General features: G+C 41.1%; 2 protein-coding genes across 4 annotated transcripts; both read left to right on the top strand.

The window, feature by feature from the left end:
- The first annotated feature begins 11,946 nt into the window (after nucleotides 1-11,946).
- LOC139655584 (tyrosine-protein phosphatase non-receptor type 4-like) lies at nucleotides 11,947-44,934 on the top strand. 3 transcript variants are annotated; one of them, XM_071533024.1, is made up of 19 exons: nucleotides 11,947-12,020; nucleotides 12,815-12,903; nucleotides 15,626-15,689; nucleotides 16,604-16,776; nucleotides 19,296-19,364; nucleotides 19,477-19,614; nucleotides 19,846-20,007; nucleotides 25,579-25,738; nucleotides 26,693-26,776; nucleotides 27,108-27,164; nucleotides 27,822-27,978; nucleotides 28,775-28,941; nucleotides 30,659-30,749; nucleotides 31,037-31,098; nucleotides 31,862-31,993; nucleotides 33,052-33,180; nucleotides 36,218-36,366; nucleotides 39,263-39,398; nucleotides 39,528-44,934. In XM_071533024.1, exons 2-19 carry the CDS (start codon nucleotides 12,848-12,850, stop codon nucleotides 39,909-39,911), a joined length of 2,370 nt encoding a protein of 789 aa, XP_071389125.1. In that variant the 5' UTR covers nucleotides 11,947-12,020; nucleotides 12,815-12,847; the 3' UTR covers nucleotides 39,912-44,934. The 3 variants fall into 3 exon arrangements, with proteins under 3 accessions (XP_071389125.1, XP_071389124.1, XP_071389123.1); XM_071533023.1 differs by having other exon boundaries at nucleotides 19,480-19,614; nucleotides 31,862-32,008; nucleotides 39,528-44,933; XM_071533022.1 differs by having other exon boundaries at nucleotides 31,862-32,008; nucleotides 39,528-44,933.
- Nucleotides 44,935-47,362: 2,428 nt separating this feature from the next.
- Nucleotides 47,363-91,869, top strand: epb41l5 (erythrocyte membrane protein band 4.1 like 5). Its single transcript, XM_071533026.1, has 26 exons — nucleotides 47,363-47,512; nucleotides 49,802-50,026; nucleotides 59,119-59,223; nucleotides 60,666-60,708; nucleotides 61,126-61,204; nucleotides 61,661-61,705; nucleotides 63,453-63,505; nucleotides 65,656-65,776; nucleotides 67,052-67,139; nucleotides 67,354-67,442; nucleotides 67,787-67,856; nucleotides 70,430-70,599; nucleotides 71,954-72,060; nucleotides 72,496-72,514; nucleotides 73,896-73,953; nucleotides 74,500-74,618; nucleotides 82,520-82,671; nucleotides 83,471-83,568; nucleotides 83,850-83,984; nucleotides 85,111-85,178; nucleotides 86,699-86,821; nucleotides 88,357-88,438; nucleotides 89,081-89,161; nucleotides 90,252-90,314; nucleotides 90,659-90,798; nucleotides 91,762-91,869. Exons 2-26 carry the CDS (start codon nucleotides 49,847-49,849, stop codon nucleotides 91,829-91,831), a joined length of 2,358 nt encoding a protein of 785 aa, XP_071389127.1. The 5' UTR covers nucleotides 47,363-47,512; nucleotides 49,802-49,846; the 3' UTR covers nucleotides 91,832-91,869.
- The last annotated feature ends 37,443 nt before the right edge of the window (nucleotides 91,870-129,312 follow it).

The following is a 129,312-nucleotide window of genomic DNA, read 5'->3' as shown; positions in this document are numbered from 1 at the left end:
CACACATATGCACATGCACACACACACATGCACTCACACAGTGGCGACGAGTTTCCTGGGAGCACAGTATAAAAACGCCACAGAGGGCTCCCACATCCAGCCTGAAAAGCCACTTCATACAAAGGGGATTCTGTAGACACACACACACACACACACACACACACACAACACACACACACACAGAGTCTCAGACATATCTATGAATAGATATGAGGAAACATCAGATTAGAGCCTTGCATGTTTCTTCACTTCCTCATTTGTCTGTGTGACCCCGGCCAGTCAGCAAATTGGTCAGGCAGTGAGATAGTCAGTCAGCTAGTTGGTTACTTTGTCAGTAAGGCCATCAGTCAGTTTGTTTGAAATCTTGTCATTTTGTCAATCAGTCAGCCACTCATATTCCGTCAGTCAGTCAGTCTGGCTGTAAATTAATAAGTCAGCTATCAAATATGTAATCAGTCAGTAAGCTAGCAGGCTTCTGAGACTTTCTGCAAGCCGGAGAGTCTGTCACTCATTTTCAGTAGTCCTCCACCACACCCACCCTCACAAACACACCTTAAAGTTAGTGCTAGATTTTATACTGACACTCACAGGCTTAAAATATTCTCTCATTCATGCAAACACTTTGAGCGTGGGTTACAGGGAAGTGAGCAAGGAAGGAAGTAGGGAAGGAAGGAGCACAGAGGGTATCAGAGTTTACTCACATTTAACTAGGCTCTGACAGCAGCAGATAGCTAACCCACACACACACACACACACAGCTGAGAGACTGACTGTGATCCCACAGGGCTGCCATGTCAACGTGTCGTCAACTGTCAACTACCATTCCGTTTGTATCCCCCCCCCCCCCCCCCCCCCCAACACACACACACACACACACACACACACACACACACACACACACACACACTCTAACATGCTGTGCTGTAAAGTGTGTCACCAGGGGAGAGGGGAGAGAGATGGAAGAGAGAAGCAGGTGGGAGAGTGAGTGTGTGTGTGTGTGTGTGTGTGTGTGTGTATCTAGCTGTTCTCCCATGGGATCTCTGGTGGAGTTACACACTCACACACCCTTTCTCCCTCCCCCTCGCTCTCTCTCTCTCTCTCTCCCTCTCTCAAAGTAGCAGCATGATCAGGTGTGAATTTGCGCTCCACTTGTGGCTCCACAGTTTATTCTCTCTCCTTCCCTTCCCTGTTTCCAAGTACGATCATCACATGATGCGATTTTACAGTAATGACTCACACATAAATAATTCCTTGCTCTTTCCCTCCCTCATCCGTCTATCCCTTCCACCCGCCATCCTTCCCTCTGTCTTTCTCTTTCTGTGATCTGTGTATCTAAGTATTTATGTATGTTAAAGCTCATGGTCGTTCTTTGTTCCTTCTGCTTGATAACAGCAGTGTTTATTTCTATATAAGCAGACATCTTATTGTCAGACAACAGCCAAGTGGATAGCATGTAACACACAGCAGTTATCACAACAGCACTGAACTTGTCCAGAACCAATGCACCTTGTCTCATAGCCAATAGACTGGTCAAAGTGGACATTGAAGATGTCTAATTACTTATCCATGTTAAAGCACATGGTCATTGATTTAGCTGAATTAAATCACTTTTTCTGCGTTCTCAGTCTCTCTCTCCTAATGGCCCTGTCTCCACAGACAGATGTGGTTTTAATGTTGAATATTATCACTTCTTCTTTCTTTCTTCTTTTACCATGGCGCCATGATTTTCAAGAGCCAAGTGGTCAAGTGGCCAAGAGTCTACAGTAGATATGTGGACGCTATCAAACTTCATCACAGTTTTACAGCAAATAAATGTCTACAAATCATGGCTGTTCTTTTCCGAGCAGGATCTAATTAATGAAAAGGAAGTAAAAGTTGTTTTCCTGTTAAAATTAAACTTTAATAATGAATCTTCACACCGCAGCTGCGATTTTTCACACAGCTCCCATGATCCTCTTCTCGTATGCAAATGAATTTAGGTGATTTCACAGGATGGGAGAACGTACATCTGGTCCTTCATCTGTTAGTTTTGCATGTACTGCTGTGATACAGTGATGTATGGTGATTACATATAGGTAAACACAATATGGCGTTTTGTAATAAAGCAAGTTGTTGTTGTTGTTGTTGTAGTGTATCAACAATGCTTCAATATATGTATGGAGCATGTAATAAGCTATGTTTGTTGGATAAGCAGTGATTTTATGAATGAATATAATACGGTACTAGCCATGTTTAGCTGCTAACTTTACCCAGCAAACCAAGTAGCCTAATGTTATTGTATTCTCCATAGAAGTGATTAAGGCAGCTGATCAATTAGGGAACCAGAGAGATTATCAAATAAACTGATAATTAATTAGCTCTATATATATATAGACACAAAGCCGCAGCGGATTGTACACAATCTGTACTTTTTTTTTCTCTCTCTCTGTCTCCATCCTAGTGTTCCTCCCTCTCTCACCCTGCAGAAAGCCAAACATGGTTAGGAGTTGGTGCTGTGCTTCCAGATCTTTCTTTTTCTCTTCCTCCCTTACATTGTCTGTACCTCACTTTTAACCTCCAAACTTCCATCCATCTATCCTCCACTCTCTCCCTCTTACCCTCCCTCTACCCCTCCACGTGTCTGTCATTCCCTCCCTTCTGCCCTTTCACCCTTTCCCAGATATGGTCGTGTTGTTTTTATGTAGTTATCCTGAAATTAACCAATAAAATCTAACAAAAATGTCTGACTTTTCCTTTCTTCCCTTTCCCTTCTCTCCCTCCCTGTAGAAGTCGGACCACGGCCAGGTATTGCTGGATGCTGTCTTTAAGCACCTGGAGCTGACTGAGAGAGACTACTTTGGCCTACACCTGGCTGACGACTCCTCAGACACACCGGTCAGTATGCTGCTGTGGGTCTGTCCAAGTGTGTGGATGTGGATGTGTGTTCAAGTGTGTGAGTGTGACAGTTTGTGGGAGATTTTTCTATTGAAGTGTGTCAGCCAAATTGTTAAAATTCCAGCCATATCAACAATGTGTATGGGCCAAAAGTAGGTGTAGGCTACTTTGTGTGTGTGTGCGTGTGTGTGTGTGTGTGCGCGCATGCATGTGGGTTATGTGGTCACCATAGGACTGAGTTTAGAACACTCTCAGAGATAAATCACTACTGCGTGTAAATATTAAACTCTCTAGAGTGTGCATTTATGTCTGTGTGTATACTCTGGTGCGTGCATGCATCTGTGTATATAGTGTTTGAGTATGTCTGACAGGTGTGCGTGTGTGTGTGTGTAGCAGGCTGAGCCAGTGGTGAATTATTGAGGTTGCGTAGTAGTGCTTTGGAAGTGTTATGGTGTCTCTAAGTCTCTCTTCATCTATATTTTACAGCGCTGGCTCGATCCCAACAAGCCCATCAGGAAACAGTTAAAAAGTAGGTGAAATCTAGCACATACCACCTTAAGCAACAGTTCACAGTCCATCTTCAGCAATGATTTGAAAGACCACTACCTGAGCCACTTCAAGCAAGACTCCTCAGTCAACCTTAAATTGCTAATTTCAAAATCTACAAGCCAGTTGAAGCAGTAGTCCGCAGTCCACCTTTACTGATGGTTTAAAATACACACTCCACCTCAAGCAAAAGTCTCCAGTCCACTTTGAGCATGATTTAAAATTCACAATCTGCCTCAAGTAATGATTAAACTTCATTTCAACTCTGCTCTTATTTTTGATAATGACTAATAGAATGTATAACACATAGAACAATTACAAAGTAGCCTTAGTGAGATCAGCAATCCTCCCCGAGCAATGATTGAACTGTATTTCAACTCTGCGTTTTTATGCTGAGTGATTGACTAAATAAGTAATAACTATAGTCTTTTATGTTTTTCATACTATACGGATAGCTTCTGATGTGTTTTTATCAGGCCTACATGTTTTAAGCCTGGAGTTATTTATGACACCATGTTATATATAACAGTGGTATAAAAATAAGTGTTGAAGCTGCCACATAATGTCAGTGTCCAGCCGGAATATTGTATCTCTGATTTTGCTTTTTCTTTGAGTATTAACTACTGACATTGTCCAACATGTGTAGAAAATGTCTCTTGGTAACTGAGAAATACAAAAAACACATGACCATCAATGGAAAATGTATTTCCTATGCCAAAAAAGATATATTGTATTCTCAGATAATCGTTTATACTCATCTAACATGCAACACTAATTGCAACAGCTGTGCATGTTTTCTATGCAATTTTTTCTACACAGTCAAACATTTGACTGTCAGACAAAAGCTCCTCTGTGTTTTTTTTCCTCTAACTGTCCTCCATTATTTTCACAGGAGGGTCTCCCCACAACTTGAGCTTCAGAGTCAAGTTCTTTGTGACAGACCCTGGTAAACTTCAGGAAGAGTACACACGGTAAGAGGCACTGGTCCTATATATAGATACATGGAAATTACTTGAGACACATGATAACATACAGAGAAAGACTGTTTTGTATCATACAATAAGACCTTCTGTAGACCATGGCCTGGGTAAATGCTCAATATTAATTGACTGGAGGATATTTGTTATTTTACATTAACAAGATATAGAAAGCCAACACCATTCAGTAAGACACTATGAACAGCACAGATCATTTAAATACTTTTTGATAAATAAACACACAATAAAATGATAAAAAATGGAACAAGTGAACAGCAAACTCTTCTTCAAGTATTGTTTTTTGTAGTGGATGGTGAGGAGATGTAGGAAATGGCAGAGAGGTATGTGACACAACATTCCTGTTCCTTGTAGATTTTTCATTAGGCTGGCACACTTAACGTGACGGCTACAAAACTTTTCATAGTGGAAGTAAGCATTAGTGTAGGGCTCAACTCCCAGAAAACCGATGGATTAACAAGGGAAGTCATTATATAAGTGAGCTTTACAACCTTTTGAGTTTCATCCACTGTCCGCACAGGAAGCAGTGCTCATTTTCTGGCTGCGGTATTAATGCATTAGAAGTGCTTAACGCGGTGTATCGTTTCTGATACTAATTGATACTCTATTGTGCAAGACAGTCTAGATCTCAGATTTACTGTTTCAAAGCTACTGACTGTCGAGCCTACAGTGTTTAATCCAGTCGACCAGGGGCAGCACTGTGGTGTAGTGAGTAGGGAGGTCGTTCAACCAGAGCGTCCTGCTGGCAAGCCCGCCGTAAACACACCGTGTTTGCCCTGCTGAAGTGTCCATGAGCAAGAAACTGAATCCCTACCAGCTCCACTCTGACTCCCCTGTGGAGGGGAACAAGTGAAAAGAGAATTTCTCCACAGAGATCAGTAAAATATCATATTATTATTATTATTATAACACTGTAGGAACTTTGAAAGTCTGGCCAACTTGTTATAGCCAGTTCCTCTGGACACCAGTTCCACCAGACCTATTTTAATCCTCCCACGACCCAACTTTGGCCTCGACCCAGGCTTTGTGAAACACTGCTTTAGATGAGTGAGCCACCAGCCCAGCCCCTGGTGGATTTACAAAGCTTGCAACCCGTTAAGTCTGTATGTAGGATCAACATACTAGAGCAGATTTAACATCATTGTCCAAATTGAACTGTTGGCTACCTGCCACGGAAGGAAACAGTTGGTAAGATTACAGAGTACAGAACAATACCAGTTGTTGAGTTGAATTGGAATCTATGATATTCATTGAGATGATTGAGATTAATTTCAGTGTAGCTGTTCCAGAGAGCCATAACATGGGATGCTGGACACTTTTTAGCACCAGGACCTGGCCTGGTGCTCTGCTGCTTTGTCCATTCTAGGCACGACTAAACTCCTGATAACCTTGTTGGAAATTAACTGTGTATGTGACACTGATGGTGTATCACACAACAACACTTTGTACAACAATATTTATGCTGATACCAAGAGCATAGGATGAGGAATGACTTCCCACTGTGTTCCTAGAGATAGCGAGTTTTCATTCTCTCTTAAAGCTACAATAAAACTATGCTCCTGTCTTGCTTCATAAAGAGATTTTTAGTAACTATCATTATAGTGTCTGTCAGTTTGAGCAACCAGTCTGATCACTCAATAGCTCGATGGGCTTATTGTACTACTAATTATACTAAAGGCTTAGTGGATACTCGGTTCTGATTGGCTGAAGGGTGTTCATTAATTTCACTTAACAGACACCTCCGGCAGAACTGTCACCATAACCCTGCTGCTAGGCATCTGGTGGCTCTTCATTTTTACATGATGTATTCAAATTAAACAGACTTTCCTTTTCGAGGAATACAGTTCACTTGTATCTTATCCTAATGTAATGTCCTTTTCTCCCTTCAGGTACCAGTATTTTCTCCAGATCAAGCAGGATATATTAACTGGAAGGTGAGCATGTTGTCCTTATTCTAGATATTGCTATATAGACAGGGTAGACAGGGCAAATCTACTGCCAATTGTTAGCATTGCATTAGCATTGGTTTCAGTGCAGAGCTTTAGTGCTACATGGGCTAAATGCTGCCAAGAAATATATATACAGTAAATTCTGGTGTATGTATCCGTACACACAAGTTCATTGGGCGGGCTCTAAACATGTAGATTTTACCAAGGCTAATGGTTTTGTTTTTCAGTGAAAAAACATTTTGCCTTTTTCATTCTCAATCCTTGACATAGAAAGCTTAATCCATGTCCATGTTATTCTGAATCCTATATCACTGTTATTATTAAACATCAGTAACCTCTGGTGTTTGAATCAGTGTTTGAAAAGGCCTATTACAGCTTCTGATCCAAAAGCTGAATCATCTGTGTTTGTGTTTGTGTGTACGTTTGTATGTGTGTGTATGTGTGTACATGCGTGTGTGCTTGTGGTTTCCAGATTGCCCTGTCCACACAACACAGCCGCGCTCCTGGCATCGTATGCAGTTCAGTGTAAGTACTTCTCCCTGGATACACACACACTCTAGATAACGATGGAAAGGCAATTCATTAGGTCTCTCTTTAGCTACACACACGCAAACTGTTTAATGTAATGACTGTGGTTGTTCCAGTGCATTTGTAGTTGGCGCCCTGAACCCATTAGAGTTCCATTAGGCTCTTTGGTGATACTTAATATTATCAGCAGCGGTAGAAACGTTCTATGTGATCGCGGCTAGTGTTTTTCAGTGTGGGCTAGTCCAAAATCAGCCACACTGGCCAAAAGTTGTACAGAGGCAAATGAAGATAGTGGGAAGGTGCTAGAGAGATGACCACTGGGTGTTTAAAGTACCAGGTTCAGTTTACATGCATTGTCCTTTCTTTCTGCTCTTTTTCATTGTTGATTTAAGTACAAAGATTTCTGAAAATGAATTGTGGTGTCTAGGGATGCACCGATATATCGACAGACCATCAGCATCAGATGGTATCAGCTTTAAAAACTAATATTGGTATGGCGGTATTAGTTTTGCTGCTAATATTTGATCAGTTGTGGAATTGATCAAATATTGTGTGACCTTTTTTTTCTAGGAGTGTGTCACTTAATACAACCGTTAGCAACAGAAACAAACTAACACAAAAACACTTAATAATATTAAAATAGGCCTGTCTGAATAGCTTAACCTGTTTTACACTTGCATTTGCACTAGTGTTGCATCAGTGTTGATACTGGCCTCAAAAAAACATCAGTGCATCCCAAGTGGTGTCCCCAGTGCTGATATGACAAATTAATGAATTTCCACAACGTAATGACCTAGTGAATGAACCAGTTCTAGATTTACTGGCTGTAAACTTGGCGATCTCAACAGCTCTTTTATCGGAACCCACATTTTACCATGACCACACAGTTCCAATGAATATATTAGAAACCACTTATTTCCCCATTTAAGTTGTTCCGTTCTCATGGCCCTGTCACAACACCTCACGGTTTACATTTGTTCCCAACCCACCAGTTGAGAAACATTGCTGTAGACCTATAGCCCAGCCTTCGTCAGTGCTGTAGTGTAGTAATAGCATTCAGCCTTAACTCTAATCTGATCTAGTGTGGTGATTTAGCATTTAGCCCGGGGTTTGCTGACTTTGCCCTCTGTCATCGTATTGAGCTGAAAATGACTCCTGACACACTGGCCTGTCTGTCTGCCTGTCTCACTCCGTCTCTCTCTCTTTCTGCTGCTGCTGTCTCTTTCTGTGCTGCTTATTTTGCGCTTTCTCTCTTTTTCTGTTTCTGTTTCTCTCATTTCTCTTTTTTCTCTCTCACACTGTCTCTCTTTGCTTATCCCTTTTTTACTCTTCTCTCTTTTCTCACTCTCCTCCCTCTTCATCTTTCTCTCTCTCCATCTCCTCTCTCTCTCTCTCTCTCTCTCCTCTGTCCCCCACCTCTCTGGAGCATTTCATGGGGAATTTCACTGCTATATAGGTCAGAGAAGAGATTTGAAGTGGACTACCAACATCATGACAGACACTACTGCATTCACACACACACACACACACGCACGCACACACACAAACACACAAACACACAAACACACACTCTGTAGCTGGGTCCATGTCTGCGTTGTCACTTAGCTCAGTGCCAGCCCAGATTATGAAGATAAATGTTTGCTTTGGGAAAACGGCTTGAAGCAGCTGCTATGCTGCTAATTCAGTTAGCTCGGCCCAAGTGCCAGGACTGATCAAATTAAATCCCACACTAAGCTTGCATTCAAAACACTACAAATCCATTCCAGTAAATTTGAATTCTTGTTTGAAATTTACCAAAAACTGTCCGATAAACACAGCAATCCTCTTCCTCAGAACTGGTGCCATTTTGTAAGCCAGTGTCATGTAACAGCTAGGTAACCCACTCATAATAAATCCGCAATGCTCTTTACATCAGTTTTTAAGGAATTGATTTTAAAGGGTAGTAATTTTTTTCAAACAGTAGATTCACACAACTGTTCATATTTACAAAAATGTTGCATCACCAAATGCTCTGGCTCTTTTACACAGCCGTTCATTGAGTTGCACAGTGTTGCATTCGGTAATTTATTCAAATTGACAGCAGGGCATGCTGGGGGAGTAAACTGCTGTATTCCTTCATCAGGTTTTCCCTCAAGTCTAACGTTAACAATGGGCTAATTTGCACTAACAAGGGGTACGCCGTTCCCCCCAAGTAACCCCCGCCCCTCCCTGCCCGCCCTCCAATTGCATTGTATCATCTACATGCATGTAAATCCATAGATCCACAAGCGAGAGTTGAACATCTTGTTTGAGCTTTGCGGTTCAGTCAATAACATAATTATTGGGAACCTAAGCTCAAGCTAGTCTTTTCTACTGTTGGCCAATCTACAGTTCAGTATGGATTTCACCATTTAAGATAAATATGAGAGGAGAGATCCGGCCGTCAGCTATTCTTTGAGCTTCATTCCATGTTGGACCAGGTTAAAACAATGACACCAGCATAAAACGAGACCAACTTTACTGCACCGTTCCATCACTATGTGCTGTAATGTAATGTAATACTGCCGCAGTAGCTATCGACTGTACATATATTTGTCCCTGGAGCTGTAAGTACAATCAATAGGAGGGTTAGTTAGAATTGATTCTTTGGTCAATATGCTTAGGCTACAGGGAAGTGGTTAGTCCAGGGAGTATTGTGTGAATTTTAGGCCGTTTTTGCGTTCAACCACTAGCTAGTGACCTAATGGCTTTGGGGATTCACTTTAAGCTCCGTCTCTCTGAGGCCTCCGAAAGCTGCCAGAGACTTTCAAATCATTTCGCTCTTTTTGTTTCTGCCTTTATCTGTCATCACTCTGTTCTTTCCCTTTGATTGATAAAGACAGTGGTGTTGTTGATGTTATGTTTTTTGCTATTTTTAGCCATGTTTAGATGCCTTCTGGCCATCTGCTATATGAAATACACTGTTCATAGGATAAGGGTCAGAACGTATTTGTTTATTCCCAATAGATTGTTTTTGCAATTTATTTTTGGATCAGTCACCTGTTCTTAGGCTATTTGGGACACACACACACACACACACACACACACACACACACACACACACACACACACACACACACACACATACATCCCAATGGTTTTGGGCCTTGGCTAACGGTTATTGGAGCAGGCAGGGATATGACTCACTTTATGTTCAGACTCAGTCATCGAGGGATTTCTTAAAGTATGGTTCCTTCTATTTTTAGCTCTATTGATAAGCTGCAAGACTATCTCTTAGCACATACAGACACATACTCGCATGCATACACATCAGCTCACACACACACACACACACACACACATAGATAGTAATGTGGAGGCATTATTACACTGTATGATTAACACTGTGCTTTCAATCTTCTGATGTTGGCAGCATATTTTTTTAGACAAATCCTAACAAGTGTAGTCTCATGGTGTACTTGCAGCGATAATAACATATGCTTCTTTCTGAATAGCAGAAGGATGTAAAAGGTTGTGTGAAAATTTGCAGCTAAGGTGTGAATATTCATTAGTTTAGATTATTTTAATGATAGAACTTTTGCTTCCTTTTATCTAGTAGATACTGCTCAATAAACAGACATGACATGATTTGCAGAAAATCATTTTCACAAGGTATAGAGGAGTGAAATATCTCCCCTCTGACTGACACAAATTTAAAAAAAAAATGCACTACAACAATATACATTGTCATACAAAATTCCCAATCCTATATAATCCAATATTCCATTGATTTTCTAAAGGGAATTATTATAATGCAATGTGCTGATCTCTATGCCTGTAGACAAGGAGTGTAGTGTTTTTGTCTCTATCTCTTGCTTCCTAACTATCATGCAGTATTAGCAACTTATCAAATTTGATACACTGACATTATCTCTCTCTTTTTCTCTCTCTCTCCCTCTATCCCTTCATCCCTTTAGCTGAGTTAGGTGACTACAGTGAAACAGAGCATGCTGCAGGCTATCTGTCTGACTACTGCTTCATCCCCAGCCCTCCACAAGACTTCCACAAAGAGGTCACCAAACATCACCAGCAGCACAGGTACAACATACACACACACACACACACACATACACACTTGCAGCTGTGGGTGCAGTAGGTGAACAGAGAATGAATAGACACACACACTTATTCAAGCATGTAAGTGGCAGGAACTCCACACACTAACAAACAAATGACAAAGAAAAGTATAAAGTATAAGTTTGGGACTTGCTCAAAAACTATGCAAAATTATGGAAAAATGCTGTTTTTAAGTCCAGACACACATTTGACTAGCTGTAGATCCACTGTCATTTCACATATTATTATATTTACATGTCATTTGTTGGAGTAAAAAATAATTTAGTCTGCCAGTATGTATATATCATATTGAACACCCACCCAAAATCTTCAAATCCACTCCAATCCATGAAATTTAAGTCTGGAAAAAGTGTGGAGTTTTAAAATGCAAAACATGTAGGGACCTTGTACTCAGTACATAAGCAAACACACACACATGCTCAGATGTGCGCTTATATACACACAGATACACACATTCATGCAGGTGCAAGCACATCCGTGGGTTGCCATATGTGTGTACACATGAATGAATGCATGCATACACCAATACAGCTGACTGATGTAGGTTTTCAGTAAATGGCTCGTATGCTAAATCTGACCTTTTCCCTCCCATTGCCTCTCTCTTATCTCTCATCCACCTGTCTCTTTCTTTTTTCCTCACTTTCCACTCTCTCTCTCTCCATCTCCATATGTCTCTGGCTCTCTTGCTTTTCTTTCTCTCTTCCACTCTCTCTCTCCCTGCCCTCTTCATCGCTCTCTCTGCCCCACCACTACCCTCCATCCCTGTCTCTCTCCTCCCACCCTCCTTCTTTATTCTCTGTCTCTATCTCTCTTTCCTTTCCCCTTTTTCCCATCTACCTTCCCCCATTCCCTCTCTCTCTCTCTCTCTCTCTCTCTCTCTCTCTCTCTCTCTCTCTCTCTCTCTCTCTCTCTCTCTCTCTCTCTCTCTCTCTCTCTCTCTCTCAGTGGTCTATCTCCTGCCCAGTCAGAGTTTAATTATCTGAACACAGCACGCACGCTGGAGCTCTACGGGGTAGAGCTGCACTATGCAAGGGTAAGGCTGTGTTTGCATCTATGTTTGTCTGTTTGTGTGTATATGTGCTGTATGTGTGTGTGAGACTGTATATATGTATATGGTTCTGTCTGACTCTGTAAGTCTCTTTCGTGCATGCATAGTGTGTGTGTTGTATCCATGTTGCGTGTGTCTCCCTGTCTCTGTATCTCTGTCAGTTTGAATATGTGAGTGCTGGGATACTCGTGGTTTTCCACAGCTGAAGCCATGTGCCGTGTTAGACGTGTCGGTGTGTCTGTGACCTCAATCCTGTCTTCTCCCCTCTCTCCCTCCCCTCCCTTTCCCCACAGAAACTCTTTTTTTTCACAGAGCAGTCCAAGATAATTTAGCTCACGTTCACCTTCATCCCATGTAAACAGCAATTGCTGTCTTAACTTGGCTTCTTATACACAATCTTGTATCAGTTCTCAAACTTAAGGGTCAGGACCTCCCAACGGGTCATTAAGTAATTTTGGAGTTTGTGGGGGAAAAAAAGGAATAATCTTAAGACATTAAGACACAGAAGTATAAAAGCCACTCCTAAAATGGGGTCACTAGGCAAAAACCATAGAGAGCCACAATCTAAGAACTGTATTTGTCAAGCTCATGGGCAGTTAACAGTCTCTAGGGTCATTATCCAGTATAGGCTACACTCTGCTATTGGTTTGAAGGCAGGCAGACCCAGAAGGCGGCACTGGTTTCGCTTGCAGGTCTGTTTTCTGCAACCTCCTGTTGTTTTGTAGCAGTGACCTGGCCTGGAGAAAAAAACACACTCTGTTTCCTTCTGTCTCTATCAGGACCAGAGCAACACAGAGATTCTGATTGGGGTGATGTCAGCCGGTATTGTGGTTTACAAGAACAGGGTACGGATCAGCTACTTCCCATGGTGAGTGACACATACACACGCACACAATTGCAAGGGGTCACAGCAAGTGTCCAAAGGAAGGAGTGGGATGGCGGAAGCCTAGAATTTAGAGAAGCAGATTTGGGACCGGAAGGTCGGCAGTTCAAATCCCAGGACCAGCTGGGAAATGTGGGTGAGGAAAGTGAATGAGTAACGCTATCTACTCCTTCAACAGCCTGTGATCAAGGCTCTTGACCACCAGCTGCTCCAGTGAAGCTGCTCAGTGGCCAACAGTAGAAGACTGTGGTTTTACTGGGCAGCTCCCAGGTGTGAATGTGTGGAACTGTATGTGAAACAGGCCGTTGCTAGAAAAGAGCAAGTGTGCTCTGACAACTTTCTCTGGAAAAATGAAAATGAAATAAACATAAAAATGAAATAAAAAAAAAAGTGGTTGTCACTTTGTTATGAGATATTGCAGCATCTTGTAGACTTATTTGTCTGTGTTCCATCAGGCAATTTGGGAAAATTAGACACTAATACACATTCAGACCTGGGAGCTTCATTTCCCCACCCAGACTGTCCCTGATCTGGGGATGAGTCTGGGGATTCAAACTGGCAACCCTCTGGTCACAAACCCACCTCTATAACCATTAGTCTGCCGCCAACCTCACTTGACACGCTTCCAGGAACCCTTTTGCAGAGAAATGCGCAGTGTAATCTCTTGGTAACCTCTCACATAGAGATTATTGACATGTCATATTAATGTGTAAGCCACAGTTGATCTTTTCCAGAATTATTGTGGCGATTCCATGAGATTTTTCCAGTGGAGGGCTTCTGGTGTTAAACTGGGCTTCTTGGAAATATCATAGGCCTTGCTTTTCTCTCCCTCCCTCTCTATCTCTCTTTCTCTCTGCCCTCCTTTCTCTACATGTCTCTCTCTCTCTCTCTCTTCTCTCCTTCTCTCTTATTCTCTCTCCTAAGCATTGATTCTTAGAATTCTCCTTTACTCTGCTTCGGTGTGGGAGGCTAAATGTTAATGGGTGCCGGGGGTGGGATCGTAACTACTCAAATCCCTATAACTCTTGAAGATAATCCACTCATGTGTAGGCTCAACACACACACACACACACACACACACACAGTGTCTTCATTCTCTCTTGGCTACACTGCCTAAGTGTATTAATACTATACATGCATTGCATAGACACACACAAGGCCACAAACTTCTTACTGTCCATAGACACACACACGCACATACATACACTCACACACACCAGCTGCTATGCGCATTTGGTTCAGTTTTTTTGTGTTTAGTGTGTGTGTGTGTGCGTGTGTCTGTGTCTGTGTGTGTGTGTGTGTGTTTGTGTGTGTGCGCGCCTGTCCAGTCAGGCTAAATTTGGAGCCCAACAGTGGTGTCCCTAACAGCTGTCCACTATCGTCATGAGAGAGAGAGAGAAAGAGAGAAGAGAGAGAGAGGTCAGGGATCTCTCTCTCTCTCTTTTCTCTCTTCTCTTTCATGAAAGCTCTCTATTCTCATATTTCCACCTCTTCTCATTGTTTCACTCCTTTCTTCTAGTCCTCTTTTTGTCTTTCTTGTGTAGTCTACTGATATGTATGGAGAGAGAGAGAGAGAGAGAATATGGAAGAGAAAGACTCAGTGAAACGAGAGAGAGCAATGTAGATTTTTGCCTCGTTCCTATTTATGTTCACAGCAGCCTGACAAATGAGCCACACTTAGATGGAGCATGACTCACACTCTGCCTCAGCGTGTGTGTGTGTGTGTGTGTGTGTGTGTTTGTGTGTGTGTTTGTGTGTGTGTTTGTCCATCCAAGTGTGTGTGTGTGTGAGTAAGTATGTAAAATATATTTAGCAGGGAGCGATGAGTCAGAGCAGCAACAGAGCTGTAGGAAGGGATTATGTTACTTGCCTGCTCATCAGCAGACCTCTTATTGTGTGTGTGTGTGTGTGTGTACGTGTGTGTGTGTTCTTTTACTTCTGTTTTTAAGATTACTTTTTATGCCATTTCTGCTTTATTAGATGCATGATTAGATTTCACATAGACTTACGGGCAAAGAGGGGAGAAGTAGAATTTGAAACCACGTCTCTGAACCACTGGGAGACGCTAGCGCTTTTGTACTTCTATACTTGTGAGGTCCATCCCATGTCTTCCAACTGTAAAAAACAGTGAGGGATTAGAGTTTAAAAGAATATATTTTGGGAGATTTACCCATTGGTCAACTTAAGTGATGACAGCTTTGCTCCATTGCGCCATGCTAACACTTACACAAATGAAACATGAACACAAATGAAATATCATTATCTCAATACCGCTGATGTAGCCAGGTTTATTTTTGGAACCGTTTCAGGTGAGCAGCCACATATTTATTGCTGCGTACAGTGATTTTTTTTTTAGCAGTACAGTCTTCCATCGTCCCCATGTTCACTTCCTATGGAAATAGGGAAAGCGAAATGACAATGAAAGTCCATGGAATATCTTCATTAGTGTAGTAATATAAATATATGTGCAGCCTCCTGCATTAGTTTCAAATGTGTGTGTGTGTGTGTGTGTGTAGAGTTTGTATGTGTGACAGAGAACATCATGGACACAGTTTGGTTTAAACAACTTCTTCACAACTATTACCACTTCCCACACACGCACGCACACACAACCATGAATTCTTTGCACATTTTAAGCTACTGCTTTTTCACTGCCTATCTCTGACTGCAGTGACACTAACCTTCCCTTTTGCATTTTTGTCCTTAGGTTGAAAATAGTGAAAATCTCCTTCAAGTGCAAACAGTTCTTCATCCAGCTGAGAAGAGAGGCGGTAGGTGGATACACACACATACACATACACACACACACACACACACACACACACACACACACACACACACACACACACACACACACACACACCTCTCAGCTCCACCCCCACCACCTCAAGTCTTTAGTGAGCAATGGGATGAAGAAGCAGTTTATCCTGTGTGTGTGTCTTTGTGTAGGTGTATTTCTGTATTTTATATGTGTATGTAGGTGTTAGCTGTTTGTGTGTGTGTGTGTGTGTGTGTGTGTCAGATTAACCCCCTGCTGTACGTGTCCTGATTGACCCTGGCCCAGGCTCTGTTTTAATCCTTCTGTGTGTCCTAGACCCCCTCTCTGGCACATGGCACTGTTTCTATCTCCAGTTACACAAAACAGTGAGAAAGACAGCCAACTACTCTATCAGCCAGTCAGCCAGTCTGTCAGCCAGTATATTTTCCTATTTCCTTGACAATTATTCAAATAGTCATTCAAATAGTTATTCTGCCTATCAGTCAGTCTGTTTAATAGTTTACATAGATATACGACAGCATGCAGCTCTCAGAACTGAAGCCACAAATAAAAACGCCATTAGGTTTTCCTCCTCCCTCGCTTCCTTCCCTCCTCCTTCCTCTAGAATGAGACCGCAGAGACATTACTGAGATTTAACATTTTCAAAGTTTAATGACATGGTGCTTTTTTATTTTTATTTTTATTTTTCTCTCTCCCCCTTTCGCCTTCCCCCTTGCCTCTTTCCTGAATGCATCTAGAGAGCTGTGCTGGGCTTGAACATGGCAGAAGTTCAGCGAATTGATAATGAATAGATTGTATAGAATTATGTATTTAATGGTGTGATTTTCATTCCTCTCTTTGGGGGCCAATCTCCCCCAAAACTCTGCGTATTCTTTTAACCGTTGTCGTTCTGTCCCCGCCGTTCAGAATGAGTCCCGGGAGACGCTGCTGGGTTTCAACATGGTGAACTACCGGGCCTGTAAGAACCTGTGGAAGGCGTGTGTGGAGCACCACACCTTCTTCAGGCTGGACCGGCCCGTCCCGCCACAGAAGAACTTCTTCGCACACTACTTCACCCTCGGCTCCAAGTTCAGATACTGGTAAGACCGAGAGGAGATGAGACACACACACACAGTGTCAGATCCGATGACACACATGCAAACACACACACACATATACATGCACACACTACTCCACACTAGGATCCAAGTTCCTATGTCAGTAAGGAGACAAATACACTCAGTTGCAGGCAAACACTTCCTCACCCAGGGATTGAAGGGCAGACACTTATGATCACATACACGGATGCTTTAACACACACACACACACACACATACACACACACACACACACACACAGTAATACACTCACACAGTAATACACATAGGTTTTGCCCCCATGCACTGAAGGACAAATGCATACTCAGTCACACGCGCGCGCACACACACACACACACACACACACACACACACACACACACATACACACACACACACACACACACACATACATACATACTCTCTCTCTCTGTCACACAAACCCCCATCAGTGAAATGTCAGCAGGAGTAAATGTTTGCTGGGTCATGAGAATTCTGAGGAATTGTTTCGCTCTGGTTTGGGAAGCAGAAGGACTGGAGGCTACTGGGTGCCTCTCGTGCTTCCATCCCCGAGAAAACCACAACTCAATTATTCATGGTTTCCCTTAAAAAAAATAAAAAATAAATAAAAAACGAACTTGTTTGTGTCAAGCCTCGCAACCGTTCTTTTGGTTTCGCAAGGATCGTTAGTGTGTTTGTGTGTGTGCGTGCATGTGTGTATGGCAGGGGGGTTGACCGGAGGTTTTCAATTATTCAGTGGGAGTCACTTCACAGACACACACCGCTGCTGCCACTCTGAGATCTGTTCTCCCAAAACAAAACACTTCTTTTTTTATTGTTGATATACACTCACCGACCACTTTATTAGGAACACCATACTAATACTGGGTAGGTATCAGCTCAGAGCTAGTATTCAGCTCAGTGTCAACCGGCTACCAAAGTGCCATCCACATCCAGGTTCAACATGTTGCATTCTGAGATGCTTTTCTGCTCATTACAGTTGTAAAGAGGTTATCTGAGTTACTGAAGCCTTTCTGTCAGCTCCAACCAGTCTGGTCGTTCTCCTCTGACCTCTCTCATCAACAAGGCGTTTCCGTCCGCAGAGCTGCCGCTCACTGGATGTTTCTTGTTTTTCGCACCGTTCTTGTAAACTCTAGAGACTGTTGTGTGTTAAAATCCCAGGAGATCAGCAGTTTCAGAAATACTCAAACCAGCCCGTCTGGCACCAACAACCGTGCCACGGTCAAAGTCACTGAGATCACATGTTTTCCCCGTTCTGATGTTTGATGTGAACATAAACTGAAGCTGCTGACCTGTATCTGCAAGATCTTAAGCATTGCACTGCTGCCACATGATTGGCTGAATGGATAATTGCATGAATAAGCAGGTGGACAGGTGTTCCTAATAAAGTGCTCGGTGAGTGTATACTTCCCTACTTTTTAGATGAGGGAGGAGGGGGTCGAGGATTTGAGCTGAGAGCTGAGAAGGCAAAATAAAAGAACTTCTACAAAGGTTTTACTCCTTACGGTATCGTGACATTGCCTTGTGACAACTTAGTTTCACTTCACAGGGAGCGTTTTTTTCTTTTATTTCCTTTTTCTATGAAATGTGAGTGAGAGATGAAATGGGAGTTAGGAGGTCTTGTGATGCATTATTGAGCAGCAATGAAGCGATGCGAGCGAGCCTCGCGGAGCCTCAGACAATGGGCTGCTCTGATGTTTGTCTTGACAGTGCGTGCGCCGTTGCCCTTGAGATGTTGACTGACGTTACGCTTAGGATACGCTCTGAATTGTGTATCTGTGTTTTTAAAATTAAGAGATTATGTACGGCCTCTTGTATGGCTTGTGTTATCTTTCAAAAGCTTGTGAGATATTGAGCGGTGCCAACTAAAATATTCTCAACATTGTGTAATTTAAATGTGCGTTGCTCTGAAATGTCTCAAAGTGTTTTTTTTTTTGTTTTTTGTTTTTTTATAAGTCCCCTGAATGTATCGTTCTTGTTGTTGCTGTTTTTTAAAGTTTGGAGAGATATGATTATTACTGACACCACAAAAATGTTGTTAATATAGCATATAATAAATTATCCGTGTTGAATGTGTTGTGTTGTGCTGAAAAGTTTACTGGTGTTCTTTGCTTGTTGCTCACTCAAAGACGTCCCCTGACAGAACAGTGCTTGATGTTGGTGCTGTTTTTTTTTTTTGTTTGTTTTTTAAGGTTGTGTTTTTGGAAGATTTGAGGAACTGATGCCATTAAATAGTTCTCTTAACATTGCAGAATATCATAGAAGGTTACTGCTGTCAGGTGAAAACCTTGTATCTCCAAAAACGCTTGCTTGATCACCATGCATTGTTGAAATCATACTATATGGGGTTCATAAGCCCAAGAGTCAAAAACGTTTTCCAGCTCAAGTCATCCATCAGTTCAATTAGAAACATTACAATCGTGAAAATTGGATGTTGAAATGTTTCTGTTGATGTTTCCGAGACAGTCCACTGATTGTTGTTTTCTGTTGTTTGTCTCTAGCGGGCGGACAGAGGTGCAATCGGTGCAGTATGGAAAGGAGAAAGGCATCAAGGACAGAGTGTTTGCCAGGTAATGGTAATGTGTTTGAATTTGATCAATAACAAGCCTCTGGAGGTCGACATACACTATAAGAACTGACCTGATTTAGCCCTGATTTCGTCTTATAATTTCCTGGTCCAAGCAGGTCTCCCAGCAAGCCATTGGCCAGGAAGTTGGTGGGCGGGACTGACTGGGAGGCGGTCAGCAGGAACAGCCTATCAGATGAGAGACTGGAGACCCAGAGCCTGCCCACTCGCTCCCCGCCCGGGACGCCCAACCAGTGAGTCCAATCTCCATCGTACTAACTGGAGCGCATAACAGGGCTAGTTTCAGTTCACTTTCAATTCAAAACCATTATAAAATATGATAATCTCCGCTTTGCGTTGTTAGGAAAGCTGTTCTGAAATTACTGTAAAGTGCAATTTGCAGTGTACATGCATTCATTTTTATTCATTTATTCTTAAGCCATATATAATGCTGTTGTGTGTGTGTGTGTGTGTGTGCCTGGCAGGAATTCGCTGTTTGTGCAGGAGGGCACACGTCTGCGCCCGTCGTCCGTCGGCCACCTGGTCGATCATGTGATCCACGCTTCACCCAGTCTGCCCGTCTTCTCCTCCAATCACAAGTCGGCGTCGTCCACACAGGCCAATAGCATCAGCTTGGACTCCACCCCGTAAGTCTGACCCCCACTGGACGTTCACACACACACTGCAGATTGACTGAGGAAGGGGTTTAGTTTAGATTATTAGTTTAGTTTAGCACAGTAATAAAATATAGAAGTGAAGTGAGCAAAAAGCATTGAGTATGATGATAAAAAACACAGAAAAAAGAGATGCAGTTAGTAATTCTTGCAGATGAGATTAAAAGGCTAATGGGCTTATCTGAACAGCTCCCTTCATAAACAAACAAAAGAACAACAACCAAAAAAGCAGCAACAACAGTAAGATAAGCAAACACACATCTAGTTTGGATAACAGAAACTACATGGTGCAAAATGGTAAAACAACCATAAGAATGACAATAAAAGGGAATAAAAATGTAAGTAAAACAGAAATAGCCCAAATGCAGAAAATAAATAAAGTCATAGTAGAAGGTTTGTAGATTTACATTCAGACATTGCCACATGATATAATGTATATACAGAAATGTTACAAATCTTATAGTATAGTGTGAATGAAAAGGTGGGAAATGTTGCAAAATTCCTTAAAACTACAGAAAATAATACTAAGCATAATGTAAGACGGTGTAGGATTTGCATTTACTAGAAGCACTATTTGATTGTACAGATAACAGACTGGAAACCAAAGTCTTGTCTTTTGAGATTGAGTAACACAGGTTGCAGAGTCCTCAGACTGTCTCCATGGTTTCAGCAGAAAGATGCCAGGAATGTTTGTGTGAAGGTCAAACTGATCAGAGTGTGCAAACACAAACTGTCTCTATTGAACTACAACAAGGGAGCGAGATAGAGCAGGGCTTCTTAAACATTTACACCTTGTGACCTAAATTGAGTAAATGTAGTTTCTGAGACCCAGGCTCACTGAAACATTTTGCTACTATTGACATGCCAGGACCCAACAGAAATAGGCCCGTGACCCATTTTGGGTCCCTACCTGTAGTTTAAGAAACATTGCAACAGAGCGGAACCATATTGCTGATTACTTATACTGATGCCTCCAAATGAAGAGAGAGTTGTATTTGGTAAATTAGGTGGCTCTGAGAAGCCAAAAGGCTAAAAACTGTTTCTCCATTCATGACCAGTCATTGCTTAGTCAAACCTGTGTTTACAAAGGTGGCGAGAGGTCACAGCAATTACACTGTCTGACACTCGTGGCCTCAGATGAACCACAAGGTTGGAAGGTTTGAAAGTTTCAGAACGTTTTAATGTTTGCACTCCAGGCTCTGAGTGGGCAGCGTTCACAAACTGGCCTTTCCTTGTGGATATAGCACATTTTTTAATAAGAACATTCCTGAGTAGGCTGTGTTTATCTTATTTTTTTTTTTATTTCTATTTTTATTACAATTTTGTAACTGAAATGGGCTTGAAATAAGTCAGTATCCATTGCCAAAACAAATAGTTACAAGTGACACCAGTATTGACAATAAAAGCACTGGCCCATAGAGAATACCAGCTATGAGAGACTGTACTCTTTAATAGATTTTAACTGTTTTAACTTTGACTAATGCCTGCCAAATGTCTTTTTAAACACAATTTGCTGTATATCAAAGGCCATGTGCTCTAACAAAATATCCATGAGCAAGAGCGAAGCCCTACCTGCTTAATGGTAAGTCTCTCTGGATAAAACTGCTAGCTAAATGTGCCTAAGATATAAAAATTTAAATATCTAGAGGGACGGATAAAAAGACATATTTTACTAAGTGGTTTGGCTAGTCCAGCTGTTATCTGTGTGTGTGTGTGTGTGTGTGTGTGTGTGTGCGTGCGTGCGTGTACTCCCATATGTGACAAACAAAGTTGATAAACAGATCTTAAGGAAGTTTTCTCACAGTAGTAACGACTCTCCCTCTCTCCCGCCCTCCATCACTCTCTTTCTTATCCCTCCATGCTTTCCTCTCATCCTCTGTCCTCTCCTAACTTTATAACTGTTTCTCTTTGGAAAAAAAAAAAAAAAAACAGAAAAAAAAAACTTTGACTTAGTGGCAGAGCAATAGATTCCACTGTAAAAAAAAAAAAAAACCTATCTCATAAATAACACACCCTCCAACAAAAAAGCCGCCTTTTAATTTTTAGTTTTAATTTAACTCGTCAGTGCTAGTGCCACTCTGTCTGGCTGTAGTGCTGAGACGGCTGGATTTAAACCGTCTGCCTGTGTGTCTGTGGCTTCCACCGACAGTTCACACCCTCTCCCAGTGTCACTTAACAGGCCTAAATGGAAAGATGAACCCTTTGAAAAACAGGCCGTAAAATGTGTTTATGGCGGGTAGCAGGGGCCGAGAGGTTGTACAGCAGGGCTGAACCAGGCATCAGTCTGTGTGTGTGTGTGTGTGTGTGTGTGTGTGTGTGTTTGTGTGTATGTGTGCGTCGCTTGCACACTATAAAATATCTAGTAAATTCCTGAAACTAATTTAGCTCAAAGTTGCTGTTTCAGTCAAACCTAGAAATCCTCTGTGTGAAATTATGGCGTGAGATTTCCCAGCTTTTTTCATACACTTTTGGCTTTGTGTGTGTGTGTGTGTGTGTGTGTGTGTGTGTGTGTGTGTGTGTGTGAGAGATGACTTGATCACTTTGGCGACCCTTTAAGTCCCTTAGTGGTACTTTTCCTCCTGTCTGCAGACAAACGTATCCGGAAGAGCTGACATGAAATTGTCATAATGTAATAAACTTGTGTAAGGAGGCAAGTTATTTTTCCCACAGCATGTGTTCATCAAGAGCTGAACTCAGGTCAGCCAGTCAAACGGTTAGTCAAATGGCACTCCCTCACCTCATATTGAGTGATGCTCGCTCGCCCAGTATTAGGCCTAGATACAGCTTTGCAACTGTGGTGGCTAATCTACTGTATATGTGACAAAATATATTTTTGCTGGCAAATATACAACTAGATTGAGCTAGCAAACCATTTTTTTTGTGCATACCAACTTACACAGAACATAGAATAATGACATAGAATAAACACATAGAAAGCAACACATGGAATAAACCAATTTTCACCACCATTGTCTAGTTTTCCACAGCCATAATACTATGCTATCAATGATATAACAACATGCTAACAATGATATATTAAGCTAAATAGTATATACATAGGGGCTTAAAAGATGGCTGGGAGATTAACGGGTGCTTTGGTAACTTTGGTGCGCTCATGAGAAATTGGGATTTAGAATTTTTCTTAAGGAAAGCTATTGCCATTATTTAAGGAATAGACTGTAAATAGTGGCATCAATTAGCAACTGTGATACATGGGGACATTTTGAGGCCATGTAGATGAACCATTTTGCCAACACTGACTATGACCAACAATACTTATTTTTCACATACCATATCCAAATTAATGCTGCAAATTTACATTTACATTGGCTCAAATGTTGTATCATAGCCTGTAGGATTTAGAAGTCTATTCTTCACAAAGCTGATGTATTGTAAGGTATAAATACTTAGCAAATCCTCCCCATGGTCTGCTGTGTTCTCTGTGATTTGAAAGAGTCTCAAGATGCACTGCAGATATGACATATATTCTCTTTTCTCATAGTGGGAGAGTGTGTGTGTGAGAGAGAAAGAGAGAGAGAGAGAGAAAGAAAGAGAGAGAGAGATAGAACACTTCTCAGTTGGAAATCAGGCTGGTTAAGTAACATTACAGTGGTAGTTCCGCTACCTACAAAGCTTCTCTGTAGACGCATTCACACACACTCACACACACACACACACACACACACACACACACACACACACACACACACACACACACACACACACACACACACACACACACTCAGACACAAACACACACGCTGTGCCAAGTTGTTGGCTCATCTCTTTGCCACAGAGCCAAAAGATGACATAATCACCTGCTCTCTCTTCCTCAGACAGCACACACAGTATCCAGTGAAGCACACACACACACACACACACACACACACACACACACACACACACACACACACACACACACACACACACACAAATACACATGCTATCCCCTTTCAGAAATGAAGACAAGCTATTGGACTTTTATGTGTATTATAGATGTAGGCATACTTTTTCTTTTATGTGCACATTTTGAGTCATGAGTCATTTTGATGTTGAAATTGCATCCGGATACAATCTGCATATAAGTTGCATGAACTGTCAAGTGTAAATGGGGTCATACTTACTTATAGCTGCCTGTTGTGGGCTTGGCTTCCTCCTCACTAACTCTCCCCACCCCACGCCCTTGGCTATGTTGTGATGTGGTATGAAATGGTAATGCAGTATGATTTTTAAATATCACTGAAATATCCATTTCGCCCGTCTGTGCTGTGTTGTGGGTAAGCGAATGTAATATGATGTGCAGTCTGATCAAGACAGAGCAGCTCAGACCCGCTGTGCTCTGCCCTCCTTCTGAAAGCCTGACCTCATTCTGACCCATAATAAATGGTAGTGTGCGTGTGTGTGTTTAAGACACAAAGTGGCACCAGCAGTAACAGCCAAAACAAAGGCAATGCACTTTGACTAGTGCTCGCTCCCCTAAGGAGTGCCTTTAAAACACACTCGCGTGCACACACACACACACACACACACACACACACACACACACACACACAGATACACACACTGACATGCACACAGAGAGTGCAATGACTGGTTCTGCCCCCCTGAGGGTGAGCCATGCTGCTGCTGAAAGCCCTACCTGACTGACCATGTTGTATCACCATACACACTCACACACACACTGCCTTTTTATTGTCTGAATTATGTGAAAAAACGTTTGCTTCCTCTTGCAACCTTTTATTGAGGTTAATGCATTGTAAGTAACACAATGCTATTATGTTTCTGTCTCTTACACTCTCGTTCTCTCTTGCCATCCATTATTTTTCTCTCTTCTCTTCTGTCTTTCTCTCCGTGTCTGTTTCTCTCTCTCTCTCCAACCGCACCTCTTTAACAGTCAAACAGGAAGACCTTCAGCTAGGACATTAACTAAATCTGTCTCTCTACCTGTATGTTTGTGTGTGTGTGTGTATCTATCTATCTAGTATCTATGAACGGACTGCCTTCACTCTACTTCCATCATTAACCATGAATGCTAAATAGCAACAATACTGTTAAGGGGTTTTAAAAATTTCTAAATAAATGACTCACACCTTAATGACTTTGGGCTTGATTTTATAATTATTTAGAATTGCAATTATACGTAACACACTACAGTAATGTCTACAATACACAATAGGTACAAGGCGCATGTGCACTGACTGAAACGTTTTCTACAAAGTAATGTACATATAATACATTCAAATAAAAAAACAGCAGAAAACTAGAAAGATCATTAACTATCTCCCTGGTTACCACAAGTTTTGGTGTAGCAGCGAGCAAAGCGCAGATTTATGGGAATTATCAGCACGGCTGGAACATGTGTTTGCCCAATCAGATTGCTTGGATGAAGCTACTCATTGCATCAAACACTAAACAGTCATTAAATCTTCCAAACTGAACATATGTAATTATGCAAAACAATTCTCAGTCCCCTGTCTCTCTCTCTCTCTGTCTCTCTCTCTCTCTCTCTCTCTCGCTCTCTTTCTTTCTCCCCCCCTCCTCCAGGTCTCCAGAGGGGGTGGACGGCCAGCCCCCAGCTCTGCCCCCCAAGCAGCTGAGCAGGAAGACCCTGAGCCAGATCATCCAGGCTCACTCCCAGCAGAGCCTCCTGGACAACCACCTCAACGAGATGTACGACGTCCCCGTCAACACTGACAAGACCACGGTCAGTATGGGAAAACGATACTGTAACACTCATTATGTTGTATTTCAAAACAAGATAGTTGTGTTCCTCAATTCTGACTGGCTGAGTCACTTTCGAAGCCATGGGAAAATACCCAATAAACCTGTGGCCGCATAACAATATTTAAGTATTAATTCAGTAACTGAGAATCACCACTCTTACCGCTGCTTATGTGTTAAACATTTGCATTCTTTTCATTTTAATACAATGGTGTGTTATCGCTTTGCATTGCATAACAACGCCTCTTAGCTGTTCTAAAATCATTATAAAGCACGGCCTCTTGTGGCTTCATTTTACATTTTAGACATTTAGATGACTGACATTATGACAGTCAGAGCCACAGTTATCTGGCTGTAGATGTAACAAATATTCCTGTCCCTGTATGGTAGAAGAGAAGATAGATGTGGGAGAGCGGGATGTGATACTTCGAAGAAAAAAAAAAAAAGATAAATAAAATGTATCTTGTATTATAGCTCACTGGGGCTTCAATAACCCTTTCTACACCACAGTTAAATATATTGTATCAAGTGGGGGACCCCCACCATTAAGACCCTCCTTTAGTACTGCAGCAATTTCCAAACAACTGCTGGAATATGAGAATGAAATAGCTACAACAGCCGTTGCGTTACTATTGCAAGATAGATGGAGGATGTTTGCGTAATGGGGGGCTTTTACAATGACTACTGTTGCAGGTACATAGTATTTTTTGACCAATTAGTCTAGAATAATTCAGTATGTAACATGGCATATTCCATTTGGTGGATCCTGACATCTAATGCACCTTATAGTACCATGAGTTTATGTATTTTTAGCATGAAACCCGTAATAATCCTGGCAGTGTTAGTGTCATACTCTACCCATTCAGCTGTACAGAAGCACCATGTAACCTACAGTATCCATATTAACATGCATGTATCTGTGTCTGTCTCCCTCCAGCTAAATGGAGTCGTTCCTCATGATAATCTGGTCCTGATCAAGATGAGACCTGACGAACACGGACGCTTCGGCTTCAACGTCAAGGTGAGAGCGCTACTAGTCGGATGCAATAAAAATCTGCTGACTACCATTTTTTTTCTTCTTTTCTTTCTTTTTTTCTGTCAAGTATACAAAACCTTCGTGCCTTGGCACAAATTATCATCTGTGTGTGTCCTTGAGCAACTGCAACCTGCCAAAATGTTAACTTTATTCTGGAAATTAAAGGAATTGTTGCATTTTGTCCATCATGCATTTTTTTTTTGCTTGGAAAACTCCTCAGGAAAAAAAGTAGTCTGATGTCTACATTTTCCCCACTCACATGAGTTGCGTGGTGTTAATTGATCTTACCTCAATGTGTGTGTGTGTGTGCCTCCAGGGTGGAGCTGACCAGAAGATGCCCATCATCGTGTCTCGAGTGGCTCCGGGAACATCGGTGAGTAGTACTGTATTAAGTAGAAACGAGTACCAATCCAAGTACTACTCAATTTACAGTTGCTCATGCCGAGTAATAGTAATATAAAACAATCACAGGAGCAAATGCATGCATTGTTTATTTATTAATTTGATCAAATTATGCGCTGACCATTGTATAACAATCCTCAGTCAAATTGATAATAATGATAAATGATATTAATAAAATAGAAAGGTGGCTAGAGAATATAGCTTCTGTTTTTGTTTTTTGTGCAGGTTTTTTTTTGTAAAGCAGGTTATTGATGGTTTGTTTAAAACAGCTTACTCAGAAAAGATCAACAGATGAACAGAATGGCATTTTGCCTGCATAGACAAGGTTCCTCTGCTAAACAATAGATGCTGTGCCCGTTTGCTTCACAAATAGACATATTTTGTCAGCAGATATTTTTATTAAACGTTTTATTACACCAGAGCACATGTTATTAAAGTATTTATATCAGGACAACGGGACAGCTTTATTTGCTGATCCGGGAAAGAGTACTTTGGTGCACCAATATCAATATGCTGCTGCAACACACACACACACACACCCATATACACACATGTTCATCTCACCCCCCTCCCTGTTTCTCCCTCTCTCTCCCTCTCTCCCTCCCTCTCTCTCTCTCTCACCCTGCAGGCTGACCTGTGTGTGCCCCGCCTTAACGAGGGGGACCAGGTGGTCTTAATTAATGGGCGGGACATCTCTGACCACACCCATGACCAGGTGGTCATGTTCATCAAGGCCAGCTGTGAGAGCCACTCCGGGGAGCTCATACTATTGGTCAGACCCAACGGTGAGTTGTTCCTATTGGTCAGACTCACTCTGAGAGACTGTTGACAAATAGAGTTCAGCTTTGAAAAGAGGGTGAGGACACGTCACTCCCATCACACCATCAACTGAATGGGGAATTGCAGAATAAAGCATATATTATTAGTGAATATACAGTGAATATGTATCTCATAATGTATGCTATATTAGAACGTTAATCACTATATATTGAGTCACAAGCTTTGAGTCTTTCTCTGATCTCTTCTGCTTTGCTCAGTCTGTCCATTGTAATTGCAAAGGAGACCCATGCAGTTGCTCATCCTGTTTTCTGTACATCTTCAGATCAACACAGCTATTGGTTCATCACCATGTACAAAAGGGAGAGGCAAAGCATTTCCTGTAATCAGGATCAGGGACGGGGGGGGGGGGGGGTGATGAAAGATGATGAAACATTGAAATTCTTGGTATTTTAAATGGGTCAAAAAGGGATTTATGTATTCTATCCCGTCTTACATCACAGCACATATATGATTGCATCAATAATATGTTGAATGCCTGTGAATCCACGTTATTTGAATTTGCTGTATATTTGTTATTTTTAGCATTCTTACAGGCATATACTGCATCTATATATTGATTAACTAAATATTCCTATGGTCCTGTGCAGCACTTATGCAAGACTTTTAGCACCGCTTTACTTAGAAAGTATCATTACCTGTGTTTTCCATTATATATATATATATGAAGTCCCCAGATGATTCAACCTATATAAACTGTAATGTGTGTGAGTTGTGTGACATCTCCTTCTCTGTCCCGTCCAGCCATCTATGATGTGGTGGAGGAGAAGGCGGACTCGGAGCCAGACTTTCAGTACATCCCAGAGAAGTCCCCTCAGGACCCCGCCCAGCTAGACCAGCATGCTTGGAGGGACTCCATGGTCGCACTGAAGGAAGGCCTAGCCAGCGGAGCTATACTAGCACAGTTTGATGTGAGGAGAACACACACACACACACACACACACACACAGGAAGATGGACGATTGAGAAGTGATTGATTTATTGGTTTAATTTGTTTGAGAAATTAAAATGCATAATTATATGCAAACAGCATACAGAGGCCTGATGGAAACTCATTATCCATTCTTGCTCTCTCTTCAGCTTCTTCTAATGGAGAGAGAGAGAGAGAGAGAGAATTGATTGAATTGATAATTGGTTTTGTCTTATTTAGTAATGTATTCACTAGTTACTCTGTTAGATGAATTGTATCTCTTTTAGTTAATTGTTCTCAGACGCTTTGGCAATATTGTTCTTATGACATTTATGCCAATAAAGCATGTTGAATTAAATTGAATTGAGAGGGACAAAAAGAGGTAGAGAGAATGAAAGGTAGAAAGTGTCACATATTATTTCCTCCTCCACATTCCTACAACTTCCTGTCTTTTATCAACAACACTTAACTGCTTCCTGTTTGAGTGTCCTGCTGTGTTATTAGTGAAGAGGAATGTTAAACACACACACACACTAATGACTGCAAACACACATACGCAACTGCAGATATTGTACACAACACATGCCAACAGCTGCACGCACACACACACACACACACACATTAATGATCACAAGCTCATAACCGTACATGCACACACACACAAACTGGAATGTGCATGCACTCACACACACAGGGAGAGAGAGGTAGAGAGAGTGAGAGAGAGAGGGAGAGAAAGAGTGTGAGAGAGAGAGTGTAGTGTTGTTTTATTGTATTACCTGAATCCCATGTGGTGTGGTGCTTTACATGTAATGAGCTGTTGCGTTTTAAAGCTACTTAAATTGGTCATTGTATCGACTCAGCTTGCAGTCTTAAATATTAGTCTAGCTCTTATGAATGCCCTGGAGGAGTGTGTAATACATGAGTGAGAGTGAACAATGAACAATGAACAAGTGTGTGTGTGTTTGTGTGTGTAGGTGTTTGTGTGTTTATATGTAGGTGTTTGTGTACGTAGGTGTTTGTGTGTGTGTAGTTATAAGTGTGTTTGTACACACATGAAAGTGAAGTGCCGTGTGTGTGTGTGCGTGTGCGTGTGTGTGTGTGTGTGTGTGTGTGTGTGTGTGTGTGTGTGTGTGTGTGTGTAGGTAAAAGCAGTTTACAAAAGACGCCGGCCTTGTCAGACATAGCAGGCATTCTCAGACATGCTGCATTCCTTTCACTATGTTCATGTAAACAGTACAGCTTAATACACACACACACACTTACACTGTACTTTTCTGTATGTACACACATACAATACACACACACACATGCATGCCTATTACATAGACTTACATATATTACACATGCATATACCAACACACATAAACACACATGCAAGCATGTGTGTATTTACATACATACATAGAAATATATGTAGAAATGTGTTGGTGTTTAGATAATATGATAACTCTCTTATATTGCCTAAACATTCCACAATGGGTTGGGATATTAATTGACCTACAGTGTTGATTTCAGAAGCCTGAATTGATCCTAACAGCTCATAGATTCAGTTTTTGAAAATCCATCAAAAAGTACAAAAGTGAGACCTAATCATGTAGTATGTACTTTGAATCCACCAGACAGAACAATTTAGAACAAATTCTCATTTACAATGAAAACTAACCATGCGCTATTTACACTATTAATTCTGTTTTTTATCTGTGCTCCTTTCCTTACAGCAACTGTACAGGAAGAGGCCGGGGATGACCATGCTGTGTGCCAAATTACCTCAGAACGTTTCCAAAAACCGCTACAGAGACATCTCTCCTTGTACGTAGCCACTGTGCTGTACAGGCTAAAAAAAAATAATACAGCTGTCTTTTTCTGTTGGCTTATGTGTTCGGATATGTTCCAATATTAACCTGTTTTTCCTCATATCGCTCTCTCTCTCTCTCTCTCCTTCACTCATCTGCCTCTTGATCCCTCCCTCTCTTCCTTTATCCATCATGGTCTTTCTCTCTGTTCACACTCTCTCTTTCTCTGTCTCTATCTCTTCCTTTCTGTATCTGTATTTATGCCCCTTCTCTTTTCTCTCCCTCTCTTCTCTCTGTTTCTAGATGATGCCACGCGGGTCATTCTGAAAAGCACAGATGACTACATCAATGCAAATTACATCAACGTGAGTCTCTCCCTCCTCTTGCTTCCCTTTCATCTTTCTACCTCTCTCTGTTTTGCTTTGCCACGTACACTCTTACAAAATGTAAAATCAATAGTGGTGTCAGTATGTACGCATTCAACAATTCATAATAAAAATCAATGAATAAACTCAAAACACAGAACAAAAGTGATGTGAATTGTGAACGCATTTTGGAGATGCTAACCTTGTTTGAAGCATGGTGGGTGTTGTTCTGTTTTGCTAACCGCCAAATCACTTGTAAAAACACTAAGGTGACAGAATTTGTTGCTTTTGTTGTTTTGATCATACTGGTGAATTAATCAACCAGATTGTCTTTACAAGTGAGTCACTTGAGTTGTTAACGTTTTACAAAGTGATGCTCGCACTTTTTGTAACATGGAGATAAAGTAACGGCCTGTGCCAGCCAGGCATTTCTTGTTTTTGTTTTAGCTAACAACTATTTTTAGTTAACAACTTTTTGAAGTTGAAGTGTTTTTACCTTTTTAGTAAAACCTGACAAAATTCAGCTCTTCACCTGCACTACTGGGAACATGCAAAGCACATCTTTTCAATTGTAAACCATAAGAAAAGAAGCTGTAAAGAGAGTTTCTCAGTGGACACAAAGACTAATACCTCTTTCTCTCTTTTTCTTTCTTCATCTCCTTCAATTTCTCCACCTCCACTCCTCTCTCTGTCTCTCTCTCCATCTCTATCACTCGCTGTTCATTCTCTCTTTCTCTCTCTCTCTCTCTCTCTCTCTCTATAGATGGAGATCCCAGCGTCCAGTCTGATAAACCGCTACATAGCGTGTCAGGGCCCTCTGCCCAACACCTGCCCTGACTTCTGGCAGATGACCTGGGAGCAGGGCTCGTCTATGGTGGTCATGCTCACTACACAGGTGGAGAGGGGGCGGGTACGTACAAACTGTTTTCAATGCTTCCCAGTGCTCTGCAAAGGCTGGATTGGAAACCAGAAGTTGACTGCAACAAGTTGATCAATTCTGGTCTTTTTAGAGGCAGATGCAGGTCAGTCAGTCACTCCATTCCTCTGTGGATGGGCGCTATCAAAGTATGTCATGGTTTACAGCACTTGAAAATCTAGAAAATCATTTTCTGCAAATCATTTCTGCTCATTATTTGAGCAGAATCTAATAAATTAAAGCAAGTAAAGTAAGTAAAAGTTGTATTATTGTGAATATTTAACTGTACATTTAACTGTATGTCATTTCTATGAATGTGCCATGGGACTGTACAGAATCTATAGCTTTGCAACATATGGTGAGCTCAATAAAATAGTGTAGGCTCAAAGGTTTGTAGGGTAAAACTTACTTACTTATTACATAACATGGTAGCCTGCAGAATCAATTCTGGGTCACAACAGGAAATATATTTACATTTTGGTTCACTGACAGGAAGTTTGAGAACCATCGACCTATACTACTGGATGTCCCTAAACTGTAAGTCATGACACTAAATGGACTGCAAGCTGACTTCTGCGCAGCCTCCAGATATAGAGACAAGTTGCATAAGTCTAGGCTGCACAACATTGTTGGCTATATACTAACTGCTATATATCCTGTATAAGCTTGGAGGAAGATGGTGGTCATGCCAACTTCACCAGTTTTTAAGGAGTTTATAGGTATGAAATACATTGTATTCTCTATCCTATAACAGTGGTTCTTTACATCTTTAATGCAGAGGCACTCTGCATTGAATTAGCAAAATAACAAAATTGTAAGGCACACTAACTGAATGGTGGCTTGCTGAAGTGTCCTTGAGCAAGACACTGCATCCCTTCCAGATCCAGGGTGCTTTTCTGTAGCTGGCCCTGACCTTTGACCTCTCTGTCAGAGGGAGGCGAGCATGATCGCAGTTAGAGTGGGTAGCAAATACCTTAAGCTGAGAATAACAAGTGAACTTACTGAAGGAAACTGATTACTTTTGTCTGTGTTTGTAGGTGAAGTGTCACCAGTACTGGCCTAACCCAGACAGCAGCGCCACCTACGGAGAGTTCACAGTAACGTGTCACACAGAGGACGGCAACGCTGCCTTCCTGGTCCGGGAAATGACCCTCGTGCACACACAGGTGGCCTAGCTTTAACACTTGTATCACACACACACACACACACACACACACACACACAGGTATACATGGGTACACACACACAGACACCCACAAGCACATTACGTCACAAGAGAAAGAGGGACAGAGACAGAGAGAAAGAGGTAAGGAGAGTCAGGAAGACAAGAGAGAGACAAACAGATCAAGAGAGTGATGGGGAAAGAGAGAAGAAGAGAGGGAGAGGAAGAGAGCGAGAGTGTGTTGAGATTGCCAGAAGAAGAAGAAGCGAGAGAGAGAGAGAGCGCCATAGAGAAAGACATCGGGCAGAAGCAAAGAGAGGAAGCAGTGTCTAAGGAAGGATGAGCCGCTGCAGCCCCGAGGAGGTGTGTTGCCATAGTGACCGGTGTGGGCTGTTCTTTTTCTGGCTCCCGCTGCTGCATGCGGGCCACGTATTGGGATCTGGTTACCATGACAACCCAACCACCCCAGTCAGTCACACTGCTGAAACGGAGAGCAAGAGAGAGAGAGAGAGACACACACAGAGACAAAACAGAGGCAGAGAAGAAGAGAGAGAGAACAGATGATGACAGACAGACAGTTGGACAAGCAGAAATGGAGAGAACAAATGAAAAGAGAGAGAGAGAGAGGAAGAGCCTTCCATCTGAAGGAATTGTGTTTGATGTGACAGCCCCCTTTGATGGCCATTTTGCATCCCTCCAACTTTCCGCTTTAATTTGATTCGGGATGCCAAATGGTGCAGGTTAAACCGCTCCATGCTTCTCCCTGACAGGATACTAAATACACTTCCAAGCAGCAAGTTTTTGCTATGACATTGTTCAGTGGAAATTTATTTCTGGGACATAACATCTGAATCAGTGGGAAGTAACATCTGACTCATAGAAAGTTTCAGCCTCCCCTCGATGTTGCAACTATGCAGTTCAATATAATCATGATGCCATTAGTTTGAGACCAGCTCTCAACTTATGTCAGATGTCGCCCCCCCCCCCCCCCTGTCTCTTAGGCCATTTTTGTCGCTCTCCGCTCCTTAAAACTGATGGTCCTTAAAACATGGGCAACATTCTGCGACAGTGCAGACTGGTAATTTTGGCTTCAGCAGGGATAGAAAGTTAGTGTGTACACAATCAGTGTAGATGATATAGTTGGCTGTAAAGAACAAAAATATATGATGAAAAATCTGAGCTGTTCATATTTTTTGGTAAAACTGACCATCTGCAATGCCAGTCCCAATGACAATATGACAATATTAGTAGTGATCTTTACGTTTTTTTCAACATTTCCCATTCATTTCTGCCAGTTTTCTTGCTCTCTGTGTTGTCCTGATCGCACCCCCGAATGTTGTCCGTGTATCATGACCTTTAAAATATACGGCTCTAGGAGGAGGCAATTAGCATTCTCCTCTGCCTGTGATGGTTGCTATGGAGATAGATGTGTTACCATGGCGATGCAGAGAGGGAATGTTAAAGAGGAACGCATGGGCTCTGAGTCACACATGAAGTGGTGGTCAGTAATGTGTGTTGTCAGCGAGGTTCTGTGTTAAGTGGGCTTTCGTGTGTGTGTAACCGGTGAAATTCTGCGTTGTGTGGAAGGTGAAGGAAGGACCCAAAACCAGGATGTCTTTGGACCTGACGTCCGTTTATTCTGACCTGACATGAAATAAAACAAAACAAATCCTCCAAGTGAATTTGTCACTCCAGCTCCTCTCCCATAGGGGAACACAGCAAAAGGGGCGCTAACGTCACCACAGCATTGTGGCTTAAACTACAGTATGACGCTACTTAAACATACAGCAGTACTGCAAAACTTAATAATATTTATATATAAAATAAAACACAGTAAACATACCTGACATGAAATAAAACAAAACAAATCCTCTAAGTGAATATGTCACTCCAGCTCCTACACAAATTAAATTAATGAAGAAAAAAAGGGGGAATGTTTGCTTAACTCATACAGTTTTTAGCTAGCAGATTTCGTTGTTAAATATAACTTTATATAAGGGCCAATAAATGACAATCTATAAACTAACAGGTGCATCCAGACTTTATGACAGTAGGGATAACAAAAATATATGAATGATAAGAAACTATAAGATGGATTGTGATAATACAGGAGGAAAAATTACACCCACCTCTCCCATAGGGGAATACAGCAAAAGGGGAGAGGAGAGGTGAAGGGGGGACAGGAAGTTTATGGGGGCTAGGAGAAGGAGGGGTGCAGGAGGCGGGGCTCTTACTGTACATACTGTAGCCTATATGACAGCAGAAGTGGACGTAGAAGAAAACCGTCAGGTATACAAATTAAAATAACAGGTTTAGTGTAATTATACATGTAATAACAACTCTGTTACGTGTGTGTGTATGTGAATCCTCACCATCCTGTCTCTGTATGCCCTTCAAAGCTTGCTGACTCTGTTGTCTTAATATTGAATGTGTGATATTCCCTTAGTACAGCTGCCTATTTGTCTATTTCTTCTTTCCCTTTTTCACTGTTTCTCTTTTGATAACTACTAAGAAAATGTGAATTATCTTAACTTATAGTTTGATCTTAGTGTCTTAAAGGCAGAATATTGAGGCACAAGTGATGGAAAAACCTGAAAAAATACTGTTGGTAGTTATTGTTGAAGTACAAATCCACATTGTCTTATGATGTTCCCTGTTATTCTGTTGACAACCACAGGGAGAGTTAGTCAAATTTCCACAGTACTGACAGTTATAATAATTTGGGTAACTTTACGTTAACAGGTCCTTTGTTAAATTATACCATGAAATTGACAAGTGCAATTCTCATTGCACCCGACCTTTAAGCTACTGGTTAAACTCAGAACCCAAAATGGGTTGTGGGTGTGTTTCATGTGGGTGACCCACTAACATGTTTCAGTGAGCCTGGGTCTCAGGGTGAGAATAAATATCCTCCGTTTATTTCCCAGGCTAAAAATACTGAAGGAGCCTTGCTGTAAAAGATGGGTCATTTGTAAGGCAACAGATTAAAATGAATTACACAGTCATTCATTTTCTGCTTGTCTGTGTGTGTGTGTGTTCAGAGCGAGCAGCAGAGAGAGCTGACCCAGATCCAGTACCTAGCTTGGCCAGACCACGGCGTTCCTGACGACTCCACTGATTTCCTGGACTTTGTGGCTCTGGTACGGAGCAAACGGGCTGGACGGGATCAGCCCATGGTGGTACACTGCAGGTACGGGGTCAGGGGCTTACACACACATTTTTTGTGGCGCTGCAGCTCTCTCTCTGTCTCTCTCTCTCTCTCTCTCTCTCTCTCTCTCTCTCTCTCTCTCTCTCTCTCTCTCTCTCTCTCTCTCTCTCTCTCTCTCTCTCTCTCTCTCTCTCTCTGTGTCTGTCTGTCTGCAGTATCCCATGTAGTACTCTCCACTGTAAATCCCCAGCGTATTTAGGCAAGGGCCTCTTGTACAGAGTAGTCCATACAGGCTTCACCTCCAACCCCACCCCCAGGCTAACCCTCCCAACAGCAGCCTCGGAAACAGTCCCCCAGTCCCCGCATCCCCTCTGTCCCCCTCCTGCAGCAGCTTCCAGTCCTCTGTAGTCAAGGCACTCCTGTATCGTCCAAGCATCTGACCGGCCACTCGCGTAGATCTCATGCCCAGCCGCTCAGCCAACTCCCCGGCCTCCTGAAGGTTGTTCCCTGCCAGCCCGACCAGGTGCCCTAGGGTAACAACCTTAGCTGATTTTAATGTCTCTGATAGTCCAGGACTGTAGTAATGTCCAGCCGTGCCCCATACACCAGTGGCTCCTCCAGAAGCCACTTCACAGAACTGGGTGGCACCGCTCTCAGCACATTCATCTGCCCCCATACTCTTAGCAGACCTCTGTAAAATGGTGGAACATCATTGAGTGACAGTGTTTTAGGATTAACAAAACAAAAGGAGAAACCTAGACCCAGTCCTCCCACCTGTTTTAAGAGTGCTTCAGCCACCTGCCTCCATACAGCCCTACCTTGTGCATACAGTAGTTTCTGGATCCACTGAAGTCCAAAAACTGCTGTCCCACTGGCCAAATGTACCAACCCTTGGCCACCCTCCTCCCTTGGTAAGAACAAAACACTCTCCCCAGAAAAAATCAACCAGGATAGCCTGGATCTTAGCTAACAGGCCAGCAGGTGGCTCTAAAACTGTTAGTTTGTGCCACAGTCCTGAGGCCACCAGGTTGTTCACAGTGAGGGCCCGCCCTCTATACGAGAGGCGCGGCAGTAGCCACTTCCACCTCTGTAAGCGACCCCGGATGACCTCAAGAACACCCTCCCAGTTCACCCTTGCTGAAGAAATTACCTCAAAAAGCCTTACAATATGACTCAGTGTTTCCACATCCCTCTGACTGTCTACCATGAGAAGCACGTCGTCTGCATGAGCTGAAAGACAGACCCTATCTAGCCATAAGTACCAGCAGCCTAGTCCTTATTTGACACAAGAAAGGCTCTATAGCAAAACAGTACAGCATCCCAGAGAGAGAGAGCAGCCCCCATCAATGCCCCCATACAGCGCCTTGATCATGGCCACATAACCAGGGCTGACACCAAATGTCTCCATTGTCTGCCACAGGTATCGGTGTTCGACCCGGTCAAAAGCCTTCTCCTGAGATATAAATCCAGTATTTATGCCCAATAACCTTGAGACATCCATAATGTGGGCAGTGGCTGCCCTTTCTGTGGTGTGAGAGAAACAATATTTCACTGCTTCAGAGACTGTGACAGGCTCAGACCTTTGTTCAATGTGCTTAGCTCTTTGGTCAATGCACTTGGGGCAGTTTTTACAATTTTATGGCTTTATTTTTGGTTTTCAGTGCAGTAAGAGTAAACAAAGGATGGGGTGTATCATTAATTTATTGCTGGGGCAGGCAAAAATGGCTGTGTACATTAGTAGGAAGAGGAAGGTAGATGCTGGGGTAACATCAGAAGTTTTAGACTTGTACAAGGCTTTAGTTGGGGCAAGAGTATCAATAGATTATGAATACTACCAAAGAATGCAAGATTTAGGAGTGTTTCATAGTAAGTGGTGTCTGGAGGAAGCTGTGTGCAGTCTGGAGGGAGGAGAGTTAGTTTTTACCAGGGAGTTGAGATGAGGAGCGGATAACATTGTGTCTGTGTTTTTCGTTTGTGAATGTCTTGTTTGCTTTGTTTTGTTTTTGCTGACTGAGGGGTTGGATGTTTGTACATTGTCTAATAAAGGTCTTGTTAAAACTCAAACTCTCTGTCTCTGTCTCTCTCTCTCTCTCTCTCTCTCTCTCTCTCTCTCTCTCTCTCTCTCTCTCACTCTCACTCTCTCACTTACTCACTCCCTCACTAGTGTGAATACTTTTTTCAGGATTTCAGGTGGAGAGAATGCAGTCGATGGCATTTCCATTGTTAGCTGAAATTATTGATTGCATCACCCTATTTACCTTTAGATGTTAGGAAGAGGTTGAATTGTCATCACCTCTGTTTGTATATCTGTTATGCCTGTAGGTGTTGTGGGATTTTGCAACAAGCATAATTACCTTATAATTATAATTAAGCCTGAAATAATTAATTAAACCTGAAAATGAAGAAATTCTAGATGTTTTGGATGACTTTGTCCATCTAAACTTGGATAATAGCTCTCGCAGAAACCGAGAATTTCTCTTTATCCTTTTTAAAGTTATTTTATTGTCATTCTGTAAGTTATTTGATAGTGGTGGTGATAGTGGTAACACTGTAACTGAGCTCTTTGAAAAGCCACACTCCCATTCTTGTGAGTCAGGTTGTATTGTTTTGAGCGCATCAGCTAATTGCCTTAAATGTTTATGGAATTGCAGTATTGCTATTTTGTGTTGTGTGCGCCGTCTGTGCTGTTTATGCTAGTGACTTACCTCCCATAGTCAAGATTATGCCTAGTCACTGTTGTCTCACCCTGTTTACTCTCTCTCTCTCTCTCTCTTTCTCTTTCTCTCTCTCTCTCTCTCTCTCTCTCTGTCTCTCTCTCTCTCTCTCCCTGTCTCTCTCTCTCTCTCTCTCTCTCCCTTTCTAAGTCAATGTTTGGTAGTTGCACACAGCCTATAACTAAATATCAATTTCTGTCCCCCTCCCCCCTACTTTCTCTCAGTGCGGGGATTGGTCGGACGGGGGTGCTCATCACCATGGAGACAGCGTTGTGTCTGATGGAGTGCGGTCAGCCTGTTTATCCTCTAGATATCGTCAGGACCATGAGAGACCAGAGGGCCATGATGATACAGACACCCGTATGTAGACTTATCCATTTGTCTCCTCTTTGTTTTCTCCTGCCCACTTTCAACCATCAGCTTAACTCCGCTGTTGTGTCTTTTCCCTCTCTCTCTTTCTCGCTCTCTTCCTTTCTCTCTCTCTCTCAGAGCCAGTACCGCTTTGTGTGCGAAGCCATCCTGAAAGTCTACGAGGAGGGCCTGGTCAAACCGCTCAAGACCGCCCTCTACCAGCAGAGAGAGAGGGACGAGGAGAGGGACGAGAAGAAAGAGCAGCAGAAAGCCGGAGAAGGAGAGGAGGTGGCGGCGATGGAGGAAGAGGAGGCGGCGGGGGCGGAGTTGCTGGAAGGAGGTCTGGACGAAGAGGACGACGATGACGACGATGAAGAGGTGGAGGTGCTGGACGTGGGAGAGGTGGTGGAAGAGGGGGAGGAGGACGAAGAGGAGGAGGTGGAGGAGCCGAGCGTTGCTAGCACCACCAGCGTGACCAGCGAGACCAGCTTGAACCCTGAGCCCGACCCTGCTAACCCTTGACCCGCTGACCTTTGGGGTCATCGGGGTTACCAGGAAGTGGCCAGGTGGCCGGAGGAGGAGAGAACAAAAAGCACTGTTGCACTTTACGCTGACAAAAATGAAAAAAACAAAAACAAAAAGACAAATAAACGTGAAAATCATGGACAAATAATAAAGAAAAAAAAGAAATCCAGCTGTGTTGAATAGGTACCATTAGGGGACATTGTGTGTTCAGGGTAAACTAAAAAAAAAAAGTGCAGAGACAAAGAACGAAAAGATAAAAGTACGAGAGAATAAAACGTTGTGGATGTGGAATTGCTGTAGTGCCATAAGTACGAAGGGGAAGGGCTGCCAACACGGATGGATAGAGATTTTTTTTTTTTTCAACGGTCGCCCTCTCCCCTTCCGAGTGAGTCTGCCAGACGGACATGCCTTTTTTTAACTTAATGTCCTTTTAGCTGATAAAGAGATATACCTTATCTTTTTTTTCCTCAAAAAGAGTATTTATTGTGTTTTAGTTGTGTCAAACCCTGTCCACTGAACAAAAAAAGTTATATGTTTGTTCGTACAAGTCTAGCTTCATGCTTCCCTGATTAAATCTTAGGTAGTAAAGTAGTGTGATTCCTCCTCTTCTACTACTTCTTTATTTCTTTTACTTTTAGTGGAAACAAGTGATTTAATTTATTGTACTTGATTTTATCTTACTCAGTTTTCTTGTCTAAGTTTCTGACAGTGCAGACAGATAGATGGACAGTTGAAAGCACTTTGTGTCTCACCCTGTTCAATGCTGTGGCAAGTTTGTTGTTTTATCCTGCTTTGTGCTTTTGAGCTCGCAGACACACGTCGTAAAGTGGCCGTCGATTGGCGTGGCGAAGAACACAACTGGTTTACAATCCCTAGGGCCTGTGTCTACAGAGCGCCTCTCGTTCACATAGCAGCACCCAGAAACCTACAGACCCCCTGTCGAAAAACAGATACAAAGTTTTAAACTTCCAGCATCCGGTGCATTGATTTTCAAAAACAGATTTAGCTCTCGGCGCTGTGGGTAGCACTCAGCAGCACGCTCATTCAACACAAGAAAAAGAAGCCGGTGCTGTAAAGAGAGGCCCCCAGTGGACACACAGCCTCACTGACTCGCAATCTAAGCTATTTCATAGCCGTCACAGCTGATGAAGCTAAGAAACAAGGCTGGGGTCAGTTCAGTTCAGTTCAGGTCTCTCAGAATTCACTTTCAGTCACCTCGATGTGTAAATGCAACCTGCAATTCACTTGCAAATGACAAAGTGGGAATCAAGGTGGCATAGTGAGTAGAGGTGCCACCTCAACCAGAGGACCTGGGATCAAGCCCCCAGGTCACTAAGCATCCACCCTGCTGAAGTGTCCTTCAGCAAGACACTGACGGTGAAGCCCCACTGTTCTTGGCATCTTGAGTCAATCAACTTTGTCCAACCCAAATATTTTGATATTCAATTTTTGCTTCGTAGACATAATTATACTCCTTTTTTTTATTAGAACCTTACCAAAAAAATAATTGATAGATAAGATAGGGAGAGAGAACTCATACAATTGTGAAATCCTGACACTGCTATAGTTAATTTGATCTTAAAAGACATGCTTGGACAGCGAACGTTTTTTCCTGGTAATGAGAAAGTGGGTGAAAGCTGCTAGAAGAATTGCTCAATCAGTGTCCTCATCTTTGGCCGTAGGGATTGGTTTTCACATGACAAACACCACATGCATTTGCATAAAGTTATCTGGTTTCAACTTTTGTTCCACCACTTTCCCCACGTCACATGCTTGGTTCTCACCACAAGCTATCCCAGCATGCACTGCGCAGCCAAATTGCTCACTTGAAAAGAGAGAATCTCCCTACAGGGATCAACAAAGTCTCACCTTATGAGAACATTAATTTTGGGGAAAAAGAAAAAAATCAGAGAAAATTTCCTTCCTGAACTGACAGTGAACTGATCTCAACCTTGGTACAAATGGAGAGAACTGAACTTTAACGCTCCCCTCCACTGACCTCCCCAGCAGCTTCTGCTTCAGACATCTGTTACAGTGAGACTAACAAACGATTCATATAAACACGAACCTCACAATTCATATAAACTGAAGCGATCCATCTCTCCTCCCCCAAAAGTCCCTGTTTACACATTTGGGATTGAGACTAGTCGAGATTATCATGGTTTATTATATGACCCAGCATTGAACTCAAAGAAAAAACTAGCTATCAGCTTTCCTAGGAAATGTCTTCTTAGAAAAGTTGTTTCTTTTTTTTTTTTTTTTTTAAGTGTTAGTGGGTGAAGAGATCACTGGAGCGGGGCTTTAAAACAAACTCTTAAGCTGTTTCATTATTCTCCAGTCTCTGCCAGAGAACAGTAGAGACTTCAAACCAGCAGCACAAACCGAATATTCAACCAGTAATCATGTCCTTTTGATTAATCTCTTCCAATGGTACTTCATCATTTTAAGACACATGCTGTTTTTAAACCGAGATGATAATCTGTACTGGGTGATTGGTGACTGACTGATGATGATTTTTGATGATGAATTTTATTTTCAATTCACAGAATCCAGCGTCAAATTGCTTGTTGAGTGTTTGTCGTCTTAAGTACGGGCTAAGCTGTCATTGTACTTTTCATAGCAGTATGAAATGGAGTGTAGCCTCTTCATAGTTTCAGGTATTTTTCTCATAGGCTGCTTCAGTACCTGCTGTCATTGGCTCCTTCAATGCATCCTACAGGACAAACCTACTGCCGAGTGTGTGTGTGTGTGTGTGTGCTCTGTTTTCTGTCTTTACCTCTCTCTCTCTCTCTTTCTTGTTCCCCCCTCTCTCTCTCTCTCTCTCTCTCTCTCTCTCTCTCTCTCTCTCTCTCTCTCTCTCTCTCTCTCTCTCTCTCTCTCTCTCTCTCTCTCTCTCTCTCTCTCTCTCTGTCTCTCTCCCTCCCTCTTTCTCACTCATTTCCAGCATGCAGTTTGTTAGCTGTCTGGTCTAAGCCTGCTTGTCCGTTAACTGGAATATGAAAGGTTGTGACTTGTGCCATGAAGCCACACACCTGCCCTGACGTGATCTGAAGTTTCGTCTGAAGAGACGCAGACGTACAGCCTCATTTCTGAGAGTAAAATATTTTAGTCTGTTTTAGGAACCAGGCTTAATCCTCATCTGTGAAAGAACAATTCAAACCGTGCTTATACCTCCCTTTCAAACAGCTGAATCGTGCATTTGGCGCATGGAGAGGTGGGATCAAGAAGAGCCCAGAGACTCTTTCCCTCTTATTCCCTCCATATTTCGGTATTCTTTCAAATCTCCCTAACTCCTTCTCTCAGGCTACATCAGTCATTTCAGCAGAGCCCACGCAAACATTCTCAGTCCATTCTTTTCATTGTTCTTCCCTGATTGCCTTTCTTTTGGATCATTATACATGGATCCCACTCTCAGTTTCAGCATGGCCTCAAGGCAAATGACACATCTGAGCAGAATACCGTGGATACAGTAACGCTGTATCAAACAACAGCTCGGGTTTCCACAGACGGGCCAACTGAGGCTAACCAGTGATTGATTAACTGACTGACTGATTGATTCAATCTTTTGATTGACAATTAAAAACGCATGGTCTCTAGCTGGAGACCCTAGCTGTATGAAGTAATTGTGTGTTCATGTGCTGGTGGGAAGGTCCGACATCCGGGACTTCCAAGTCGGCTGCTAAACAGCGTTGCATTCATGTGCTATTTTGTCAGAAAATCAAACTTGATAGACAATAAACAGACTTGGACCTCCTGCAGTTTAACAAGCTAATATGACAAACTTCCTTCAAACAAATATGAGGTTAATCAAAAAATAGATTAACAACAAGGTGCATGTGTTTGTGTTTTCTTACTGTTAACTGACACAACCTTGTTGAGAAGGTTATTGTGTCATAACTCAGAAACTCGGGTAGCAAAAGTTTCTCAGGGTTTCTGATTTAATCATCCAAGTTTGGAGGTTGTTCATGTGAAATTTCCAAGGAGGAAAGTCATTTTTCCGATATATATCCAGTAGCACACGAATGCACAATAATCATCAGAAGAATTATACACAATCAAACTCAGAGGCTTCTTTCCATCATGATCCTTTTTTTTTTTTTTTTCTTTTTTTTTAGTATTATGCATCAGGGCCAACCGAACATGGCTTTACCACCAAATCAAACTTAATCAACACTGATGGCTTATGAGACCTCCATCCAGCATATCTCTCGAGGCATCATTAAGTTCAAGATAATCACAAAGCGTTTTTTTAATTTTTTGATTTTTTAAAATGGAATGACATCAGTAACAAGTTTGAAAAAAGCTTGAAAATGTAAAAGAAAGGAACGGAAATTTGGCCCTGTAGTGAAAACTAAGTTAATAACAATTCCAGAAAGCAGGGCTGTCAAGAGTTTCCATCTCCACAAATGTCCAGCATTGAGCTCTCTATGTTCAAAGTGTTGTGTTGTTGACACATAATGGGTACTGTCTGTGTGTTTAGGGTACTGATCAAAGGTAGTTTGGAGGGGACCGGACACGGGAGGGCTAGGGTTAGTCGAGTTGTATTTTTGTAAAGATGAAACAGTTCTAGCTGGGTAGGGAAAGGACAGCACTTTGTAGAAGGCTGGGTGGCAGGTAGTGCTACTGAAAAAAGTCGGAGACATAAAGTGGTGTTAAAATAAGTTGTTCTTTTTTTTTTTATTTATCATTTTTATTTTGTTTTAAAAAGACACCTGTAGGGAACAAGAAAAAGAAAAGAGAACTCCTAACTACACAGTGCCACTTGTTAATTTTGTGTAAATAATACTAGACCATGTAAATACAATGTTGTATATGAAAAAAATCTTTAAAATAAAAGGGAAAATCATTTGTGAGTTGAAACATTTTGTTTTTAATTTTGTTTTGATTTTTCTTTTCTTCTTTTTCTTTTTTTGGCTGATGATTCTAATGTGACACAAATGGTGTGTATTTAAAAAATGCTATTTCAAAAGTTTGCTTTATTTGAAGCTTAATCTATAACAGCGAGTGTATATATAATGAAACACAAAATAATGACAAATGTTTTACCGTATATACCCTTGGTTAACTCCTCTACCTGTGTCATAAAAACCTTTGTCCTCAGTTGCTTGTTTTTTCTGGTATCATGGATTTACGGTGCTTTGGACATGTCTATAAGCTTGATTGTGAACAATTAAAGCTTGTCTGTCAAAGCATGAAGAAGTGGCTTCAGATCACCTTGCTTTTCCACACTGTAAAAGTGAGGTCGGGCAATGTAATGATGAGCAGTGAAGAGATGAGAGATAAACCTGGTTAGAAGTTATGTCACTACTCTGGAGGACAGCGCTCACTCTCAGATTAAAATGCGCCCCCCCCCCCAAAAAAAAAAAAAAAAAAAAGAGAAACTGGTGGCTTCATCAGCTGCAGGTTTTAGGGTTTTTTTGACTTGTCAGATTTAATTTTGTAGAATGAAGCCACTGGTCATGTTAGGTTGCCAAAGTCCTAAATCTGTCTTAAATTGTTTGGCTCAAAACAACTAAAGTGTCTGTGCTATTATGTTGGCAGACCAAAAACAAGGTGAAGTTTTCTTTATTACTTATCCTATGTTCTGCAAAATCAGTTTTGGGTTGTGAGGAAAATAGTGTTCCTAGGGGAAAAAACAGGCACTGCTGGGTAAAACAGTAAAGCATATTTTGAATATTTTATTGCTAGAATAGAAATTATTTTTTTCTTCACGTACATTATTTCCCCTTTTTTATTCCCACTGTTTTACACCAAACCCAACTTTTAAAATGTATGATGGTGTAAGATGATATGATAATATAAGGTGCTTTGGATCTGCCCATTCGTATTTATTATTGTTATCAAGCCAGAGGCCACAATAGGAGCTATTACACATTTTCACCTTGCATTAAAGTCCTAATGCAGATAAAGGATACATCTACTTTCTGTCTAGATAAGGTCCCAAGACACATTTTAACACAGGTTTAAATACAGCACATACAAAGACTGAAATCTTATTTTTCAAATGTATCTGGAGGCATGCTAGCAAAAAAACAATCTCTATATTTTCTAAATGTATTTCTAAATGAAACTTAGGCCTACAGTATCTCAGGGAGTCCTACCATTCCACACAAGAAAAATAGTTTATCAAGGTTATATCAATGAGTGCAGATATCAAGTAAAGTTTGGATATAGCAATAAAGACCTACTGCAGTGGGCTGATACAGTCGATATTACCAGGTTGTGTGGTAGAGCATAGGCATCTTTTTGAGGTAATGTAACCAGATATTTTGGAGGGAATAAAAGGCTAAACAGATCCGCTACTACGTTATCCACATAACTTTTTGTGCCCCTTGTTATCCCGTTCTTCTCAATCTACATTGTCTAAAATGTTGCCAGTTTATAGAGATAACCCTAATGAATCAGATTACTTTAATATACTGTATTGTTATTCACAGTGGCTTTCAACGCGTACGTCAGGGAACACTGATGAGTTTCGAAGTGAGCGCTGTCTTGAGAGTTTGCTCAAATATTACAAAAATCAACAGCAAACAAAAATGGCATTAACTTTAAAGCACTTATAATCGCTTTCTTCTTCCAAGTTAATAATGTAATAATTGTACTTTATTGATCCCCATAAGGAAATTCCCTTTGTGTTTGCCCCTGTCCACGGGGGGCCAGAGGTCAGAGGTCAGCTACAGTGCAGCAGGTAGGGATTCAGTGTCTTGCTCAAGGACACTTCAGCAATGCCAACACTTGCAGACAAGGGGGCTTGAACCCCGCTCTTCTGTCTGAAAGACGGCCTCTATACTCACTACTCTACCCTGCTGCCCCAAATGAATCCCACAAATCCCACATGAACCTTGTCCAACACGTCTTTGTCTGTGTTTTCCCACTTTTATGATCAAATTAGGCTTTTTGTGTGGTATTTCTAGACAATCATTTGATGTGCCTTGTGATTTTGACTTGGCTAAGTCTGAGTGAGTCAATGCAATACCTCCCAAAAATCCCCACACTTCCAAACTAACCATAGGGTGGCGCCGCTGTAAACTGAAGATGAAAGATTAATGTTTAAATTCAGAAACTGAGTGAAAAGAAGAAGGCCCATCTTCTAACATTGGAGGTTTTTAATTGACAGCAAAAATAGTTAAGAACTGCATGTTTATATCTAAATTTGCTATAATTTTGGTACATTTACACCAGTAATATCAGTCTATTCTCTTCTGCCCCTAAATGGATAAACAAGACATGATATAACCGAAAATACTGAATATCAACAGCCTAGTGTAATTGCGTGCATCTGAAGTTGGAAAAAACCCTGCTATTTATACAAAAGCTAATTTATACCTACATCAACTCGAAACGGACAGTTTGTCCCTTTAAAAATGCTAATTAAGTTTTGTTAGGGATTTATCCTGACGTCATATCCTGAGGGGAGTCTTGCCTCCCACTTTTTGTTGGGACTTGGGAGAGAAAATCATCCCGCAGAGGTATCGAGGTGGAAAAAAAAACAACCTCACAGCAAGTTCACAAACCATGGGAATATACGAGGCTGCTTTTTAGCAGTGTACAATGCAAGCGGACGTACTTTCACTGTGAAATTCCTGCGAGTGGTTTTTGTAAGTATCGCTTTAGGACTTCTTTTTGGATCTACAAGTGGCTGTTGCGGAGCAAGTGTAACGTCGGATCCTTTTCATCAGCAGCATCACAAGGGGCTGTTAGCTTTGCGGGCTAAGGGAGCGTGTTTTGTTGCACGGAACAGGCGTCTATGAACGGAGTGTATGTTTTCAGTCGTGTATGCTTATTCTGTACGTTCGTACTAACGGCTGGCCCGTGCAGAAAAACATACGCACTCTCAAGTTAACGCAACCTGTTGCTCTTGCTTGCACCAGGTAATGCAGGCCCCATCCTGGAGACAGTGGGTACAGTTGCGCCACAGCTATAGGGGTTGAAATTGACTTTCTCACGATAGCAGACATCCTTCCAATTTATCTGGTGTACGTTTTATGTTTGAGTCTTTATTTGAGGGATTTTGGCAGCTCTATATATCTGGCAAGCACAGGGAATCTCAGTGGTGGCTTTTCTGGCTGACTTTAAGCCAGAAATAGTATCGTTAGACATCCCTCCAAGTCGACTAATCGTATTTTCATTTACTACAGACTCCTCCGTGAATCTATTCTTGTAGTTTTTCTTTGTTTCTTTGTATTAGTCAAAAACGCTGCAGCATGTTCCCCAGTTACGGTTTTATTTTGAAAAATTGACAGGAAGTCTTATTTTTTATTCTGGCTGGCTTGACTTTGTCGCTTGCTGAGCCACTGAAAATGTCCCGTAGATTTTACTCTTTGTAGGCAACGAAAGAGGATACCCACTGGGCTACTTTTGATGTTAACAGGAAATATTTGATGTCGTTATTAATTCAGTCCCTAACGTTACCTAAATCAAAGTGATATTTATTCATATTGATAAAAAAAAATGTTAGTCTTGTTAGCCAACGCTAACAGTCCTGGTTAGCAAACGTCCCAGTTACCTCTCTTTGTCGGTGAATAACCATATGGTAACGTTGGTCGACGCCGATAGTTAACGTTACCAACTGGTAATGCCAGAAAATGTTACGTTAGCGTACTTGGGTCATCAATACACCTTGATTGGGCTCAGTTGCCTGTAATAATGTCTAATTTAATGATAGTTAATGTTAGTGACTTGCATGGTAACGTTAACAAAAATGGTGCACCTGCCAGTCTGTATTTGCCTACACAACGAGAGCATTTTCTCAATACGTTAGAAAATCATGGTTGAAACCTGTCGGTTTGTTGTTGTTAGTTAACGTTAGCTATCTCACATTATGATGGCCAACAACCACCAATTACCTTGACCCTGGTTTCATAACAGTGGTTCTAGAAACACTGTTTTGGTCCCAGCTGAAAAAGTTAGAAGAACCTCTGGCCTAAGAAGAAGAGCCTTTCACTAACTACACTTAAGTTATAACAAAAGATTAGGAGGGAATGATGTAGGGGTAAGGTAGATGTATACAGTTAATACCCAGCATATTGACCTCCTCCCACACTCACTCCTTTAGACCTGTACATCTTTCTTTTAACAGTTGTAGTCCTGATATTTCATTCTTCTCTCGTTTTGTCTAAAACACTTACAGGCACACACAGACACACACACACACACACACACACACACACACATGAACACACATTACAGGTATACTAATGTTCTTGCTTGTCCTTAGCTTTCATTGGTGCGTCCCACCTCCCAGTGTGACTTTGATTCCTTATTTTTGTACCTTAATTTACTATCGTTGTATTCTTACATAGAGGTACAGTAGGGCTGGGCGATAATTCAATATTATCGTTTATCGTCTTTCAGTGGAATCATATCGTGATGATATGAAGATATTTTGATATCGTGACACACATTTCTGCTGTCTAAATTGATGATGACAAGCAAATTTTACTTAAAAACTCTGATAAAATGAGGTATGGTAGGAATATTATTTGAATATTTCTGTTTTGTTTGACTTCACACCTAACATCACCATTCGGTTCAATGAGATGAACATTAATTTGATTATTTACCATGATTTTGCATACATTAACCATATCGTGATATATATTGATATCGAGAAAAATCCTTATGATTATCATGATATTGATTTCAACCATATCGCCCAGCCCTAAGGTACAGTGTTCCTCCCAATCCATAACCCTCCACAACTTACCTCGCTTGTATTCGCTATACACAGATAGCCTACTGTATTATCCCACCTATTTCCATGAAATCTCCCCCCATATTTTAAAAATACATTTCATATACAAGCATTCCTACAATTACTGAAGGTCTACACAGTTTGTGAATACACATTTAAACCACTCATACCTTTATCCCTCTTTCCCCTACAGGTATGGTAGTGTAACCCCCCCTTTCCCTCTTCCTCATCCCCCATCATGCTGAGTTTCCTGCGCAGGACGCTGGGGCGACGCTCCATCCGGAAACATGCCGAGAAGACCCGATTGCGGGAGGCCCAACGTGCCACCACGCATATCCCTGCTGCTGGGGATGCCAAGTCCGTCATCACCTGCCGCGTATCCCTACTGGACGGGACGGACGTCAGCGTCGACCTGCCGGTAAGGAGGGTTGATCTTGTAGGAGTTCAGATTCAGTGTTTTTTTTAATACAGCTCAGTGGGGAAAATCGAGGCCGCTGGTGAATTTGGGATGTACCCTGATGTCCAGCACTGTCAGCATGTGTACCCAAAGTTCAGTCAGTCGGTTTGAAAGTTTGAAGCCACTGGGATCGCTCATACAAAGTTTTGAGTTCCCTTGCAAACTGCAGACTGGGTTAGAACGTTTTCTGTATTTTGTTTATTGTTGCTGTAAAAGGAGAATGGGTAGGCTAGTCCAGTATTTTATTATTCTTTATATAGATGGTGGGAAAGTAGTGAGGGAAAGTTCGGGCAGGATTCGATCCTTGGCCAGTGGAGCCATACAAGTGGTTTCAGAGGAGGGGGACTTCATGACTCAATAGGGCTGGGCAATATATCGATATTATATCGATATCGTGATATGAGACTAGATATCGTCTTAGATTTTGGATATTGTAATATCGTGATATGGCATAAGTGTTGTCTTTTCCTGGTTTTAAAGGCTGCATTACAGTAAAGTGATGTAATTTTCTGAACTTACCGGACTGTTCTAGCTGTTCTATTATTTGCCTTTACCCACTTAGTCATTATATCCACATTACTGATGATTATTTATCAAAAATGTCATTGTGTAAATATTTTGTGAAAGCACCAATAGTCATCCCTACAATATTGTCGCAATATTGATATCGAGGTATTTGGTCAAAAATATTGTGATATTTGATTTTGTCCATATCACCCAGCCCGACTTACAACTGAACATTTAGCCCACTTCGTAGAAAATACCGAGATATATATTGTATATCGCCATTCAGCCTAAAAATACCGAGATATGATTTTTGGTCCATATCACCCAGCCCTATGACTCAACTATCTCTGAGTTGGAACTTCTTACTCTGCTTTTTACTGTTTATGCTGCTTTGGCACTGTAGCAGTATGCAGTAGATGGCAAGCTGGATGATCATTGTTTTCAGTAGGAGAGCAACAGTAAACTCTGCCAACGCTGGTGGAAAGTGCCGCCTACGTGCCTGCCAGAACTTTGCAACAAAAGTTTTCCCAACTTTTGCTTTCAGTGGCGGCAGTGAAGACAACCCGGATGTTGCAATGTCTAGCAAAATGGATGTAGCTGCATACTGTACAGTTGTGCACCTGCTCTTGTGTCTTTCAGACTTGCAAATACGCTGGAGCTTCCTTTATCTGAATTTCTTTTTTTGGAGTCTGGGAAAACGTTTCCATAGGAAAATGTATACTGCCATATTTATGCAGAATATATAACCTGTTAGACATATTGAAATGAAACATTGAAATTGCATCAGTGCACATCGAATGGTCGAACCTTTTTGTTTATCAAAATCACCATAGCAACGAGAAGGAAATACGCCATTGCGGTTGGCTGACATCCCATGATGCCAACCGTTACAGCTTTTTTTTTTTCAGCCCACAATGTGAATTTAGAGTTACTGTTAGGTTTACATTAATATACAGTTGTACTGTGTGTTTCTCCTGACCATCAGATGTGTATTTGGCTTAAGTTCGCTTCAGAGTTGCCTACGCGTCGGAGTGTGTAAGCTGCAAGCCTGTTTGTGTGAGTTTATGGGAGAGAGAGCGAGCAAGAGCTGTGGTGAGCGTTGCATGCCTGTGTCAGTCTTTTTAAGCTTAGATGTGTATGTAGTGTGTGTGTGTGTGTGTGTGTGTGTGTGTGTGTGTGTGGTAGTGTTGCTGATCACCTGTAATTCCATGATCCTCTCTGGGAATACACTGGGTCACATGACTGTCACATGACATGTTAGGCCCATGGCCAAGTCAACAGAGAGCAGTGTCTCTCTCTCTCTCTCTCTCTCTCTCTCTCTCTCTCTCTCTCTCTTCCTCTCTTCTCCCTCTTTTTCTCACACACTTTCTCTACCTTTTTCTTCTTCCTCCCTCTGTCCACCTTTCTCTTATAGTTTGTTTCTCTCTCTCACACACACACACATTGAGCCACTGCTAGGAAAAAAAGTACTGTAGCCTCATTGTGTAACATTTAAATAACTGTAATTGTACTGTATAAGTGAATGCATGGGTATCTGGATCTTCTGTTTTTTGTCCTTCTGTAGAATATTGCTGGTTTGGAATTCCACTGTCATTCCATTTGTTCCTATTACATTATCTAGATATATATAGATCTTTCATCTGTATCTGACCAATTACCACAGGAGTATACTGATCAATAGGTGAATTTGTCATTGTTTTAGATTCAACTCTGGTTAAATGTTATACTTTACTGTAATTGACAGGTGACGTTATCCCTAACTCATAGATTGTTTCATCACCTTGAGACCAAGCCAAACCATTGAAAGAAAATGCATTGTAAAAAGTCAAGGAAAAATCAACCAGTATTTATAACTTGTTACTTTGCAAGGTTTATGCAGATTACCGAAGCAATTTTTCATAAAACTTGAGGAGCATTTTATTCAGCAAGTCTGACAAGTGATGTCTCAAATTTTGGAGCCTGTTCAAGAGTAAGACAAACTAAATCAATTGTATCTAATCTATTTTATCAGCTCAGTGGTGAGTGGAGTTGGTTCTCGGCTTGGAAGTTCAGACGGATTCAGGTTCTTATTCAGTCTTTCTTTGAATGAATGTTATCAGCTCTGACTGCTCTCTCTCTCTCTCTCTCTCTCTCTCTCTCTCCCCCTCTCTCTCTCCTGCTTTCCTCTCCTCTCCTAAAAGAGCCTTTGTCTTTGGCTCCAGCCATCAGACATGTTTGGGGTTGGTTTATAGTAGGGTCGGAATTATCACTGGAATTTACAGGCTTGCTTTCACCAGCGTTTAGTTGTTAGCTGTGAATTTGCTATGCCCTATTTTATTATGGAGCTAATTGATGTTGTGTAGCCTCGTTTACTTCCCTGCCTTTTTAAACTCTGAAGCAGCTCACCTACACACCTAAAGGAAGTTTCCTAATTGAATAGGATTTCTGAATGCATTCCAGCAGAGTCTTGTCCTTCCTTGCATTAGGTTTCAAAATTATGTTTTCTGTTGCTAGCTACTGCAAACTCATTCCTTTGTGATCCTAATATCTATTGTGTTTTATCACCCAACTATCTCTAAACGACAGAAGAAATAAAAACACGGTTTGGAACATTGCTCTGTTTGAATGCTCTGCTTCGTAGATGTGTTTTCCAGTTAGCTTGCGATTATATGACGGCCTACATCACCAACTGATGTATTATAATATACAGCCGAATTAGAGAGAAGAATTAGAGTAGAGATGGCATCACACTTGTTACCATGAAACATGTAAATTCCATGCAGAGGAAAGATTTTAGTAAACGGACAGACAACAAAGATGCAGTCTACCTCGTTAAATTTGAACCCTCTGAGCACAGCCTAAGTTCTGGGCCACATTCCTCTCTTTGTGTTGCTTGCGTACAGCGTTCTCTTATTCTAAATGATTAAAAATAGTTGGTTAGTCAACTTTTGACTATTTTATTTCTGTTTGAAACCAATTTCCCCTTCAATGCTAGCAAAAAAGGTAGAATCCACTGGTCTGGGTCTTGCCCTTCATTTAAGCTACAGCATACCTATTTTGACAGATGTTGCCTAATGAAAACAGAGACACTACTTTGTTACAGCAGCACGGTTGAACCACCATTAAAAAGTTATAATGCTCAATGTTTTGGCTTCCCTGAGGTTGTAGGGGAGGGTCTACCAGGTTTACTAGAGGCAGCACAGAAGAAAGAAAACAAAACATAGAAAACTAATGGCTAAGATATGGCCCGAAGAGGCAAGTTTTAAAAATTAAAGGCTGGATGTTTTGTCATCAAGGCCTTTGTGTTTGTAGTTTGTTTTTGTGTGTGTGCCTGTGTTTGACTAGGAGTCATCTTCAGCATGGAAAAACACTACAAAACTTTTAAGATTTAGCCCCAATTAAGCCATCCAACTCTAACTTAGTGGATCAAGGTTAAAATCCCAGATACATTTTTATTTAAATATTTTTTCCTCCTTGCCATAGAACCCAATCTGAGAACCATTGGCTCGAGTGGCAACTTTGTGCCTAATTAGATGAAAGAATTGGTTCAAGAAAACTCGTAGTGTTTATCCACCCTTGGGGAACTTGATGGTTTGTGAGTGGTTCTTGTCTGCCTTTGTTCAGCTATTCTGTCTGATTCATGCCTAAACGCTCTGTTGGCTGGCTGACATAGGGAACTAAACCACACTAAATTATATTAGAACAGCGTGAACAGAGAGCAGACAAACTCTCTGGTTCATGAAAAGAGAAGCTGAGAAGGTGTTCGAGGAAACAATGCAGGGCTTTGCCTTCAGCCTCCCACTATCAGTCACTATCAGTTTCAGTCAAACATATCATTTAGATAAACAGTCTCTGGGAGGAAGTTAAACTTAGAACAGCACTGTCTTTCGCGGCTGTCTGTTTCTTTTGCTTTAAACTGTGGCATGTAGGGGTCCAGACTCATCAAGGATCTTAGAGTAGGAGCGTTGAAATTTCTGAAAGAGTTACACCCAGACACTTGTAAACATATTTGGGTACAAAAGCTTCATTGGTTGTCAATGCAAAGGACTAACCCGATATGCTCCCTTGTTGTAGTTGGAATACATATGGTATTATTCTGCCAAAAACAATAACATCGTTAGCAGCAGCAGATTTTGTAGCTTGTACTTTGGGTTAACAAGGCCTAATATTACACAGTTTAGCAGTTGGCTTCATGGTGCAGTCTGTTTTAAAAGATGGTCAAGTGGTTGTAAATATATAAACAGAGGCTAAAACTGAATAGGGCCCCTTGACATGTTTTACTAGCCTCCCAGCTGTGTGTGTATGTGTGTGTGTGTGTGTGTGTGTGTGTGTGTGGCATGTATGGCCACCCAATGCTGTTTCCTAGGGATACCTCTGTGAGGCAGTAGCCATGTCCATACATACTTCCATACAGCCCCTCATGATTCACCTCCAGTCCCTCCATCCATCTCTCTTTATTTATCTTCTTTTCCTCTCTCTTTGTGTCTCCCCCTCTCTTTCTCTCCCTCCCCACCACTTTCACCACCCCCACTGTCTTGCCTCCCCTCATCCTCCTTTTCTTAATTGACTAAAGAAGACTTGAGCCTGATGTTTAAGACTTGTGGTCAGTGAGCAAGGATACAAGGCAAACTCTGGATTTGTTGAATTACTGGGATGTGTGGTCACCGTGTGCCTTGTATTGGATGAGTGCATAGTAATTGTTAATTTGCTGACTCACACCAGGTATTTTACTGGGCATGTGGATTGACACTGTGTCATTAGGGACAGAGGAAGGGTGCTTTATTTGATTCCTTGCGTCTCAGTTGGTAAAGCATGACCCTAAAATGCCAGGGTAAGGAGTTTGATTGGGGCCACCCATGCTATAAATGTATGTATTCTGGGTATAGTAATGTGGATAAAAGCATCCACCAATCAACATCACCTTTTACCTATCCTAGACACTGTTCTTGCCCCTTCAACTGGATACATTACTAGACTGCTTGGTTTAATGGACTTGTAAATTGCTGTAGATGAGAACATCAGCTAAATGACTAAAATGTAGCCTAAACACGCGGACAGAAAGACTGATAAAGCTGGTTGCCTTGCAGGCAGGCAGGCAGAAAGACTGCAAACCTCTGGTGAACAATACCACAGGCACTATAACAAGGCCTTGGGTGCAGCATAACATGCACACACATACACACACACACTCACACACACACACACACAATGAGCCCTTTGTACTCTCTCTCCCAGGCTACTGTAGGGGTGCGGTATGCTTTGTCAGCTATGCCAACTAGCATGGGGCCTGCCCCCCTGAGCTGCCCAGGAGCTCTCTCTCAGTGTGCACATGTGTGTGTGTGTGTGCATGCATGACAGACACAGGGAAGCCTGTACAGCACCCTCAGCTCCTCTCCTCCACTCATCCATCAGAGTTCTGCCGCACTCTGCTTTTTCACCCCCAAGATTTGTCCTTGGTCTCTGTAGAGGCGTAGTCGGTAAAATTGTCAGCAGGGTGAGTTGTGTGACAGCAGCAGGGGGTTGACTCTAAAATCACAACAAAACTTTGAGAAGTAAATGTGGAGCAGTTGGAGCTAGAGGTGCAAACATAAAGCCGCTCTGAAGCCCTAGTGTAAAGAAAGGCACTGTTAAAACTCAGTAAAAATGAGTTGCTCAAGGTGGTCAGGTGGTCATGAAAAACATTTGGGTGGGCCACCTTAGAGCTTCACAGGAAGGGTTGGTGTTTTCAGCCCTGATGAAAAGTGTGTGGGTGTGAAGTTGGGGGTGAGGTGGGGCTACAAGCCTACAATGTCCCCTTTGCACTGTTGGAAATATTACTTTGTGTGTATGTGAGGCTTTCAGCTATAACCTTGGCGGCAGGGTGGTGCAGTCGTTAGTGCAAACGAAGAGAGAAATTTTCTTACTGGGACCTGTTAACTCCTATTATTTCTCTTGAGGATTCCTGTTTCTTGCCTTTCTCCCCATGTGCCCTGCTTTTTAATGTTGTTTTGATCACACCCCAATATTTTGCAAGGGTTAGTTTTCTGAGTGGGCCACTAGCAGTCCAGTCACAGTCTCTGTTAGCTTTGACTAGTCAATCTGTCTCCTATGTCCAATATAAAAATACAGCCAGCCTGCTGCTACAGCTACTGTCGTGAGGCAGTGGCCCGCTGGTCCACCACAGGGTTTTCCCCCATCCATTAATATCTAGGCAGCCCACATAAAGAAAATGAGAAATATCCTAACCTTACAGTGTTTCCCACAGGTTGAAAGTTAACTTTGGAGGCAGCGGGAGGGTCGTTATTCACAGCTTGTTATTGACATTTCATTCAGCAAGCCCAGTAACTCATATTTTTTCAGGAACAGAAGTCTCTCAGTCTAGTATTAACTGATGGCATTGTAACATTAGCTAACTGTTATACTTCCATCTGATTATTGAGGCTATGTTTCAAATTGTCTCTCCATTCAGTTTGTTTTGGCACAAACTAGACTTGAAGGATCACAGATCCACTGCATCTTAGATGCAGTGAATTATGGTCATTGTTTGGCATTGCTTGGCAACATAAAATTTTTTTTTTTCGAAAACTACATCAGTGAGAACTCCTAGCTTCATGCGTAATGGGCCCCAAAATGAATCCAAAACAAAAATCTACTTGGCGGGCTGTTGATTTACCTGGGCGGGCCACCCAAATAGTAACATGGAAAATATGTGGTGTAAAACATTCTTTTCAGGGATGAGACTAGTCAGGAATACATAAAGCACAAAAACATCAGATTGTGATATTGTCCTGTTAGAAATTAATGGGAGTTGTATTGGACAAAAATCCTAAAATTAACAGAAGAAACTGAAAAATCACATCTGCGTTTTCTGTACAAAATATAATATCTCTCCGTTGCATTGTGATAGGAAAGATGGAGACATGCGAGAGGCAAGGGGAACAAAAAGTTGAAGCTCACATTTCACACGCCACTGCAGTCTGTAGTGAGAGAGAATGACTTCTAAAATGCTGTTGTGTGAGCCGTTTTTGTTTTGTCAATTTTGACTGTGAGAGGAAAGATGGAAAAGAGTAAAGGGACAGCAAAAGAGAATGAATCTTGGTGAAAACTCATTTTAATGTGAGACCAAAGATGGAAAAGAAATGGGAACGATAGAGAGCAGAGAGGAAAGACAGAAGAGAAAATGAAGATGGAGAGGAGAGAGAAAAGGCAGCTGGAGATTGGATCTTGGTTGACATCTTGTCCCACCGCAGTGAGAGGCCCACTGAGCCAGATGATCACATGACGTACCCAGCCACCCCACTCCACTTCACTCAGCTGCCAGGCGTCTGGGGCACTTCAACCCCGTTACCACGGCAACCCTGTCGCCGTGCCTCTTGCCGGGGTTTGAAAGTCGGATGCCTGCGTGCGTGCGTGTGTGTGTGTGTGTGTGTGTGAGAGAGAGAGAGAGATCTCCCAGTCCCAAGCGGAGCACAGGCAGAGACTGGTACGGTGTTGTCAGACAGCAGTAACGCCCGGTCAAATTACTTCATATTTTCTCCTCAGGTCACTCCTTCTATTCCACTCCATGAAATATAAATCAGAGCAAGGTGGATGCATACTTCAAAAATGTTTAAGTCATGAACTTCTCCAGGAGTGCTTCATTTAACTACTCAATCATGCTCTTGAACAGCTTCAAAAAGTGCAAATGTCACCTGTAAATTTTTAGATAAGCCTAGCTTAGCCCTAATAAATTGAACCAGTAGTTGCGATAATGATGATGAAGTTCCCAATAGCCTCTTATGCACCCTGGTTTTTAGGGTACAAAACTGCTAGTCTTAGTATGTTTTTAGAGAGGTAGAGTCTTGGAAGACTTTGGCAGCATAACAGCCAGTAGCAATGAAACCAAGGCACTTCAAAGTCAGTTAAATTTCTTCTATTGCGTGTGTGTTTTTTTTTCTTGAATCCCTTCTTTTGTTAGAGCACCCAAGATTACGTACATGAGAAACAAACAAAGCAATATCCCAGCCTCCTCTACTGTAATGTAACCTTAGGTTTTGGGCACCAGTTTCTCCAGGACTCACTTTTGAGGTCCATTTTAATCTTTCTGAGACTTGCCTGACACAGTATTTGAACAATGCTGACAATGCGCCACCATTTACCATGAGTACAACCATAATCTCACTGTGAAGTTTCTTAAAAACCTTATCAAACAGTGTGACTACTTTTTATTGTGTTGCTTTCATCACGGCGCTGTAGTTATCAAGGTCAAATTCAGGGCAGTCAGTCAGATACTTCAGTTCTCTATACCTTTCCATCTACAGCACAGGTTTGAGAAAATAATTTCACAAATCACATATTTTATATTTTGAGCAGCATCTAATTGATATAAGGAAGTCAAACTTGTATTATTTTGAACATGTTTATACTTTGACTCTCCATGTCTCAGCAGGTTAAGGTTGCATCACTTCCAGTCTAGCACGCAAATTTTCTCACACTCTCCCCTCTTTAAAACCTGTCTATCTCTTCTCAAATTAAGCAAAAAGGGCAATAAAAATGACCTAAGTTAATAATAAACTCTTTCTGTTTGTTTGTGTGTGTCCCCTGATCAGAAAAAAGCCAAAGGTGAGGAGCTGTTTGACCAGATCATGTACCATCTGGACATCGTTGAGAAAGACTACTTCGGACTGCGCTTCATGGACTCGGCACAAGTGCCGGTAAGAAGGGAGATCTCACATACACAATAGTCTCTTATCATCATAAACACTTTCTTCTTTTCTGTTTTGCCTTCATGCTGTACTGTTTGTGTATAATCTATAACTGTGTATAATCATATGTCGTGATTTTTAGTTTCGGCAGTTATAATCAAAAAAAGAATATTAGCTGGAATATCAACAATATTGAAACATTCCGTCAGCTTTATTTAGAATGTCATATAGTTAAAAATATTCAGCATGTTGATATAAGGGCCCAAACGTACAGGAAAATCAACAAAATTGTGATTAATCACAATATCTAGTGAAATAATCTGAATTTTAGGCATAATCGTGCAGCACTAGTATTTTGTTTAAATTTCACCAAGAGTCACAGACATTCTGTTCTCAGTGGCTTTGCTCACAACCAGACTTTTAGACTATATTTAAGTCCTGACCACTATTCAGCTGTTTGACAGAAGACTTCAGGCAGAGACTTTCCCTTCTTAGTGAATGGGCTAAAGGGATTGGTTATGGGACTGTTGTCGGCTGTGGGAGTCAGGCTCTGCTCTGAGACAAACCCTTTTAAGTTGCTGGTCAGCCAGCGTCCCTGCTCGATCACACTGATACTCTGTGAAGGCCATGGAAGGAGAGAGCAATGGGGAGGGAGAGCTGGAGAAAAGAGAGAGGCAGCAGAAGGGAGGGAAAGAGCGGAGTGGACGGAGAGAGGAGAGAGCAAAAAGGGTGGACAAGAGGGAACGGTAATTGGGAGAGGGAGGGAGAGAGAGAGAGGGAGAGAGAGAGGGAGAGAGGGAGAGAGAGAGGGAGAGGGAGAAAGCAAGGCAGCGAGAAAGAGGGAGCAAGGTGGAGAGATAGGGAGTGAGAAAGGGGGAGGGAGGGCTGGAGTAAGGAATGCGGGGGAGAGGAGAGTCAGAATGCTGTGACAGAGCCCTTCCGTTCACTCACTCACTCACACACTCAGTCACACACACACACACACACACACACACCCCTCCTTGACATTGTTCATGCCTCATAGAGCCTGAACTTTCAGTTGCAAGAGTTGCAACGCAGAAAAGAACTTTCCAGAGCCACACTAACCATGGTGTGTGTGTGTGTTTACAGAAGGTAGCAGCTTAATGTGTCAAGTAGACTTTGACTTTGGCCAACTATGTGTGGCTGTTAGCTCTAAACAGCTTCCTGTGATTACATTTATCATAAAATCATAAAACCACATCCTTGAAGTTTTTGTTCGTTCATTCATTTGCACACATAAATATTTGATCATAGTAAAAGAATAATCAGGTACAACAGATCATGGAAAAAGGAGAGTACCTGTCAGATCAAATGTGCATGAAAGATAAGAGAAAAATCCCTGTTGAGTTTGATTTCTTACTGAACTTTTAACGTTTGTTGGTTCTTGCTGTTTTTAAAAATTCATTGTTATCTCTCTCATGTTATTTCAGCATTGGCTTGACGTTACAAAAAGCATCAAAAAACAAGTCAAAAGTAAGTATATGGATCCTCTGCCCCTTCCCATATCCACTCCACACACACACACACACATTGCAACATCCTAAGAAAACTACTTGTCTCACTGTACGCTTTTCTATTATGTCACAAAGCACAGTGTTTTCCCTGTTATTTGTTCTTTTGTGTGTGTGTGTGTGTGTGTGTGCATGCTGTATTTGTGTGTTTGGTCTTTAGCACAAGTTAGGACCACTTTACACTTTGGTACTTTGGTCGATACGCAGTATATCATTGTTAAGCTTAACAACCTTAACCTTCACATTACTCTATCTCTCGAATATTGATCTGTACATTAGTTGGCCGTCATCCTGCCTTCACATGAGATCTCTCACTCAACACTTGGCTCTTTGCTGCCATAACATTTATTTCTCCCTCTGGTTTTCTTCTGTCCATCAGTTGGCCCGCCATACTGCCTTCACATGAGAGTCAAGTTCTACTCCTCAGAGCCCAACAACCTCCATGAGGAGCTCACCAGGTGGGTTGACACACACACACACACACCTCAAAACCCCAGTGCAGTGGGGGTTTTGAGGTGGTTTATTCTGTAAATCTGTTAATCTCATAAACCTTGAAGAAAGTTAGTGTTTTTTAATACTAGGTTGTGGGTTTTTTTTGTGTGAGAGAGCTCAAAAAAGTAAAATGAAGTGAGACTCTGCTCTCTGCTTAGCTCTTTATATTGAGGACAATGGTGCATTGGTCAGAAAATATTCAATGAAAGACTGATTGAGTAGTGAGTTCAGTCTTTATATGTGTGTGTTCACCTTATTGATGATTCAGCTGCTACTTTAAGGAATACACCAGGTTTTTGGGAGATTGTTCCGTTGGTCAACTTACCTGCTAAGTGATGGGAACATAAAAAAAATCATCCATGCACCCCCGGTATTTCATAATCTTTGTGTAATGTTTGTCTTTTGTTGGTTTGTCTTTTCAGATACCTATTTGTATTACAGTTAAAGCAGGACATCCTCAGTGGCAAGTAAGTAATTGTATTGTCAATTTAAATCATCTTTACTGCCATCCACCTTATAAAAGTACACATAAAACTCTTTGTTATTGTTACGGCACTTACTGAGTAAAAAATGCAACATTACAAATGAAACGGATCACTTAATAAAATAATATAAAACCAAAGAAATTAATGTAAACGTATTACTTTTACGACACACTCAACATTACATATTACTTTCTTTACAATCACAGGCCTCCCCCTTTCATTTCAATGGTACGATTTTTTTCCAGGTGCTTGGTCAGGCCAGTAGGTCAAAGTTCTTCTTGCTCTTATATATATATATATATATATATATATTTTAACTGGCACAGCAGGCAAAAATGAAAATAAAGATTTTTTCATACATTTAAATAATGTATTACTATATAATGGTCAGAATATGCAGCAGGAAAATGACAGAAAAATAAATAACAAAAAAGTAAATTATTGATCGATTGAATAAAACAAGGCTATGAGCATTTCTGTAAATGTAATTGGCAGTAACAAAACAAAACCAGAGGGGAAATTCATGAAGTCTGTAAGTCTCCATTCATCCATCTTGCCATAACATTAATGGGACCTAATGAGGGCTTGTCGGCTACCTGCTTTGCCAACATGCAGGCTAGGTGCTGCCAGCGGTTGTTGTGGGTACTGAGTGTGTGTTTGCAGCCTTTTTAAAATGATCCACCTTACTGGGAAAGCACTTACAAACGGTGTAAAGCATAGTGGGATTGATTTATCATTTGCAACCCAAGGAAACTGTTGCTTCCACAATGAAAGAAACAGCCTTTAATTTTTCACTTTGTAGTTCGAAGTACCTGCTGCCAGGCCCACTTCACACAACTATGTGACTAATTCTGAGCTGGCAGCTAATCTCATTGGTCAGAAAAAGCACAACAAAGGATGGAGTGGGCCAGTGGCAGAGCAGAGAGGAGAAGGTAATAGGCTTATGAATGATGGTGAGAAATACTAAGATCGCAAACTTTCTTCGGGCACTGGGCCACTGCTGGCCCAAGTCAACGTCTCACTGGCCCCTGGATAGTGTCAGTCAAGTCAAGTTTATTTATATAGCCCTTTATCACAAGCATGTCTCAGAAGACTTTACAGAGAATGTGTCTAGCTAGATCTAACTAAACACAATCAATGGTGAACAAAATTGTGTAGGACAAGCATAGCGAAAAACGCAAGGTAGGCAAGAGCCGATTTAGCAATAGTGGGCATTCCTTATTGGCGAATCCTGCATTTGCTATATTAAATTAGCCTGCTGTCTTATTAGTCAAACCCTTTATTTCACACATGAGTAATATAAAAAGCAGTCAACACAGTATAAAACCCAAGACAATATGCTGCCTTTATTCACTACTTGTTATCCCTATAGAGATATTTGTGTATTAAGCAAACCCATCGTTTCATACATGAATCCATCTGTTGCGTCGGTAGACAGGGCCATGCTGCAGTAAGAGGCTTACAGGATTACATGTTTATGAACGGAATAGAATTATTAACAGTAGTCAGTAAGTGGATTGGGAATATTAGTATCAGTTTTCACTACAGCGGGGATTAACGTTTTTGTTGTATGTTTTTTTTTTTCGGGCAGACTAATAATGGAGTAAGAGGGAGAGAGACAGACCAGTCGGCCTTATTGGGGGGCATAGTGGGAATTTGCTGACTTGTGTTCGTATTTTAGCATCATTACGTTCGGTGTGACTGACTATTGCTGTGTCTGTATTTTCAGGCTAGAATGTCCATTCGAGACAGTGGTGGAGCTGGCTGCCTTCTCACTACAGGGTAAGCATTATCCAAACTATCCAGGTGCTCAGGAACACCTCTACAAGAGCCTGGCTTTGTGTGTGATAATGTTATATATTATAATACTTTTTGCAGTGGGTACTGCTTAGGGGAATTATGGTATGCACTGATTAGGCCACACAGAGCACCAAGAGCCTTGCATAATGGAAATACAGAGTGCGCTCGTACACCAGGCAGTACGGTAGAAGTCAAACGAGCATCAACCAACTCGAGGCTGCTCCGCTGTCCGCTGTCTGAACTCTAGTGGCTAAGTCAACGCATGAATTAAATATTTTCTTCAGACTGTGACCACAGCACTTTGGTGTTAACAGGTGGAGTTTTTAAAGTCAATGTAGTTTCACTCACTCCAGCCACCCCCCACCCCTCCACAAGAGCACCTATAAAGTGCGAGTGCACTTGTTAAAGCCATGGGTCAAGACACAAAATGGGTCACATTTTTTTTTCATGGTGGATCCCCATGATATAAGGGCCAATATATTTTAATGATCCTGGATCCGAAGGCGAGACCAAAATTCTTCATCTTGCCTCATGTGCCTCAAAAAGTGAAAAACTCTTGGTAGGACATTTAATTTCTTTCACGGTATTTCCGCTGCTATCTTTAGCCTCCAGTAGCTCACTGGTCCCCTCCCTAAATAATTTTCTCACTAAGCAGTATTAGCCAAACATCTGCTTAATGGCTGGAATTGTAGCTGTTCCCTGACAATATTTGCTTATTGAGAATTCAGTCAGGAAGCTTAGGAAATGTAATGGGACTTTCGTGGCTTCGGCGGCACAACTGTGTCTGGATAGATGGGCTTGGATGGGGTAAGACCCTGTGACAGACTGGTGTCCAGTTCAGGGCGATTTCTGCTGTTCCCATAGCAACATTTAGGAATGTACTAGTGGAGTGGAAATGACTTGGGCTTTTTCTTCCACCAAATTTACACACGTAACAACATAATAAAGAACCAGTATCTTTTACACTAAACATATTTACTGGTGGCAGTAAACACAGCATTCATCTGCATGAGCAATGGAATATGAAGAATGCTGTTTCAAGGGAACAGGGTTACAGTCAGCACAGGCCTCTATGGAATGGGACTGCGCACTCACAGACACACACACACACACACACACACACACACACACACACACACACACACACACACACAGAGTCTCTGTGGGGTAAATGCCAGCTCATTAGTGCTCTGTCCTCTCTGAAGGCCCCCTAATCCACCCCCTCTTCTCTCTTTCTCTCTTTCCCTCTGTTCTGCTTCCTCCCTTCATTCTCTTTCTCAGTATCTTGTCACTGGTTCACTGGTATTTACTTGGGATAGAATAAAATTAATTACAGTTGCTCGTATCATAACGTGGTCAGACCCTTTTTTTTTTATCTCTTCTCTGCTCCCTTTCCTGATGCTTTGCTTGCAGCTGGACTAGCTATCCTATGATGAACTCTTAATCACAGCAAGTCTGAGCTCCCCCTATCTACCAAAACACTGCAGAATGTAATGGGAACCAAAGCTTATCTCTCTCTGTCCTATATCCCCACACCACAGCTCCAGAGATGAGATGTTTCTGTTTTATTTTCAGTTTCTCCTGTTTTGAACATACTATTCCAATTAATTTCTAAAGATTGTTTTTCTGCTTTGGCTTCCATTATTTTCTGTTTTGTTTTTTTTGTTTTTTTTTATTGTCCTGATAATATCTGTCAGCTCTAGTCCAGACAGAATTACACTGAAACACAAGCCCATTAGTCCTGGTTCGGGTTGTATTTATGTAGTGGTGCAGCTACAAAGTTTTGAACTAGCTAGAAAGCGGCAATTAGATAGCATTAATTGAAAATAAAATTCAATAAGATTGCTTCAAAGCTTACTATCGATGGATGTAGCCATTATCCAAGCATTGTTTTTAAGACATTTATCCCTGTAATCTTTCAAATAAATTGTAGAGAAGTGAGAAGCTTTGAAAGTTGATTGACTGTTGACGGCCTGTTATCCCAAAAAGTTCGGCCGTGGCCAGTTTCCGCGAGTTTCCCTGGTTGCTCAGCTCTGTAGGAAATGAATTAACTTCTGGTGACTTGTTGATTGTGTTGTTCACAGTGTGAACGCGGCATAAATGTATGTGTATGTGTCTGTGTGTGTTTTCAGCTGAGCTGGGTGACTGTGACCCAGCAGAGCACGGTCTGGACCTGGTGTCAGAGTTTCGCTTCATCCCCAACCAGACAGAGGACTTGGAGCTGGCTATATACAACACATGGAAGGAATGCAGGTAAGCGAGTGAATATAGGCTATACTAGGGATGGGCAATCATGTGCCATGGTGGGCCAAAAGTATGAAGGTTTTCATTCCAAACAAACACTACATAAAGTGATTTCACTGATTAGTTCCTCCTCTCTGGTTGAAGGCTGTGTTAATCAGTGAAATGACCTGGTGTAGTCCTTGGTTGGAATGAAAAACTTGATACTCCCAGCCCTCATTGGCACGTTATTGTCCATCCCTGGGCTAAACTATACAGCCTATATGCTGTGAAACATGGAGCTTTGGCTGAGTGCAACCCATGGAAGGAATGGTGGTAAAATAATTTGCTGTCACAAACACCATTTGTTGGCCTCGGATCAATTGAACTAAATATTTATGAGGAGGGATGCAGAAGTATGTCTCTCTAAAATGGCCACAGATCGGAGCTATGACATTAAGTGAAAAATGGATCTGATGCATCCTGTAGTCTGTAGACAGTATGGACCTATCATATCTTTGTGTTATTATCTGTGGTAATAAAGACATGGAGCTCTATTTATTAGTCTGCTGTATAGTGTGTGTTTCTGTATTTTTGTCACTCACATGGAGCTTTGTCAGACTCCAGACAGACCTGGTCATCAAACATCAGGTAAAAGGTGTTGGCTGCTCCGGCCCTAATCTGGCCTACTGAACTTGACCTCTTGGCTTGATCCACCTGGACTGTAGTGCCTGATAAATCAAGCCTGAGTCTGTCTGTAAAGCCAAAGCACGTGTAACTCATTGGCTATAGACTGGCCTCCAAAAAGCTTCTCATGATGGAACCACTGATCTAGGATCATTGGTCATCTCACATGACCATAAAAACTTCACGTTGATTTAGGAGGCAGGAGACTGGTCTCAGATCAGCACTCCTACTCCAAGTTAAATTAATTAATATACTACCCTTCTCTCTTACATATATTTGTCATTTCTTCATCTAGAGCTTTCTTGTTAAGTTTGTGAACCTGCTCTTTAATTTTCATTGTTTTATTACGGTTGACATTTTAATGCAAATATCAGGCGATGTTTAATCCTTAAATGGGTGAAGCTTTCCGGGGAAGAGTGGAAAGCCTGGGTCTTGTACTGCTCTAAACTAAACAAACTTATATTGCTTACTGCCCAGATGGAAACTGTCTTGTCTTGTTCAGTGGATATATGATAACCCAAGAGGTTGATTTGGGTGATAAATCTGCCAGTAGGTAACCTAGTAACCTTTTTTTCTCCCCTCTCTTGCTGTTTGTCCCCCTCCTTCCCTCCCTTCCTCCAGAGGTCAGATGCCGGCCCAGGCTGAGATTAACTACCTGAACAAGGCCAAGTGGCTGGAGATGTACGGGGTGGACATGCACATGGTCAAGGTAACACACACACACACACACACATACAGACACACACACACTCTATGCAGACATACAAATACACAGATACACAGACAGTGGATAAGCACATGATCAAAGCAAGAATACACACACACACCTGGATTTACTGAAAAATATAAATATGTGACAGGATCACAATGCTGTCTCTCTCTTTTTTCTTCTCTTTCTCTCTCTCCCCCTCTCCCCCCTCCAGGCCAGAGATGGTAATGAGTACAGTCTGGGTCTGACCCCCACTGGAGTTCTGGTGTTTGAAGGAGAAACCAAGATAGGACTCTTCTTCTGGTATGTTTGGTTATGTCTTCATTAATTGCAAGATAGAGTCCGTACACTAGAGATTGCTCCAAAGGTGTTTAATTACCACCCCATGTAACGTTTCGAGTGTAAGATCTTCTTCAGACTTCTTCATGTCTGAAGCAATCTCTGGTGTCTATCTTGCAATAATTGACTGTCCTTCTGTCCAGCATCTAGGTTTAGTTTGGCTGTGCGTGATTCCTTGCATCTTATGTCTTCATTAAACCATTTTTGTAAGGCAGCTCCTTTGAACTCTTATCCTGCATTCCTGTGTGTGTTTTGGATGTACTGTATGTGTATGTTTTTTTAATTTGCATCCCCCATTTCTATTCCAGGCCCAAGATCACACGTCTGGACTTCAAAAAGAGCAAGCTGACTCTTGTGGTAGTGGAGGATGACGATCAGGTAAACACACACGCACACATGCAGTGTTTTGTAAAGGCAGCACATGGATGAAATCTCATGCTTGATTATAGTCTAATCATGACCTAATCTCCATAATCTCTACATTCCTAATAATTATAATACATGCACTCACCATGCTTTATTCCTGTTTCAAACCCTATCACCAAATCTAAGTGTATTACTCTGTTACTGCAATTAATTATGGTTTGTGATATAACCACTGGGATGATTTTTACGCAAGTTTAGGTAGGTGGATAAATCTAAAAGAGCTGTTTGGACTCTTTCAGAACGTATTCACTATGCTAGGGAAAAAAATACAAGGCATATTGTATGTTTTACATAACGGTTATGTAAATAGTAGAACCATACCATAATCTATCTCTGTCGGACTAGTGAGAGGTTAATCTTAAGGTGAATTCATGTGGGTAGAACGTAACATTTTTGTGCACATGTAGTGGAGAAATATCCTCAATACCGCTGTTGACAGCAGATTTCCAGGACAGCTAATGTTGAGGTGGAGGTGGAATGCTTCTGAACTTTTATTGGAGTTGTGCATGCTAAAAAGTGAAAATGTTCTACTGCAGTGAAAAATCACATGCAGTGTTATCCCTGACTTCTCGACTGCCATCTATGAGCTAAGGGATTTATATCTTTGCAAGTGATGATAGAAGTGTTAGGAAATGAATACTCTGCCTGTTCTGGCGCAGATCAGTCATGAAGTTTAGATCATGTTCAGGTCCTGTTAGTTCTTTGGTCTTAGATCTTTTTTGTTAAAGTACAGCGTTGTATATAATGATGTGCTGTTTGTGTCTCTGTGGTGTCACCAAATACCATCAGGTGTCACCAAATACCATCATTACAATCTCTCTGTCTATGGTGAATGTTGTCGTTAGGAGTTATCTTAAAAGTACGAAACGATGCAAAATAATACATGGTTTGTTTCTAGTTTGTTTTTGTCATAGCACAGATGAATTGGCATCAGTTCTGTGGCTGTTTCTCCCTGCATACTTTCATAGTTTAGTAAGGCCCTAGTCCTAAGAAAAGGGCTTTGTTTCCAAATGAAACAAGACTGGTAACAGTATTGCACCCAAAGGCTAGAGTGTGTGTGTGTGTCTGTGTGTGTGTGGGTGTGTGTGTGTGTGTGTGTGTGTGTCGAAGTGTATGTGTCTCATCCTTTGTGCTTGTATGTTTGTACGTCATGCAAATGTATGTCTTTGTGTGTCCCAGGTATGTTGTTTTTCAATATTTTTCATTGTTTTTTAATACTCTGTACACTGTTCACCCAGTCATTTATTATATTGCTTAATGTTGCTCTGCTTTTCTGTGTTGCGATCACATCTCTGGTGTATTTGTGTGTGTGTATGGCTGTGTGGCTGTTTGTGTCCATCCCGGAGGTCTGTGTGTGAGGTTAAGGCTGAGTTAATAAAGTAGCCAGCTCCCTCTGGCATTTCTGGTATGCACAGCTCTCCTACACGCACATGCGAACACACACACACACACACAGCTCTCGCCTCCCACCTCTGACATGAACCGGAATATTTGCTACTCTCCTCCACACGGACCACAGGAATCCACTGTACATGTCTGGATTCTGACGCTCCGTTTACAACACACACACACACACACACACACACACACACACACATACACACACACAAGGACCTCAGAGATGGAGAGATCAAAAGAGTGAGATTTGGCAGCGAGGCTTGTCACTGGTTCCTTCCATTCATAATTGTTGCATGTATGTAGGAGAGCTGTACAAAATCCTGTTTGTCTGTCTATAGGGTGCTTTATTATGCCTACAACATAACAACTTATGTTGTGTGTCCAAGCAACGAGTCTGTCTCAGTTCCTCACTTTCTTACTTTACTACAGAGAGAGTGATACCATTGTCAAGTTCAGTTTTTTAAAACCCCATTCAAGAAGCAACGGACTGCTGCTCACTTGCGGTGACAGGTGACCACTTGGAATGTCAGCTATCCAGCAATGCACAACGTGTGTGTTCAAGTCTGTGTCGGTGTTTTGGTAGAGCATGTGTGTGTCTCTGTACATGTGTGGAAAAAGGGAAGAAAAACAAATGAAAAGAAAGAGGGGAAAAAAAGCAAAGAACCGTGGAAAGAGTGAGACTGCGCCGTTGGAGCGGCTCCAGTCAGCCAGTAGTGTTGTAACTGATTGGGACACTTGGCAGGCTTTCATCCAGACCCGCCATGGGAATCCAGATTAATGAGCCTGCACCTGCACACTCACATATCCCTCCACCTCCACGCTTAGGAGCTAGAATATGAGCTTTGGTTTGCTGAAAAGACGTTGACTAGGTCTTAACTAGTTTCAGACGCCTCTAAGGTTGTGTTGAATTTGGTCATGTGTAGCTCAATGGGCTGAGCGTGGCACTAACACCAGTGACAGGGTTAGGCGTTCCATTCCCACTGTTAAAAGTACTTGCACTCATGGTGGTAACATACACCAAATGGCATGTTATACTGAACATTCTCCACTGAGACCATATTGTCATAACTCTCTGCCTCCCTCTCCACCGCACCTCCCAAATCCCGTCCCACCCCAACCTTTCACAGGGCAAAGAGCAGGAGCATACCTTTGTCTTCAGGATGGACCACCCCAAGGCCTGTAAGCACCTCTGGAAGTGTGCTGTTGAACACCATGCTTTCTTTAGGCTGAGAGGGCCGGTGCAGAAGAACTCAACTCGCTCCAGCTTCATACGTATGGGATCACGCTTCAGATACAGGTAACAGACGGATTTGTGTGGAAAGCCGAAGGGTTACTTTTGCCAAACACGCAAGTTACAGTGTATGTACACAACTAGTCTGACTTAGACATATAATTTTCTGTACATAGAGAAACACATGTGTGCGTACACACAAATGCATGCAAACGTACACACAGTAAACTTGTTCTGTAATACACACAAACTAAAATCAAGCTCAGACGCTACACTGGACAGGCACATGTTAAACATACTGCAGCAGCCAGCTCGTTCCCTTCTGTGTATGTTTAAACATTACCCAGTTGGATAAGCACTGGCAGCCTCTCTCTCCCTCTGTAATGTTGGTTTAACACTGGGGTTGCAGGGTTTGTTGTTAATAAGAGGTTATCGCTTGGATGGACACAGAGTTCAACAGGGGTCGTTCCTGTGCCTGTTGATCTCGTCTTAGCTAGACATATACAGGCCTGAACATATAGAATAATATTAAAGGATCGAATGGAATTTTCTGGATTGTTGTCAGTGAGCATTGTTGTCATTTTTTTCAGCACATAGAATAAAAGTAGGGATGCTCTGGGCAGGTTTTTTAGGACTGATTCTGATTATCGATTCTGTAACTGATCCGCCGATCACTGATCCAATCGATGATTGAAATTATGTATTATACCCTTTCTACTAACAACGGCCCTTCATCAAGTAATCATAACATTTGAATATAGAACTGTGTTCAACAGTTTTTATGGCTGCATGAAATTGCCGGCCTAACCATGTCTAAGTAAATAATATTGTGTATCCAAACATAGTTATTACATGTTGGTGTGTGCTTGATGACTTGGGTGCTTACTCATCTTTTGCCACCAGTAGCGTATGAAAAAAGAGTTTTAATTGGTGCAGAATAGGCTCTGCATTCTGTTGAATACATTAAACTGCTTGTAATCATTATGAAAGTCAAAACACATCAGAAATGAATATACAGTATGTAAGCTGTCAAGCTGTTTATTAGCAGTTGAAAATAGCACATGAATACAGTTATCAAAAACTGTCAAAGTGCTGTTCAAGTCTCTCTCTGCGCTGTGCTCCCAGCAATTCTGAAATTAAAATCAGCAAGGCCACTTAAAGAATAGATGGGCCTGTTCTCTGTTAAAATAAATAAAAAACCTGTATTCAGTTACTGTCAAGTGACACAGTCAGGCAGTTGAAACGGTGATCGGCTGGTCACTGATTACCTATTAATGAAAGGTCTGTTTTATACTTTTTGGTTAGGCAAGTATTGGTGAGGATTATCATTAAGGCTATGAATGAAAGACCACATAATGTCCTTGCAAGTGTAACACAAGTGTGTGTGTGTGTGTGTGTGTGTGTGTGTGTGTGTGACCAGTGGGAAGACAGAGTATCAGACGACCAAGGCTAATAAAGCGCGGCGGTCAGCTTCCTTCGAGAGGAGGCCCAGTCGACGTTACTCCAGAAGAACCATGCAGGGCAGAGGTGAGAGCAGCACGCCTACACAAACACACACACACACACACACAGACATGCACAGTACACAGCAATACACAGTGCATACGCAATAAACAGTAACACTTCACACACACACCTCTACACAGGCACAAACACACATTCAGACACAGGCACACGCAGTAAATGGTGATACTTTGTGCATACACACAAAGACACATTACCTTTGCATGCAGAGATACAAATGTCTTACACATTACAAACATATGCTCATGATATGTATGCTCAGAAATGCTCATACACATCTATGCCTTTTTTGAAACACATGCACATACATGTATGCAGGCTCAGAAACACACACATACACAGAAATGTCAGATCTTTTCATGTTTATACTTAGTATAGTGTTTTAGTACTCATCTGGACATGATGCTCACTGTCTGTTCTCTTTTTGTGTTTTTACAGGACCATTCAAACCCCAGGAGTAAGTACACTGATATCTGAACACAATGTGATTGTGTCAGTGACTGATTTAATGACATTATCTATACTTTCTGCAGTGTGAGATTGTAGTGAAGCTCCTTAAAGGGGATATCACTCATTTTCATTTCAATTCAAGGTGCTTTATCGGCATGAAATACAAAAGTACTTATTGCCAAAGCAAAGTCAACAAACAAAATCAACAAATTAAAATGTAAATGACAGTAATCAGTCACTAATCATTTTCTCTGTTTACCAATTTGCATATGTTAGTAGGCTGTCATCAGAGAACAATGTCATTGTCATGGTAAGAGAGGGATAGGAGTTGGTCACTTTACTTGGCCTTTACATAGTTGTACATAAAGTGTGTTGTGACTCACACACAGTCTCTTAACACTCATTCAGTTTCACCGTAAGGCTCGACTATAATCTTGTTACTGAGGCAGCCTTTTGTTACCGGGGTTATGTGTGGGCTAAAGACGGTGATGTCAGTCGTAGCTTTAAGCTTTCATGGGACCAGTTGAGTCAAAGCATTCAGAAGATAAATGGGATCATTCCCATGATTTTTCATCAAATCTGATTGGGCAGACTTACACCATGACAACGCAGGGGGCCTTCGATCCCTTAAGGCCATGAAACGTTGGCAGTGTTTTGAAGCAGTGGAGAATGTAGCGATGTTGCCTTAAAGAAGGATGGGGATTTGCAAATTGGAATAAACATGGATAACCTGTTCTAGTTTTTAAAATTGTATTACTTTGTGTATTTTTTCACTGTTGAGTGTGGTATTTGTGATATTGCCTTGCTTGTCTGTTTTTAATGAGTGGCACTGCACCAAATTCCAATCAGCTCTTGGTGAAATTGCAATAAAGTATTGAATCTTGACCTTGAAGAACAAGAGCATAATGGGAAAAGTATAGTCATAAATGCAGGCACAACGCATGCCGCAATTCATGCTGTCTACATTGTCTCAAAATGTTGCTCATGTATCACGGCTTTAAGGATAGATGCACTATAAGATTCCATGGCATAATTGAGCAGCCAAGTTTCCAGCCCAGCCAAATTTGAAAGATCGGTGTGCTCTGAGAGAGGCTTTTTGGAGACTATGACAAGAGTCTTCACCCAGATCTTCAAAATGTTTCCTACAGCCTGATAGAAATCTAGGCAATCTAGGCAAATATGGAGTGTGCATCTGCCTTTTGATTTTAGTTTCTTTTTCATTCTTTTCAATCCATTATTTGTTACCTAATTGTGATTAGCATTTTGCATGGCACTGTGAAAGCCTATCAACTGTTTACAGAAAAACATTGTAGACGTTATTGAGAATTATTTTCACTGTTTCCCTGTTTGTCAATTTAATAAAAAACGTAATTTCTCTCCCTGCTCAGGGTTCTTTCCTCAGGCAGTTCACAAAACAACGGAGTCAGCTCTAGCAAAGACACCAAGGTGAGGAGCAAACGTCCTGCTCAGAGGCTAGATTTTTCTAATCCCTCTTTCATTATACAGGGAAACAGAATAGATGAGTTTAACGGGCCAAGGCAGGGTTTGAACCCATAACTGATACCAAGCATTAAGTAAGGAGCAGCCTACAGGCTAGATTATGAGTAAATGGATGTTTTGGCATAGAAATCCTCAAAATTTCCCACACGTTGAGTTGGTAAAAGACTGGGGAAACATTTGAGTAATGCATACTAAACAGGTGAGGACATCACACCACTTTCACACCACTGTCATGCATTGATACTAAACTGTAATGATATAAGCTTTTTAATTTGGTTTTATTTATTTATTTTTATTTTATTTTATTTTTATATTTTTTTATTTATATTTTTTATATATATTTTTTTTATATTATTTTTTGTTTCTTTCATCCCTCCATCTTCTCAATTTACCCTCTCTCCATCTCCCCATCTCTCTCCCCCCACCATCTCTACTCTCTAACTTGTTGGCTCTATTTCTTTCTCTTACTTCCCTCTATCTCTCCGCCTTCAGATCCCTTTCAGTAGAGGCGCCTGGTCAGGCCTGCCTGTGGTCAGCCAGGTCCCTGTCGCTGCTTGTGGACCAATGGAAATTGAGGCTCTGCCCAGGAGTCCAGGAGCAGAAAAGAGGAGGTGGGTGGCTGGGTGATTTTAGTTTTCAGCCTGGTTCTATGTCAGTTCCATTGACCCTATACAGATTTGTGTTTTTTGAGTTGTTTTGTTTTTTTTAGCTCAATTTTGATTGATGTTTTAATGTCACATTTTCTCTGCCAGTGGCAGCTTATCACTGCTCAGTGTTTATGAGGGAAACACCACCAGGTTAACAAACATTGGAGCTGGGCAGCTGATCCCTGTGCAGTCCTGAAGGAAGTGGCTGGATAGATAGATGTGTTTTTCATGGTCTAATGCCGTAAGAGTGGCTTAACATGGCTTATCCACTGACCCGCCTTGCTGTTACTAGGGGAGGAAGGAGGGAGGGAAGGAGAGAGTGTATGTTTCTGTGTTTGTGTGTCTGTGTGTGATTGCGTATTGCACTTGTTGGCTTGTATGCTTGGCTTTTGTATGTGTGTGTTTATATATTCCTGCTGTGTGTGTGTGTGTGTGTGTGTGTGTGTGTGTTATAAATACTTGCATGTATACCTGGAGAACCAGGAGAATGTTCTTGGCAACATGATGGCCTGGTGGTGGAAAGTGTGTGTTAATAACGTGCAGTGTGTACCAGAGGACTGTCTTATGCAGCTGGCATTTTCCCATGATGCGATAACATGTCTGACAAACAGATAAGTATAAACAGACAGACAGGTAGTAGATTGATAGATGAGAGATGGACAGACTGGCAGACAGATGCACTACAGATAGACAGATAGCAGATGGACACACAGGCGAGCAGATAGACAGATAATAGACGGACAACAGAGAGATGGGAAGCAGACAGTGAATTACTGAACACACACACTGCTGTACAGAATTCTCCTGCTATTGGGTTGATACAAAAACAATCTTAGTAGTCAGCTCACTTCTCTTCAGTACCACCTACTTTACCTTTTTATTGTTTCTGTTCCGTTTCTCTCTCAGAGTTCATCTCTTCCTCCTCTCCTCCCCTCTTCTCTCCTCTCTCAATCCCTCATGGATTACAAGGCAGTGGAGGGGGGGTCTCTCTTCAACTTCCTCAGATATTAAAAAGAAAACTTTGCTGCCTCCGAGCAAGTTGTGTAATCGTGTGTGTGAGCAAGTTTATGAAAGTGTGTGGTTTCATATGTTTTTGTGTTTCCATACCTGCTTGTGCAGAGGGGATTTGAACTGTGTTTATGTCCTGGTCCTTCATCCTACGCTTGAAATCTGTGTCCTCTAATATTATAATGGGTTCTTCCCAAACCAGTTGTGTGGCTTTATATACCTATGTGTGTATTTTCATGTGTAGTTACATGCCTGTGTGTGAGTTAATGAGTGAATGTGTATGCACCTTCCTTTATTATAAACCTGTTATGTGTCCTGTGTGTTCCAGTATTGTGATGTACTGAGGAAAACAGGCCTTGTCTGGAGGCAGGCCAGGTACGTACGATCACCCAATCAGCCTTGCCGTAGCTCTCGCTTTAACCAATCAACTCCTGCACAGTGGGCGGGCTTTATGATCGTGGTCGTCTCTTGCGGTGGAATTGTGATTCGCTGTCTGTCTGCTTACTGATCAGCATGTGGTGCCAACCTAATCAGCGCAGGAAATGACGTCATGATTTCGTAGGTCTTGTTGGGATCTTGGAATTGATGTCATGAATCTGGAAATGACCTGATGATCAAAGTGTGTTGCAGCTTTGGATCTGTTCTCTGGTGTGACTTTGGTGTATTTTGGTGTTTGGGTTTATTCATGCCTCGCCTACCGTGAACCACTTACACTTCTTTGAATCAAACTCTTACCTAACCACACCCCCTTCTCTCTCTCTCTCTCTCTCTCTCTCTCTCTCTCTCTCTCTCTCTCTTCTCTCTCTCTCTCTCTCTCTCTCTCTCTCTCTCTCTCTCTCTCTCTCTCTCTCTCTCTCTCTCTCTCTCTCTCTCTCTCTCTCTCTCTCTCTCTCTCTGTCCAGCATAAAGTAGCTATTCTTGTTTCCAGTCCAGACTTCTTGGGCTTCTGGGAAAAAGCTGGTTTAGATTTACAGTTTACAGGCTGAATCTGTGTACAGGAAAGCCCATTGATGGTCAGTTGTAATAAGAGGATTGCCCGTCAGTGCTGTGGAGCAGGGGCTTTTAAACTTTTTTGCTCATTACCCCTAAAAACAGGATGGTGACGCATGGCCACTAATGCATAGAGTGATGACCTGTGACCCAAATAATTCTCTGTATCCTCCCTTTCAGACTCTCTCACTTGATTAATTATAGGGAAAATCCTAGAGGCTGCAAATACTTATTTAATAAGTAAAAAAAATATATGTATCTTAAAGGCTATATAGCACAAATATATTTTACCAACATTGATAAGATGCTCTGAGTTCCTATGTGTTTTATCAGCACAAGCTGATTGTTTACAGTTAGAATACCTCTGAGTTCTTGTGTATGCTATCAAGCCATGGCAACAGTTTACGATCGGCGTAATTCAGAGGAAGTGAGGAGTGTGCTTTGGAGGAGACATTGCTGAATAATTGGTTTTCAGTCACAAGTTATGTTTTTTTTTTTTGCCACAGTATATGTATATAAGACAGGTGTATAGATTTGGATTAAAATAATGCAGCTGGTTTCTGAAAACGTTGACTCGTAAATCATTAACAATGGTAGACCAGTTAGTAGACCAGTGTTAAAGTTGGGATGAACAGGGCTATAGGTAATGCTCCCCCTTTCCTCCTCCCACTTCTCTCTCCCTTCCTGTCTTCCAACCCCTTGATTTTGCATGTGTGAGTGCCTCAACCTTCCTCTGTCCTGATAATGTGATCAATGTCTTTTCTATCTCCCTCTCTCTCCATATCTCTCATTTTTTCTTTCTCTACTAACCAAGAAACAGAACAGTACTAAACACATATCCCACAGGCTATTGCACACACACATATAAATGTAATGTGACGTAATGATGCATTCATGCTAACAATTATGATCCAAAGTGTATAGAAAATACTTTGACTCCAAACTATTCACCAAAACAATTCAAATCGGTGTAGAAATCCACCCTAAACCGAATGTTAACAAATACTGATTGAACTAACATCATAGGAATAATACAAGAATTCTGAAATGTCTTAAAACACCATGTTTATTATTATAGCCATGTACTGTTTTTTCTGGTTTTCTTCTTTATTGATGCTAATCTGGCTTCATGCTGTCCTCTGGCTACAGCACATCTTATCTCTGTCCCTGTTTCAGCTGTCATCTAGTACTGTATCTGTGTCTGTTGCCCTCTCTCTGACCCCTGCCTCTCTTTCGCTTCTGTGAGCTACTCTACAAATCATACATTATCATAACTGAGAGTACATACCATGAATGCCATGGGGGACGATCCTTTTTTATTTATTTTGTTAAGAAGATATTAACTTCAACACCACTGTTGGCTATAGGGTAAACATCTAAGAGATAAAGGCCATTTATCTACTGATCATCCACCTAGTAAAAGTTGATCAAGATGTTTGCTGTTTTAGCAATGGCACTGGGGAAAATGTATGCTCCCTAGCCACCTCCTCTCCTTTCCACACACAGCTAGTAAAGCTGTCAACATGAGTAAAACCTTCCGGCTCAAGTATTTAAACAATTTGACATGAGCCATAAGACATCAGTCTATAGGGGTGCAAAGGCAGGTCACAGATGCTCCGGGGAGATCCTGTTCCACTTCGCTTAAGTCAAGTGTTCATGTCACAACACTTGTCACAGCACACTTAAGTGCGTGTGTGTGTACAGTGTAGCAGGCAGCGTACTGTAGGCTACATGGCTTATTCAGTAGCCTGCTTGCCTCTGCAGGGCCGAACACAGCTACCCAGGGCTTATTTATTTATTCATGTCACTTCATGTCCACTAAAATAATTTTTTTGTGATTGTCTTTGGCATGATTTTTCTTGCCAGGCTGTAGTTTCAAATAAATGGATAGTGCTCTTAATCCTCTGTAATTACAAAGTAAAATGGAGTTGGCCTTCGCCCGACAAGACTGTAGAAAAGCCCAATACAGCTGAGAGCTGTTTTTTGCACTCGGTACATGGGGTGATGAGACTTAAAAACATTTCAACTGTAGCAAACATGTTGCACTTCCAACAGATTTTCAGGAGTTTTCATTCAGTAGACTCGCAGCAGTTGGAGCCACAGGTAGCTCTTGGGGGGGGGGCAGACGCGATAAATCACACTTATAAGATTTAAGCTCTTCTTCTCTTTCACCATCATGTTATTAGCTCTCTGCCACCTCAAACTCTCCTCTGTCGCCGCCTCTTCCTCCTTCACTGCCCTATATTCCTCCATTCCCATGTTAAACAAGTAATTTCTCTTCCTCAGTTTCTCCTCCCTCCTCTGATCCCACTCATTCACATTCAATCTCCCTCTGCTCACGGCTCTTTTCATTCATTGCTTCCCTTCCTCCTCCTCTCCCCCCTCTTTGTTTACCTCCACTGTCTCTCATCCCCCGTCTCTCAACGTTCCTCTCCTCTTCATCACTTCTCACTTGTCCTCCTCATCCTTGTCAGGTCTCCTCTCCTCTCCTGCTCCCCCCCCTGCTCACGTCTCGTCAAAGCTCCCCATTAGGAGTCGGACACCCCGCAGGAGCTCACAGCTGTCTCACCTGTCGGACTCACTTGCATCGGACAGAACACCAATAAACTGGAATCTGGCTCAGCAGTGACTCAGTAGCTAGAGCAAAAAAAAGTTCTGGGACTTGTGGCAGTGACTGTACCACATGGATGGACACACACTTGCACCGAATGCAGACACCTTGCCTGAAGCAGCCCTCCATGCAATCCGCTCCACATATATTCACTCACAGACTGACACTGCACCAAGCCTGTCATCACGCTCTCTGTAAGTGATACTGCGCTTTTCCTCTCAGCCTTTTCTCAGTCCAGCTCTGCATCTCCTGCCTCTTTCCCTCCACCTTTCCTTCAGTGTGTCCGAATCTCAGTTGCTTTCTCACTCTCTTCCCTTCTCTCTCCTCTCCTCCCCTCCCTCCGTCTCCCTCTCTCAGTGAAACTACCCCCCCCCCCCCCTCCCCCCTTCCCTCTGCCCTGCCAGCCTGCTTCTCTGTCTGTTTCTCTCCCTTCCTTCCCTCCTCCCCTCACATGGTGAAACTGACTGTATGACTGGAGTGAGATGGTATCAACGTGAGGCTTAGGAATTCACCTCGACTCTGCGAAGAAACAATAGGTCACATATTTTCCAGGAGGATTTGGCTAAGCCCACTTCTGCCCCCTACTTTTATTCTCTTATACAAAAAGTTTTATCATCTGTTTTCAAACTATTGTTGTATTCATTTAGTTTGAATGAATTCCACCCAATGATTTTGTATCAGAAAATTATATGATTATCTGTTTTGCTACATTTCATGGATCTGTTGCACTGTTAAAAATGTTCTAAGCTAAATCTGGAATGAATGGAAAAATAATGAAAGTTCAATGATCTAAATGTATTCCCTTAATTTATCTTTATCTATTTTCTAGTACACTGCATCTGTTTCTTTTTTTGACACAGCTGCAGTGGTTTAGAGACAGTTGAGGGCGTTGGTATGCTATGATCCAACCATCCAATGCAAAATAAGTTTTGGCTTACTTTGCATTTGGCTGATAGGTGTGTAGAGAAAGAAGTGGGTGTACACTGTATGCCTGCTTATACCCTCAGCTACATCACTGCACAACTGCTACTTGCACAGCTCAACCAATGAAGATGATTTTATATTATTATTATTGTTGTTAATTAGTTAAATGTTTACAACATAACTGTGACCAAAGGATGTATATCTATCCAAACTGCATATGTGTTTAAATCTTTGAGGAGAATAAAGACAGGCTTACGCCCAGCACAAAGAGCCTCCAGTCTTATACAGCTTTCTTTGTGTGTGTTAGACCCCCGTGCAACTTTATCACACTGTATACACACTGTTACTGAAGTAATACTATCAGCAATGTAACATGAGGGTTTTGAGCTCTAGTTCAGGGGGTTTACTGCCATTTTGTATCCTTTCCATTTGCTCTCATTCAAATTTAGCTACGAAAGATATTCCCAGACTGAGAAATGTTAGCCACAAGCTACTGGGTTTCTCCACTGTGCATGGTCTGTTGTTTTTTTGTATTGCTTTGTAAATATGCTACAGTCCTAGATCTAAAAAAAACATTGGAGATATCCAATGTAAAACAGAACAACTACATACTGTATTTTCTTTTCTTGTTTTGATTTTATGTAGGTTTTTTTTGTTTGTCTTGTTAAGGAAAACATTTGTCCGAGTATTTCTTTGCTGGCTTCTTCTGTCACACTTTGGCCCTTTCAGCACTAGTTAGTCAAGTGAGCCCAGGGCACGAGGGATAGAAACTGAAACCAGCTGTATCGAAACATCTTACAGAGGTGTGTGCGTACATAACTACGCTGTAATCTCACTACTGTCACATGACTTATGTCTGGTTCCAGACACACAGAAACCCCCTTTTCCTTTTGCTCTCTTTTTTTGGCTTGCTCCTTCCTTTGTGTGTGTGTGTTTGTGTGTCTAAGGGAGTATTTAGTGTTTGGGGGGGCAAGTGACATAACACTGGTATGCGTGTTTGATTTTTTTCTTCCCATGAGAGTTGAATTTCTCCTCACCGTCCATCCATTGTTCTCTGTTAACTTATTGGCTTAAGATAGGAACCAGACTTTTCATGGGTTGCTTTACATGCGTGTGCGTTTATATGTTTTTGATCCGAGTCCTCAGGCAAAGCTCTGTATTTCCTTTCCACACTCATGTCTGTGTGTGTATACACCTCTGCTTGTGTGTGTGTGTGTGTGTGTGTGTGTGTGTGTGTGTGTGCTGTGCTCTCCAGGCAGTATGTAGTAATATACGTCTCATCTTCCACCGTGTCTTCAGGCTACAGAGGTATGAGTGCCTCACAAGGTTGATAGAAGAGCTTCTTTCAAAACCCATGTATCAAATGTTTTGCTTCGGGTTGCTTTTATTACTGAGAATATGACAAAGTATCTTTCACACACAACTTATTGCTCCCTCTGAAGACTTATATCCACGGGCTGAAACATGCCTCTACCTCTGGGAAGATCTTTGATATTCGAGACTGTGATTTTTTTTTTTCTTTTTTTTTTTTTTTCAGGATTTAATTTTTTTGGACATGCAATTCCCATTCATTCCCAATGGAAGATAACTGATTCCATTGTTTTTGTATTCTTGATAACAACCCTCCATATTTTTAATACACTTTCATGGCTACATCGCTATACTTGGCAAAACATTGCACTCGAGCACCTTGATATACGTTAGAACTGGCTGACGTTAGCGATGGTGGTGATCATTGGAATTTGCTTTCTTTTCAGACTTTTGACAGCGGCTACCTTCCTGCCAACTTTTTGAATTTATTAATTCAGATATAGGTTATTCTTACTTGTCAGATACCACAAACAGATCTTTCCTTTAGAAATGGATTTATCCAAATATAAATTCAAATCTATTGGCCTAAACATGTTTTGTTTCGTTTTAATTTTCGTTTGTTTGTTGATAGGAAATTGATAATAAGATATTTTGTGTTATTGCCTAATAACAGCCAGATGTTATGTAGTGGTATCTTGATATTGTGGATTGGTATAATATTCTAAAATGGCATTCCCAGCTGCTAAAGGTAGGGCGCTATCATATGATCATGGGCCAGTTTGGCCAACTGTACAGAGTCCACTCACATCCTATGGAGGCCAGAGGTGAGTTGTATAGCTGAATAATTGTGAATCACTCTGGTGCACAAATCCTTGAAGTACATTATCTGTCTCTTTCCTTTCTATCTATTTGTATTTAAATGTAACCTTTCTCTCACCCCACCTTCTTTCATACCTTCTTTCCCCCTTCCTTCTCTCCTTCCTGCCCTCATCTCCTCCTCCTCTCTTTCTCTTATCTCTAGTATGCCCATGGTAGCTGACCTACTGGAGACCTGCATCGATGATGTCATCAGGACTCCTGTCGTTCCCATGGTGACAGCGACAGAGGAGGCGGGGCCAAGCGGCGCCCACTCCACCTCCAGCATCTCCGGGGAAGACGGGCTCTCTCTCTCTGGTGAGGCTCCAGAGAACCTTGCAAACACACCACACACACACACACACACAGTGTCTCTATGTGAGTAGGGGGTGGAGCATGGTGTGGAAATGAAAAAAATATATAGGACATTTTGGATGTTGCAGGACTCTAAACAAGCTAGCAGAAATGACTAGAAATCTACTTTTAGAAACTATTTTTAAAAAATCACTAATCCTAATAATCTCCCCAACAATATGGCATCAATCCATGAGACTGAGACTTTCCTTGCTCAACTTGGTTGATTATATCCTGCAAACCTATTTCCTCAAAAGAGTGGGATGTTCTCCCAGCCACCACTCACACTCACTCATGGCTCATTAACTTCTTACACGTTTACACAGCCTCTGCACACATTTTGCAATTATTTTCAACGGCCGTCCTACTTAATGAGAAGAAAAAGCATACATTAAGTCACGTAGTTAATAAGCCCCCAAGCTGATTACATGGTTCATGTTGTTAATGGTTGAGTTATAGACGAGAGAGAGAGAGAGAGAGAGAGAGAAGAAAGGAGGTGAAATACTTCTTAACCTAATCATATCACTTAGAATTTCCTTTTAGTAATAATATTAATTATGTATATTTTGTGTATGTGTGCACACTTCACCTCAATAATCCATCATGGCATTAACATATGATTAGATCCAATTATCCAGAATGATGACCACTCTGAATAAATGAATGAATACAACAGGTTTTGTGTGTGTGTTAATGTGTCTATTTGTGTTCATCTGTGTGCGTGCGTGTGTGTGTGTGTGTGTGTGTGTGTGTGTCTCCTCAGAAGTGGCAGCTCGTCTGAAGCAGCTGGAGTTGGAGAGCAATCCTCTCCCTATTCCTCCGAGAAACAACATCAATGTGAACATGGCCATGAACAATCAGGTAGATGGCCGTTTGTTTGTACATTATTTCTGCTTTATTTGATAAAACATGCATCAATCTTACCCCAGGACTTAAGTGAGACTGGCACTCAAACTAATGAAAACCTACTGTTGCCCTCTAGATTTAGGCATTTTGACTCACCCAGCTCACTGAGAGGCACCCATGACTTTGTTTTTAGCCACGATTAGGTAGAGGCAGATTGATTTCTTTAGCTCGGTTTGACTAAAACTGAGAGAAAACTGAGATTTTGTGTCTGTGTGTGTCCTGTCCCGCCCCTTCAGGAGGATGTGGTGAAGCTGACAGAGAAGTGTGGCCTCAGCAGTGTGGGCAGCAGTCCAGTTATCACTCCACTGCGCCCCCCGGAGGATCTGAAGAGTAACATCCTCAAAGCACAGGCCGAGGCTGCTGCCCTCAAGGTGAGCAACAGACTCCACAAACCTGCAAAAATAATAGCTATGAAGCGGAGAGAAGCAAGATGATACACATGATATAATATTGTCATGATACATAAGAGTTAATACGATAGTGCTGCATTGTATTGCTCTTCAGTATTTATCCTTTCATTTGACTGGTGAAAAGGGCTAAGATAATATCCCTGAGGGCAATGTAAAGTCAAAAGTAAATAGTGAATGCCACTATTGCCATATTGTGGTTTGGAAGCCCCTCATAAAACTGGTGCCACAAAAATGTCTGGAACTGCTTTAAGGCTCCAGTGAACCAGGTTTTATTTTCTTCAAATCTCGTTCTCAAGCAAACTATCACAGAGCATTAGGGAACTAATTGCAGCCTTGTTGATTTCAATGGTATTACTGTTTCCAGATAGTTTGTGTGCTAATGTTGTGAGTGAATGGATTTTGAATGCTGGGGACACCAAATGGAGTAAACTGATCTATGGATTTCTTGTATGCTGCATCTGCTCTTCATTGATCATATGTGTATTCTTCTGCTGTATTGATGTAAAAATGTGCTGCTTGTGATGCGAGGCAATTATGAGAATGAGTGCTTGTCTCATTCTTTTTAGTGTCTTGTCCACTTTTGTGGGTCAAGTCCAGTAAAGTTTGTCATACACATACAAAAGTGCAATAAGTATGATATTTCCAGTCACAAAATGACCATAATATATCTGCAGGGGTTTGATGGGGTTGTTGATTAATACCAATGACTCAACAATTACTTGGCCAGGTGCTGAGATTTATGGCCTTTAAAACTCACTATTCACTCTTTTGGATTTAAAAAAAAACTCCCCACCCCTTTAATATGACTTACCCTATAATTCTGGGCTTCCATGTGTGAGCTTCAGCACCATTTACTTCTCAAATGCTAGTTGCTAAATCTGGTTTTATAGCTATTTCAGGAATGTGTAATTAGTGTCGTGGTTATGAGGTTTTATCAAGTGGAACAGAGATGCAAATCTGTATCGATCTCTTTCTTTCATTTGATCATTCCCTCTTCATATTTCTCTTTCACCAGCGCTCTCTGTCTCTCCATGTGTTGTTTTCACCCTTTCAATTGCTCTGTCTCTCTCTCTGTCTTTCTGTGTAGGGGTCTTTGGAGGAACAAGGTGTCATGGCGGGAGATAAAAACTGTAACCTGCAGGAGGCTGCTGCCAGGTTTGACCACACACACACACACACACACACAAAGTAATTAGTCATTCTTCAATATCTGTTATAATTTCACAACTGTAATTACGGAAAAATTTGTTGTTACTTCAACTTTACCCCAAAATTTTACCACTTGCTGAATCAACAGTTGTTCATGGAAAAGAAAAGAGTTCCACATTAAATTAAAAAATAAAAATAAAAAATAGATGTTGAAAATGTCACTTCTAAGGCTTCCATGATTTATTCAACTATGCTCAGTATCTATAGGTGCATTACTAGCACCATGCTGCATTTAAACAATATAAATTCTCTTTGAAATTAAACGATGAAAGCTCCTTTTGGGGAAAAAAACCCCAAAACAAGACAGTAGAAAGCACATGTGCACACACTAATGTTGGACCCATGGAGAAAAGCCCTTCCTCTTCCACGCTTCACTGTCTTGATATGTGACTGGGCCTCTTCCCTCCTCCTTCTTCCTGAGTCACCCCAACTGTCAACACGCTGCCTCAGCCAATCACAGCTCACTCTGCTGCTAGAGCTGATTATCTACTTGAATAGTCATGAGGATTATTAGCATAACTCAAAACATGACATCACCCGCCGCTCATTTCTATAGGCAAGGCTCCACAGTTTGATTGACAGGCGTGGACATTGCTGAGTTTTTTCTTCTGCATGACAAGCAGCCTTTTTGAGGCAAAGTAAATGGGTATTCTTGCTTTCAGCAGGTTTGACATTTGGAGAATGAGCCACACTAAATGTGTTGAGCAGAGTGGGCTATAAGGATCATAGTCCCAAAATGCTATCGGTCATAATCTTTGACAAAATTACTCTTTTAAAAATGAAGGTATTGATAATAAAGCCTTGATGAAAATACATTCTAGTTATAGAATAGTTAAGAGTTTAGACAATTTCTCCCTTTTCTTTATTTTAATTTTTCTCCCCTGTCCTTTACATCCCCTTCAAATTCTGATTTAGTCTAATAAGTCAATGGTAGACTTGAACTGTAGTGTAATACAATAGAATTGATCCTGTCCTGTGAGTCATGGCTTTTCTATGCAAATCAGACTATATTGTTGCTCCAGGGATACACATTACATAGGCACAAACAAAATTGCAGATTTTTTTTCCCCCCATAGCTACTTACCTACTATCTCTTATTGCTGAAAATTGGCAGAAAATCTTTCTTACACACACAATACTAAATGTAGCACATTTCATGTAGCTTTCATTTACACACAACAGATTTTCAGAAAAAAGGACACAGACAATGAAAAGAAAATTATGCACTTCTGTTTTTGGCCCACACATGACTCATCAGAGAGTTATTGTTTCAGTCCAGTGTATAATCCAACTACTGCTTCAACACTGCAGTGAGGCAACAAATAAATGAACTCAATGTACCGAAGCATTTTCTTTTGTAATTTAACATATAGCATTTGTGTGTCTATGGGTGCATTGGTGCTTTTGTCCATATGTACCCTTACATGATTTTATATGTATGTGTTTGTGCGTATGTCTGTTTCCAGGCTGAAGGTGCGTACTGGGCGTATGGGCAGTAACTCGTCTCTGTCTGTTAGCGGTCGTCCCGACAGACAAGACTCCTGGGATCTGCTCAAGCCAACCACACTGGTCTCATCAGCAGGGGCCAGGTCAGTGTGTGTGTGTGTGTGTGTGTGTGTTTTGAGTGTATGCATGTAGAAGGTACTTCTTCTGTGTATAATTTGTACTGTGATTGTGCTTGTTTTCGTTTAAATTATATGGTATATAGTGTATGTGCCGTATTATACTCTCTGTATGTGCTTATTGGGAACGTAAGAGAGAGAGAGAAGGAAGAGAGAGAACAGATTAGCGGAGGAGGGGATCTGTGACGGTGCCTGCAGGTTCCTAATCCTCCTGGGAGGACTGGGACACACACACACACACACACACACCCACAGACACACATACATATATCTCAATTTTCCAATAGAGCCTCCTCTCCACTCCTTGTCTCTTTTACCTAACAATAAGTCCAAATTCACGATGAATTCAGTGAATATGGTCATTACCATTTTAACTAAATAACGGTGTTCATCTCTGTTAAATTCTTCAAATATAATTTCAGTCATACAGGAGTTCTGTCTTGGATTAATTATGACTGCCATCATCATTTCCAAGTCAGGATGAATCAAATTAATATGGTTCATCCTCTCTGTTGCAATTGCAAATCAGTAGACCCACATTTTGTGTTACTTTCAGTGGTGTTAGTGTTTGAACACACATTACATAATGACCAGATTCATCTAACCTACTTCAACTGTTACAGCACTGAGAGTAGGAAGAAAGAGAATTGTTTTGACCATTGAGATGTGAGGGAGGAAGAAATGAAGGATGATAGGAAAAAGAAGTAATGATGTGAGTAGGTTTAGAGGGAAAGAAAGGGGGGGTGTTGCAGAAACTGGGGCACGCCTAGATTAGAGGACCCACCTGTTTTTTTTTCTTTAGTTGCCTATGAGCACCAACATCACTGACACAAGGCCTGTGTTACAGAACTGTATAATTACCATACAGATAACTTCATGAGCCTGCATTCGCCCAAACCGGCCATAAAATATAGATGCGATACAGCCCACTATCATCCATTGGAGACAAAGGTGGCTCTTGCTCTTTATCATAGCTCTTTGCTGACATCTGTTGGTGTGTTTGAGTAATGCATGTGTGTGTCAGTGTTGAGTCACATGACTGCAGTTCTGCCTGGATACTGCTGGGGCCCCTGCTCAATAATTGTATACAGTAAAATGATACACAAATACATAGAAGCTTGACTTGGCAATTCACAAGGGCCGTATGGCCCCAGGCTCATGGATGTGGCAAATGCTCATATTATTTAGGATGTTTTTCTCCTACATGGAGACTGGAGACTCGTGATTAAAATGGTAGCAGAACTAAAATTGCCCTAGGAATTGGTTTATTGAGGATTCTCTTGAATTATTTGTACAACACTGTCAATTAGCAAATACATGAGGAACATGCCAAGTAAAATGTTTTCTCAGATCTACTCTATCAAAGGGAAATTATTTTCGTAATAACAGTGTCAGGAATTTGTAACGTATTCCTATTAATATTTCTGAAGTTTTTACCAAGTGGAACAGAAATCTGGAGTTCTCTCTCCTCCACTAATTTTCTCCCTTGTTCCTCTCATCAGTGTTGAGATGCTTGCTGAAGATCTGGTCCCCTCTGCTCCCATGATGCTCTCTGAGTCTGCCAGCGAAGGCATGGCACCAAAGGTAATGCAAAGTAGAGATTAACTATTGTTGACTATTAACCATTGTACTGCTGTTACATTAGTGACAGTGGGGGAGTTATATTTGTTTCCATGGGAGTCTGTACTACAAAGTGTTTACCATGAGTAGATTTCAATGCTGCTGTTGTGTCACTCAGATCTCACTAGCTACATTTGTTACATTTCTGCCATCACATCAGTAAGTTATGGCACATGTATTACACATTATAAGGGTACAGGTACATGTGCACATACAGTATCTTGACTATTATGCCCAACCGATCCGCCTCACACAATAGGTATTCCCTAGTAATAAAGATGGGCTTGACTTGTGAAGGGTGACTGTACCAAAAGCAGCAGCAATGAATAAAATGGATCTACTTCTGGATGCAGAAATTCCAGCTGTCGTTTGTGTGACTGATCATATGCATTACAGAACGTACTGATATGAATGAAAGAAGCTTAAACACTATGCTGGGCCTCCGCTGTCCTAGTGTGACAGGCTGTTTGTCTTTCATTCACATGTCATCCTGAACCAAGTGTGGATAGCTGATTTTTCTACATTAGTTGTCTATAACTAGATGTAGATGTGTTTCTTTGTTGTTCATATGTTGTTGTGGTAAAGATTGGATGTGTCACTCTGCAGGTTAAAGCAGAAGAGGTGGACCTGCAGACTGCTGCCCCACTGTCTGACAACCTGATTGACTTCACTGACCCGACTCCTGTGGCAAGTCTAAATATTATTCACTCCCCAGTTGCAAGTCTATATATCAGTCGTGTATTCCCCTGTATTTTAAGCCTGTTGTGACCACTCCTGTGTCTCTTTGTAATGTAATTAGGAATTTGTTTCTTTGCGTAACTCCTGAGAAACATGTATGTCACCTATAGACTTTATATTGATAGAAAGGTAATTCCCATTCAAATCTACACTCCTGAATGGTCATTTGGCTGGTACACTTACAATGGCTGCCATAGAATGCTTGATAATGTTGTCATGGAAATCAGTGTTGATTTGGTGCATGAGACTCAGAAAGCTGATGTGTTGCCATGGCAGCGGCATCATTTAGATGAACATTCCAGTGGCAGTTGTGATGAACATTCTAACTCTCTGAGTCTCATGTTCTGTCCACACATGAAACGAAGTTCATTTATATGGCAACAAAATTATATGGAAGCCATGTTAGGTGTACCAAAAGAAATTACCATGATACACTAGGAAGTGTCCTTTCTATCCGTTCAAGTTATGTGATGTCACTAGAGGGGTCAGAGTTCAGGGTCAGCCATTTTGCAGTGCCCCTGCAGCTGGTTTCAAGTTTCAAGTTTATTTCTACAGCCCTTTATCACAGCCTGTCTCAAAGGACTTTACAGAGAATGAGCCTAACTAGATCTAACTGATCAACAATCAACCATAGAGCAGAATGATATAGGACAAACATCAGGAAGAGCAAGACACACAAAAACAGATTTTAGCAAGACATAACAGCCTACCTATTCTACATAGCCTAATCTACCCAGCATCACCAGCCTTAGACCCTCAATGCATACAATGCATGGTATGGGTTCAGCGCATTGCTCAGGGGCACTGGGGAGGATTAAACCCTTAGGATTTAACCTGTGCAAGCCTGTAACCATTCAAGAAATGGTCTCATTCTCACTCATTCTCCCATTGTAGGTCTATATATAATCATGTGGTATTAGCACAAGAGCAGGTCCCACAATCTAAAAACCTCATGCTTCATTAACCTGGTTCCCTTTAAGGCTTGTCTTAGTCTTAATGGGTGATGGAGCGTAACAGTTGTTTTCTGGTTGTGTTCCAGCTACCGCCAGTGCAGCAGCCCAAACCTGTCATCACCCCTCGCTGGATCATTCCTACTACTGCTGTGAGTAACCAATATCTGTCTGTCTGTCTTTTTAGCTGTCTGCCTCTTCTTTTGCTCAGCTTGTCTACCGGTCTGTCTGGCTGTTCCTCTGTGTCTGCTTGTCTGCCTGCCTCTTTCTCCACAAACTCTCGGTGGAAATTTCTGAGGAGATTTTGATGTGCAGTTAAATATTTTCATTTGTATCCTCCTGTCCTGAAAATTGAGTCAATGGCGATGCAAGGCTTTTTTTTCCTCAAAGGCACTTCCAGATGAGGATGCTTACATAGCTGCTGTACACCTTGGCTGATGTAGAGGCTATGTAGCGACTGACCTCCTTCCTTGTCCCCCGTCCCGTTCTAATGCAGCCTCCTGGTGTCTTTACTAACGGCCTGCTCGACCTCGACCCCCCTGCTAAGGTCACCCCTCTTCTCCCTGCAGATGGGGGTGCAGCTCTCACCCCAGCCCTCCCCCACCTCGCTCACACCCATAACATCATCGCCACCAGGTAAAATCCTTTGTAAATATACCTTTGCTGGGATGGATTTGAACGCATGCAGTCGAAGCATATTTTTCCAAGTAAGCTTTTTAGTGCGCTGAGCCCTGCTGGTTGAATGGGGAAATGCACAAATAAAAATGCAAGAATATCTGCTCAGGTTATGTTGTTAGAAATCGTCTATCCTCTCTATCTTCAACACTGAAATGTGACTATTCTAATGTTGCTGTTTCACCTATAAGAGGAAAAAGCAGAGCTGGCATACATGTCTAGATCTGTTTTTGTGGGATCAAGATTTTTTTATTGCTTTTCAAAAAAGGACAGATTACAAACACTTATCACCAGTGACAGTATGGGGATAAAAGAAAGAAACTCTTGCTTAGATCGTTTACTTTGATTTGAAACTTTGATAAATAGTGCTGTAGTTTCTCAACCATGTTTATACTAAAAGGGCAGAGTTTATACTGCCCCACCAGTGACCTCACCACCCCATTGAAATTTCTAATCTTCTCTGAAAACCATCTCAAAATGTGGTGTATGATTACCTGCACCAGTCACAATCCCACTGCAAAAGAGCTTCATACTCAACCAGTATTTTGCTTGGGATGCTAAATTGGGATGTAAATATCCTTTATCTGCAGTTTGGGGTTTTTTTCTTACTAAAATAGCGCTCCCCTATGTTAAGAAATTGTTTCATGATTCTGAAACTAGACCAACTTACTGACAGTATATTTTTAAAATGCTAACAATGCATGAGCATCAGAGGGGGAAAACCAACCAGTGGAATTCAGCTCTCAGATTTTTTCAAGCTGTTATGATTGTTTTTTCAGGACACTAACAATATGCTCATTACTTTCTAATCAGTATGGAAGTGTATCTTTAATGCTTTCACCAGCAAGGTGGATGGTACAAATCTCTATCTATGAGGCACTTTTAATTTCTTTGTTGTACATGTTTCCCTCCTGTGTCCCATAGCATTGTGGGTCAGCAGCCAGCCTCGGACGATGGAGCCAAACCCAGAGGTCTCCTGACCACTGAGCTCTGAGGAGGGATGAGGAGCAGCCATCACAACACCCTTCTCCCTTACAGCTTCCCCACCTCATCCTGTCACCCACCTATCCTCTCCACCCCTACACAAGCAAACTGGGCCAGGTTGAGCTGAACACTGAGCGCTAAGGGGAATGTGGAACCAGGGAAGAGGCACTCCCAACCACAAATATAATTTCGCCAACACTGACTACACTTGTAATTCCATCACATGGATCCCCAGATGTTTCTTAAAAGTCCCTAAAAAAACCCAACTCAGCTAGTTGTTATTCCTATGATCTTGAATTGTTCAGTGCAGATTTGTATAAATGAACAAAGCTCTCAAAGATTTAAAAAAAGATTAAGTGAGGCTAATCTGTAGTATCAAGTGGCACTTTTCTGGAGTTGCAATATTGACAGTAAATAGAAGACTGACTTTGAGCAAATTGCAAATATGCAGGGTGTCACTAGGGGTACAATTTCTCTTTCAGAGCTGTTAACCATAGCATGATAAAAAGCAAAATTTTTATGACATGGTTCAAACAAACCCCAAATCTCCAAATCAACCCATCATTCACTGTTAATGTGTCAGCTCCAGTATATGCCATTCGACATCATATCAAAGTCACAAATCTTGATTCTCTTTATTGCAGCTTTGAGAGTGATGTTCGTGAACTGATTGAACTCTCCTACATCTTAAAAATAACACCTAACTTGTTTCTTAGTGTAGATTTTCCCCTTTGATCACTATTTCCCCTTTGGTCACTATTACCAGCGCCATCACCTTGTAGCTGACTACTGTGCTGCTAGCACAAGAACAGTCTCAATACCCCCAGCTTTTTGCTACACAGTTGCAAAATGCATGCTGTCATGGTACTGTAAGGCACTTTGGATAAAAGCATCCATCAGTTCTTCAAGTGGCTTATGGATGGGTAGCCTCTTCCAGTACTGCATTCCACTCTGGATATAAAATTCCCTTTTGTCCTCTTTGTTGCGTCAGTGAAGAATCTGCACCAGCACCAGAGAAAATGTCTTTGTTTTGTTTCATTTGGGTTGTTTATCACTGATAATGTGTACCACTGGATCTCTGCTACTCTGAGCTTTTTCTGCACAATCACAGATCACACTGCATGTAGAGCTGTTGAATAGTTGCCGAATAACACTGGATGAAAGACTGAAAAGAAAAGGCTGTAAAATGAAAGAAAGTGACTATATGAGTCAGTTCTGAGAGATGGCCACATGATATAGACTCTTGAGATAATGAAACTTCTGTGGATATGATATTGTACATTTCTTGTAGTTCACTACAAACCTTTTTTATACACAGTTAACACACACTCATGCATACATGAGTCCCTCTTAAACTAGGCCTGATAGCAGCCACTGGATATGAACATTTTTATTTTTTTGCATTTGTCTGAAGAATCACTGGATTAACATCGCCACACTGGACCTTGAAATGGACACTTTCAATAGGATGATGATAGAGACGACTACTTCAGTTTCTACTGACAAATGACAAATATGTTCTTACTTTTTTGTCTTTTTTGGATGTTTTTATTTGCCCAACACTTTTTGAGTTCATACATTTCGGTACCGGCATCATGAAGGATTTAACACCAGCATTGAAAGTTACTTTTGTGTTTGTTTGTCTTTGGACTGTCTGTGTTTGACTGTTCCATAAACTCTTATCATGGCTTGGAGTCAAGGCTGGCTGCACAATAACATGAGTTTTTAGCCACGGGAGCCAACCAGTCATATTGTATCTAAAATGTGATCCTATCCTTTGCTCTCACTTGAAGCCACTGCTTCCATTTGTGTCAGTTTTGCATATCCACCCTAATTTAAATTAAACTGGGAATGTAAAATGCTGCAAGTGAAAGCAACCTGTTATCAGACCGAGGTCAGTTGCTATTGAAATCCCTTTCAGTTTACTTTGAATATTTGCTAGAGTCTGCCTGGAGTAAAAAGTGGACAATTTTTGCAGTTTTGGGGTAATCTGATTGGTTTCAGTTAGTAATTTGACCCTGGTATAAAAATGGCTCCTGGTGTAAACATGTTGTAGTTGCTACCCTGCCTTATTGAGATGAATGTATTCAAATTGTCTCATCTGAGAATGCTGGAGATGCTGTAAGGTAATATCACTATGAATTTTAAGTCTAGTGTTCGTGTTATATCAACTATGAATGATATGATTTATAACTGGAGGAAAACACATTTAAAATATCTTAAGAGTTGGTTTTGCGGACATGAATTAGGACTTTTCTGATTATAATGCACATAGATTCCTAAAGGGTAGAACTTATAGAAAGTAATCTCTTGCATCTTTCAACCATCCCATCATAACTCAATCTCATTTAAAACACCAAGTCTGGACCCGCAATCAAGTTACCTATGTGTGTGAGAACTGTTAAGTTTTCCCCTTGTGATGTTGCTGGCATTATCCGTTGTGAATAAGGGAAACTGACACTTTTACAATGTCGTTTTAACAGTGTCAATTTCACCTGTCGTAATTTATACTACTAAGTGTAATGGTTACTATATGAAGTGTTTAGGTAACAGTTATAATGTATTCTCAGTATAATGGCATCAGCCGGCTGTAGATATGAAGTAGATTTATATATATTTTTGAAAATGAAGACGGCAGTATTGTTACCCCACGCTGAGGAGAATTTCAGCGCTGAGGTGTTTTATAATTACAACAGAGCAGCAGAAAACAAATTGCTGATCAAACCGGCTGCCTCAACTGGCTGGAAAGACTTTGAGAAGAACAGAACATCTGTTTTTGTGATGTCTTGAATGCAATTTTATATAATCTTCTTTTTTTTTCTGGAATACTTAACCACCATTCAGTAAAGCTTTGTTAGTAAGCAATTCTGTATTTTTTTTTTTTTTTTTTTTGTATTCACTATATGGCTAATGTCAAACTGATTTGCCTGGAAAGAACATTATCTGTGATTTCAGCTGGATTTACAGAAGACCAGAGAATCTGTTTTCCAACTCAATGTGAACCAGATGTGATTTTTTTTTTTTTTTTGCCACGTTAAACCAGCCATGAAAAGATTAGATCTGGATCACTTGAAGGGAAATAATCAGATTTTCTATTCTTGTGTAAATCCAAACTGTCTATGATAAGAAGCGAAGTATACCTGTTGTATCCGCATCAGAAATGTAGCGATAGCGGCTGACTCAGCTGAGAGGTCTGTTTATTCAAAATATTTTTTAAACCGCTATATCTGAGTTGATTTTACTAGTGTAACCATAACTCGTTTAAGGAAGTACTTAAGTAACAAAGTAAGTGCAATTTTTTTGCCGTAGCTCTCAGAAGGTATTTTAATTTATTTTTGTTTTTTTGTAAGAGCACCCTTTTATCCACCTTAAGTATAAAGGAAAAACTCGCCCTACAACAGAATTCACACATTAATTCCTAGATCCCGTTAGTTAAGATAGTTTAAATTGAGATCATCAACGTCGGAAGTTTATCCCAGTTTGCTGAACTTGCTTGTTAATGGTTCAACTCCACAAAGCATCTTTCCTAGTTCCTTTGACTTGTTCATAACTATTAGACTGTCCGAGATCATAGTAATAAAGTGTGAATTGTTCTGGGGTGGATTTTCCCGGTGTACTGTAGAGCGTACGACAACATTAGCTACCATCACAACACAGACTTGTCTTATATACTGTATGTACATTTACTTTCCAGCAATGTGTAGAATGTATTCCAGGTAGAAATTTTGTACAATGTAGTAAGTTCTATAAGTAAAAGTCTTGGGGAAATGACAAATGCATGTTTGTATGTTGTTTTCAATTAACCATTTCACTTCTATCACACTACACAGAGGTGCAAAGAAAGAATATAGAGGGGTTGCCTCTGATGAATTTCTGTGAAAAGAGACTGAGGCAGAGCAAACTGCATAAAAAATATATATAGGCTACACTCACTTAGGTGAGGTGACTTTTAAATGGCAACACACATTTGACCTAGTCTTAAGGTAATGTTTCACAGTAAATTAACACAGCTGAATAACAAGGAAAACCCTATAATTGGAGAAGAAGGTTGAGAGAGTCTAGATGAGTTTGCTCCTCAGGTCTTGTTCAGAGACTAGGAGAATAGGACTTAGTGTAGCTGAAGCTTGTAAATACACACACTTGACAGTTATACATGTGAACTGTGCACAGATTCATTCAGTTATGCCCGTTTTTATGTATGCACAATATGAAAAAGGATCTCAAGATCAAGTTAAAGTACGTTTTACGTTTTTTAAATGAAAGCCTTGGAATAAGTCCAGTCTACAGAAAGACAGAAGTGTGAATGGCAGTGAGGTGCACAGAATGAGAAATTGCCCTTTTCAAAAGGGATGACATGTTTCTTAAATGAAAAGTCATTAATCTGATGGATGCATAGAGGCTTGAATTTTTGCCTGATGTTTGTTGAGAAGTACTTTAAAGGGACAATTTCACCCTTTACAGGGGACGGATGAATTCGGCCTGCTGGTGTGCGACAGCATCATTTTGTTGAACAGTAATCAACAGTAATGTAGCTCTGCAGAACAGAGATACTGCAGAGAGCTATGCTGACCTGGTCTCTGAAAGACAAATTCAGAAATGTAGTAAATTCAAGTCACACAGTAAGCTCTGTGTGGTCTTCAATGTGCATTAGTCAATTCACCACAGGATGGCAGCAGAGCACCATTTTTCTTCTCTGGTAGACTTCGACAGGCAGACGAGAGGCTATTTTTCTAGCAGCATTCACACTCCAACTTAGATCTCAGCCCCTTTATGGCTGTTATAAATGGCAATATACAGTATGTGCTTCATGCAACACTGCTTATATCAAAGATGTAAGGCATGAAAAAAGTTTTCCCTTTATTAGATTAGACTTATCCTGGGCTGAATTTGATCATGCTAATCTTGTCTTGTTTCAAATGCTACTCTATGATTAGTGCTTTGATAGAATGACGGGTCAAGCCATTGCTTTTTGCCCTGCCTTTAAAGAAAGCATTATTGAGCGCATATCATGTCTTCAATAGATGTAGTCAAAGTGCAAGATATTAGACAGAATTTAATTAAACTAAAAGACATTTCCAAACAGTGTGACCCAACAACTTGTGATTTGTAAACAGACCCCACCTTGCAAACTCCATACACAAACTATGACTCCCAAAAAGGTTTGTTTTGATGTGACTGTTTGGATGTGTGTATGACATGCCTGCTCACTTATGTACACAGGGTTCCCACACTCCTGGAAAACCTGGAAAGGTCATGGGATTTTAAAATTGTATTTTCCAGGCCTGGAGAAGTTATGAAAAATTATAAAAGGGAGACAAGTTTTGGGAAAATACATGAAATTTTATTTGTTACAAAATGTAGCAAAAACAGGTGCAAAACTATGATTCTGTCTTTGATGGGGATGTGTTCTCCCCCTATGTTTCTTTAGTGTGTGACATAGCCTTCCCCTTTGATACTGCCTGGTCTGTTGGCCTGTTTTGTACTTGTTTGTATATCAGAAAGTTCAATAAAGATATTGACCAAAAAGAAAAAAAAAAAAGCTGTAACAGTCTAGACCTCCCTGTTGGAGAAAAATATTCTTGGTTGCTTACTGTTTTTTGTTGACAGAGTTAAATAATATAATCCTTAATCTTAAAGTGAAAAACAAACTAATGCTTGAAGTTAGTGTAGTTGACAAAGAGTACAAAATGGTGCCTACTAGCTCTGACCTTATTGAATTATTGAAAAAACAGGAGTTTAAACAACCTAAAGTTGATCTCATGGTATGACCCATAACATACAAACTGCATTCTACTAGTCTTAACCTCTAGGGTGTAGTCTTGCTCCAGTGTGAGTAAACCGGCTTGGTGGAATTGGATCTCTTCATCAACACATGGAATTATCATTTTCTTATCTGATGCATTATTAATAACCTGCACAGATTAAACCCGGTTAAACCTAGTCACAAAGTTAAACAGGAATTTAGTGGATATTTCCCCCTGGATTTATTTTGCTATGTCTGTGGATTACAGTGATAACAATAATATATTCAGGTTCAAGATTAAGAGGTCTCATTTACTTAGAAAAAGGTCTCATAATCAAGTTTAGTATTAGAAATGTGTGTGTAAGGCATGGGCATAGGCAGTATTTATTTGTGACAGGGGATTGGGTGCGGATTCAAGGGAGTGAACCTTCACCGGTTACAGGTTGGACCAACAGCCGACATTCACTTCCAGTTCAGCATTAAGACCTTGCCTACTGTTACACCCTGCTGTGGTACCAGCTATTTCGCATAACATATTGCATTTATCTGTTGGATATTATTAGCTGACGCTCTGAGACGTAATGCAACATGGTTCTCTGGCTCAGTTGTTTAGGCTATAAACTCACTAAGTTTGTTGGCCCAGTCTTTCAAACTAACCATCCTGGGCTTCCCCCTCCTTCCCCCTTCAGTCACTTCATCAACAAGAACAAACCACCTTATCTACTTTTAAGCCAATTCAAATAAAATTCAACAACAAACAGGTGGTTCTCGCCCCTAACCGCCTTTAAAAAAAAATCCTGGTTCCACCATCAGGAAGTGGATTGCCATTAAAAGCTTTTCATATCCAATCACTAAAGAAATGAGAACAGAGGCTTTACCATTATTAGGGGAATTGCGGTATTGATTTAAATTTGGAATGGAGTGATTTGAAAGCGATTGACTCCAACTGGTCCCTGCAACAAAGCAATGCATAGTTGGACCATTATTAACCAGCAGAATGTCCTACAGCGCCATAACTCAGCCAGGACTGCTCCCCTCAGCAGATGGGCTGACTTTCCCCCACCTTCCAAATGAATAATTGATTACGTACACGGACCTTATGCCAGGTCATGATTGCTTAAGCATGCTCAAAGCTCTGGGTGGATTCATGGATCTTTGGCATGAGGCCTGTGCCCTGATGTCACCAGATCAAATCCCACTAAAAGCAAATGTTGAATGTGCTCTCTTTTACATTTTAAATATTGCATGCATTATAAGTTGCATATGGTGGACTTGTATGTACGTATATTCTGTCTATAAATCAATACAGTGGTGGTTAATAAGTTAGTTACGATAGGGTGAGAAATGTGCAAATCTCTTCCAATAATCAATATGTGTGTCTCCAGATTTAGTAGGTTGGTTTGAAGCGGTTTGCGCTCACTAGACAACTGATGTTGGCTGCCAAATATGCACAGTGTGGCAAATGGAGTTGCAGAGCAGCACATACAGACAAGGCCTCTGGCTAAAACAATGTCTGTAGGCTATGGTGCTTGCCTTACAGTTTCAAGTGCTCATAATTAGTATTCTGAACAGTGACTGAGAAAATAGTGCTTTGGAGGAGGCTAGCTGGGTTTATGTAGGAAAAGAAAATCTGATATTAATCTATCTATAGCTTCTTAAACCAGCAGTTAAAACTTGATATTTGCATCTGGCAGCACAGGGGTAAAAATTGCATTATCTGTGTGATCCTGGCTTTAGTTCTGCTATAGGTTAGGAGTTGACAGACAACAATTCTCACATTCTTTTTTTTTTTTAAAGATTTATTTTTGGCATTTTATGCTTTATTTGAGAGAGAGACAGGAAGGTATGGCAGAGAGAGCAAGGGGAGGACATGCAGCAAAGGACCACGGGCTGGATTTGAACCCGGGTCGGTGCAGGAAGGACTGAGCCTTATGGTACGCGCCCTACTCGGTGAGCCATTAAATCTGCAAGGACAGTCCTATGATGAAAAGTCTGGATGAAACTAAAAAAACAAACAAAGTGGATGCTTTTCCCCCTTTTAAGCCTATAATGAGAAAATATCAAATCTGGATCACATAGGGTTTCATGTTCCTGTATAGCCCTATATACCTTAATTAAAACAGATTTTCACTTCCTGAGTAAAATCCAGATGCTGATGAAACGTACACTACTCCTGCCCTCACAACATCTGTCTCCATTCCTTTCTCTGCTCTGACAGTGTGTATCGAATCCTGATGAAGTTCCCTGTTTTTACTGAATAAACTGACTTTGATGAAAAGTTTCATCCAGCTAAAGATGAACAAATGGTGGAGCATCTGGAGTGAAAGAGAGAGAAAGAGAGAGAGAGAGAGGTTGAGACGGGGGAGGTAGGACATCGCTCTGTGTGTGTGTGTGTGTGTATGTGTGTGTATGTGTGTGTATGCGCACGTTTGATCGTTCCTCAAGAGAACTGGTCTGAGGTGCAGCCAGAGGTCCTGAAAATTCAACAGGTAAACAAAAGAAGCAGCTGAGTGTGTGTGTATGTGTGTGTATGGGAAACAGACAGTCTCACATACACACATACATACACACATACACACACACACACACACACACACCGAGATGGGATTCTCTCTGTCAATCATTACAATAAAGGCCATTGTGTTGTTTGGCTAGCTGTTGCAGGAGATAGCATTCTATGGCAGGGCATTCTGAAAAGAAGCTTATACATCTCAACTATCAAAATGAGCTTAGCCCTGGTGTGTGTGTGTGTGTGTGTGTGTGTGTGTGTGTGTGTGTGTGTGTGTGTGTGTGTCTGTCTAGATTGGGGAGGTATTCATAGTCAAAGCATTTAGATGATAAAGACGTGAGTGAGCGGTAATTGATCCCTAAAGGGCTGTATTGTGCCAATGTGTGTATGTGTGTGTGTGTGTGTGTGTGTGTGTGTTTGCGCCAGGTGAGGCATTTATGTGCCAGATTCAGTAAAAAGCCTCATTATTCATAGGAGAATTGACACACACACACACACACAGTGCTCTTTCTCTCTCTCTCTCTCACTCTCCCATTCTCCACCATCCCTCCCATTCTGTCTTTCTCTCTCTCTGTCTCTGTTTCACACACACAAATACACACACACACACACACACACACACACACACACACACACACACACACACACACACACACACACACACACAGAGCACAGTGGTTAATTTTCATGTCTGCAGTGTGTCTATGTGTCTCTATGGATAGCCTATTATTTATCTATCTCTGTATTACGGACCAGTGGGCTGAACGCCTGGACTGAAGCAACCACACACACCCACCCACAGATGTGCAAATGTTTGTATGCACACTCACACACACACATACACACACACACACACACACACACGCATGCACACACACACAGAAACGCATGCAGAAAACTGTTGCAAAGAGTGACCATCAGTTTTTAGGTTTCAACCTCTGTTTTGAAGCAGGTTTGTGTGTTGAACCCACCCTCTTCTGTTTTACTCTTGACATACATACATTGGCCTGATGTGGCTGGTATAATTAAAGATTTTTCCTAATATATAATCTTTTTTAATCACAAATGCAAGTTATAATACATATTTAACCAAGTTTAATTGATGCTTCAAACTTGGCCTCTGCAGGACTGCATCTGTGATGACACCAGCTGTTTATGATGTCATGTGTTGGAATGGTACCTGGCACATAGCATCTCTGCTGTTTTCCAGCTTGACCAGCCAACAGAGTAGAAGGGGAGCAAACTACAGGTAAGTGAGAAAGCAGTTAAGTGTCTTATTGAGGCTGAATGGAGTCATTGTGGATTTACAGCATTGAGACATGAACTATGAGACATCCGTGATGATATGAATGAGAATCTTTCTCTTTCATGTCAAACTTTATCTCAAAAGGCAATCTAAATGTAATGTATTCTCAATGCAAAACATCTGGTCTAAATGTAATCTACTAGTAATGTAATTGCTTCTGCTGCTACTTGTAATGTTATTACTATAACTACAGGTGCGGTGGCTCCCACTACTTCTACTGCTACTGCTATAACTAGTGCTTTTTCAGTAGTAGAGGTAATAGTAGTAGAGGCAATAGTAATAGTAGTAGTAGTAGTAACTGTGGTAGCAGTAGTAGTCGTTGGCGTCGTTGGCGTAGTCATAGTAGTTGTTGTGGCCTGCTGAGGGCGCTATAAATTAAGGTCAAAATTTTAAACTTTGAAAGGCTTTAAAGCCTTCATCTTAAAGTCGAGATGAAATGAAAAATGCATTTTTAACCCTTTTAGATCACATCCCCGGTCATATTGTGCACCTATTTAACAATATATGCCAAAAAAAATACAAATCCATTTCCAATCCATTTCTTTGTATTCTTATATCAAAATCCAATCATGTTTTCTTCCTGTAAAACAAAATATGCTGTGTGCTTACGTAAGCATGAACCAACCAATTTCAACCAATAATATCATGACATCCACCCATCAATCATTCTTCAACCTCTAGCTATCCACACCGGTCATATAAAACCGCACTTCACCGTTTCTGGGTCGTAGCTGACAGAACAATATGGAGAGAGATAGGAAGAGATCTGTGTTTGGATATCAGTGGGCAAAAACTTTGTTTTCATTTCCAAAACAATTTCGCTGAGGTCTGATTCATTCATCTCTCCCTTGTCCTCCTCCTGATCTAACAACAGGTGAGGGAGGTGTGTGTGGAGCCAACAGTCCTCTGTAGCTCTGTTTCTCTCTGTAGCTCTGTATCGCGCTAAACTCTAAGCCCCGCCCACTGTTTAGCGGTCCAATCAAATGCGAAGGATTTTATTTAAATCCCTCTTGTAACTGTACACCGCTCAAATATTTCGTTTCACTGGGAAATACGTCACAGTACAGAAGCTAAAGACGCTCTAACTTCCGTTTCAGTGGGACTTTAAGTCAGATTGGCACAAAACAGTGATTCAGTCAAGTTTAGCCAGTTGAGTTGATGCTTCAAACCTTGTTTAATATTGAAGTACAGTATCAGTATCAGTACAAAATAAATGTGTACAATTTTTGTAAGAGAAAAATACCCACATCATATCAAGGAATATATACAGTAAGTAAAGAGGGAATGGAAATAAAGACCAACAAGAACTAAAAGGCCTATATATACATACACACACACACACACACACACACACACATGCACACACACACGTACACGCACAGACAGACAGACACACAGGCACACGCACACACACACAGACAGACAGACAGACCAACCCATTCTCATTCCCAACTTGTCTATGTCGTCTATGTTGACTCTTTGTCAAAATCCCTTGGCGTTGCTATAACGACGCTGAAGGTACCCTTCTGCGTCTGTATAGGACGTACCGGGTGTTCCATAGACTCCATGGTAAAGCCTCTTGCGGCAGTATTGGATGCCTGCAACTTTCTCTCCTGGACCACGGAACACACAGTCTGGCGTGCATTTTCTGCCCAAATAAGGCATTCTGCTTTGATGCATTTCTTTGCTTGAGCTCTTTGGTGATAATATTAATTAAAAAAAAAAGGGTAAGTATGGTTATAGATCAATTTCGAGGCCAAATGAAAAAAAGAATTGCTTGCATTTACCATTTGATGTCACCTGCTAGATAAATAAATACATTTGGTTCATAACCTATATAGTAAGTAAGATTTTATTTATACAGCACCTTTTTAAAACAAAGTTACGAAGTGCTTCACAGGACACAGAAATACAAAAATACAATACAGAAAAATAAGCAACATACATATACAGCAATATACAAAAAGATAAATTACAGCCCCTACAGGGAAGGCAAGTCGGTAATAAAATATAAGAAGTTATGTCAGTGGCATCTCAATAAACTCCATAAAATATAGCACTTTATAACGACTGTATTGTTACATCTACTTTACAATAAGCACAATTTAAATAGAAGAATGCAGTTGGGAGTTAACGTTTCTAAACGTTGCATAATCCGTTTCGTCATTGAACATACCTCTTTCTGCCCATGAGCTGATGAAATCGTGGCAAAATAGCACCAACAAAAGCATATTTTAGTTTTTTTTTTTATTATATCCTCTTATAACATCAACCTGTTGGTTCAGACTGTATTGCATCTTTCTAATATTGAGCAGTTTGCCTTTTCACAACCGCAACCTTCCACCCGGAAAAACTACAGCTTGCACTGTTCAGCACTTCCTATGAGCACTTCACAATAAAAGCCCTGCTCCGTGGGTTTTGTTGTTTTGTTGTTGTTTCTCCCATAGTTGACGTTGTAAACATGGAATTGACATTATTATTGGCGTATTTGAGGGTGGAAAAGAACAAATCTTTTGTCAGATTTCAGCCATCTTAATGGGAAGCAGGAGAATTTCAGAAAATATTGCATTTCAACCCAACTCAGTGCCGCCTGCCATCAGTAACCCCACTCCCATGAAAGTACAGCTCCATAGCTTTCTAGAGCAGTTGACCCCATGTCTCTAGCCCCTTGTGTTGCTGCATAATAAGCCTTCAAAAGTAGCCTGGGGTCCGAGTTCAAAGGGCAATATTGCAGTACAGGAACCACCCATGTTCTTCATATTGACATATGTTACTCTCCAGGTCAAGACCTTTCCAAAATGTCTTTAATGTTGTCCTATGACAAAGTTAAATTTTCACCTCTGTCCAGCTGCAGCCTCTTTCAGGCATAGTTTCTGAGACCCTTTGAGACTCCAGCCGCAAGAGGCTTTACCATGGAGTCTATGGAACACCCGGTGCGTCCTATACAGACACAGAAGGGTACCTTTAGTGTTGTTATAGCGACGCTAAAGCGACACACACACACATGCACGCACGCACACACACACACACACGCACACACACGGAAACGCATGCAGAAAACTATTGCAAATAGTGACCATCAGTTGTTAGGTTTCAGCTTCTGTTTTGAAGCAGGTTTGTGTGTTGAACCCACCCTCTTCTGTTTTACTCTTGACATACATACATTGGCCTGATGTGGCTGGTATAATTAAAGATTTTTCCTAATATATAATCTTTTTTTTTTTTATCACAAATGCAAGTTATAATACATATTTAACCAAGTTTAATTGATGCTTCAAACTTGGCCTCTGCAGGACTGCATCTGTGATGACACCAGCTGTTTATGATGTCATGTGTTGGAATGGTACCTGGCACATAGCATCTCTGCTGTTTTCCAGCTTGACCAGCCAACAGAGTAGAAGGGGAGCAAACTACAGGTAAGTGAGAAAGCAGTTAAGTGTCTTATTTAGGCTGGATGGAGTTATTGTAGATTTACAGCTTTGAGACATGAACTATAAGACTGTTGAGATGAGGGGAAACTGAAACTAAAACTCACCTTCATAATCGAATAGGGAACTTTCTCTAGTTTAGATCCAGGAGTCAATAAAAAATAGTCTTTGTACTTCACCAATGTTAATGTTGTGCAGGTTGTGGAGTGATTTAGTGAAGGCCAGAGCTGGCAACAGGAAGTTGTAATGCACCTGTTTCTCAATTCGAAAGCTGTTACCATGATGATGTGAAAAGGGCCTATACCCTAGTGATATCTAGTGATAATTTTGAAAAATGCATGTTTTTGAGAGTGAATCCTGCTTTTTCTATGGATGAACACATGGACCTATTCCTGCGGTAAAATTCTGCGATCACGGAATCACAGAATCCTGGAGGGTCTACAACTACAGGTAAGTGGGAAAGCAGGTAAGTGCATTATTAGTGCTGAATTGAGTAATAAGACTACAATTAGTAGTAGCAGCAGTTGTGTGTACTAGGGGGAAAAGCTCTCCAAAATGGCCCCAGTGTTGTTTTCCAGATTGAGCGGTCAACAGCTGAGAAGGGGAGCAAACTAAAGGTAAGTGAGAGGGCAGGTAAGTGCATCATTCTCACCATAGTCGTACTTGTCATTTCAGTAGTAGTAATCGTGCCGTCATTGTAAAACTCGTCATCGCTGCTGTTAGAGCCATTTCTAGCAAGCTCTTATAATTTCCTATTGTTTTCAATTATTTCAATGTAAATAGTTTGGCAGCACCTGACCTCACATCTCAGGAGCCCCTTAATTAAGGCAGGTGTGCTTTAATTGGTGGACTGTGGAAGATGCCATGGAGATAAAGTCTTCAACCGCCGCGTGTTTTTGGTTATTTTGTTTGGTTTGATCTTAGTTTGTTTGGTGAATTTGTTTATTCCCCACTGGTTTTGATTTATTTAAAAAAAAGCCTGTTTATTTTGGGGAATGTTTGTTTGGAGTTTTGGTTTCGTTTATGACATGACAGTCAGCCAAAGCAGTTCATAGCCTAACCCAACAATTCTCAGTACCTATTCAAACCCCTGGACCACCCGAACCATCGTGGATCATCAAACTGTGAGTAATTAACTAACAATTAACCAAAATACAGCGCATTGATCATGTCATGGCGTCTGTGGGTGGCTGAACATGTTCCCATCTAGCATAGAAGCCGCAATAGTTGCCTTAGTTTGAGTAGCAATTTGCGTCATTTCAACAATTTCCGTTGTTGCGTTAGTTTTATTGCGCAGAATCATACTTTTTGTGGTACACCGTCGTCCTGTAGTTTTAGTGCGCGGAATCTTACTTTTTGTGGTACGCCGTCGACATGTAATGTTATTGTGGGGAATTTTTGTAGTATGCCGTCATAATTTTCGTTATTTTCACTGTGGTCATATGTGACCTGCTCTATCATTTCCAGTCACATTGACCCCTCAAAGCATTTTGAGTTTAATACACTGTTGGAAAGAGGAGAATTTAAGCTTTCTGGTGATATCAAAATTATCTTTGTACTCCAAAGATTGAGTGAGATGCACCTCTTGATGTCTTGACTGTTTCCAAACTATGTTTTTGAGAAAAAGGGCCTCAAAGTTTAAAGTCAATTAAGTGTTAAAAAGTAGTCTGATATTATATCAGTCCATTGCCCGATATTTAATAATATCAATTAAATTCAATCTCTCTCGCTCTCTCTCTCTCTCTCTCTCTCTCTCTCTCTCTCTCTCTCACACACACACACACACACACACACACACACACACACCTTGGTAAGGGGAGAGAGGGACGGGGAGAAGTGTTGCCAGGTTCGTAGCGACAAAACCCTCCCAGTGTCAATTAAACCCAACCCATAAACAGTCAAATGATCAATGAAACTTGTCCAAAATAACAAACCAATAACAAAACTCCAAAATACAACCCTGGCAAACTTTATAAATAGCGTTTTAAGTCCTACAGCATTTAGAACATTTCCAAGTACATTGAAAACCGCAAACCTAGCAACATGAGGAATGCGAGCTTTGTTGACAAACTAGCGTTAAGCTAATAGTTCTGCTTGTCACCCTACCTTTACGAGCTTCAAAACTATATTTACCGGTTGAATTTCACAATAATTTTTACACAGAAAGAAAGCCAAGGCTTTATTTTATTAAAATCTGTTGAAACCCCAAAACAGCCAAAAATCGTTCTTTTCTCATAAAATCACGTTTATCCACAAATGCACCGTTGCGACTTCCGACTGAAAACGATAGAACGCGTCACATATAGGTCATTTCAGCAACTTCCGTCATTGCCTCATTTCAGCAATTTTCATCGTCGTGTTATTTCAGCAATTTTGCGTCATTTGCGTCATTTCAGCAATTTCCATCGTTACATCATTTAAAATATTTCCGTCATTTAATGTTATTGCGCGGAATCATACTTTTTGTGGTACGCCGTCGTCATAATTTTCAGTATTATTTTCACCGTGGTCGTATAGGTCATTTTGGCAATTTCCGTCAACGCCTCATTACCGTTGTTGCGTCATTTCAGCAACTTCCATCATCTCGTCATTTCATCAATTTCCATCGTCGCATCATTTCAGCAATTTCCATCGTTGCGTCATTTCATCAATTTCCATCGTTGCATCATTTCAGCAATTTCCATCGTTACGTCATTTTAAATATTTCCATCATTTAATGTTATTGCGCGGAATTGTACTTTTTGTGGTATGCTATCGTCATATAGTTTTAATGCGCGGAATTGTACTTTTTGTAGTATGCCGTCGTCATAATTTTTGGTATTATTTTCACCATGGTCGTATAGGTAATTTCAGCAATTTCCATCGTTGCATCATTTCAGCAATTTCCATCGTTACGTCATTTCAAATATTTCCGTCATTTAATGATATTGCGCGGAATCGTACTTTTTGTGGTACGCCGTCGTCATAATTTTCGGTATTATTTTCACCATGGTCGTATAGGTCATTTCAGCAATTTCCATCGTTGCATCATTTCAGCAATTTCCATCGTTAAGTCATTTCAAATATTTCCGTCATGTAAAGTTATTGCGTGGATTCGTACTTTTTGTGGTACGCCGTCGTCATATAGTTTTAATGCACGGAATCGTACTTTTTGTAGTACGCCACCGTCATAATTTTCGGTATTATTTTCACTGTGGTCGTATAGGTCATTTCGGTAATTCCATCAACGCCTCATTATCATCGTTGCGTCATTTCAGCAACTTCCATCTCGTCATTTCAGTAATTTCCATTGTTGCATCATTTCAGCAATTTCCATCGTCACATCATTTCAGTAATTTCCATCGTTACGTCATTTCAGCAATTTCCATCGTTACGTCATTTCAAATATTTCCATCATTTAATGTTATTGCGCGGAATTGTACTTTTTGTAGTACGCCGTCGTCATAATTTTTGGTATTATTTTCACCATGGTCGTATAGGTCATTTCAGCAATTTCCATCGTTGCATCATTTCAGTAATTTCCATCATTACGTCATTTCAAATATTTCCATCATGTAATGTTATTGCGCGGAATCGTACTTTTTGTGGTACGCCGTCGTCATATAGTTTTAATGCGCGGAATCATACTTTTTGTAGTATGCTGTGTTCATATTTTCGGTATTATTTTCACCGTGGTCGTATAGGTCATTTCGGCAATTTCCGTCAAGGCCTCATTTCCGTCGTTGCGTCATTTCAGCAACTTCCGTCGTCTTGTCATTTCAGCAATTTCCATCGTTACGTCATTTCAAATATTTCCGTCATGTAATGTTATTGCGCGGAATCGTACTTTTTGTGGTACGCCGTCGTCATATAGTTTAAATGCGCGGAATTGTACTTTTTGTAGTACGCCGTCGTCATGTAGTTTTAATGCGCGGAATCGTACTTTTTGTAGTATGCCGTCGTCTTAATTTTAGGTTTTATTTTCACCGTGGTCGTATAGGTCATTTCGGCAATTTCCATCAACGCCTCATTCCTATCGTTGCGTCATTTCAGCAATTTCCATCGTTACGTCCTGTCAAATATTTCCGTCACGTAAAGTTATTGCGTGTAGTACACCGTCGTCATAATTTTCGGTATTATTTTCGCGGTGGTCGTATACGTCATTTCGTCAATTTCTGTCAACGCATCATTACCGTCGTTGCGTCATTTCAGCAACTTCCTCATCTCTTCATTTCAGCAATTTCCATCGTTGCGTCATTTCAGCACCTTCCATCGTCTCGTCATTTCACCAAAATCCATCGTTGCGTCATTTCAGCAATTTCCATCGTCGCGTCATTTCAGCAATTTAGTCATTTCAGCAACTTCCATCGTCTCGTCATTTCAGCAAATTCCATCGTCGCGTCACTTCAGCAATTTCCATCGTCGCGTCATTTCAGCAATTTCCATCGTTACGTCATTTCAAATATTTCCGTCATGTAATGTTATTGCGCGGAATCGTACTTTTTGTGGTACGCCGTCATCATATAGTTTTAATGCGCGGAATCGTACTTTTTGTAGTACGCCGTCGTCATATAGTTTTATTGCGCGGAATCGTACTTCTTGTGGTACGCCGTCGTCATGTTGTTTTAATGCGCGGAATCGTACTTTTTGTAGTACACCGTCGTCATAATTTTCGGTATTATTTTCGCGGTGGTCGTATACGTCATTTCGGCAATTTCTGTCAACGCATCATTACCGTCGTTGCGTCATTTCAGCAACTTCCTCATCTCTTCATTTCAGCAATTTCCATCGTTGCGTCATTTCAGCACCTTCCATCGTCTCGTCATTTCACCAAAATCCATCGTTGCGTCATTTCAGCAATTTCCATCGTCGCGTCATTTCAGCAATTTAGTCATTTCAGCAACTTCCATCGTCTCGTCATTTCAGCAAATTCCATCGTCGCGTCATTTCAGCAATTTCCATCGTCGCGTCATTTCAGCAATTTCCATCGTTACGTCATTTCAAATATTTCCGTCATGTAATGTTATTGCGCGGAATCGTACTTTTTGTGGTACGCCGTCATCATATAGTTTTAATGCGAGGAATCGTACTTTTTGTGGTACGCCATCGTCATGTAGTTTTAATGCGCGGAATCTTACTTTTTGTACTACGCTGTCGTCGTAATTTGCGGTATTATTTTCACCTTCTGCGTATACGTTATTTCAGCAATTTCCGTCAAAGCCTCATTACCGTCGTTGCGTCATTTCAGAAACTTCTGTCGTCTCGTCATTTCAGTAATTTCCGTCATTACGTCATTTCAAATATTTCCGTCATGTAATGTTGTTGCGCGGAATCATACTATTTGTGGTACGCCGTCGTCATATAGTTTTATTGCGCGGAATCGTACTTCTTGTGGTACGCCGTCGTCATGTTGTTTTAATGCGCGGAATCGTACTTTTTGTAGTACGCCGTCGTCATAATTTTCGGTATTATTTTCGCGGTGGTCGTATACGTCATTTCGGCAATTTCCGTCAACGCATCATTACCGTCGTTGCGTCATTTCAGCAACTTCCTCATCTCTTCATTTCAGCAATTTCCATTGTTGCGTCATTTCAGCACCTTCCATCGTCTCGTCATTTCACCAAAATCCATCGTTGCGTCATTTCAGCAATTTCCATCGTCGCGTCATTTCAGCAATTTCGTCATTTCAGCAACTTCCATCGTCTCGTCATTTCAGCAAATTCCATCGTTGCGTCATTTCAGCAATTTCCATCGTTACGTCATTTCAGCAATTTCGTCATTTCAGCAACTTCCATCGTCTCGTCATTTCAGCAAATTCCATCGTTGCGTCATTTCAGCAATTTCCATCGTTACGTCATTTCAAATATTTCCGTCACGTAAAGTTATTGCGTGGATTCGTACTTTTGTGGTACGCCGTCGTCATATACTTTTAATGCGCGGAATCGTACTTTTTGTAGTATGCCGTGTTCATATTTTCGGTATTATTTTCACCGTGGTCGTATAGGTCATTTCGGCAAATTGCGTCAAGGCCTCATTTCCGTCGTCTCGTCATTTCAGCAATTTCCATCGTTACGTAATTTCAAATATTTCCGTCATGTAATGTTATTGCGCGGAATCGTACTTTTTGTGGTATGCCATCGTCATATAGTTTAAATGCGCGGAATTGTACTTTTTGTGGTACGCCCTCGTCATATAGTTTTAATGCGCGGAATCGTACTTTTTGTAGTATGCTGTGTTCATATTTTCGGTATTATTTTCACCGTGGTCGTATAGGTCATTTCGGCAATTTCCGTCAAGGCCTCATTTCCGTCGTTGCGTCATTTCAGCAACTTCCGTCGTCTCGTCATTTCAGCAATTTCAATCGTTACGTCATTTCAAATATTTCCGTCATGTAATGTTATTGCGCGGAATCGTACTTTTTGTGGTATGCCGTCGTCATATAGTTTAAATGCGCGGAATTGTACTTTTTGTGGTACGCCTTCGTCATATAGTTTTAATGCGCGGAATCGTACTTTTTGTAGTATGCTGTGTTCATATTTTCGGTATTATTTTCACCGTGGTCGTATAGGTCATTTCGGCAATTTCCGTCAAGGCCTCATTTCCGTCGTTGCGTCATTTCAGCAACTTCCGTCGTCTTGTCATTTCAGCAATTTCCATCGTTAAGTCATTTCAAATATTTCCGTCATGTAATGTTATTGCGCGGAATCGTACTTTTTGTGGTACGCCGTCGTCATATAGTTTAAATGCGCGGAATTGTACTTTTTGTGGTACGCCCTCGTCATATAGTTTTAATGCGTGGAATCGTACTTTTTGTAGTACGCTGTCGTCATAATTTGCGGTATTATTTTCACCGTCTGCGTATACGTCATTTCGGCAATTTGCGTCAAGGCCTCATTTCCGTCGTTGCGTCATTTCAGCAACTTCCGTCGTCTTGTCATTTCAGCAATTTCCATCGTTAAGTCATTTCAAATATTTCCGTCATGTAATGTTATTGCGCGGAATCGTACTTTTTGTGGTACGCCGTCGTCATATATTTTAAATGCGCGGAATTGTACTTTTTGTGGTACGCCCTCGTCATATAGTTTTAATGCGCGGAATCGTACTTTTTGTAGTATGCTGTGTTCATATTTTCGGTATTATTTTCACCGTGGTCGTATAGGTCATTTCGGCAATTTCCGTCAAGGCCTCATTTCCGTCGTTGCGTCATTTCAGCAACTTCCGTCGTCTTGTCATTTCAGCAATTTCCATCGTTAAGTCATTTCAAATATTTCCGTCATGTAATGTTATTGCGCGGAATTGTACTTTTTGTGGTACACCGTCGTCATAATTTTCGGTATTATTTTTACCGTGGTAGAATACGTCATTTCAGCAATTTCCGTCAAGGCCTCATTACCGTCGTTGCGTCATTTCAGCAACTTCCATCGTCTCGTCATTTCAGCAATTTCCATCGTCTCGTCATTTCAGCAATTTCAATCGTTACGTCATTTCAAATATTTCCGTCATGTAATGTTATTGCGCGGAATCGTACTGTTTGTAGTACGCCGTCGTCATATAGTTTAAATGCGCAGAATCATACTTTTTGTGGTACGCTGTCATCATGTAGTTTTAATGCGCGGAATCGTACTTTTTGTAGTACGCCGTCGTCTTAATTTTAGGTTTTATTTTCACCGTGGTCGTATAGGTCATTTCGGCAATTTCCATCAACGCCTCATTCCTATCGTTGCGTCATTTCAGCAATTTCCATCGTTACGTCCTGTCAAATATTTCCGTCACGTAAAGTTATTGCGTGGATTCGTACTTTTTGTGGTACGCCGTCGTCATATAGTTTTAATGCGTGGAATCGTACTTTTTGTAGTATGCCGTGTTCATATTTTCGGTATTATTTTCACCGTGGTCGTATAGGTCATTTCGGCAATTTCCGTCAAGGCCTCATTTCCGTCGTTGCGTCATTTCAGCAACTTCCGTCGTCTCGTCATTTCAGCAATTTCCATCGTTACGTCATTTCAAATATTTCCGTCACGTAAAGTTATTGCGTGGATTCGTACTTTTTGTGGTACGCCGTCGTCATATAGTTTTAATGCGTGGAATCGTACTTTTTGTAGTATGCCGTGTTCATATTTTCGGTATTATTTTCACCGTGGTCGTATAGGTCATTTCGGCAATTTCCGTCAAGGCCTCATTTCCGTCGTTGCGTCATTTCAGCAACTTCCGTCGTCTCGTCATTTCAGCAATTTCCATCGTTACGTCATTTCAAATATTTCCGTCATGTAATGTAATTGCGCGGAATCGTACTTTTTGTGGTACGCCGTCGTCATATAGTTTTAATGCGCGGAATCGTATTTTTTGTCGTACGCCGTCGTCATGTAGTTTTAATGCGCGGAATCATACTTTTTGTACTACGCTGTCGTCGTAATTTGCGATATTATTTTCACCGTCTGCGTATACGTTATTTCAGCAATTTCCGTCAAAGCCTCATTACCGTCGTTGCGTCATTTCAGAAACTTCTGTTGTCTCGTCATTTCAGGAATTTCCGTCATTACGTCATTTCAAATATTTCTGTCATGTAATGTTGTTGCGCGGAATCCTACTTTTTGTGGTACGCCGTCATCATGTAGTTTTAATGCGAGGAATCGTACTTTTTGTAGTACGCCGTCGTCATATAGTTTTAATGCGCGGAATTTTACTTTTTGTAGTACGCCGTCGTCATATAGTTTTAATGCGCGGAATTTTACTTTTTGTAGTACACCGTCGTCATGTTGTTTTAATGCGCGGAATCGTACTTTTTGTAGTACACCGTCGTCATAATTTTCGGTATTATTTTCGCGGTGGTCGTATACGTCATTTCGGCAATTTCTGTCAACGCATCATTACCGTCGTTGCGTCATTTCAGCAACTTCCTCATCTCTTCATTTCAGCAATTTCCATCGTTGCGTCATTTCAGCACCTTCCATCGTCTCGTCATTTCACCAAAATCCATCGTTGCGTCATTTCAGCAATTTCCATCGTCGCGTCATTTCAGCAATTTAGTCATTTCAGCAACTTCCATCGTCTCGTCATTTCAGCAAATTCCATCGTGGCGTCACTTCAGCAATTTCCATCGTCGCGTCATTTCAGCAATTTCCATCGTTACGTCATTTCAAATATTTCCGTCATGTAATGTTATTGCGCGGAATCGTACTTTTTGTGGTACGCCGTCATCATATAGTTTTAATGCGCGGAATCGTACTTTTTGTAGTACGCCGTCGTCATATAGTTTTATTGCGCGGAATCGTACTTTTTGTGGTACGCTGTCGTCGTAATTTGCGGTATTATTTTCACCGTCTGCGTATACGTTATTTCAGCAATTTCCGTCAAAGCCTCATTACCGTCGTTGCGTCATTTCAGAAACTTCTGTCGTCTCGTCATTTCAGTAATTTCCGTCATTACGTCATTTCAAATATTTCTGTCATGTAATGTTGTTGCGCGGAATCCTACTTTTTGTGGTACGCCGTCATCATGTAGTTTTAATGCGCGGAATCGTACTTTTTGTAGTACGCCGTCGTCATATAGTTTTAATGCGCGGAATCTTACTTTTTGTAGTACGCCGTCGTCTTAATTTTAGGTTTTATTTTCACCGTGGTCGTATAGGTCATTTCGGCAATTTCCATCAACGCCTCATTCCTATCGTTGCATCATTTCAGCAATTTCCATCGTTACGTCCTGTCAAATATTTCCGTCACGTAAAGTTATTGCGTGGATTCGTACTTTTTGTGGTACGCCGTCGTCATATAGTTTTAATGCGTGGAATCGTACTTTTTGTAGTATGCCGTGTTCATATTTTCGGTATTATTTTCACCGTGGTCGTATAGGTCATTTCGGCAATTTCCGTCAAGGCCTCATTTCCGTCGTTGCGTCATTTCAGCAACTTCCGTCGTCTCGTCATTTCAGCAATTTCCATCGTTACGTCATTTCAAATATTTCCGTCACGTAAAGTTATTGCGTGGATTCGTACTTTTTGTGGTACGCCGTCGTCATATAGTTTTAATGCGTGGAATCGTACTTTTTGTAGTATGCCGTGTTCATATTTTCGGTATTATTTTCACCGTGGTCGTATAGGTCATTTCGGCAATTTCCGTCAAGGCCTCATTTCCGTCGTTGCGTCATTTCAGCAACTTCCGTCGTCTCGTCATTTCAGCAATTTCCATCGTTACGTCATTTCAAATATTTCCGTCATGTAATGTAATTGCGCGGAATCGTACTTTTTGTGGTACGCCGTCGTCATATAGTTTTAATGCGCGGAATCGTATTTTTTGTGGTACGCCGTCGTCATGTAGTTTTAATGCGCGGAATCATACTTTTTGTACTACGCTGTCGTCGTAATTTGCGATATTATTTTCACCGTCTGCGTATACGTTATTTCAGCAATTTCCGTCAAAGCCTCATTACCGTCGTTGCGTCATTTCAGAAACTTCTGTTGTTTCGTCATTTCAGTAATTTCCGTCATTACGTCATTTTAAATATTTCTGTCATGTAATGTTGTTGCGCGGAATCCTACTTTTTGTGGTACGCCGTCATCATGTAGTTTTAATGCACGGAATCATACTTTTTGTAGTACGCCGTCGTCATATAGTTTTAATGCGCGGAATCTTACTTTTTGTAGTACGCCGTCGTCATATAGTTTTAATGCGCGGAATCGTACTTCTTGTGGTACGCCGTCGTCATGTTGTTTTAATGCGCGGAATCGTACTTTTTGTAGTACACCGTCGTCATAATTTTCGGTATTATTTTCGCGGTGGTCGTATACGTCATTTCGGCAATTTCTGTCAACGCATCATTACCGTCGTTGCGTCATTTCAGCAACTTCCTCATCTCTTCATTTCAGCAATTTCCATCGTTGCGTCATTTCAGCACCTTCCATCGTCTCGTCATTTCACCAAAATCCATCGTCGCGTCATTTCAGCAATTTCCATCGTCGCGTCATTTCAGCAATTTAGTCATTTCAGCAACTTCCATCGTCTTGTCATTTCAGCAAATTCCATCGTCGCGTCACTTCAGCAATTTCCATCGTCGCGTCATTTCAGCAATTTCCATCGTTACGTCATTTCAAATATTTCCGTCATGTAATGTTATTGCGCGGAATCATACTTTTTGTGGTACGCCGTCATCATATAGTTTTAATGCGCGGAATCGTACTTTTTGTAGTACGCCGTCGTCATATAGTTTTATTGCGCGGAATCGTACTTTTTGTGGTACGCTGTCGTCATGTTGTTTTAATGCGCGGAATCGTACTCTTTGTAGTACGCCGTCGTCATGTTGTTTTAATGCGCGGAATCGTACTTTTTGTAGTACGCCGTCGTCATATAGTTTTATTGCGTGGAATCGTACTTCTTGTGGTACGCTGTCGTCATGTTGTTTTAATGCGCGGAATCGTAATTTTTGTAGTACGCCGGCGTCATAATTTTCGGTATTATTTTCGCGGTGGTCGTATACGTCATTTCGGCAATTTCTGTCAACTCATCATTACTGTCGTTGCGTCATTTCAGCAACTTCCTCATCTCTTCATTTCAGCAATTTCCATCGTTGCGTCATTTCAGCACCTTCCATCGTCTCGTCATTTCACCAAATTCCATCGTTGCGTCATTTCAGCAATTTCCATCGTCGCGTCATTTCAGCAATTTCGTCATTTCAGCATCTTCCATTGTCTCGTTATTTCAGCAAATTCCATTGTCGCGTCACTTCAGCAATTTCCATCGTCGCGTCATTTCAGCAATTTCAATCGTTACGTCATTTCACCAAAATCCATCGTTGCGTCATTTCAGCAATTTCCATCGTCGCGTCATTTCAGCAATTGCGTCATTTCAGCAACTTCCATCGTCTCGTCATTTCACCAAAATCCATCGTTGCATCATTTCAGCAATTTCCATCGTCAAGTCATTTCAGCAATTTCGTCATTTCAGCAACTTCCATCGTCTCGTCATTTCAGCAACTTCCATCATCTCGTCATTTCACCAAAATCCATCGTTGCGTCATTTCAGCAATTTCCATCGTCGAGTCATTTCAGCAATTTCGTCATTTCAGCAACTTCCATCGTCTCGTCATTTCAGCAAATTCCATCGTCGCGTCATTTCAGCAACTTCCGTCGTCTCGTCATTTCAGCAATTTCCATCGTTACGTCATTTCAAATATTTCCGTCATGTAATGTAATTGCGCAGAATCGTACTTTTTGTGGTACGCCGTCGTCGTAATTTGCGGTATTATTTTCACCGTCTGCGTATACGTTATTTCAGCAATTTCCGTCAAAGCCTCATTACCGTCGTTGCGTCATTTTAGAAACTTCTGTTGTCTCGTCATTTCAGTAATTTCCGTCATTACGTCATTTCAAATATTTCCGTCATGTAATGTTAATGCGCGGAATCGTACTTTTTGTAGTACGCCGTCGTCATATAGTTTTATTGCGCGGAATCGTACTTCTTGTGGTACGCCGTAGTCATGTAGTTTTAATGCGTGGAATCGTACTTTTTGTAGTACGCCGTCGTCATAATTTTCGGTATTATTTTCGCGGTTGTCGTATACGTCATTTCGGCAATTTCCGTCAACGCATCATTACCGTCGTTGCGTCATTTCAGCAACTTCCTCATCTCGTCATTTCAGCAATTTCCATCGTTGCGTCATTTCAGCACCTTCCATCGTCGCGTCATTTCAGCAATTTCATCATTTCAGCAGCTTCCATCGTCTCGTCATTTCAGCAAATTCCATCGTCGCGTCATTTCAGCAATTTCCATCGTCGCGTCATTTCAGCAATTTCAATCGTTACGTCATTTCAAATATTTCCGTCATGTAATGTTATTGCGCAGAATCTTACTTTTTGTAGCATGCTGTGTTCATATTTTCGGTATTATTTTCACCGTGGTCGTATAGGTCATTTCGGCAATTTCTGTCAAGGCCTCATTTCCGTCGTTGCATCATTTCAGCAACTTCCGCCGTCTCGTCATTTCAGCAATTTCCATCGTTACGTCATTTCAAATATTTCCGTCATGTAATGTTATTGCGCGGAATCGTACTTTTTGTGGTACGCCGTCATCATATAGTTTTAATGCGCGGAATCGTACTTTTTGTAGTACGCTGTCGTCATAATTTGCGGTATTATTTTCACCGTCTGCGTATTCGTAATTTCAGCAATTTCCGTCAAGGCCTCATTACCGTCGTTGCGTCATTTCAGAAACTTCTGTCGTCTCGTCATTTCGGTAATTTCCATCGTTACGTAATTTCAAATATTTCCGTCATGTAATGTTATTGCGCGGAATCGTACTTTTTGTGGTACGCCGTCGTCATATTTTTCGGTATTATTTTCGCGGTGGTCGTATAGGTCATTTCGGCAATTTCCGTCAAGGCCTCATTACCGTCGTTGCGTCATTTCAGCAACTTCCTCATCTCGTCATTTCAGCAATTTCCATCGTTGCGTCATTTCAGCAACGTCCATCGTCTCGTCATTTCACCAAAATCCATCGTTGCGTCATTTCAGCAATTTCCATCGTCGAGTCATTTCAGCAATTTCGTCATTTCAGCAACTTCCATCATCTCGTCATTTCAGCAATCTTCCATCGTCTCGTCATTTCACCAAAATCCATCGTTGCGTCGTTTCAGCAATTTCCATCGTCGCGTCATTTCAGCAATTTCGTCATTTCAGCAACTTCCATCATCTCGTCATTTCAGCAAATTCCATCGTCGCGTCATTTCAGCAATTTCCATCGTCGTGTCATTTCAGCAATTTCAATCGTTACGTCATTTCAAATATTTCCGTCATGTAATGTTATTGCGCAGAATCGTACTTTTTGTGGTACGCCGTCGTCATATAGTTTTAATGCGCGGAATCGTACTTTTTGTAGTATGCCGTCGTCTTAATTTTAGGTTTTATTTTCACAGTGGTCGTATCGGTCATTTCATCAATTTCCATTGTCGCGTCATTTCATCAATTTCCATCGTTGAGTCATTTCAAATATTTCCGTCACTTAATGTTATTCCGCCTAATGGTACTTTTTGTGGTACGCCGTCATCATATAGTTTTAATGCGCGGAATCATACTTTTTGTAGTACGCCGTCGTCTTAATTTTAGGTTTTATTTTCACCGTGGTCGTATAGGTCATTTCGGCAATTTCCATCAACGCCTCATTCCCATCGTTGCGTCATTTCAGCAACTTCCTCATCTCGTCATTTCAGCAATTTCCATCGTTGCGTCATTTCAGCAACTTCCATCGTCTCATCATTTCACCAAAATCCATCGTTGCGTCATTTCAGCAATTTCCATCATCGAGTCATTTCAGCAATTTCGTCATTTCAGCAACTTCCATCGTCTCGTCATTTCACCAAAATCCATCGTTGCTTCATTTCAGCAATTTCCATCGTCGAGTCATTTCAGCAATTTCGTCATTTCAGCAACTTCCATCGTCTCGTCATTTCAGCAACTTCCATCGTCTCGTCATTTCACCAAAATCCATCGTTGCGTCATTTCAGCAATACCATCGTCGAGTCATTTCAGCAATTTCCATCGTCGCGTCATTTCAGCAATTTCAATCGTTACGTCATTTCAAATATTTCCGTCATGTAATGTTATTGCGCGGAATCGTACTTTTTGTGGTATGCCGTCGTCATGTAGTTTTAATGCGCGGAATTGTTCTTTTTGTAGTACGCCGTAGTCTTAATTTTAGGTTTTATTTTCACAGTGGTCGTATCGGTCATTTCATCAATTTCCATCGTTGCGTCATTTCAAATATTTCCGTCATTTAATGTTATTCCGCCTAATGATAGTTTTTGTGGTACGCCGTCGTCATATAGTTTTAATGCGCGGAATCGTACTTTTTGTAGTATGCCGTCGTCTTAATTTTAGGTTTTATTTTCACCGTGGTCGTGTTGGTCATTTCGGCAATTTCCATCAACGCCTCATTCTCATCGTTGCGTCATTTCAGCAATTTCCATCGTTACGTCATTTCAAATATTTCCGTCACGTAAAGTTATTACGTGGATTCATACTTTTTGTGGTACGCCGTCATGATATAGTTTTAATGCGCGGAATCGTACTTTTTGTAGTATGGTGTCGTCATAATTTGCGGTATTATTTTCACCGTCTGCGTATACGTCATTTCAGCAATTTCCGTCAAGGCCTCATTACCGTCGTTGCGTCATTTCAGAAACTTCTGTCGTCTCGTCATTTCAGTAATTTCCATCATTACGTCATTTCAAATATTTCCGTCACGTAAAGTTATTGCGTGGATTCGTACTTTTGTGGTACGCCGTCGTCATATACTTTTAATGCGCGGAATCGTACTTTTTGTAGTATGCCGTGTTCATATTTTCGGTATTATTTTCACCGTGGTCGTATAGGTCATTTCGGCAATTTGCGTCAAGGCCTCATTTCCGTCGTCTCGTCATTTCAGCAATTTCCATCGTTACGTCATTTCAAATATTTCCGTCATGTAATGTTATTGCGCGGAATCGTACTTTTTGTGGTATGTCGTCATCATATAGTTTTAATGCGCTAAATCGTACTTTTTGTGGTACGCCGTCGTCATGTAGTTTTAATGCGCGGAATCGTACTTTTGTACTACGCTGTCATCGTAATTTGCGGTATTATTTTCACCGTGGTCGTATAGGTCATTTCGGCAATTTACGTCAAGGCCTCATTTCCGTCATTGCCTCATTTCAGCAATTTCCTCATCTCGTCATTTCAGCAATTTCCATCGTTGCGTCATTTCAGCACATTCCATCGTCTCGTCATTTACCAAAATCCATCGTTGCGTCATTTCAACAATTTCCATCGTCGCGTCATTTCAGCAATTTCGTCATTTCAGCAACTTCCATCGTCTCGTCATTTCAGCAATTTCCATCGTTGCGTCATTTCAGCAATTTCAATCGTTACATCATTTCAAATATTTCTGTCATGTAATATTATTGCGCAGAATCTTACTTTTTGTGGTACGCCGTCGTCATATAGTTTTAATGCGCGGAATCGTACTACAAAACGCCGTCGTCTTAATTTTAGGTTTTATTTTCATCGTGGTCGTATAGGTCATTTCGGCAATTTCCATCAACGCCTCATTCCCATCGTTGCGTCATTTCAGCAATATCCATCGTTACGTCATTTCAAATATTTCCGTCACGTAAAGTTATTGCGTGGATTCGTACTTTTTGTGGTACGCCGTCGTCATATAGTTTTAATGCGTGGAATCGTACTTTTTGTTGCATGCCGTGTTCATATTTTCGGTATTATTTTCACCGTGGTCATATAGGTCATTTCGGCAATTTCCGTCAAGGCCTCATTTCCGTCGTTGCATCATTTCAGCAACTTCCCTCGTCTCGTCATTTCAGCAATTTCCATTGTTACGTCATTTCAAATATTTCCGTCATGTAATGTTATTGCGCAGAATTGTACTTTTTGTGGTACACCGTCGTCATAATTTTCGGTATTATTTTTACCGTGGTAGAATACGTCATTTCAGCAATTTCCGTCAAGGCCTCATTACCGTCGTTGCGTCATTTCAGCAACTTCCATCGTCTCGTCATTTCAGCAATTTCCATCGTCTCGTCATTTCAGCAAAATCCATTGTTGCGTCATTTCAGCAATATCCATCGTCTCGTCATTTCGGCAATTTCCATCGTTACGCCATTTCAAATATTTCCGTCATGTAAAGTTATTGTGCGGAATCATACTATTTGTGGTACGCCATCATCATATAGTTTTAATGCGCGGAATCGTACTTTTTGTAGTACGCTGTCGTCATAATTTTCGGTATTATTTTCACCGTGGTCGTATAGATCATTTCAGCAATTTTCATTGTTGCGTCATATCAGCAAAATCCATCGTTGTGTCATTTCAGCAATTTCCATCATCTCGTCATTTCAGCAAAATCCATCGTTGCGTCATTTCAGCTATTTCCATCATCACGTCATTTCAGCAATTTCCATTGTTACGTCATTTCAAATATTTCCGTCATTTAAAGTTATTGCGCGGAATCATACTTTTTGTGGTACGCCGTCGTCATAACCTCCGGTATTATTTTCACCGTGGTCGTATAGGTCACTTCAGCAATTTCCATCGTTGCGTCATTTCAGCAATTTCCATCGTTGCGTCATTTCAGCAATTTCCATCGTTGCGTCATTTCAGCAAAATAGATCCTTGCGTCATTTCAAATATTTCCGTCATTTAATGTTATTGCACGGAATCATACTTTTTGTGGTACGCCATCGTCATAATTTTTGGTATTATTTTCACTGTGGTCGTATAGGTCATTTCAGCAATTTCCATCGTTGCGTCATTTCAGAAATTTCCATCCTTGCGTCATTTCAAATATTTCCGTTATTTAATGTTATTGCGCGGAATCATACTTTTTGTAGTACGCCGTCGTCATAATTTTCGGTATTATTTTCACCGTGGTCGTATAGGTCATTTCGGGAACTTCCGTCATCGCCTCATTACCGTCGTTGCGTCATTTCATCAACTTCCATCGTCTCGTCATTTCAGCAAATTCCATCGTCGCGTCATTTCAGCAATTTCCATCGTCGCGTCATTTCAGCAATTTCAATCGTTACGTCATTTCAAATATTTCCGTCATTTAATGTTATTGCACGGAATCGTACTTTTTGTGGTACGCCGTCGTCATATAGTTTTAATGCGCGGAATCGTACTTTTTGTAGTACGCCGTCGTCATAATTTTCAGTATTATTTTCACTGTGGTCGTATAGGTCATTTCGTCAATTTCCGTCAACGCCTCATTACAATCGTTGCGTCATTTCCGCAACTTCCGTCGTCTCGTCATTTCAGCAAAATCCATCGTTGCTTCATTTCAGCAATTTCCATCGTTGCGTCATTTCAGCAATTTCCATCATCGCGCCATTTCAGCAATTTCTATCGTTACGTCATTTCAAATATTTCCGTCATTTAATGTTATTGCGCAGAATCGTACTTTTTCTAGTACGCCGTAATTTCCGTGTCATTTCCGTTGTTGATGCGTAATTTATGCAATTTCCATTGTTGCCGTAGTTTTATTGCGCAGAATTGTACTTTTTGTAATTTGCCGTCATCATAATTTTCGTTATTTTAATTGCTGCCGTTTTCTCAGCAATTTCAGTCGTGTGTGTCATTTCAGCAATTTCCGCCGCCGTAATTTCAACAATTTCCTGGTAATTTCCTGGTAATTTTCTGGTAATTTCCGTAGTTTTATTGTGCGGAATCATACTTTTTTAGTACATCGTTGTCATATTTTTCGGTGTTGACTTAGTTTTTGTAGGTGATCTGTGAGAAGGATCTTTCAAGGATGAAAAGTTCTCATATTAGAAAGAAGGGAAGTAAGCAGGTAAGTAAGTATTTCAATTCAATTTAGTCTAGTGAGTTTATTGTGGTCTAGTTTAGTTTGACTTTAACTTTTGTTAGTGTTATTAAGTTTAATGGAAGTTAATTGGGAGGTCGAGAGTGCACTATCCCCTCTCTCAGCAGTTACTGTCAAGTTGCCCTTGAGCAAGGCACTCAATCTCTAACTGCTCCAGTGGAGGTGCCAACAGTTTATGCCTGTTTTTATACTGTGCGTCTCCCAGTACCCAACAGTAGAATAAAGTAATGTACCGGCAAGCTTCCAGTAGCCAACCGTAGACTATAGTTTCACAGGCAGTTCTCAGGTTTTAAAGTGTGAAAGTGTTTGATTGTGAAGCATAATGGGGCTTAAAAAAGAGTGTGGTGATCTGGGGATTAAATGGGGATTAAAAAAGTTTAGCCTAGCTAGTGTAGTTTAGTTTAGCGTAGGTCCTCTCCTGGGATCATGACCTTGACGTGGTGGAGAGGCTTGTGTGATCCAGTGATCCTCAGATCTCTGTCATTAGCAGCAGTGACTTCCTGCTAAACAGCTCTGAGGTGAGGCTCCAGACGAACAATGATCCAGTAATGTAACTGCTATAGTAGTAAACTTTAGGAAACAGCCCAAGGAGGATCCAATATTTTTTAATTCATCTGGCTTTTTATTATTCAGTTTTTATTGCTTTTATTTATTATTGTTTTATTTTATGTAAACAACTTTATATGTATGTTCTGTAATGTGCTATAAAAATAAAGTTCATTCTTATTTCTATCATTATTACAGGACCTCCTGGACCTACAGGATTCCATAATAGGCTAAGATCAATGCAACAATGGCAGGTTAGATGGTGAAAGAAGAACAATAAAACATTGCTACACTGACATTAAAAATTAATTACATTAAAGTAAAACTCCTTATGGATTATCATTGAAGTTAAGTCTTCCAGAATAGAGTAAAAAATAATTTGATTCTTCCAGTGTGTATTTTTTAGATGCGAAGCAACTCATGGAATGACATTTTTTCATTGACAAAAACAAGACAATAACTAAATAAAAAAAATTATTTACGATGACAAAAACTATGACAAAATGCATTGACACTATTGTCAACAAATAAAAACAATGTTGACATGTGACAACAATGTTAGGCAGAGACAGTTTGGAAGAGAGTCTCTTCGTGTGTTCTGTCTCTCGCTCTTGCTTTCTCTGTCGCGCTCTCTCTCTCTCACCAGACCCGTCTGTTTGCGTCCCATTACACACACAGGCATGAGGGATATTTGTTTTTTCCATGCCAAGAAGACGGCCGGCTGAATTCCCGAAAAGAAGAACTAACAGTTAACATTATTAGGAATACAGCTGGGTTTCCAAGATCAGTACGCTGTATAAAGCTGCTAGTCAGTATCCACTGAGTGGACTGATAACATTAATATTAACTTTTTAACTCTGACTCTGAATGTTTGCTCCCTCAATCCAGATTAATATTGAAAAATATTTTCAAAGAAGGAAAGAGACTGGTCCTGAGGAGGAGCAGGGACAGTCTGGACCAGGTAGCGGCTATGCAGTAAAACAGAGTAGATAATGTAACAATGTCAAAGGCTAGTAATTTAACAATGTAAAGATACAGGTAAAATTGACAGCACAGAGCAGGGGGTCAGAAAAGCAGACGTCTTTGTAAAAGGGGCCTCCTTTCTATTCTTCTGTGCCTTGTAGACAGGACAAAAGCAAGCAACAAACAGAACAGTGTAGCACTGTAGCATTGTTTATATTTTTAAGTTATGGTATCTTTGACACAAAGTACTTGAAAGGGAGCACTTATACAGGTTAGTTATTTGTTTGACCAATGGAACAATTTAAAATGGAGTAAATTAGATAATTTTTCAGTCATCCAGGCAATGGGATCCTTTATTGATAACAGCCTATATATTGATAACATAACAGAATACAAGAATAAAAAGACCCCCCCCAACTCACCTACCTAACAGACATATGGATAAATGTAGATCTATGTATAGCCTATATACAGAAAATGAATTGGAAATTCTAGAGAAACGTTTAAATAATGCATTACACTTAACTAAATCTTATAGTATTTGGTCAACTACAACTAGACAAACTAAAACAATTCAGATGACTAAAATATGACTAAAACTAAAAGGCATTTTAGTCAAAAGACTATGACTAAAACTAAATCAAAATTTGCTGTCAAAATTAACACTGGTCCTTACTATATCCATCCATCCACCTATCATTCCAGGAAGTTATTTTTGTCCTGTAAAAAGGTCAGAATTTTTCACTTAAATGTGATATCTCAGACACCACTGGTCTGATGGTGACAAAATTTAGAGGAATAGAGAAAAAATATACGTATATACTGATTGACCTGAAGGCGCCATTATGATTAAAGATCAAAATGTTAAACTCAAATGTTTTATCTCAGACAACACTGATCTGATTTTGAGGAAACTTGGGAGGGATGATGCATTTGGACACTCTGTTCCGGCATTTAAAAAATTTCACTGATTGGTCTGATGGAGGCACTGTAATTTAAGGATGAAGGATGATTCATCTTGTTACTGACTGGCTAAAGGTGTGCCTGCGTCATATGTTTACTTGCCATTTTTGTTATTATTATCACTAGAGGCTATCAGCAAAACTTCAGGCTGGGTCAGGTTGTCCTCTATTGGGGGATGAATTGAATAATTGGTTCCAACAAAAGATGCTACCACCCTTTATCCCAGTACCTCAAACGGTTCTCTGCTTCATGTAAGTTTGCTGATTGTAGACATCATCAATAGAGATAGCAGCATATTAGTGTAGCCTATTTCTCCCAGCCTAAACCTGAAATCAGTTCCACAACAGTTTCACACCACAAACATTGTGGACAGGACTGTTTACGTATTGAGAAAGTACTTCCCATCACCATTCGCAGTTGCCATATTGAAATGTACCCCTCCAAATGTCAGCCTGGTCTTTTCAAGCTGTCCACGGTGACAAACGAGTGACAGAGCTCTGAGATTCCCTAACACATAAAAAGATCCATATGAATGAGTTTCTCTCTCCCTGCAGAGGAGAGGGCTATTGTTGCTGTTATCAATATGCCAGGTTCAATGGCCGGCCACAGGCAGGGCTGACAGGCAGGGTGCGTGCGTGTGTGTGCGTGTGTGTGTAGTGTGTGTGTGTGTGTGTGTGAAGAGAGAGAGAGGAGAAACACCAGATGTATATGGTGTGCATCTCTCTGCATTTTTATCTGGGTGTGTATGTGTGTGTAAAAGAGAGAAAGAAAGCGAGACACTAGACGTGAGAAAAAGTGACTAGACGTGTTTGAGAGGAGAGAGAGAGCGAGAGACTGCAAAAGAAAGGGTAAGAGCAAGAGCAAGAGTCACTGGCAGAGAAATTGAGAGGGACTTGGTGTGTGTGCGTGTGTGTGTGTGTGTGTGTGTGAGAGAGAGAGAGAGAGAGAGAGAGAGAGAGTATGTGTGTGTATGTATGACAGGCAGACAGCTTGACAGAGCTCGTCTGTGGCAGCGGACCTCCTGTGTGTTATCAACGACGCCCAACGCCGGGCACTGCCAATCATCCCACATGCCGACGGGAGCAGGCGTCTACCCACTCAGGCAAACACACACACACACACACACACACACACACACACACACACACCTGGCACAAGTGTACATGAACACGCACACACACTGGAATGCACTCGCATACACATTTTCACTTGCTTATTCCTTCCCCCTCTCTCTCTGTCTCACTCTCTCTCTCATTTACACACAAACACGCACACACACACACACACACACATTGGGAGCAGGTGTCACTCAAATAGAATGACAGAAATGGTGGCAGACCCCCCCTTCCCTTACACACACACACACACATACACACACTTTCTATTCTCCAGTAGCTTTCTAGTCTCAGTGGATGTCAGACAAACGACAAAGGCCAGTGCTGAACTCGATGTGGCTGGCACTTTCATGTTCAGTGCATGCACAATCCTAACGCTAAGTACTGTCCACTGTTGCATGCATCGTATGCAGAAAAGAGCAGCGTTCACACTGTGGGCAACGTGGTTGATGGTCCATCCTGTTCTGACCGATGCATCTAAGTAATGGTCTGGTGCAATTACAAAGCTTTGAATAGGCAAATCGTGTAGTTTTCACTGCTTTGGTATTGCCTTTCATAACGTTAAAATGTTTTGATGAGTTATCATAGCTTGCTAGCCAGCACCAATTAGGTAGCATAAATTGAAAATAAAGAGAAAAAAAATGAACAACTATTTGTCGTTTTTGAGACAATTATTCCTGTAGTCTTTAAAATAAAAGTTGTAGAGAACTGGGAAGCTTTGGATGGCTGTAATCAACTTCTCTTCCATTTTGCACTTGCCAGGCAGAGGCGCGGAGCTATTGTTCATGACACGCAATCACACCGGTAGGGAGACGAGGAAGCATGCAAATCTGATTGGCTGTTAATGGCCGATGACCCCAAAACGTTCAGCTGTGCCCAACTTTTCTCAGCTGTCAGGCTTGTTGACTGTATGCACATCGGCAGAATGTCCCTGGTCGCTCAGCTCTAAAGGAAATGAATGGACTTCTGGTATCTTGTTAATCATGTTGCTCACAGTATGAATGTGGGGTGAGGCCTCTTAACTGTAGCTCTTCCATCTGAACATCCTCTCTGGTACAACTAGAGGCACTAGCTATCAGGATTAACTATAGAGTGGTTCTTTGTTCATATCCTTTAGTTGACTCATGGCCAAACAAAAGATCTGTATGTTAAAATCCCATTAGTCTTTCCTGTTGTTGCTCCTCCGTCTTTACTATTCAGTAAAATTGCCATTAGTCTTCCTCATTGTTCCTGTTCTTTTCTAATTCTCATTGAACAGATGGACTTTCATTGAGACTCTAGTAGTTGTGACCTACTGAACTGAGTTTTGGCCAAAGGCGGTAACACAGCCGGAGTTGAGAAGTGTGTTTGTCTGTTTGGCTCTGTGCATTTTGTGTGTGTGTCTGTGTGAGAGAAAGAGAGAGAGCAACTCATAGCGTGCAAAAGAGACTGCATGAGTTGGTGTGTGTCTTTGTGTTAACCCAAAATAATAGGAATATAACAGAGATGAATTCATTTTTAGGGTGGAATTTTGCCTCAACACACTTGGGAATGATGTGGGCCTATTCATTGTATGTCTCACTGCATAATGTGTTTACATAAGATAAATAGCATTTACACTTAATTAAGTCTCTGTCTGTAATCAGGTGACCAACGCAGATTGAAGTATTTTGTATAGAAGTCATGAATAATCAGTTTATTGGCATTTAATAATCCCATTTCATTTTATGAGCGAGTTAGTCCATTGTGTTGGATTTTGTATTGTGCTTTTTCCTTTTTGTTATTCAGCTATCAATTTGCCAGTGCTTTCTCCAAATCCATTTGCATCCCTTGTGGTTTGGCGTATCCTGATCGCCACCACCACATCTGTGGCACCACGGAAACTGAACTTTGTTTCCATAACAACCATTATTGAGACAGACAACTGCTATGTGCCGGTTGTCAATTAACTCAAAAGGGAAAGACACACAAGCGTATGCGCGCGTGCACACACACACACACACACACACACACACACACACACACACACACACACACACAGAAAAATGTTTCAGTGACAGTATGGGTCATATTTGCTTAATTGAAGATGCATTATGCCACCAATTTAAACAGTAAATACTCATTAGTTACTCATTACCATGTCTCTCTCCCTCTCTCACTCTTTTTTCCTCTCTCTGCCTCGCTTTCTCTCTCTCTCACACACACACACACACACACACACACATACTAGTACTATTAGTCCACCATTATCCTGATAGAAATTCAAGCTGCCTTATTCAAGTTAATTAGCGAAGTGCCGTTCTCTCGCTCTATAGGTCTAAATGGAAGGGGGCTCTTTCTGTAGATGTGCCATAGAGACACCATCTGTTTAGATATCAGCAAAATAAATTATTATACTTTTAGACTCAGTTCTGAGTTGAGAAATGAGAGGGATACAGATATTATGGAACAAAGAACATCAGCACTCACAGAAAATAGTGAGGCTTTAATGTGCCGGAGCAGCCAACAGCTCATTAAAAGACAGTAACACGTGTTTCAGCTGCTGTTGATCTGAGAGTCGATTTAAATCTCTGCTAGCTGTTGAAATACAAATGCAGAAGT

The sequence above is a fragment of the Centroberyx affinis genome, unplaced genomic scaffold, assembly GCF_046629955.1.
Source record: "Centroberyx affinis isolate AG114_WGS23_722 - 3 ecotype Tasmania unplaced genomic scaffold, CSIRO-AGI_Caff_v1 ptg002308l_1, whole genome shotgun sequence".
Lineage (NCBI taxonomy): Eukaryota > Metazoa > Chordata > Actinopteri > Beryciformes > Berycidae > Centroberyx > Centroberyx affinis.
Note: the sequence above shows the minus strand (reverse complement) of the source record. Positions and strands in the feature narration are given on the sequence as shown.

Coding starts and splice junctions, on each gene's coding strand:
- LOC139655584 (XM_071533022.1), top strand. CDS start 12,848: ATGTCAGCCGGTATTGTGGTTTACAAGAACAGGGTACGGATCAGCTAC. Junction 12,904..15,625: donor CGGATCAGCTACTTCCCATG/GTGAGTGACACA, acceptor TTTTGTCCTTAG/GTTGAAAATAGTGAAAATCT. Junction 33,181..36,217: donor TGACCCTCGTGCACACACAG/GTGGCCTAGCTT, acceptor GTGTGTGTTCAG/AGCGAGCAGCAGAGAGAGCT.
- epb41l5 (XM_071533026.1), top strand. CDS start 49,847: ATGCTGAGTTTCCTGCGCAGGACGCTGGGGCGACGCTCCATCCGGAAA. Junction 67,140..67,353: donor TGGACATGCACATGGTCAAG/GTAACACACACA, acceptor TCCCCCCTCCAG/GCCAGAGATGGTAATGAGTA. Junction 74,619..82,519: donor CCAGGAGCAGAAAAGAGGAG/GTGGGTGGCTGG, acceptor TCTTATCTCTAG/TATGCCCATGGTAGCTGACC.